This window comes from Vigna radiata, chromosome 7 (genome assembly GCF_000741045.1).
Source record: "Vigna radiata var. radiata cultivar VC1973A chromosome 7, Vradiata_ver6, whole genome shotgun sequence".
Classification (NCBI taxonomy): domain Eukaryota; kingdom Viridiplantae; phylum Streptophyta; class Magnoliopsida; order Fabales; family Fabaceae; genus Vigna; species Vigna radiata.
This window is the reverse complement of record NC_028357.1, coordinates 32,098,581-32,241,546: the sequence shown is the minus strand read 5'-3', so window position 1 is coordinate 32,241,546 and position 142,966 is coordinate 32,098,581. Positions and strand designations below refer to the sequence as shown.

The 142,966-nt window shown below is 31.8% G+C and overlaps 15 protein-coding genes, 1 non-coding gene and 1 pseudogene across 31 annotated transcripts in view; 9 read left to right on the top strand and 8 right to left on the bottom strand.

Annotated features, from left to right (window-relative positions):
- LOC106769313 (conserved oligomeric Golgi complex subunit 2) overlaps nucleotides 1-1,149 on the bottom strand; it is a 6,000-nt gene extending 4,851 nt beyond the window's left edge. Inside the window, exon 1 of the mRNA XM_014654883.2 lies at nucleotides 575-1,149. Coding sequence (XP_014510369.1) covers nucleotides 575-1,030 — 456 coding nt within the window. The 5' untranslated portion in view covers nucleotides 1,031-1,149. The remainder of the gene's footprint in view (nucleotides 1-574) is intronic.
- A 3,941-nt stretch (nucleotides 1,150-5,090) lies between these two features.
- Nucleotides 5,091-16,086, bottom strand: LOC106768376. 4 transcript variants are annotated; one of them, XM_014653504.2, is made up of 29 exons: nucleotides 15,890-16,086; nucleotides 15,522-15,732; nucleotides 15,302-15,393; nucleotides 15,034-15,150; nucleotides 14,611-14,757; nucleotides 14,258-14,456; nucleotides 14,094-14,164; nucleotides 13,840-13,994; nucleotides 13,328-13,449; nucleotides 13,153-13,244; nucleotides 12,819-13,062; nucleotides 12,282-12,339; nucleotides 11,913-12,061; nucleotides 11,736-11,806; nucleotides 11,470-11,640; nucleotides 9,597-9,668; nucleotides 9,328-9,429; nucleotides 9,165-9,254; nucleotides 8,317-8,392; nucleotides 8,149-8,242; nucleotides 7,994-8,063; nucleotides 7,696-7,875; nucleotides 7,091-7,213; nucleotides 6,906-6,989; nucleotides 6,650-6,834; nucleotides 6,414-6,552; nucleotides 6,139-6,198; nucleotides 5,739-5,843; nucleotides 5,091-5,648 (listed from the first exon to the last, which is right to left on the bottom strand). In XM_014653504.2, exons 1-29 carry the CDS (start codon nucleotides 15,983-15,985, stop codon nucleotides 5,535-5,537), a joined length of 3,489 nt encoding a protein of 1,162 aa, XP_014508990.1. In that variant the 5' UTR covers nucleotides 15,986-16,086; the 3' UTR covers nucleotides 5,091-5,534. The 4 variants fall into 4 exon arrangements, with proteins under 4 accessions (XP_014508990.1, XP_014508989.1, XP_014508987.1 ...); XM_014653503.2 differs by having other exon boundaries at nucleotides 14,094-14,456; XM_014653501.2 differs by having other exon boundaries at nucleotides 13,840-14,164.
- A 6,262-nt stretch (nucleotides 16,087-22,348) lies between these two features.
- LOC106765532 lies at nucleotides 22,349-26,462 on the top strand. Of its 2 annotated transcripts, XM_014650196.2 has the most exons (7): nucleotides 22,349-22,588; nucleotides 23,512-23,557; nucleotides 24,121-24,232; nucleotides 24,431-24,498; nucleotides 25,731-25,834; nucleotides 26,039-26,091; nucleotides 26,205-26,462. In XM_014650196.2, the coding sequence occupies exons 1-6, from the start codon at nucleotides 22,484-22,486 to the stop codon at nucleotides 26,075-26,077; spliced, it is 474 nt and encodes a 157-aa protein (XP_014505682.1). In that variant the 5' UTR covers nucleotides 22,349-22,483; the 3' UTR covers nucleotides 26,078-26,091; nucleotides 26,205-26,462. The 2 variants fall into 2 exon arrangements, with proteins under 2 accessions (XP_014505682.1, XP_014505681.1); XM_014650195.2 differs by having other exon boundaries at nucleotides 22,350-22,588; nucleotides 26,039-26,462.
- A 3,255-nt stretch (nucleotides 26,463-29,717) lies between these two features.
- Nucleotides 29,718-33,325, bottom strand: LOC106769397 (SWI/SNF complex component SNF12 homolog). Of its 2 annotated transcripts, XM_022783472.1 has the most exons (3): nucleotides 33,184-33,325; nucleotides 31,609-33,085; nucleotides 29,718-30,465 (listed from the first exon to the last, which is right to left on the bottom strand). In XM_022783472.1, the coding sequence occupies exons 2-3, from the start codon at nucleotides 33,072-33,074 to the stop codon at nucleotides 30,396-30,398; spliced, it is 1,536 nt and encodes a 511-aa protein (XP_022639193.1). In that variant the 5' UTR covers nucleotides 33,075-33,085; nucleotides 33,184-33,325; the 3' UTR covers nucleotides 29,718-30,395. The 2 variants fall into 2 exon arrangements, with proteins under 2 accessions (XP_022639193.1, XP_014510490.1); XM_014655004.2 differs by having other exon boundaries at nucleotides 31,609-33,324.
- Nucleotides 33,326-39,248: 5,923 nt separating this feature from the next.
- On the top strand, nucleotides 39,249-42,816 carry LOC106769371 (SNF1-related protein kinase regulatory subunit gamma-1). Its single transcript, XM_014654971.2, has 6 exons — nucleotides 39,249-39,950; nucleotides 40,207-40,379; nucleotides 41,014-41,193; nucleotides 41,315-41,590; nucleotides 42,015-42,178; nucleotides 42,261-42,816. The coding sequence occupies exons 1-6, from the start codon at nucleotides 39,779-39,781 to the stop codon at nucleotides 42,556-42,558; spliced, it is 1,263 nt and encodes a 420-aa protein (XP_014510457.1). The 5' UTR covers nucleotides 39,249-39,778; the 3' UTR covers nucleotides 42,559-42,816.
- Nucleotides 42,817-44,325: 1,509 nt separating this feature from the next.
- On the bottom strand, nucleotides 44,326-46,821 carry LOC106769235 (exocyst complex component EXO70B1). Its single transcript, XM_014654764.2, has one exon. It carries the CDS (start codon nucleotides 46,629-46,631, stop codon nucleotides 44,643-44,645), a length of 1,989 nt encoding a protein of 662 aa, XP_014510250.1. The 5' UTR covers nucleotides 46,632-46,821; the 3' UTR covers nucleotides 44,326-44,642.
- Nucleotides 46,822-51,828: 5,007 nt separating this feature from the next.
- Nucleotides 51,829-59,497, top strand: LOC106768832 (pentatricopeptide repeat-containing protein At1g26460, mitochondrial). 5 transcript variants are annotated; one of them, XM_022783471.1, is made up of 7 exons: nucleotides 51,829-52,604; nucleotides 54,354-54,576; nucleotides 54,941-55,420; nucleotides 55,748-55,954; nucleotides 56,699-56,836; nucleotides 56,919-57,107; nucleotides 59,375-59,497. In XM_022783471.1, exons 1-6 carry the CDS (start codon nucleotides 52,036-52,038, stop codon nucleotides 57,102-57,104), a joined length of 1,803 nt encoding a protein of 600 aa, XP_022639192.1. In that variant the 5' UTR covers nucleotides 51,829-52,035; the 3' UTR covers nucleotides 57,105-57,107; nucleotides 59,375-59,497. The 5 variants fall into 5 exon arrangements, with proteins under 5 accessions (XP_022639192.1, XP_022639191.1, XP_014509670.1 ...); XM_022783470.1 differs by lacking the exon at nucleotides 59,375-59,497 and adding an exon at nucleotides 57,823-57,961; XM_014654184.2 differs by lacking the exon at nucleotides 59,375-59,497 and adding an exon at nucleotides 57,563-57,961.
- LOC106765430 (probable inactive purple acid phosphatase 27) lies at nucleotides 59,198-64,505 on the bottom strand. The gene is made up of 12 exons (XM_014650052.2): nucleotides 64,022-64,505; nucleotides 63,595-63,686; nucleotides 63,354-63,423; nucleotides 63,139-63,261; nucleotides 62,937-63,029; nucleotides 62,566-62,695; nucleotides 61,722-61,803; nucleotides 61,497-61,629; nucleotides 61,201-61,406; nucleotides 60,982-61,107; nucleotides 59,887-60,196; nucleotides 59,198-59,652 (listed from the first exon to the last, which is right to left on the bottom strand). The coding sequence occupies exons 1-12, from the start codon at nucleotides 64,226-64,228 to the stop codon at nucleotides 59,347-59,349; spliced, it is 1,878 nt and encodes a 625-aa protein (XP_014505538.1). The 5' UTR covers nucleotides 64,229-64,505; the 3' UTR covers nucleotides 59,198-59,346.
- A 6,267-nt stretch (nucleotides 64,506-70,772) lies between these two features.
- Nucleotides 70,773-74,340, top strand: LOC106766315 (subtilisin-like protease SBT5.4). The gene is made up of 11 exons (XM_022782772.1): nucleotides 70,773-70,853; nucleotides 71,011-71,120; nucleotides 71,205-71,302; nucleotides 71,397-71,558; nucleotides 71,956-72,058; nucleotides 72,129-72,657; nucleotides 72,779-72,879; nucleotides 72,966-73,211; nucleotides 73,294-73,408; nucleotides 73,496-73,703; nucleotides 73,784-74,340. The coding sequence occupies exons 1-11, from the start codon at nucleotides 70,773-70,775 to the stop codon at nucleotides 74,338-74,340; spliced, it is 2,310 nt and encodes a 769-aa protein (XP_022638493.1).
- Nucleotides 74,341-77,487: 3,147 nt separating this feature from the next.
- Nucleotides 77,488-78,487, top strand: LOC106766849 (ATP synthase delta chain, chloroplastic). Its single transcript, XM_014651618.2, has one exon. The coding sequence runs from the start codon at nucleotides 77,586-77,588 to the stop codon at nucleotides 78,327-78,329; it is 744 nt and encodes a 247-aa protein (XP_014507104.1). The 5' UTR covers nucleotides 77,488-77,585; the 3' UTR covers nucleotides 78,330-78,487.
- A 43-nt stretch (nucleotides 78,488-78,530) lies between these two features.
- LOC106766314 lies at nucleotides 78,531-80,574 on the bottom strand (annotated as a pseudogene).
- A 5,141-nt stretch (nucleotides 80,575-85,715) lies between these two features.
- On the top strand, nucleotides 85,716-91,638 carry LOC106769347 (ubiquitin-like modifier-activating enzyme 5). The gene is made up of 14 exons (XM_014654940.2): nucleotides 85,716-86,076; nucleotides 86,219-86,287; nucleotides 86,402-86,515; nucleotides 87,321-87,449; nucleotides 87,735-87,803; nucleotides 87,952-88,104; nucleotides 88,204-88,240; nucleotides 88,644-88,726; nucleotides 89,007-89,081; nucleotides 89,298-89,372; nucleotides 89,576-89,662; nucleotides 89,783-89,898; nucleotides 90,095-90,141; nucleotides 91,363-91,638. Exons 1-14 carry the CDS (start codon nucleotides 85,987-85,989, stop codon nucleotides 91,497-91,499), a joined length of 1,281 nt encoding a protein of 426 aa, XP_014510426.1. The 5' UTR covers nucleotides 85,716-85,986; the 3' UTR covers nucleotides 91,500-91,638.
- Nucleotides 91,639-92,256: 618 nt separating this feature from the next.
- On the bottom strand, nucleotides 92,257-95,912 carry LOC106767709 (deoxycytidylate deaminase). Its single transcript, XM_014652651.2, has 9 exons — nucleotides 95,622-95,912; nucleotides 95,462-95,537; nucleotides 95,316-95,355; nucleotides 95,179-95,237; nucleotides 95,060-95,097; nucleotides 94,848-94,911; nucleotides 94,390-94,443; nucleotides 92,847-92,948; nucleotides 92,257-92,648 (listed from the first exon to the last, which is right to left on the bottom strand). Exons 1-9 carry the CDS (start codon nucleotides 95,786-95,788, stop codon nucleotides 92,592-92,594), a joined length of 657 nt encoding a protein of 218 aa, XP_014508137.1. The 5' UTR covers nucleotides 95,789-95,912; the 3' UTR covers nucleotides 92,257-92,591.
- Nucleotides 95,913-100,383: 4,471 nt separating this feature from the next.
- Nucleotides 100,384-100,464, top strand: TRNAL-AAG. The gene has a single exon. It is a non-coding gene; the product is annotated as a tRNA-Leu (tRNA).
- Nucleotides 100,465-116,991: 16,527 nt separating this feature from the next.
- LOC106767762 (protein SHOOT GRAVITROPISM 5) lies at nucleotides 116,992-117,922 on the top strand. Its single transcript, XM_014652713.2, has one exon. It carries the CDS (start codon nucleotides 117,075-117,077, stop codon nucleotides 117,516-117,518), a length of 444 nt encoding a protein of 147 aa, XP_014508199.1. The 5' UTR covers nucleotides 116,992-117,074; the 3' UTR covers nucleotides 117,519-117,922.
- A 6,780-nt stretch (nucleotides 117,923-124,702) lies between these two features.
- LOC106766313 (glucuronoxylan 4-O-methyltransferase 2) lies at nucleotides 124,703-125,665 on the bottom strand. The gene has a single exon (XM_014651049.1). It carries the CDS (start codon nucleotides 125,663-125,665, stop codon nucleotides 124,703-124,705), a length of 963 nt encoding a protein of 320 aa, XP_014506535.1.
- A 3,040-nt stretch (nucleotides 125,666-128,705) lies between these two features.
- LOC106767519 lies at nucleotides 128,706-130,723 on the top strand. Of its 7 annotated transcripts, XM_022783466.1 has the most exons (5): nucleotides 128,706-128,870; nucleotides 129,122-129,148; nucleotides 129,192-129,246; nucleotides 129,314-129,427; nucleotides 129,530-130,723. In XM_022783466.1, exons 3-5 carry the CDS (start codon nucleotides 129,211-129,213, stop codon nucleotides 130,454-130,456), a joined length of 1,077 nt encoding a protein of 358 aa, XP_022639187.1. In that variant the 5' UTR covers nucleotides 128,706-128,870; nucleotides 129,122-129,148; nucleotides 129,192-129,210; the 3' UTR covers nucleotides 130,457-130,723. The 7 variants fall into 7 exon arrangements, with proteins under 7 accessions (XP_022639187.1, XP_014507917.1, XP_022639186.1 ...); XM_014652431.2 differs by lacking the exon at nucleotides 129,122-129,148 and having other exon boundaries at nucleotides 129,184-129,246; XM_022783465.1 differs by lacking the exons at nucleotides 128,706-128,870; nucleotides 129,122-129,148 and adding an exon at nucleotides 128,927-128,963 and having other exon boundaries at nucleotides 129,184-129,246.
- Nucleotides 130,724-142,966: the final 12,243 nt, after the last annotated feature.

Below are 142,966 nucleotides of genomic sequence, written 5' to 3'. Positions count from 1 at the left end.
ACATTCCAAAAACCAGTATAGAACACAATCAAAACAAACACCACGTATCAAATGCAACGAACGTATGATTAGTGTACCCTTCTCTAGAAACCTCCATAGTGGTAATTAGCAACCAATCCAAACCTAACAATGAAATTGATACTAGAGACCCTTGCTCACACTAAAGGGTTAACAAAGAATGGCATAATGATCATCCTACTCAATCAAATATTTACAGTTAGGATTTTTATCTAAAGAAAATCCTACAAAATCAACTTGTAACATGGAATTTGAAGCTCACTCAATATCATATGTTATTGTAGAACCTGCAACACACATCTCTCTCGTCAAACACAAGACATCTCAGTCGTAAACATTTTAGAACTAAACATCTACATATGATTAGATAATACTCAGATAACCAGTGATCCAATATGTCAATCAAACACCACCTCACCGACATACTCCTTTTTATATCCAATAAATACATCGCAAGAAAACTAAGAGTGAGATCACACTAGGTTCATCCTGAAAAACTTCCATGAAGAGCAGAATAAATGCCTTAGGAGATCTTGCACCAAAATTACGATTCTACCTTAGAGACGACGTGAAACGTGTCGAGGAGAAGCTCCAACGTCTCTCTAGCGGAGGCCGTCTCCGATCTTTGGTTCAAGCGGTTCTTAATGGAAAGCAGCGAAACCTCAACGGATCCTCTGAACTGCTCGATCTTCTCCCGGAGCTCGACCAGCGGGGCCCGCATTCGCACCACAACTGCGTCAACATCCACTAACTTGGTGCTGAGATTGACGAAATCAGCGTAGTCACGGTTAATAAGGTCAATTAGTTCGTGGTTGAGGGAAGAGAGGTAGTTGTTGAGCTCGGAGCGGAGCGTGTCGAAGGGGACGAAAGTGCGAAGCTCCGAAATGTACGATTCGGAATCGAAGTCCGGGGAGAGGAATGACGCCGGTTTGAACCACAGCGGATGGGCGTCCAGGGGATCGGAAAAGAGGTCCGTGGCGGATCTTGGTGGTGCCAGGATCGGATCCGCCATTATGATTCCCTTCCGTTTGGTTGTTGTTGTGTGGTTGGCTGAAATTTGGTATCAGCAAACCGCAACTATGCCTGCCAGAGTGTCCCTCTTCTCTCTCTAATCAAAAACTCCTTCGCAATTTTTCCATTTATACATTTTTATATTATTATTACCTTCTATTATCTGATATATTTTCTATTACTAATTTTTATTTATTTTGTAATTATAATTTATTATTTTAGAATAATATACTTTTACTATAAGTTTTTTTAAAAGAATTGTGTATACTTATTTAATTTATAACAAATTATGGTTGATTATTTAATTATAATATATATATATATATATATATATATATATATATATATATATATATATATATATATATATATATATATATATATTGCAATAGAGTGGACACAAAAAGAAAACATAAGACACATGTCATACTTCCAACAACTTAAAAGAAAATCAAAATATATTTTTTTCGTAGCAGTCTGATTTTCTTATAAGCTATCAGAAATCACACCATAACACAATTTTTTTTTTCTTATCAGCTTGATTCCCACATTAAGAAAGAAAAATATCTTGGAAACCTTCACCAACAACTTTGGAGGGATTCCAAACTTCCAAAACAACCTAAAGACGTCCAAAATTGATATATGAAACTTAGGATTTGAGATTTCAAAAACTTGAAAAACACAAAACTGATGCAGTTGCATTCAGGGGGCGCCCAAAGGACACTCAGGAGAGTTCCTCTTGCAAAAAGAGCACACAGAGGGCGCTCAGGGGCGCTTAGGTGTGATCTTCTCAAAAAAAGGCGATCGGGGGGCACCCAGTGGTGTACCAGGTTCTAAAACTCTCCTATTTTGAATTTGGTGACCCTCTATACAAGTTTAAATTATTCCTAAACACTCTTAGGCACTGAGAAATATCTAAAAACAAACCTCTAACTTGAATTGATCACTCCAAACCCAAATTGACCATTTTAAACTACCTAAACTCACTTCTATCACTTCCTACACCAAATTCAGCAAAATAAAGGCTTAGACAAGTCCTAAATGGCTCAAACACAAACTTTAAACTCCTCAATTCAGTTCCAACCCCTTGCATCAAAATTTCATTAACGAAACCTCCAATTTGCACTCAAAACCACTCAAACACTAAACATTGACTACCTTTTTTGGTTCTAGATCAATTTTCACCCAAAACATACTTCTAACAAATTTCAATTAACCCCATAACAATTCTGGTAAAACTGTTTCCTTACACTAGTACATATCTCACAATTTCACCTATTAGAACCCTTCTTTTTAGCCTTAAAACCCAATTCTTTGATCATTCACCACTCTAACAACTTGGCAATCAAATAAAACCATTCAAATAACTTCATAACATGTAATTCATAGCAGCAATGACATAACAAATTTAACCACACTTAGAACAAATCATCAAATTAACTAAACATATTTAATTACTTAAATTAGCATAACAAAATTCTTGAAATTCTAAACTAAATCAATTTAACAAACATACAAGCATGAAACTTATTTACACAACATCCATTAAAAGTAGACATCTAGTTTCCCTTACCTTAGAAAGAACTCCTACGACTCTAAGAACTCCCACCTGTTGCTTCCATGGAAAGTAACTTTAGAAAAGCCTACAACTCACCAATTGGTGATCAGAATCAAACCTTAGAACGTCAAATTGACCAAGAGTCAAGAAAGAAGCACTTTTGATATATGCAAAAACATATTTCTTTGCATGATCATAGACTACAAGGAAAAAGGAGTAGAAACTTATTTGCTCTAAACAAAAAACTGATCGAGTAAAAGTGGAGATTATTCTCCCATGATCTCCTAAGTACCTCCTCGTCGTTAAATAGATGATCCAGGAGTTAGAACTCTTAAAGAGATGGTAGAGAGTTCAAAAGAATATTGTTTAGAAAGAAGATGAGTATTTAAGACAATGAAACGAGTTTAAAAAATTATATTTATTTAATCAACTTATTTTAAAATCCTATTATGTTGAGACATGACATTTTCAAAGTAAGAATGTTTTAAATTTTTACAAATAATACTTGTCATGAAATTAATACTAATTTAATAGAAATGTTAATTGAGTTTTCAAAATAAATAGAAACTCAACAGAAAAAATATATAAAGATTAAAATAAATCAAGGTACTAAATTACTAAGTTCAATAAATATTATGTTTACTTCGAATATATATATATATATATATATATATATATATATATATATATATATATTCATAATTAGTAAATATTTAATTAATCCAACTTTGATTAAATAATTTAAATTCTCCTGCCGGTCTATAAATATTACTTCATATTTGATTAGATTAAGCACAACAGCTTTGTTGAAATGAGGAATGTGTTTTCTTAACCTTCTACACTTTCAAAATCACTTGCAAGGTTTATGTTTTTCACCAGAACATGTTAATAATTATGGTTTTTCTTATCATGTTATCACCACAGTTAAAATTAACTACATTCAATTTTTAAAAGATGCGTGTTTCTTTGAGCATGTTAAAGTGATGTGTTCTAAAATGCAAGTGATATGAAAACTATAAGGAAGGAGTATGCCCAAGGATGGTAACGGATCGGGTAAAGTGCGTATTCGACATTGAACACCGATAGTGGTACAGTATGCGTCATTTGGTTTGTAAATTCAACACTAATGGTGGCACAGAGCTCGTTCTGGTCGTAAATCTAACACAATGTATGTACGATTGTGGGACAAAACTTGTTCTGATAGCACAGGCACGGAGCTGTTGCACAGATGTAAAAAGAGGTAAAACAACAAAACCTAATTTAAAATTAAGAATAAAAATATAATTTTAATTTTTTATGGATAATAAGTATCTATAAATACAGATAATGTAATATTTGAACCCAACCCATTCCATTAATGAAGGAATATTAAATTATTTATTACCTGCTATTCGCAGATATCAAACTATCCACAACAGATTTTATTTGCAGATATGTACCAACACGAGTTTTTTTTAGCATTCTCGTCATTGCATTCTTTTTTATTAATTTGAATATTTTGTTTTATGGTACAAAACATGAAAATGCCTTTCTAAAGAAGTTGTGCATAATTAGTCTCGCAAATACTCAAAATATGAATATAGACATAATGCAATATTTTGAATTGACCATCAAATTACGAGTTTTGGTATAAATGTTTATGATATATATATATATATATATATATATATATATATATATATATATATATATATATATATATATATAAAATTCAACATAAAATTAGAATTCAATATCATATGATACATTTTGACTTTTAAATTTTAAAAATAAATAAATATAATTTATATTATATACTTTTTAAGTGTTAAACAATATTTTAAAATGTTAAAACATGTGTAAACAATTTAAATTATTTAAAACACCACTCAAAAAAAAGTTGTAATATAGTTGAATATTATATCAAATTTTGAAATAAATTACGTCAAATTTTGAAACGAATTTTATTTTCACTTCATTTCGCTTATTAAAATCATACTTAACCCTAAAATAACTTATTTATAAAACATTCAATATAAAGTGGCTTCACAAGTTTAATTGATTTAGTTTGAGATAAAATTATATACAGAACAATTATATTTTAGTGAATTGATTTGATTAAATTTTAACCAAATCTGTTAAATGCGTACTACTAAATAAATAATTTTTACATTCTTATTTCCATTAAATTCTATATTAATGATAAGTAAAATTAGTTTAGTTCTTACTAATTTGTTTATTTAAAATACATTATTTTTCTTGAATTATTACTTTATACATCATTAATGTCTTCATCTGATATAAGAAATGTTACATAACAAAATAAAAGAGAAACAGATTAAACATTTACCAGCATAAAATATAATAAGAAATAAAAAAAATGGACACAATTTAGTTTATAAAGTGGTTTGATCCAAAATATTTGTATTCATTTGATTGTTTCGAATTGGTACTAATAATAACTGGTTTGAGATGAGTGATTTTGGCGAGGATTCTATGAAAAAGTCTTGTGCCGAACACTGTAAACATTTGATGATTGCAGAATCCAAATAAAATTGTTGAATAGCTAGGATCCCGCAGGAATCAATTAAAGAGGGCTCTAACACGTCCGTTATGTACATAAAAGTAATAAAACAGATACTTATTATGCACATGACACCCTGGCTATTTCATCTAGTAGAACTTTTATAACTTGAAAAAATAAAAATAAAAACATGTTCCCTTGGGATGAGGAACAAAACAAAAGTAGCGGAACAGACCAAAATTCTGGAAGGCTTCCCTACTTCCAAAACTCATCATCCCAAATGTACTACAATTACTACTTCAATAAAATTCTATATTTCATTTTACAAACGAAGTGGCTCAACAGCTAACCCCTGGGAAGCCATAAAAATCGGTAAACTATAAAATGTAGGCTTCATGAGATGGAGGAAGCACTGGGGGCAAAATATGCCAGCTAAAGAAAAACTCACATGAAATAGCTGAGTGCTTTCTTTACTCTTGAACCCCCTTCTCCATACAGTTCATTCCATTGTAAAAGCTCAGTCATGTTTACTGATTCAGAAGAAACACTTGCACATACCTGCGTACAAAGTAACGTATTACTAAAAGTGAAAGGTGGGACAACTCAGTTCGGGAGAGGGCCTTGTATAAATGGAATTTCATTTCATACCTGTTGATGAGCATATTTGAAGTCCTCCATGTTTAATGATCTGATGTCCCCACTGCTACATAACGCTGGAGCTGGTTGACCTTCTGCTAGTGCAGCAACGCGGTCCTGCCATTCATCAAACAAAATAAGCACGAGTGCCTTTTAAACATAAACACATTTTCTAAGAATACTATAACTCCCTTACATTGAAAGCACTGACTGAGTAACAACTTAATCAGGAATGTATTCAAAATCCAAGATCATCAAGAAATAAAAAATTATCCTGGTCTACTATTGCATTGTCTCAACTAAGGTCATAATTTTGTATACCATATATAAATAGCGTGCACACTTTACGGAATGATTCGTGCATTCAACCCATAGATACCAAGCATAACACCAGCATATAGAAGAGTCGTACCTTTTTTTCTTTTTCTAATATCTCTTTAATAGGCCGATGTGCCGCCGTAACACATAAATTCTGCAGTAAAAGAGCAAGAATCAAATATCGACAAAAAATTGAAACATTAGTGATAGGAATTTGGGTATAGTTGAGTGTCTATGTCCAACATCAAGTAGGTAGGTATGGGATGATGATCGATGTATATTTAAGTATTGAGTTCTTTTCCCCAAATGTTTAGGTACTATCGATTAATTTCTAAAGAATAAGGTAACAAGAAAAATAAGTCCAGCTACCTTAAGATCACTTCCAGAATATCCATCGGTCATAGTAGCAACTGCATCCAAATCAACATCAGGAGACAGTTCCTCTTTGGCCAGTATGACTTTCAATATTTTTGCTCTATTAGGAGCATCTGGCAAATTTACCATCAATCTGCATTTAAAAGAAAAAACATAATATGCTAGGTCTCGTCTCAAGTTAGCAAAACAATGGAAAGGGGAGTCGAAGCACAACTAAATAAGGTATTCACCTTCTTGGCATTCTCCTTATAACAGCTTCATCTAGGTCAAAAGGCCTGTTAGTGGCTGCCAGCACAAGAACTCTCTCTGTTTCCTTCGTACGTAAGCCATCCCAATTTACCATGAATTCATTTTTCATCTTTCGCATGGCCTCATGCTCCCCTGGGTTTTCCCTCCGACCCAACATGCTGTCAACCTGAAACAAGGCTAGAGAAGTTATACCCGATTAATCAATACAAAGTAAGACACTTTAGTTAAAAGACTAACCTCATCAACAAATATAACACTTGGAGAAATTTTACTCGCCAAAGAGAAAACAGCTTTCACATATTTCTCACCCTCACCAAACCACTAAAACAAAAAGAAAAAAAACAGCAAGAATGTGAGATAATATGCCCAACAAACTGATAAAGGTGAGATCAAAATACACTAAAGGTGGGTACAAATTTAACCTTAGATGTAATACTTGACATAGAAATGTTAATGAAGTTTGCACCAGCTTCAGTAGCAATTGCTTTTGCGAGCATTGTTTTACCCGTCCCAGGAGGACCAAATAATAGGATACCTTTGCATGGCTGCACAAAAGGTAATTCAAAGCTGAGATAGCAGAATGGATAATATTTTGATAGTAAGTTAGATGATCATCAAAATTATATGTTTTATTTAATTGCAGTAATGCCAAAAAGAAATATTTATAGATTATGGAAAAGAAAACTCCAATTTTTCTCAATAAAACCTATCACAGTTGCTTTTAGCTTTTCACAATTCATTGAATTTTTCAATGAAGAAATAAGTTGCATATCCTGCAGAATACAGAGGTCAATATAAGATGTAAAATATGCCAATCAAACATAATTAATACATGGCAACTGATTCCAATTCCCTCGTGTTCCTCACTTTTAGAGTGGGAACAGAGGAAGGACACCAAAAGATTAATGAAAAATAAAACATCACAAAATCAATCAAATAATCAAATCAATTATCAACCAAAGTAAAGAGAAGAAGCATAAAAATCTTTAAACAATAAAATAAATTTCAATCTATAAAGGAAGTGAACCTTGGTTAATTGCCCCTTGCAAAAAAGCTCAGGTCGCTGTAAAGGAAGCATCACCAACTCTTTCAATGTATCCTTGACCTTTTCAAGAGCTCCAATATCATCAAAGGTAACATCAATGTCACTAGGAGGAATAACGTCAGCCAAAAGCCTCTTTTCAAATTCATTTTCTGTTACAACATCCTGTACAATCAACTTGATTTTAGAATACAGTGTTTATGAACCCTACACTTGTAAGTTGTAAACACTAAAAGGCAAAGCTGGAATGACATCTACATCACAAGCAAGCGCAAACAATCACCTTAAGAGATTTCTTCAGGCTCTTGGACTCATTCTGGACGGACTGCAAGATCCCAATTCCATACTGAATGCTGGAGGAATACCATATCAAAATTGTAAAATACAATTAACAAAATATAATATATCAAATCACAATCAGTGTAAACTAGCAATTACCTCTCACATGACAATACAAGCTTCGAATCAGGCTTAGCTTCTGAATTCTGCATGAGGTGATGACTTAAAGCCCAACCAATTATCTTCTCTGCATCTGCAATGTGACAAACAATGATATAGGAGAGACCCTATAGACAAATCGAAAAGCACCGAATGCTTAGAACATACTTTCATTTGTAAGTGTCTGATCCTTAATGCATAAGGTCTCAAGTCCTTCGCATTCCATTCCACATCGTCCCAAAACCTATAATTAAAATGAGTTAGACTATGATTACTGAAAATTTAAAACATCAGAACAGCAACTCTGAATTAACATTGAAAGTATGAATTAATGACACCGTTCAACATCTGTGTCATGTAACCCTATTATGCACCCTTATTCAAACAAAATAATTTAATGAAGGTGCTAGACTTTCAACTGAATTCACAAAAAATTAACCTAAAAATTATAGCAGTTATTGGAAAACTTTCACTAAAACAGACTAAATAAATCAGATGTCTAAATTTTCCTATGTACATATACAAGTAAGAAATTACAGAATGAAATAAAGGCCATAGTAAATTCCAACTAACTTTCTCAGTTTATAAGATTTATACAAAAATTAAAACTCAAAGTGAAATAGCAACCACGAATTAAAACTTTAAATGGCCAAACTAGGCCAAGCTAGAGAGTTGACAGAGACAAGGTAAAACCCATAGAAAAAACAAAATTTCAGACCCACAAAGAATCCTTCCACAACTTATACAAGGACTCGTATTCTAAACCTTAAGAAGTGGCGATTGTCAGACATGCAGGGGAGACAAACTTCCATGGGCAAATTACTCTTATAGGATGTTCAACTGGTATCCCATCCATTCATATATAAATCATACTTTGAATTGTTTATTACCACAATGAAATAATAGGATGAAGAATCATTGCCTCCAACTCTATTTTTTAAACAAAAAATGCAGATGTGATGATATGAAAGACTGCTGAATAAATTAAATTCACAAGCAACACACAAGGCACTCACTGCACGCAAGTGATGTAAATTCCCTTTGATTTTGAGAGTTTCAACATCTCGATCCAGTTGCTGCTTCCAAGATGCTAGAAGTGCCTCGTCCTATATCAGGGAATATATTATGAATATTGTATAAGGAGAACAAAATCCATGACAAACATTCCACTGTACATACCTGAGGCATGTGAATTATAATTTTATTTGGGAAGAGCTTAGTCAAAGTTCTATTTGGTTTTGGAACCTCCTTCCCTCTGTCATGCAATCGTCCAAAACTATCCTAAAAAAATTGAAGAGGCATAACAATTATTTCCTCAGAAAGCTCAAAGATAGTATTATTAGGTCACAGGTACCAAGTAATGCACAAAAGTACAAACATAGGTCAGCAATTCCTGCTCCCCTCTTTCAAACATAAGTAACAGAAGTGAAAAGGATATTAGTCATTACAGGGAAAGCCAGGTCAAGAAGGGCAGTCTGATTGCTACCAAATTTTGTAAAAAGCAAACCACCAGGATGTGACTGCAGGAGAAAAATGTTATACATCAATTAAATAATCACTTACGAAGAAATCTAAACCGGTGAAGTAAGTAAATTCAATAAATCAAATAAATAAACAATCCAGATTGCATCTTATTTCACTTGAGACATTCCCAATTAATACAAAGCAAAGAGAAATAGAAAGCCAACAACTAGTACAAAAATGTTTTTAGAGACTGGTTAATTTATTCTTTCAACAATGCCATAAACCAAATCACATCACAAAAGGATTCCAGGGTACATTGTACTAAACTATTGACATTCAACACTTCTAATGTTTCATGACTGGAGCCAAAAAACACCTCGCTGGGTACCACCCACACCCTTTTTTAGAATTCTTCAAGCTTCTTCAATTATTTTCAAATATGTGACGACAGTTTTCTACCTACTGCTGACTTCTGCAGTCTTGTTCAGTTCCTTAGTTTCAAGTCATCTTTTGTGCCCGTAGCCACTTTCCACTGCGTCAAATACTATTTCAAGCCAACAAGTACAGCCTTGATCTGTTCTGTCCCTATATAGTTATTTCCTTTCATCTCTAGGGCTTGCTCAACAGTCATTTTCCGTCATGCCCATCACCTTTGTTGATATGATTTGCTTATTAAGCTTAAAATTCCAACTTTAGATCACTAATTACCCGTCTCTAATTTTGACCATTTTATTTTATTTTTCAGTAAGCAAGTATAGATTATGAAATGTGCATCTCAAAACTTCATAATAGTGGTCTTCTGGCTCGCCAGCTCTACCATTTTTCAGGTCAGCTGCTCTATACCACTACTTGGAATTGATTACTGTCGACTTTTCATGTTAAAAAGAGGTTACATCATGCAAGTCCCTACATTTTCAAACTTTTAGACAGATACCTAGAGCTTCAATGACTTGCACCTGTTCCTATAGTAGATCGCATGCCTCAACTAAAGTTATGATCAATTTATAGTATATAAATAGGTATAAAGTTGAGTTAGACTTAAAATTCACTTTATAAGATAGTGTCAAAGTCTATCCTAACAATGCTACATTAGGTCTATTATGTCACTCATTATCAAACCATCCACACATATTTAGTCCTATACTTGAGATGTTCAGTCCTCAGCATGAGGAAAGGATTGTTGGGGATCCTACATTATCTAGAAATATGGCTAAATTATATTTTATAAATGGATGCGTACTAGAGATATAAATGTAAAAAATCAGCTATTCAACTGGATGTTAGCTAGTTATCTGTTATCAGTTCTCTTTCTGTTCATCTTTTCTCTATTTTCTCTCATATCAAAATTCTGATATGGTATCGTGAGCTAGAAATTGTTCCGCTGATGACCATGTTCCTGGAATAATAAATCCAGCCTATAAAGAAAGAGAAGTGAACAATCAAATCTAGCGACTTTGCTTCAATTGACGCTTTAAAAGTCAATCTGAATGCTACTTAATGATATTATAAATAAAATCTAACAATATTTTAAACTTTTTGGGTCCCTAATATCCAAAAAAAAAATCGGGATAGGATTCTATTTGGATAAACATCTACAAAGACACTTGTAGTAGAAAATATGAAGGTATAAATTGAACTTCTCACATAAGCTAAAATCAACTTATACACTAATTCACATAAAGCTATTTTCAACTTACGGATAAGGTGAATCATAGACAAGTTTATCCATAAAAAGGCAAGGACCCAATTGAAAAGTTGGTACAGAGATATTTACAAATATTAAAAGAAGAGACCTAAATGAAAATTGCGATATAGGTTCCTATTGTGTACAGATTAGTTTAACCAAAAATTAAATACCTTTTCCTTACGACTGTCATTTTGAGTGTGAGAACCTATTACGACCACATTGTTTGGAAGATTTTCAAGCTTACTTTTAAATGCATATGAATCTCCATTTCCTACAATAGACTTCTCAGCATCTTTCATGAACAATATGAATGGTGCATTTCTACTCTCACTAAAAACAACCTGAAAAGAAAATTGAATATATATCAGTATTTGCAAGATCGAAGCCAAAATTATTAAAGAAAGTTCTTATACTACAAGGCAGGGTAAATGACAACCTCAAACAGTGAATGAATAAGTAATTTGTCCAGTTCTTCTACAGCGCTACTTTCCAAGCGAAGATCAGTGACTGGAAACATAAAGTTAGTAAGATACCACTTTATTTAATATACGGATCAAAATACAATAATATACAATTTCTAAAGATATAAAAGTTGTATCGAGTAGCTCATTACCATTGCAGAAAAAACCTTGACCTCCCTCACAGGCACCACCAAGATCAACTCCATCAGGTATGGGTTTATCAAATCTCACACCAATTTTAGACAAGGGATTATCATCAAATAGTAAGACAACCTTCCCCCGACCTCCATTAGATGGCCCCCTATATATGAAATCACCAATAAAAATTATAATGATAATATATAAAAATTAGCACATCAGTTACACTTTGATTGGACATATAACGGTCTTTTCATTACACTACTTTGGGCAGTATAAGTATTCATGGTAGCTTAAACTCAATAGTTCAACTGACATGCAAAATAAAGTCCTAAACACCAATGAAGGAAACAAGTTCAGTTAAGTTTTCTACAAATCCATACCTTGAAGATGTTTGATACACCCCACAAGAAGATGAACAGCTAAATTTCACCCTATCACCTGTGTTGATAATATATAGAAAATACAAATAGTTTAAGATGACAGTACAAAGCGCATGCACTGATATACGACAGTGCATTTATAATTTAAATTCATACCATCCATCATAAATACATATAAGTTTCAATATTGATAATATCTTGATAAATGTAATTTGTACTAAAATGAAACAAAATGAAAAGGTCAGTGCAAATGGATTAATGTATATGACAAAAGCGCACATCTTATTTCCCTTTTTATTATTAAAATTTGCTTAAGAGTTAAAAAAACTGACTGAACCACTGTGCGGTACTCATTTATTTAATAAATTCTAAAAGGCCACGTCCCAACCATGATGAAGGTGAAAAAAAAAAAAAAAAAAAAACTAACTTTTTGATTGAGTATACATGTTGTGTGTGTGTCCAGCATATGAATGTCACCAAAAGCTATGCTCCATGTAAAACAAAAGCATAGCAGAACAAATGTAGAAGAGTTCATACCTAATTTGAACAAGCAACTTTTGGCTGTCCCAGAGGTGGATGGCATGTTATCAGTTTCCAACTTAGGTTGAGAGTCAAAGGCCAGTGAAGGTGCATTTGAAGAGCTAGGTGTCTCTGTTTCAGTAGCAGGTGGATCCACGCTCCCAGCCATTTTTGTTGCTGTAGGACTTTGCTTAGTGCTGATAAAAGATTTTTCAGCATTTAATCCATCTTTGAGTATCTCAGCTTCCTTGGAAGATAAACCCTATGATAACACAGCCAGTGAAGTTTCTTGTCAGAGTTTTCAGCAAAAAAATATTTAAAAACCCGGCCCAAAAAGGAAGGCTTATCTTACACCCAAAAGCAAATGACTATCAAATATGAGCAGCTTAGCTCCAAAGTATTTTGCAAGTGCCTTTGCCAACATCTCTTGATATATTTCTGACCCTGTAACCAGCAAAATTTGGCTATTAAGGGAAGAAATACTTACAGAAAAAGATGGAGAAAAGTAATATATAATATTCACACACCTGCAGGCCCTGAGAGCAGAATACGAGGGTTTATGGTTGTAAGATCTGTAGTAAACTTTTCATGTTCTTTATGCCTTAGGTGCATAAAGCAAGCAGCCACCAAGACATTTTTTGTGCTCTCACTACAAAAAGGCATGAATGCAAACATAAATACAGTACAAGTTAACAATCCATCAAATAAAAGAGTAACAATTAATTTCAAGCACCAACACTTGAAAGACTCAATCAAGCTATACGAATTAACCAGTCTCAATAACATCTAAAATTCTAAACAAATATCAATCGTAGCTCAGCAAATAAATTTAAATTACATGCCAAAAGTTACGTCCTTGGCATACTAAATATATAGGTATTATAAGAAAACATGAACACGAAAAATGAAAGCAAATAATAAATATGCCTGAACACATGGGATACATTCAAATATTTAGAGAAAAGGTTGGCACAAGATACTTATCTTTAGGAATTCTTATGCAACATAACTATAGATACCAAACAGAAGAAAAGTATACCTTAAATAGTAAGGGAAGTTGTCAAAAGAAACATCTATTTCTTTCCCATCCAATATAGCAGCATGAACATCTTCTTTAAACACAGCAGAGCGTACAGATGTACCCAAAGTTGATGCAGCCTGCATGTCCAGCGTCCCATTTTTTTCTTCCAATACCTGTTTACATATACTTTTGCTCAATTTCAGTTTACAACTAGGTCGAGCTAAGATCCTGAAGAAAGGCCTTAGGAAATCATTAACCCCAGAGAGTTTTACATTGCCTGCCTCTGCACCAGCATCCGGATTGCAATCCATCGTTGAATTCTTCTCATTTGTTGGAGCATCTTCTGCTTTATCAGTATGCACATTTGGATTAGACTCTGAGGCATCAAGCTCAATTTCTGTACTATCATGAATAGGATGACTAGAGACATCAGTACCCAGGTGAGGTTTACTAGAGGTACGAGTTGGAGATTTCCATCTTGTAAGGTCCTGTTTGATGGAAAGAGAAGCCAAAATAGAGGCCCCGGCCACAGCTGAAGGGTCTCCACTTTTCCTTTCAAGCTGCAGATATTTCCCAACACCACTTGGAACTTCCGCACCCCTAATTGCAACCTCAGTATTAAGTTGCTGGAAAATCTATGTTGAAGATTAATTAAGAAAAATCACCCTTATAAATGTAAGTTAAAAAAATAATGCATCTACAGAAAAAAAAAAGAAAAAAAAAAAACAATTAATGATCGATAATTCTATAACTGATACTTCTCATTTACTCAGCAAATGAAGAGGATACATAAGAATGATTTCCAAGAACACCAAAAACCACTTCATCACCCGAGTTAAGCACACAGCTGGTATTCTTCTTGACATGCGTTCCATTTACTAGCACAGATCCTTTGCTACCCGTACTTTCTAGCACAGCTACAACACTTCCATCGCGCTGGTCATATTCAGAAACAACTGCAATCAGTTGCGCTTACATATCCTACCATATTCGCTTCAAATAAATAAAAATAATAAAAGAACAGAAAAAGCAATCAAAGCTCAATAAGTAATTATAGAGATTACTGTATAAGAAAAATTTGCGTAGTAGAAACGGGCATAATGATCCACTAACATGTGCATACTTTTGAGCATAAAAGAGAGCCTAATCATACACACGGTCCAATCAATGATCCAAAGCTTCATGGATTAAATATATAGTCTTCAAACGTACCTGCGTGTACTTGATCTTGCATAAATTTCCACTTATAGTCTGATCCTTCAGTGCAAAGTTGCAACTTCTATTAGAACCAATAGTGAAATTGGGTATGCAAACAGCAACATTAGGATTCTGCAGCAGTAGCACAAATTTCGAGTTAAAAAGTTAAGAACTGAACAAAAACGCCATGTGCTTCACGAGGAGTCAACACCCAAAAGCATGAACAGTGACTACTACATTCGAAACTTTTCTGATTCACTTCACTCGTTTGAACACGAATTACCTGTGCAGACTGAGACAAGAACCTGCACCACGGTCCTCCCTCGATATTCGGAATCTGTTTCGGATACACACTCCACGAAGAGAAGGACGGACCTTAACAGTAAAACGACGGAAAAAATGTAAGAAAATTATTTACTCAATTTACAACACAAGCAGCAATCAAGAAAGTAACAAAAAGTAAAAAAAAAAAAAAGAAAACTAAAACAACTCGGAACACTAACATGCGGCATCAGCAATCGGTGCCGTGACAGGCACAGCCGGCGTAGCGTCGACCTTGCCGGAGCTCACTCCATCGGCGGAACCCGCTCCGGCGATCTGAACTTCGGCAGAGCCACATTCCCCAGGATCAGGCAGGGGCTCCGAAGTACGTAAATCCTTCGAATTCTCCGCCGGTGTCGGCACCGGTTTCTCCGACGAACCACCATTGTCGACCTAAAAAAATTGGAGCAAATCGCAAAGGCTCAATCGCAGATAGCGACGCTAAGTAACGGCTTCGATGCCGGAAATCTCCGAAACCGAAGCGTCCGGAAAAAAGTGAATCGAATACAAGAAGGGAAAGAAAGAAAAGAACAAGAAGAGGAAGAAGAACCTTCTGACGCTTCGGCGAAGGAGGTTTATTTTCCGATGAGGAAGATCGTTTGGAGTTGTTGGCAGAGAGAGATCCACTCCGTCTCGTCGAAACCATCCTTCCTTTCTCCTTCTCTCTTCTGCTCCCTTCTTTCTCCTCTTTTTTCAAGAAGAGGGGATATCGATGATTTTAGTGATTTTACGTTTTCTTCTTTTTCATGGGAGTTAAATCTTTTTCTTTTCTTTTTTTATTATTCGCCTTTTTAAATTGCTCCTACCATGCCATACCATGTGCGTAAGTTAGTATTTCGCCTTTGGTAGTTGCGCAATTTAGCCACGTACGTATAGGTGTCCATCATTATAATACGCCTTTATAAAAATAAAAATACTACAATAATTTGCACATTTACTGGTTGTCGTCTTTTTCATCAAACTAATATTTTTATTTTGTTAGTCTAAATTTCTTAATATTTTGACTTAAATATATATTAAAATACATTGTTTTTGTCCATTTTCTTAATACAATACAATACAATACGTATTGTAACCTCAAATAAGACTTGTTTGGTAACTGAGTTATCTTTTCTGAAGTGTATTTTGAGTCCCTGACTCTGACTCTGATTCTTCTGCCTTGTATTCATTGCGTGGAATTTTGGCACGCGTCCCACAGGTCAAGTAAATCAATGCTCAGTTGTATACAGATACACTGTTTACTTGTTCTCCCTTTGTTTGAGAAAGTGCCTAATCATTTTTATTAACAAATAATTAATTATCTCATTTTCTGACACAAAACAATTCACACCAACCAAAATTTTGTGGTGCTACATTTTCCAACCATTTCTTGTAATTATCAAATAATAATATGATAAAGAGATATTTCATGCGTTTTGAATTAATATTATAAAATAAGTTTTTAATAATAATTAATCCAAAAATGTAATTAAAAATAGTTTGTAGGAAAAACATTTTTATATTAAGTAAAACATAGGTTGTTCTTTTTAATTTAGTAATCATAAAATTAAACTATAGCATTCATATTTATAATTTGGTATCCGAAAATCAAAACTAAATACAATTTTAATTCTACATGTTAATCTAATATTTTAAGGATGAAAATAACAAATTAACTCTTTGCATAGTTTTCTGTAGTCTAATATTGACAATGAATAACAAAGTGTTGTTAGTAGTTACTCCTTCTTCCAATGAATACTAATTACTCTGTAGTCAAACTTGTTAATATATGTATAAATAAATACATTAAATACTACAATTCTATTTACGGGTACAATAAATGATTAAAGTATTTAACAATTATCATATACTCTATGATGATTGTGGAGAAAATATTTTATATATAAAAATGGTTGAAAAGTTGACTGCATCTGTTGACTTTTAAAAATAATTAATAAAATGAAAACACTTTAATCTCGATCCCTTATTATAGTATATGGAATCCATTTGATGATTGTAAAAGTGTATTGATAGCGTGGATACAGAATCATGTTTAGTTGACAATTTTGGTGGTCTTTGAAAACTATCTGTGTCATTTATCCAGCACTGGAAAAGATACAGTAACATTGAAATGGTTACTATATCATTATCCCAAATGGTGGCTAAAGTTTGTGATACTTTAGGCAGACATTGCATGTTTTCTGGTTTCACAATGCATGATACTTTAGGCTAAAGTTTGTTATAGTCAATGGATTTTAAAAGCTGTGTAATTTTATCTAATTCTTGTTTGTATATATTTTTGAATTATCAAATATGTTTTTATTTTTGATAGAAAATAAAATTTGTTTTTTCTCCAAATTATAATATATTTTAATGTTTAAACTTTAAAAATAAATTAATATAGCTTTTTGATTTAATTATGTTAAATTTTTCTAAAATATTAAACGCGTTAACATTTGAATTAGTTAGATTTAATATGTTTCCATTTTTAGATGAAAAATATATTTGATACGTTATAAAAATTAATATAATTAAAATAAAATAATTATATTCATTTATTTTAAAAATTGAAAAAAATGTATTAAAATTTTTAAAATAAATAAATTTTATTTTTATTTTTATTATTTAAACACATATTTAATCTTTTTATATTATAGTATGGTTAAATCTCAATTTAATAAATTCCATAAAACACTCCCATATCTTGTTTTCACAAAGACTTATCATATATCTTCTATTTTCTCTTTATCGTCTTATAAAATCATATATTTATAAATATATCACTTTTTTGTTTTATTTCTCTCTTATAACTGTATATAAAACATTTTTCTTAAATATAAATGTATGTTCAAGAACAATACTATAAGAAATATAATTATAAATTTAAATTATGACAAATAAAATTAAAAGGTATTTGTGACTTTCTTCTTTTTTTTTATTTCTCTCTTCTTTTTTCATCTCTCTTTCTAAAAAAAGTTGTTTTTTCTCTTATTTCTTTCCATTTTATGATCATACCTAAGAGTAGATGACGATTTGGGAATTATTACTAACCCATTAATTTTTTAAAATGAAATATGTTTTTATTTATTCTAATTTTTTTTTTTTATGAATTTATATCATCAATTTTGGTGGAATTTTTTAGAAAAAATAAAGTTTTTTTAATCAAATATTTTGTTTTGGATCTATGATATTTGGAAGTTTTATGATGTGAATGTGGATACATATCTTAAAATTTATGGATCAGTGATATTTTATTTGAAAACAGTTTAATATTTTATATGGAATAATTGAGTTTGGAACTTATAAATAAGCATGTGCATCTCAACTGAGTTATCACATCGAATTATGTCATTCACACACACGCACGTATAGATAGAGATATAATCCATTAAATAAGTTATTTTACTATAATTTTTTAAAAATTTAATTTAATTAAAGTAGTCTAATCTCTTGTTATTAAAAACTTTGTAAGCCTAATATCTTGTTTCTATACTTTTATTTAAATTATTTTGTTATTAATTCAAAATGTTAACTAGATTAATTGCTAACATTTACTAAGAAATCTAATTAGCTAATTTCCTCACTATATATTAATAATAACTTATTTATTTGAGCAAATAATAGCAATATTAAAGTGTAAGTGCACTAAATAATGATTCCATTAAATCTAATTATTAATGCTTTTGTTATCTATATACATATGAATATTTAAGAGAATAATCTCCAATTATCAATCAAAACCAATTTGTAATTTTATAAGTTGTTTTTCCATAGTTTAAGTTGATAATCTCGATTTTGCTCACAGGGAAAAAGAGAAGGAATTATACTAAAGATATAAATAAATAAATAAATAAATAAATATATATATATATATATATATATATATATATATATATATATATATATATAATATGAAACGGAATGAGACTGTTAAATATAGTGAAAATTAAATATTGGAATTAATCTCTTATGTTAAATACAAGGTTCTCTATTTATAATAGAAGAAATATGAGCTAAGCCCAAATACAAATGAATATGTAAGAATAAAATAAAATAAAATAAGAACAATATTTCCCTAATAAACATATAGGGACTATATTTCCCTAATTAACCTAAACACAATATAAACTAAATATAATATCTCTAACACTCCCCCTCAAGCTGAAACATACAGATTGTATGGATCAAGTTTGGAATAAATAAACTCAATTTGAAATATATGACCTGTCTTCAAGAGTGTGCGGCAAACAAATGCACAATCACATGTCGACAAACAACTAACAACAATTTATGGACAGTGGTAGACAACTGCGAAACTTCAAATAGCTCCATGAAACTTCAAGTGGGATGACTTTGACAAAGGAGAACAACAACAAACTCCAGGGACTGGATTGCCATCAAGTAAGGATGGGGCTTGCATCAAAACTACAGGGATTGTCGTCAAATACATGTTTCATTATCTAAAACACGTATTATCTCTCTATAACTTGTTCTCCAGACTTCCTGTACCTTATCTTTAAGACTTATAATCATTAGGTCATCTATTTGACAACGAAGAAGTAACTAGGTGACCACAACAGTTGTATCTTTAACTTCATCTAACAAATCTTTTAGAAAGAGTGAATTAGTTTATACTCTTTGTTGCATGCATATTCCTAGAATTTTTGTGTGTTCCTCTTTGATCATTGATCCTAATGGTCTACTTAATAATAAACAAGTGTAGTTTATTTTCTAGAGTTGTTTGAGCTCTCAAACCAAGTAAGGAAAGCTAATAATTTATTTAATTTCATGTTAAGAAGTATGTAATTATATTTGATAGAGTGTGAGATGTATATTTGTTGAATATGTTACAATTTGAGTGAAGTGTGTATCTTAACGAGTGAATAATTGTTTATTGATGATATTTGTAGTGTATATTGTGAAATTGAAGTTTGGTGTGATGAATTATTAATTGTCTGCATTGGGTTGTTGTTGAATAATCTGTGAATTTGAAAATGGAGTTGAATGCTTGTCTTTTTTTGGAAATGTCATGTATATTGCGTTTTATGCTTGTGAAATGGTATTGGTCGGAGTATTGGATGTGGTTGTTTTTTAGTATGATTAAGCAGAAAATTGGCGTGGTATCATGAAGTATAAAATAGGCTTATTTATAGGTAGGCTTTAATCTAAAAAGGGATATTGATAAGTGAAATTTTGAGTTATTGGGTTTCTTTTAGGATCATTTAAAACTTGTTTAGACCTTAAATTAATAAAAAAATCTTATATTGAATTGGTAAGTAGTTAATATATTGAGTTTTAGGCTATTTTTAGGTTCATTCTGGGGGTTTTAACAAGTAAAACTCTAAAGGAAAAGGCATGTGATAAAAATAAAGGTTTGAAGTCCGTTTATGAGTAAATTGTGACTTTTTTAAACCCATAGTTTGTAATTTTTTGGTTTATAATGTGTAGAATTGATTATAAGTGCTTTTGAGTTTTTGAGCTTGTCTGATGTATTTAGTTTCTGACCAAATGGGTAAAGTGGTACTCAATTTAACCATAAACATGTTTTTGTGTCGATCATAGTGTTTAAGAAACCAATTTGGTCATTTAGACAAGTCATAGGTGCACCTAACCTAGAAAAACAAGTTGTTGTCATCTATAATGGCGCTGAGTAGTCCTGTGTGACGCTTAATGCTGCGAAGTCGAAAGCCCTTAGGCTCCAGGACGATGAGCGTCATTCTAGACACTCAGCGCCACAGAGTCAATAAACTCTTTGACTTATAGACGTTGAGCGATATATTTCGACTCTGAGTGTCACTTGCTTACTACAAGTCTGACATTGAGGGTCAGGGTTCTAGCACTGGGTGCCTGGTTAGCCGTTTGAGTTTTCACTTTATTTTATTTTATTTATTATGAATGAGAGAGATATTAATACTATAAATTTTGATATAATTTTAAAGATAAGTGTAAAATTTTTTAACTAGAGATGTTTCACTTCAATTAAAAAAGTTTATTTAAACTAGTAAGTAAACAAAAGAAGTTTTTTTTTTTTTACTTTATATAAAATGGTTAAATATGTTTTTTTCTTTAACTCTAAGTAAAAATTACAATTAGTTTTCCTTTAAAACTTTAATCCAATTTAATTATTTATTAACCAAATTTTATTAAGTTTATTTAAAGTTTTATATTGATTTGAATACAAAATTAAGTAATTATTAGTTATTTGATATAAGTTTAATTTTTTAAAACTAAACTTTTAAATAATATATGTAGTTAATCATAATTTAGTTAATTATGTCCAATCCCATAACAGAGTAGAGAATATAGTATAAAATTTTAAAATTAGTAAAAGTAACTAAAATATAAAGGTATAAAAAAATATAAGTTACAGGTACTATCAAATAAAATATAAACAAAATTTTAATCCAAATTTAAAAGTTTTTATTTTGTTTTTTATTTTTTTAACCTTCTGGATCTTATAATAGTTTTATAATGAATTTTTAATTTCTGATTCATATTCTTGTGTTTGTAATTCTTTTTAACATGCATTTTACTATTATTTAATTTGTCAATGTATGATTTTAAAATTCTTTCTAAGTTTTTTGATTGAAGTTCAATTTTATTTTTAATTTCAGTTTTAGTTTGGGCTTTTTTATTGTGGTTATTTATGAATATTTTCTTCCTATATTTCCTACTAACATAAATAATAACAAAAAATGAAATTTAAAATAACTAAAAAAGTAAAAGATAACTTTAGAAAAAACAAATAGAATGAAAATAATAACTACCTCTAAGTGAGAATAGAAACTAAAAAAAGAATGAAAAAATACAAATCAATTAAATGAATAAAAAGATATTAAAATTAAAACGAATAACAGTTTTATATAATTTAACAAATTACGAATTATATTATTAAAAATAAAATATGAAAAAGTAAAAATATACAATGAGGAGATGTGTCCAGTATAAGAATAAATTGTAGCATATTATAGCTAAGAAATAAGATTATAAGGCTTCGCCTTTGTTAGTCCACATGTATATAAAGCGCATAGGGAGAGAAAGTTACGGTATGTTTGGTGTCGTGGCTTCAGTTTTGTAGTGTGTAAAGTGTGACACTGCGAAGAGCACACACGAGAGGCCAAGTCCTCTCCTTTTCACTGCGGTTGCGAAACCTCACTTCCATTCCATGGTAATGGATGCACCCAATCCTTCTTCCTCCGCCGCCTCCTCCTTCCTCGCCAATCTCCCCTCTCGAGGCCACTTCTCTTCCACCATCGTTTCCTCCAATCCGGTACTTCAATTCCCCTTTTTCTCTTCTCATTCTTTATTTTTTTCGATTTCGGATTTCGGACCTACCTACATTCACTGCGATGATTTCGATCCGTGTGCTTTCAGAACGTTCTCTCTGCTTTTCGTAGAAGCGATGGTGAAACTAAGCGATTTGTTATTTAGGTTTTTGTGTGAATCATGTTTATTGTATTGTGTTAACTTTTTTTCCTTGTCTCTAGTTTATGGAATTTCAAGGTGTTTAGCGGGGAAAAAGTTCTAGGAGATATTTATTGGACTTAGGTTTGTTTTAAGGGGTTGTTATGGAGTTTTAATCCAAGCTTGCTGATGTTAAAATTTGTCGTGTGTTTTATAATCCGCCTATCAACTGTCATGTTTACTAGTTTACCGCTAATAGAATAGAAGTTTCATATTGTATGGTTTAAGGGTTTTGTTTTCGTGGATGATTATGCTTTTGTACTATGCTGGCTTCTTTGTTGTGTAATTAGGCAATGTATTAAATGAACTTCTTCATAGATGCTTAGAGGAGAAGACAATGAGAAGGAGAAAATGAATACAGTTTCTTGCATAGAGCAACTTATGCACATTAGTTTTTTGAGAAGTTAGAGAAGAGAGTTCATAAGTTGATGTTGGCCCGTTGGAGAAACTCAATTCACTTTCTCTTCACCCATGGGTGCTTTTAGAGAAATTTATCTAAACAGGGTCATATGACATTATTGTTATTAGCTAGTGATTCTGTAACCCTACCTTCGTTGATGCACTTGTTTCTTTATGTTGAGTTGTGAATGTCACGGTGAATTTTTTTGTTCATTTTCTCGTGGAAAATTACATCCCTCCAATTGGTGGAACTTAGGAGACCTCCTGCTTTTAACTGTTATTTGTTATATGAGAAACATTATGTTTTAATTTGATATTCTGATCGTGCAGGGGGGAATGCGGGCCTACATATGCGATCATGATACGTCGCCACCAGGTCTCATTCTTTACCTTGTTTCAACTTGTAACACATACTGTTACGGCTTAAATTTTTTGTATGTTGGCCTGCTGCCAAGCAGTAACCTCAGAGAAGAAACAAACAGAAATGTTTCACCGGTGTATAAACTTTGTCTTCCTTATAAACACCTCTAGGCCACAAGTTTCCTTGTCATTACCAGTTGTAAGATCAGTTATTTTTTATCCGCATGGGACATTTTACTCTGCCAGATTCAAATACTGTTTGTTTACACATAATTTAATATTAGAGGCATGTGCATTGGTCGAAACTTTATCATGAAATAGTATATATGTGAACATGTGAGTTCATTATGTAATTTGGCTTCTTCGCTTTAGTGTTTTTGTTGCCACTTATCTTTGTTTTGGTAGTCTTAATTTAGAGAATTCTTACTCGTAAAATTTATGTCTAAAAAATTTCTGACCATCCTGTTGGTCATAATGCTATGATATATATTCTTCCTATCGATATTAGCTATGTCCTTTTAGCTTTTTAAATAGATAATAATTGTAAAATAGACATTTTTTATTCCCTTGGTTATGCAGAAGGTCAACATATTAAGACAAACCAACAAAACATACTGATTAGATCACTCACCCTCAAGAAACAAAGGGGCGATTCCAGTTCAAAGGATGGATCTGATGGTTCCAGAAAGAGGTATTATTCCCACCTTTTGTGGAAGAGTGATATTTCAATTACATTATGGTCAATGTACAAATTCCCAATCAATTTTCTTTCTCTTACAGCTTGGTACCTTGTTAAAAAGTCATGGCATCTATCCCTCATTCTCTGGTGCCTATATTTTTATCTTGGTCTTTATTTATTGAATACTATCTAATCAAACCTTTTTGTCAGGAATGCTGATAAGCTTTTGGAAAGATCTTCAGCCAAGAAAACAAATAATCAAATAAATTCCCGACAAGGTGGGTTCATGTGGTAGTTATCATAAGTTAGCATTGGGTGAAATCTGAAATATATTTGAAGATTTTTGTCATAAATTCATATAATGAGTTTGATCAGGACAAAAATGTTATCTTTTTCTTGATATTACTAGTTCAAAATCAAAATTCTCATTTAGGTCCAACATTACTCATGTCTTAATTATACTTTTTGAAGATATGTCTCTCTGATACATGTTCAGACGTGCATGTCAACCTCTTTTTAAATACATCGATAAACATTTTTCTCTAATTTTTTAGTAAATATGGACTGGATAGACATCTCCTTCATCTTTGGTAATTTGTCCTGAGTTTTATAAGGTAGGTGTTTCTTAGTGTTATTTAAAAAAGTGCTAAAGAACACAGGAAGGTGAGTGTGTTTCGAAATGAATATCATATGAGAACTTTTAAGTTCCATGTCCTCAAAGTGCACATTTCTTCCCTAAGTCTAGGAGTATTTTGACTGATACGAACCAAATTAAGCTGGGTTCCTAATAGGAAGTTTAATTGGTAGTAGTTTAGGACAAACCTAAAACAGAACCATGGTTGGTCGTTGGTGCTGTATATGTCCTTGTAAATTCAAATTCAATTTTTTTTTTTTGGGAAAGACGACAGTTCCTTAACCTTGTTTTTGAAGAGTATAGAAGTCAGATATCTGCTTGCTGATTTATGCTTTGATCTTACCTTTCAGATATACATATATGTTAGTTTTTCTATGTAGTGATTTCCTTTAATACATGTTTTGCATTAATACATGTTGTAATGTTTAATTAATTCGTGTATAATCGAAAGTCACTAGTGTGGTTTCCTGAGAGGCAAGAGAATTTGCTTTGCATACTAAACCTTTAAGAGGTCGATGGAACTTATAGCTTGCTTTTGAATGACATGATTTCTCACGACTTTGATTTGGTGAGTGTGTTGGAGGTTCAATGCTCCAGCAGGACTACCTATCCACTTCTCTATGCATGCTTTCACCATGAATATATCCTCCGGTGACAGAGGGACTAATAAAGAATAATGGTAAACAAGATAAGTTGAGTTGCTTCCTGAGCTGTTCTCTGATGATTTTGAACTTATGAGGAAAGGATTTCAGCTGAGGTCATATGTTCAATCCATAGCAACGGTTCCTAATTTTGAAAGAGACTTACTTAGCAGGCTGGATCTTTTGTCCTCTATATTTCAATTTTTGTCTTATTATGGGCGTTTTAATCATACAGAGGGATCAAACAGTCAAACAGCCACTAGGGACTTGCACAACCTGACGGTAGAGAGACTTCGTGCTCTTTTGAAAGCTAAAGGTCTTTCAACCAAGGGAAAAAAGGCAAGTTTCCAGTCTTCCTACAGTTTCAACATACATGCATTTGGAAGATATCGGTCACTAATTTGCTTGATAGTATTTTGTTTACTGCATATGTCACAGTGTAGTGGTTGTCAACCGGTAGTATATTATTGTCCATGATTGATTGTTGTCAAGGTGCTCGCTTACCTTCTCTCCTTACCCTAATACACGAAATAAAATCTGCAGGAGGAGCTTGTTACTCGTCTAAAAGACGCAACTGGTTAAAGCATAGCGTGGTGGTAGGAATACCCTGTTCATTAAGCATCCAATGTAATAGTAGTTAGCGTTTAATGTAACTTAGGATCTGGAACTAATATATATATTATACATACATACCCATTGCAAATTACAGTTACAGATGAATATTATCGTTTTGGAGCTATTACCGTTTCGCGACTATCAAGTATGTTTTCTGGGGCATGATTTGTAGAGGTCAACTATACAATTGGACAGTCAGTGGAATTACAATCTGCGGTTGCATCCTTTTCTTTTGCATATCAACTCTTGTTAAGTTAGACATGTAACGGTGACCAATAACATGTGGAATGTCTTGTATTGTTAACCATTGCATCGAGATTTTTTAAATAACCAAGTAGTCAATTCCAACATCTATTCGGCTTTTACATTTCCAACGGTTGAGCTGCGGCCGACAGTGTTGGAAATAGACTCATACAGGGCTTTCACGGTTACGTTCGATGGACACGAGCATATTATCACCACCATATGAGGTGACCACTATCCTTTTCATTTTATACTCTTACGTTCAGATAATATTATTATCACCTTTATCTTATCGTGAATTTTGTCTATTTCTTATCTCTTCTTTCAATGGAGAATTAGATTATATTTAACCAGTTAAAATAAACATTTTCTCTTGTTTCTGTATAAATATTCAAACAAAAATTTAATTATAATGGTAATTAAAATATAAAAAATTTTAATATGACAAGTGTCTTTCTAAATATAAGACGATAAATAAAGTTTTTCATTATTAGTTTTAATATACTTTATTCTTTAAATCATTTTAAGTATCAAAATTATTTCTCTTATCATTTTAGTCCAAACTCTTTATCTGTGTATAATTCATTGTTAAGGGGTGTTAAATTAATAAAAATAAAACATATGTTGTAAATTTGTCTTATATCATCTCGAAATTTCATGGGTTAATCAAATCTCGCAATCAAAATCTGTATCGTCATTTGATTTAGGACGATTTGTCTCGATCTTCAATCTAAGTTTATCTATATTGATCTTCTATAAGGAAATATATTCTCATCAATATGTTCGGGTCAACCCCTCACAATTTTTAGTCCAAGCATGCCTACCTTGAGTTTCAACCTGATACAATGAGTTCTGACCTTCGACCTAGTACGATTAGTTTCGATCTTTGGTCAGGTCATATGGTATCTATCTTCTGTTCAGGTCGATCCGTCACAATTTTTAGTCTAGGTTGATCCATCTTGACCTTGGGTTAGGAGCAAACATGTCTACACCATAAGCCTTGATTGATCCTTCATGATCTTTAGTCTGAGGATGACCACATTGTCCTTCGGCTTGGAAGGACCAATTTTGACCTTCGATCCAAAACATCTTGTCTCAACCTTTGATTACGAATGAAACATCTCAATTTTTGGCCCAAGTTGGCCCGCTTGACTTTCGGCCCATGCCCTTCCACCTCCAATTTCAACCCAAACCAACCTATCTTGACTTTCGGTTTGGGTCAACTGATCTCAACTTATGGCCCGAGCCAACAAGTTTTGATGTATGACCCGATCGACTTGTCTCGACCTTTGTCCCAAGTCATCTCGTCACAACTTTTGGCATGGGTCAACCCGTTTCGACCTTCGATCCGACTTGGCTCAACCTTTGGCTCGGGATGACCTATCACAATCTTCAACTTGAGACAACACATTTCGACTTTCAAACTAGGTTGACCCATCACGACCTTTAACCTAGACTGACTCATCTCGACTTTTAGCCTAACTTGGCCAGTCTTGACCTTGGGCCCAGGTCGGTCCGTCTCATCCTCCAGTCCAACCTGACCCGACTAGTATATTAATTTGCCTCGGGCTAATTCGTATCGACCTTTGGTCAGGAACGACCTGTGTCAACAATATGCCTAGGCTGACCCCTCACGATCTTCAGCCAAACAAGCCCACCTCGAGCTATACCTAATAAAACCAATTTAGACCTTCGACCAACTCATTCGATCTGAACCTTCTGCTTAGGCCAACCCGTCTCGTTCTTCGGACTGAGACGACTAGTTTCAACCTTCAGTCAAGAACAACTCGTCTCAACCTTTGTCCAAAAATGACTTGTTTCGACCTTTGGTTCGAGTTGACATGCTCGACCTTGACATAAATTCTCTTCTCAACCTTTGGACTATATCTGTCTCATCTCGATCATTGGACAAAGTCCACCAATTTTCACCTCCAATCCAAGACGGGCCATCTCGACCTTTAACTCGACCGACTTGTCTTGGGCTTTGACCTGGATCAGCTTATCTCAATTTGAACCCTACTATTACATCACCGCAATTTCTTATTTTATTTTGAACACCACTATTACATTATCGCAAAATTCTCTAGCTCATTTACCATAACATCTATCATTCCTGAGTTTCTTATTACACCATCTATCATTTTTTTATCTATCATCTTCTAAGTTTGTTTCTGTTCCTATGAAAACTATACTAGTTAACACTCATCCTATGCAAACTAGGTCTAGATATTCTTGAGTCCAAAATTCTTCCTTTATTGTTTCTCACTTGTTTGGAACATACAAATGTGAAGCAAGTAGTTGAGGGTGCTAATACAATAGTTTATCAAAAGAGAGAAGTGGTACATATCAAAATTAAAGAGACTACATGCATGAGAAACTGGATTAAGCATATCAGATTTCATTATGAAGCAACATCCCAATATTTTGGATGGATTTATTGCATATCCAAGTGATAGAAAGGGGTAGTAGTATTTGTTACCGCTGTTGAAATCTCAACATAGTAATTATTGTTTTCACGTGTTGTTCTCTTTTTCAACGTAAAGACATGTTTATTGTTGTTTTGACTCAGCCCAACATTTTAAGATAACCAAAATTCCACTCAAATGTGTTTGGATCTCCAAGAAACTAATTACACTTTTAATTGTGGAAGTGTTGAGAATTAAACATGGACTAGGACTTTGTCCAATTTTAGATATGTTATAGGACAAAAAAATATATTTATAATAACAACTATTTAAAGATGTCTCTATTATATTGGTCATATTCAAAATTATAAATTTAAGACTTGAATCTTATAAAACTCTCCTATTAGTACTAACATGATATAAAATTTAAGATTAGAGTTTTATCTTAAACACACGGTACATAAACATAAAAACTAGTTTTTATCTTAAAAATATTTTTTTTTTTAAATAGCCATCAAGTTGAAAACCTCACTATAACAAATTTTAGGAGAAAAGTCCCACTTCCGATTCTCCCGCTTATCCAGTTCTCGTCACACCCACGTAAACAAGGATGTATTCACACAAATTTAGGAAGAAAATTCATAAATTATGGACCAAAATATAAACAACTGTTAACAACTACTTTCACCTTATTCAATGACATCATCTTCAAAAGAGATTCTACATTTCAAGATCCTTTTTATTCCTGATATCAATTTTAATAAAGGGCACTCTATGAACATTTTGTATTAATTTAACTACTATTAAAATAACACATTATATAAACTATTATTTTTGTCCTATATATGTTGGGTTAAATAATATCCAAATACAAAGATAGTCTCCTCTCTTAGAACAATTCCTTTAATCATACATACACAACATTACAGCAGACAAAATAGTTGCCCCGCACTGCATAGTAGCACAAAAAATGACTAAACCAATTCTCAACTCCTCGATACAGGCAAAAAGAGCATTCAGATTTTACACTTCAAACTGTTATTGGGAATGCACTGAGAGAACAAAATTGATAATTCTACAGAAGAATTTTTCCCAGCAGACATCTCAACAATCATGGCAATATGAAATATTCAAATAATTGTTAACTCGTCCATCTCCAAGCCATGAGTTACTTCAAACTATCAGATAGAGCCATGAACTTAGGTCTTCAAACAACAAATTGATAAATCTATACTTAGGTAAATACAGTAAAATGTAGCCTTGCATTCCGAACTGCATGCCTGGAAAAAAAGGTACAAGGTAGATATCTAGTACATAACACTTAAATATATATACCATTGTGAAGATATTAGAGCTACATACATTAGTTGTTAGCTCATTGATCTTGGCTCAATTTACCAAACTAGAATGGGCGAGAGGTGCATATGAGAACCAATAGATACAGAAACTGCTCTGGGACTCCCAAAATGAGCTAGGGATCACAATTCTTGAGTCAATATACTCTGCTAGTACTCTACTCCAAAACATAAATGAAGCATGGAATAGAAAGTTTAGCAGTGTTGGGTCAAGACCTCGAGGTGGTGTCAGAAAACTAAACACCTCCACCCCCCCAAAAAAATAAGCTATTTCACAATTTCTCAGATGTTTCCAGGAGCATCACTTCGAGCATTTTTCCTGGTCAGGTAGCGAATGACAGCATCCTCAACCCTGGAAATTTAAAAATAAAAGAATCCAAACCAATTAGAAACATTCCACAAATTCTTGTAATATATTTGAAGGCCGACATGACTTAAAAAATGAAAAAAGATACAATCGTCATATCTTCCAATTTTACTCTTTATGTTACTTGGTCATTATCAACAATCGAAGGAGCAGCAGGGTTCCTCACTTGTGCAGTTAGATAAACTTCGAAAAAATATGACTGTATAATTTTTTTCCTGGAGGTTCCTTTTTCCAACTTTTGAGAATAAACAGAGTTAACATTTTTTTTTTCAGTTTTTTATCAAAAAACTTGTCTAATTATCATTAAAAAATTTAGGATTCTTATAATTGAATGAAGATCCTTGAAAAATACAAACAAATGAATCCTATGTCATAATTGGATTGAAGGTAGATGATGAAGTGGATGAGAAAGTTGTTTTATTGTTTGTTTTGAAAAAATAAAAATAGATCAGTATAGAAAGGGATGGGACCTCATCTATCCCATTCTATTATCCAGTCTAGCTTTTATTCCCTCTCAATTTGGCGTGCAGTGGATGGAGCTAAGATTAAGAAAATAAAATCCCTATTTTGGCCAGCTAAGAAGTTGATTTTATAGCGGGGTTAATATATAAACTACAAGGTTATAGCTTATTTCATTGCTTCCTTTTTGTAAACAATAAAAGGTAATCTCTATCCCACTATAAAATCTCCAAACAATAAAGTGACATATTTAAACCATTTTCATTACAAGCTCCAGTCATATACCATTACATCAAGATTAAATCCCTTACTGGTTCTGCCTTTATTCTACCAAATCAGACATAAAATATTTAGTATCTTTGCAGCGCATAATGTATGCCTCATTTGATAGCACAAACAAAACTCTGTAGAACAAATAAAATGGAAATTGGACCTCTGAAATAAGTTTGTACTTAAAACAGTATCTACTTTTGAAAGTACTTCAAATCAAATCAAGGTCCTATATATACACCCTTATTAGCTCATTTAGAGGAGCCTTGCATTAGTAATGGTTACTGTCTAAAATTAGGGTCAGCTAGACACTTTCTTTCTTAACCTGCCAGTTTTAAAAGGTTGTTTCACCATCTTCAACTCTTAACAAATGAAATAGGAGAATAGAATAATGCTTACCATGGTTGATTGTAGAATTCAGAACGTCGTTCATTCTCGACACTATGGCTCACATCTCCAGCAATAAGCTTCAGATCCTTGCTTTGAGAAGCTATCAAAGCATTAATAAACTCCGCTGGGGACTGACTAAAGCCGAGAAAGAATGCCCGTCTCCTGTGATGTTCATGGATCTTCTTTATGGAATCAGAGATCAGTTTATCAAAAGCATCGATCTCTTTGTGCTTCTCAGTGCTTTCCAAGAATGAAGACATGTCCTTCTCTAGTGGAAGAGGCACATCAACCTGCACATCGTAACACGTAGCTCCGGCTGGACAATTTCCCGAAAGCTTGATTTTATGCTCCAGGTGTATAGGCTGCGGAGGTGACAAATGCTGTGATATCTTCTGCGAAGCCACCGAAAATTTCATCTTCTCCTCCCCAAACACCCTTTGGAGAGAAGCATCACACATGAAGAACGAAGGGTCATTCGGACTCTGCAACTTCTTAGCCTTCACATAGTGCCAAAGAGCAGCAATGATCCTAGAGCGGGAGTCAAACTCAACCCCTAAAACTCTAGCCAGCTGAGCCGATACCATAAATTTGTCAGGCGAATAATTCATTGACATTCTAACAACCGCCGTGAATTCCTTATCTCCTTTCCTCTTCACCTCAAAACCATCACGCTGCGCAGTCGAACGGGCACTATCCCACACAACAACATGGTTATCCGGATAGAAACCCTGATCCAAGTAAATGGTAATCTTCTTGAAGAAAGCCGAGAATCTTTGATTTTCTTTAGGCAAAACTCCATCTGCCACAGGATCCTTACCATCTTCCAACACCCTTCCGGTTATCCTGAGAACCCAAGAAAGCTCCTCCACATCAATCTTCCCAGGTTCCACTTTCACCTGTTTCGAAAATGTATTATACACATAAATCCTAAGCGTTCTCCTAACACAGCGAGGGTTTCTCAAATTCTCCTGCACATCAATTTTCTTCCTAACCAAAACAGAATCTATGTGGCTCTCAAGTTCAAGCAACTTGGCATAAATAGCAGACTCGGGCACAAGCTTGGCGACCTTGTCGGGAATGAGCTTATCGGGAAAGGTTCTCTTTTTCCGAGGAGGCGCCACGGTAAGTTCCATGGTCTTGAAGGCAGAGGATTGGGTGTTGTTGGAGGAACCTGGAGGGCGTGAAGGGGGTTTGTGATTTGCACGCTTGGGAGGCGCAGGTGTTGTAACGCTGGCATTGGTATTGGAATTGTTATGCACTTGTGGGGGAGGAATAGGGTGTGGCTGTGCGAGGACGTGGATTTGCGGTTGCGAGAGCTGAAAATGGCCATGGAAGTGAGAGGCACCAGCTTGCGGTTGAGGCTGCGTCTGTGAGAGAAGGTGAGGTGATGGGTGGTTCATGGGGATTGAGGGTGCAGCCGGGTTGGTGAAAAACGACGGCGTTGCAGCATTTTTTGGTGGATTATTGTTGTTCATTGTTCTAAATTCTAAATAGGTTGTAAGAAGTATTAGATCTAGAAGAAGGAAGAAGGAAGAGCGTGAAAACCCTAATTGGATGGAAAATAGGACAGAAAAATGTTCTTACTGTTTATCCTTAGAGATAGGAGATTCAGTATTTGCTGGCGATTGCTTCTTTCTCCATTACTGTGTCATAACGTAAGCACTGGTCATTCCGCCATTCCATTTCTCAAATTTGTTTCCTGTACTCTTCTCTAAACGCATAACGTTCAGTTCCTCTCACTTTTCCAACTTCTTACCAACTGGGCCTTCCTCATCCCGACACTCCATTCCGGTGGGTTGGGCTGGGTCCATTACAAAGCCCACATTTTCTTCTACTCCAGTGCTATAATGCATATAATAAAATATCGGTTTAAACCCTTTTTTGTCCCTAAGTTAAGTCTTAATGTTAAGTGTAGTTTCCACTTTTAAAAATGTCAACCTTTAGTTCTTATGATATGAAAAATGTATCAAATCAGTCCTCATGACAACACTTAATAAACAATAAATCACAAGTTTTATCCAATATTTTGTGATTTGTGAATGGAAAGTGTTATGAACAACAAATCATTTAACGAAAAACTTAGTTTGTTAACAAATAAGACTAATTTGATACATTTTTCATATCATAGAAACTAAAGATTAACATTTTTAAAAAATGGATACTAAACTCAACATCAAAACTTAAAAAAAAAAAAAAGTTAAAACCTAAAATATCTCTACCAATCTATCATTTAAATAAAAAGTCTCTCTCTTCACACAATATATCCAACACCTTTCGGGGTTATTTGTTTTACATATGTTTTCAGATAAGCCATTTCTTTCCACTACCTCCTTTTTTTTTTCTTCCACCTCGAAAAATTTACTTCATGTTTCATTCTGTTTTTTCAATGTCATCTTAGTTTTTTTACTTTTCATTTTTAGTTAAGTTATAATTTTTATCAATTTTATTCAATTAAATCATTTTAGATAATGTGGTCTAAATAGTGAACAGTATGTCATATGATTTTTTTGATTATTTTAATATTTTAACTTTTTTATTAAAAAAATTACTTACTTGTTCAGTCATGTCATGCAACATGTGTGATGTTTTATATTCGATTTAATTTTCTTATCTATTAACTTTTTTAATTTAGTTTCAATATTTTTAAAATTAAATAATTTTATTCGCTATAAAATTAAAGTCAGACTTAACTTTTATATAAATTAAAATTCATATTCTTATTAGTTAGTATTTTTATAATTACTTTTAAATCAATATAATAATTATATTTTTATACTATAGTTAGAATTAATATAAAAATAATTTCTAAAATATTGAAAACTCCATGACAATATTAAATTTATTTTTTACTTTTAAATAGCGAACATGAAGTTTTGAAAAAAAAAAAAGAGTCTCGTTATAGTGAATTGTTTTATTTCCTCAAATTTGAATATGTGAATTAATATAAAAATTTAATTGTAATTTATTATTTTAAATTTAGTTATATTATCACTTCATTGTTTATGTCATTTTAAATTTTTATTATTTTAGTTTATTTTTAACATTAATTTTTTTACTATATTATTATAATATAATGATTAAAATTAGTTTAAAATAATTTTAAAAATACTAACTAAAATGAAAAAAATTAAAAACTTAAAGAATATAATAAAAAAAATCACAAACTAGGACATAACCCATACTATTAATATACCGGTAACTGTATAAATAATGTTAAAAAAAAACTTAATTAAACAAAAATGACAAAATTTAGAACTTGACTAAACAAAAATAACTAAAATTACGTTGAAAAAAAAAGTATATATTTAATTAGGTCTAGAATTTAATAATCGAATTTTAACCCTGATTAAAATTATGTACCTAAACCTAATTATTTTTCTTCCTTCCCTTTCCTCCTACGCGCAGCAGTTCCTCTCTCCCTCCCAAAAAGCAGTTCCTCCCTTCATTTTTATTTTCATTTCATTTTTCAACAAACAAAATTCAATTTAGTGTAAACTAATTTGTTTAAAATTTTCTCATCTAAAAAAAAATCTAACCGTTAATTTAAAAATATAAAAAACACAACTTATCATTATAAAAATTAAGTCTTCAAATTAAATTAAAAATATAAATTGATAAATATATTCAAAATTTATTTAATGTAAAACTTCACTTAAAAGAATTGAAGTCATACAAATCTCGTTTAAGAATAAAAAGTTAAAGACTCTTAATAAAATATGAAAATAATGGCTCACTTGTTCCCTTAATTTTGTTTCTTAAATGTCCTAATCAGTAATTTTTTTATAAAAATAAAATAAAATCGATGGTAAAAACCGTCACTCAGACATACCTATCCTAACTACCAATAAAATCTAAAGAGATCATCTCAAGGAATTAAAAATAAGATGGGTAAGGAAAAAGCAGTCAAAGGAAAGGAATGAGGTGGTCTTTTTCATTATAAAAATTTAAAACTATGATGTCGTGATGTCAGTGTCGCATTCATTCAATTCAAATAAGAGATATCTTTTCCTACTGACACATCATATCTACTGCGCTTCTTTCATCACTAATCTATTGGATATCATAGGTCTAGGTCAACTCATTCTTTCACAAAAATATCCTATTAATTTAAACCTTCTAAATGTAAAACCTACTTTTACTCATTATAATATGTGGCCACTCTCCATTTTTTTTTTCTCTTTTCAATCTGAAATAGTATTTCAATATTTCTTTCGATTAAAGTATTTAAACTTTTGTATTTAATGGACAAATTTCTTTAAATTTAACTAAATTCAATTTATTTGACCTTTGTTTGCTCCCTGACATCGCAAAAGGGAAAAGATATAAGAGGGGTTTTCTAGATTATTTATTTAAATTAAAAGTAATGAATGAAAATGTTTATGTAGATATTTTACCTTTTATCAAAGCCTTTCTAACGTGTTTTGTCTTCACTCATATATTTTTTTGGGAAATTTTCTAAAAGGTTACTCATCTCTAAATTACTTTAAATTATTCTAGGTTAAGCACGCTTAATCATTGAGTTTTTTTAGGACAGGCTATCGAAAAACAAATGCATTTTATTTATATGAGTAACCAAATTAATTTCTTTAATCTATACTTCAACCTTATAGTCTCATACCTATACAGTCTCTCTGAATCCCTCTCATTTCGATATATGTTCGATTCGTCCATGTGCCCCTTCCACTGAAAGCCTGTCAGAAACCGCTCCTTGTCTGTGTCTCTTGCACCGACGATCACTCCTCATCCTCATCAGTGTCCAAGTGTCTCACGTTTCTCTTTTTAATTATTTCCTAACAATATCATTAGGATTTCTATAGGTTGCTATCATAAAAAAACAAGTATTTAATTAATTTTTTATATTAGAATTGCCAATGAAGAAACCATGAATATCATTTACTTTATTTGTATTTAATCGATGTTTGTTTTCCCTTTATCAAATTAATCATTTTATTATTATTTTTTTATAGAGTCACAACGAAGAAAGAGTAAAAAGAAACACAACACTGATATCATTTTTAGAATCAATAAAACATTAGTGGAATTATCTTCTCTTAGATGTGAGGTAAGCCAATGATACTTGTATTTGGGTTTTCTTATGATGTTGTTAATGATTGTATACTTAATTCCTGGTTCTTTAGTTAGATAAGACATTATTTTTAACCTATGATAATAAATTACGTGGTTGTTTAATCATAATGGACTATGTGACATAATCGATCAAATGCTCCATGTTCACCAATGCTCACTAATCATGGTTAATTTATTTTTTATGACATATTTAGGTAATAATACCACGTGTGTGAAAGTAGGCGTAGTGTTTATTGATTAATAATATTACATAAACGTTAATTATATGTCCATGCATGTTTACAAAATAGAATTATAAAAATATTCCATATATTGTTTAGAGAGAATACTTGATAATAAATGTGATTATAGGTATTAGTAAAAAATAAATTTAAAGATGTTTTATTCATATTTGTGGAATATATTATTTAATTTCTAAAAATTACTTAATCATTATTCATGAAATTATGCTTAAAAATATTTATTTAATATTATGTATTTATATTGAGACAACTAATGTGTTTATTACAAAATTTTTTGAAATTATTTACAAAATTTTATCGATGGATTTATTTTCGTCTATAAGTTTGATATTGATGAATTTTATTGATAGATTTTAAAATTTTAATTATTAATGGTTTTTACTAACAGATTTATGATCTTTAATTTTTTTTTGGTTGATAAATTTATTGATAATATATATTTTATTCATCGGTGAATTTTTTTGTTAATAATTACAAATCTTAAAATTTATTGTTGAAATCCATTAATAATTTAAAATGTTTATTATTGATGGATAAATTCTTCGGTGAAAAAAATGACAATTTTCTTGCCTAAATAACCTAGGAGGTGTATGTCACTCCAATCATGACTCATTGTGTATTTTTGTAATAGTAATTATTTTATGAATACTGAGTATGTTATAACTAGAAATAATGAATTAATTTTTCAATTTTTTATAAATCAATCAATAAAAAAAGGTTAAAAGCTCTTTTTGGTCCCAATTTTAGTTGGGAAAATTCGTTTTGGTCCCTGTGATGATTTTGTGTTCAATTTGGTCCCAAAGAACGAATTTAATGTTCAATTTGGTTCTTTTCAGTAACTCCGTTAAAATTCTTAACGGCAACGTGTCCAGATGTGCAACTGCTGAGTGATGTGTCATTTCTTTGCTGACTGGGAGTCCTTTTTAGTTGTTGGAATTTTTTAAATTGAATTTCTTAATCAGGGTTTTTATTTTGGGAATAAATTGAAGAGGGTGGATTCTAAATTAGGGTTTTTATTTCCCAATCTTCTTCCTACAATTTTGAAGGATGACAACCTGAGACAGAAGCATCTATCTCAAGCTTTCAACAATCCCACCTTCCCAAGAAAATGATAAACCCACAAAAGTGTAAAGAGTAAGAGAGATGAAGAAACGGGAAACCCTAAAAAAAAGCATCTTTATCAATGGGCTAAGCCGAAAGTCCAGCCTCACATCTTCATGATTTCTAGGTTTTGTTGCAGGTACCATTGCGAGGAGACAAACTCGCAAGGTTAAACAGCGGCTCAATTTAGGGTTCCATGGAAATTGGGTTTTTCTGATTTATGGGTTTGCAGGTGATGAAGATGAATGTGCGAGATGATGGAGGTTCTGCTTGTGCCGCTATGCAGATTTCTCTGATCAAGATGCGATGTAGATGGAGGTTGCAAGGCTAATGGCGGAGCTTCTTGAAAATGGCCATGGAAGATTCTCTATCGCGATGAAGATGGTGAGGGCACAATTTTGGTGGCGCTTTATGAAGGACAACGACGATGCTAGGTGGCTGATGGCAAGGTGGGTAAGGTTTTGCCCAGTGGTGGTGGAGGTTGTAGGGGAAGAAGAAGAAGAACGAGGAGGCTGTTAAGATCCAATGAAGAAGAAAACTATGAACCAGTGAAAAAAATATAAAAAAAAATCAAAATAACTTTAAATGCCACTGACCACTCCATGTCACCCAATAAATGACACCTCACTCAGCAGTTGCACATCTAGACACGTTGCCGTTAAGAATTTTAACGGAGTTACTGAAAAGGACCAAATTGAACATTAAATTCGTTCTTTGGGACCAAATTGAACACAAAATCAACACAGGGACCAAAACGAATTTTCCCAACCAAAATTGGGACCAAAAAGATCTTTTAACCATAAAAAAAACAATACACCAATTCAACATTTAATTCACAATCCACATGTAAACAAACAATTAATTTATATCATAAAATAACATACTTCAATTTTGGAACGAATGAATTATAGAATAAATCACATAAAAAAATTTAGAAAAAGTTTTAAAAAGACATTAATTCTTATAAAATAAAAGTCAACTAAATAAATAAATTTTTTATAAACTGACTTTTAACAATAAAATATTTGTATCATAATGTAAAAACATTGCCACTCTTAACTATTTTCTAAGTCATTAAATAAAATAAGTATAAATAATTTTTTAATAAAATTATATTTTAACAATAATAATAACAACAATATTTTAATAAAATTAATAAATATTTTAAGATAAGAATTAATTTTAAATTAACTGCAACTTCTGACTGACACATTAAGGTTTATCCGTTAATGCAGAGGAGGCAAAAGAAGTAAAACACAAAAAGCAATCAATCATTAATGTTATCGTGGTTGGTTCTGATCACAAATTATTAATCAGCAGTACGCATTTTCAACAACACTCAATTCTGTGGGCGCGCAAAACCCTCCCAGCGCACATTAGCGCGGCAAACTCTTTCGTGGCCCACAGTAAAAACCGGACAAGGAAGTGTTTCAATAAATAATGCAAATTTGGATAAGCATAGCGAACAGTGAGGGCAAGATAACCATCACGTTGACCACTACAATGCATCGCGCACAATGTGTATCACAATCGTGTCCGTACGATCTTGCCAGAGTGCACGTTCAACGTTAAGTAGTAGAATCAAACGGTGAAGATATTAGGTGTAGGGAAGTACTCTGTGACTCCGTGGTAGATTTTATGATCCTATTTTTCAGTTAATTATTATGGGAATGTGTTGAAAATAATAGAGATGTTATAAGCTTGTCAGTGCAGTTACAGAGAAAAAAGAGAGAGAAAGAAAAAGAGCAATGGCAATGGCAACAATGGGAGAGAGTCCTCGGAGCCCAGAAGCGAAATTGGGTATGCGAGTTGAGGATCTTTGGGACGTTCAAGAGGCACAGCTAAGTCCTACCGAGAAACTCAACGCTTGTTTTGAAAGCATCCCTGTCTCTGCGTTTCCTTTGGCTCCTTCAAACCAAGGTACCTATCTATTTATCACTTTTATGAACATATTCGTCTTTGATCATCAAAAGAACCTGAAGGGTGATCGAAAAACGAGGAAAGAAGTGATTTTTATTCAACCCAGATGAAAATTGACTTGACACCCAAGATAAATATCTGATCATTTGAGTGAGGCTTATTTTTTCATCTTGTTCATGTTATGATATATGCTCTTTTTTGTTTTTTGTGTCATTTGGTTTAGTTCTCAACGTGTAAACTTTTATTCTGTGTTCAGAAATTGAGATCAAATCAGACGCCACCTTGGCCGAGGCTGTTATGAAACTCGCACGACACAATGTTTTCAGTGCACCTGTGGTGGATGTTGATGCTCCTGAAGATGCTAGTTGGATTGATAGATACATCGGAATTGTTGAGTTTGCTGGAATTGTTGTATGGATCTTGCATCAGGTTTGTTGGACATATTACATACCAATTCAATTAATTGTTGCACACATATGAATCTGGAAGTTACTGTCATTTTTCTATTTTATGCTTTATTCGATTCAAAGTATGTCAAATTGAGTCTAGTATGACTATTGGGTCTGGTACAAATGGACAGTTCAGTGTATCAATGATGTTTTTCTCTTTTTGTTGAATGATGATTTGATTGTTACTATGCCTAATAGTGTTTTAAAAAAAAATAATGGAACAATTGAAAGGTGAAATAAATAAAAAGGGTTAATTAGACTGACCTCCTTTGAGGTTATGGATGATCACATTTATGCTTTTCTTCTATTGAAAAACCACCTTCCTTATACCTCTATATATTGTATTTTCAAGGTTACCATGTGTATGGTTTGTGCATAAAAATAGGGAAGATATATGTAAATTTTTAAATATCACGGTGTCAAAAAATAATACACAAACTAAGAAAAGTAGACATAATTTTTGCAATCAAGGAGAATATAACTGTAGTAATGCCAAACTTAAATTAGTGCAATTTTCACAAAACAGAGTAATTACCCGGTGCTGTTGGTTGAAGTCATTATTTTCTTTGATGTCTCATTTTAACACTAAGCCAATGTCACAATACTGTTGACAGTCTGAACCTGCATCACCTAGGAGTCCATCTACTCCAACCAGTGCAAAGGCTATTGCAGCTGCAGCTAATGGACTGAGTTTTGCTCTGGAACTTGAAGCCTTAGGCCTTGGATCTGCTGCAACAACTGCAGGAAACTTTTTTGTAGATCTTACTTCATCTGAACTTTATAAGAATACCACGGTAATATATCTGCCTCTACAATTTCAAACAAAAATCATTTCTTTTAAGTGCTTCTTATTCTAGCTACTTACTCAGTTTGATTAATCTTGTTTATTTCACTAGCTAACATTTTAGCAAACAGGTTCGTGACATTGCAGGGACATTCCGCTGGGCCCCATTTCTTGCTCTAGAGAGATCAAACTCATTTCTAACCATGCTCTTGTTGCTTTCGAAGTACAAGATGAAGAGTGTCCCTGTGTTGGATTTAGGCTCTGGTACAATAGATAAGATTATTACACAATCTGCCGTGATTCATATGCTGGCAGAATGCGCTGGACTTCAGTGGTTTGAAAGTTGGGGAACCAAGAAAATATCTGAAGTTGGTCTTCCCCTGGTTACACCGGATCAGATCATAAAGGTGTGGTCCTATCTTAAGTTGAAGGTCATCATCAATTGATTGAACTGGATTACGTTAGCACATCAAACCTTAAGTAACAATTTCAGCCCCACCATAACGCAATAACACTGCCACTATAAAATAAGATTAGTATAATGCTATTCTAAACTCTAAAAATTTGATACCAACATAAACATTCTCACAATCCCTTTCATGAACTACAGTTAGAATGGATCAATTAAAGCTCACTGAATTTAACCGAGCAATGTATCAATTGACCATAATTTTAGTGCATATGGAGGAGTAAAATCTATCCTACAAATCTTAAATTTGTAGACATATATGTAAATGCTCTCATCTTGGATAAGTAATTTATTTATTTCCTCCTTACGCAGCAAACGTGTTGATTTTGATGAACTTCATAATGGGCTATTTCTTTTTTCAGGTTTATGAGGATGAACCAGTCCTTCAAGCATTTAAAGTAATGAGAAAAAAGAGGGTTGGAGCAGTGCCTGTAATTGAGAGAGATAGTGGAAAGGCAGTTGGTAATATAAGCTTGCGAGATGTTCAATTCTTGTTAAATGCTCCGGAAATATACCATGATTATAGGTATGTGTGTTATGAATTGAATCTATCTTGTAAGTTTTTGTACCATTACTTACACACTCATTGGATATTCACACTGTAACAGAGCGATTACTGTAAAGGACTTCCTGACAGCGGTTAGAAGTTACTTGGAGAAGAACAAAAACGCATTCCCAATGGTAAGTGAATATGTTACATGCAGAGAGGACTGTACAGTGAAAGAGTTGATTCAACTGCTGGATCAAGAGAAGATTCATAGGGTGTATGTGGTGGACAATGATGGGAATCTGCAAGGACTAATCACACTAAGAGATATAATATCAAGACTAGTACATGAACCCCGTGGCTATTTTGGTGATTTCTTTGATGGTGTTCTTCCTCTGCCTGCAAATACCAGAGTTTAATAGCCAAGAATAACCTGGTGCACCAAGGTTTTTCTTTTATTTTTTTGGAATAAATTATTTTAGTACAAATGAAAAAGACCTATGTGGTTGTCTTAAGGGTCTTTGTATAAGGTGTAGGCAGTTTTTGCAAGTTACTTGTATCCGTTTTATTAAGTGGGTATTAGAGTGAGATTGTGTGTATTGTAAATTCTGGCGTGAGTGTAAGTAACCATAATTTTTTTTTTTTTAACTTTAAAGTTGTATTTTCTTTTCTCTTCACCTCTGGGCTTAAAAAGGTGGCATCGTGCTTATACAGATAACCAAAACGAGGTCATTGCGTTGGAGCATACAGAACCGTAATAACTGGTGACTAAGTAAACGGATAGTTTGTAACCAATCTCAGTGAAACAAACTCATTCGTCTTGAGGTTGATTTGAAGCTTCTGTGGTTTGTGATTCTCTTACCCAACAAATTCAATAGTTGGGACTTCTTGTTTTGCACCGTCGTGTTTGACGTAATAAGTTGACAAAAACAGAGAAAAGTTTGACGCACGAGAAGATAACTAACTATATTGTGGAAAAGTTGCATTGAAACTATCCCTCCCCTTCCAATCCTTTTCAAGCCAGACTCTTGAGTGAATGGTACCACAACAAAAAGGAAAATAAAATTATAAACTGTTAATTAAAAAAAAAGGATACACGAATACTGTTAGAATCATACGCGTTTAGTTGTTTATTTTTTAAACGCACCTTATAATCTAAAGAAAAAAGCTACATACTAAATAAGAACAAATAAAAAAGTATGATACTTCATGTTGTTAATATATTTTACAGAAGTTTATATGTATAGATTTAATGATTCTTTATCCATAAATAAATGATGAGAAAATCGTATATGAAATTAGTCAAATCCTACTCCTTTCATCACTTACCAATATAGACTTGGTCCGAATGATACCGCATCAATGACGCGCGGAAAATGATGAAAAAACTAAATAACGTAGCGTTAACGTTTCCCCGTGATACGTTGAACAAATTAAGACACAACTCTGTTGCTGCTAAAGGTGACTAGTGGCTTGGCTAAGATGTGGACAGGTAGATACGCCATCACCATATCATGCCTCCTCAGTTCTCATAGTGTAGAGTTTCTTACCCAGATCATGAGTCCAACAAAACAGAAACAGAACCATTTCTTTCATCACAGAAAACATGTTACATCAATTTAATGCATAATTCATACATCAAAGAATATGGTAGGCACCGAAGCCTTTCCTTTTTATTTTCCTAAATGAAAATGCAGATGCAATGAGCGTACAATAATCTCTAGCTGGAAAAACCGCAGGCAAACATGGCAAGACTTCCTAGTCAATATGATATACCTTTCTACACAAGGTAAAAGCAAAGTAGCATATCGGCATGACCGGAGCTACGAATTATGATTTGAATGAAGCCCGTCCCAAGTATTGCTTCAAAAGGGGTAAAATCGCAGCATCTTAAAGTGCTTTCAGGTGTTGGAAGATAGTGACATAAAAATGAACAGATCATCCAGGTATTAAATAATTGCTAATGCATAAATTCCAACTATCAATCTTCTTGGATCATTGACAACATTATGCAAGCTTCCCATGAGCCACTTTATATTTCCTGAGTAGATCCAGTTACTACAACTACCTTATTATATTTCCTCAAATCGATTACCATCAGCTAAACATCATATAAAACTACCTGGTAAAAAAAAAATCAATGTCCTTTGATTATAAAAACAGCCGATAATCATGCAAACTGCAGATACGTAAACACACATGGTCTGAATTTATGATAGCTAATGAATGTACTGTTTGAACAAGTATAAACAACATAGATAACCTGTATGAGACACTATGTACAAAAGATATTACAGAATTCGCATGAAAAAAAAAAAAAAAAATCTTTTTTGGTTGTTGAGGGAGGGGCCCAGGAGAAGACTTGAATTTCACAAAAATCCCATTCTAACATTAAGACCTGTAAAATAAAGACCTATCCAAGTAGAAATACACATGACACAGGAAACCATTTTCAAGTAATCCTCATAAAATGAGTTCATCTGCTAAAAGATCTTATAATGTACTATGTACTTTTCCTTCTTATGTGATGCAATACAGCAGGGGATCCTTCAAATAAATCTAATAGATAGGTCTCTAGATCCTCTGGTGTATACTTGATGTATTTCCCCGCATGCCTTCCCTCTAACTGACTCCTAAACCTACCCACAAAAGAGCGATATGCAGGAATCACCTTCTCCGATATAGATATCCTCAGCTCCTCCCGAAGCTGATCGTCCGGGACCTTCCAAGCAGTCTGGACCCTATAAATTTCTTCAAAGCAGGCATTGAAGCTTTTGAACCTCTCCTTCAAAGCCATCTTCGACGCATTATTAGAGCTCCCTCCAATCCCTTCATCCTTCAAACAAGACAAGGCCCTGCTCCAAGAGGCTCTGAGATACCCTGTAGCATACTGCCGTATCTGACCACGTCGTTTCCGAATCCAATTATCCCCCAAGACCTTCCCAAGATCCGAGTCCTTCACTTTCCGCACTAGGTAATACAGGTTGTTCATCAAAAACACCTGCTGCATAGCACTATCTTCATAAAGCCTGGACTTCTCCTCAAGATTATACTCAAGCTCAGACATGAGCAACAGAATCCGCTGCCCCAAGGGCGACATGGCCTCCAACTGCGAACCATCACCACCAAGATCATTTTTAAACCGATGGAGATCCTCCTCGCTAATCTCCAGAAGCGAATCCATAGGGTCACCATAATCCACAAGCAACTTGAGGTAATTCATGACATAACGAGGCAAAGGGTGAACATCCCCAGTTATGACTGGTTTTTTGGAAGTTTCATTCCTAATACAATTCTCAAACTCAGCAAAAGTCCCTTTGGCAGCCTCACCAAGTCCACTCAGCACTCCATTGGCCTCACCAATCACAAACTCGTCCGAAACCATAGCCTGCAAATCAGGCATGGCATCCCTCAGAGCCTCATACATGTCCAAAATCCGAAACAGCTTCTCCGGCGAGCGCTTACAAATCGAAATAGCCTCGCCGAAATTCAGTAACTGCATAATACACCCCTTAGCAGTCTCATTGAAACAAATCTCCTTCAAGTCATCCAAATCCCCAAACAAACCATCACACAGCCTCTTCTCACCACTCAACAAAACCCCAACGACAACCTTCACAGCCTGAACCCAATTCTTCATCTTCTCATCCAAACTTCTCCACTCAACCCTCTGAACCTCTTCAATACTCAACCGCTCAACACCCAGAATGACTAAACATTCATCCAGAGCGTCGCGACGGACACTGCTATAAACCTGAAGACACTCTCTCTCATAACCAGACCTAACCATGCGATCGATAATTTGCCTGAGATCCTGAACCGCTTCGGGACGCACCAAATCGACGAACAAATCGTCGCCGAGACTCGCGCCTCTCTCATGGAAGCGACTCGAGCCGACCTCACCGAAGCTCTCTAGGGTATCGTCGATGGCGCCGTCGTGCGAGCCGAACGAGAGCGAAACCCTCCTGATCGAACCGTAGCGGCTCACGGCGTCGAGCGGGATCGTGTTGCAAATCAGCACGTGCCGCATCTCGTCCTCCAGTCGAGACATCGCGAGCTGAATCGCGTTCTCCGCCCGGTCCACGATGGCGGGCCCTGTGCGCCCCACGGCGGAGGACGGTGGCGCGATCGAAAACTGCTCCATCCAGTGGATGATCTCATCAACCGCGGAAAAGTACTCCGCGGGATTGTTAGGAGGGTTGAAGAGAGAAGTGGATTGGCGCGAAGGCTCGTCGGAGAGGGATGCGTCGGCGAGAATCACTTTCTCCGCGGCTTCGAAGCGGTCGAGTTCTTCCTCTTCAGAGGATTTAGAATCGTCACCGTTTATTAGGTCGGAGATGCCGGATAGTCGGTTATCGAAGGTGGAGAAGATCAGAAGCATGTCTTCGCGATCCTCTTTGGCGGCTCTGAGGCTCTTCACGATCTGCTGAGCCGTGGCTAGGACGCGGTCATCTCCGCCAGCGCCGCCGCCAAGACTGGTGGTGGTGGCCATGTTTTCCTCCACCGAAACGGTTTTAGGGTTTTTCTATATTTATTTGTTCTGAGTTTTTTTTTTTTTTTTCGTGTGTGTGAGCGGAGAAGGGTTGGAGTGAAGAGTTTGGAGTCAGATAATTGTTGGAGTGAGAAGGGAAAGGGAAAAGGAAAAGGGAAAGGAAGATATGCTGGTGAGCATTATTCTCGGATATGTCAGAATTTTATTTATTTATATTTTTCATTTTTTCATTTTTCATTTTTCATTTTTTATTTTTTATTTTTGGTGTTGTTGCGGAGTGTTTGGGGAGACAGAAAATAAGGAAAGAAAAAACCAGTTTTAGCCGGCTTAGTTGGAGTTAGATGGTGAAGACCTTGCTAATCCCGCTGTGGACTTTTTGGGGTTTTTACAAAACAAACTACCCTTTTCAACCCTTCTCTAAATGGCTGCATAATTTCAATAATTAATTATAATTACATTTCTAAAAACTTATTTTAACAATACAGTGTGAAAACACATGTTTGAATCTAAAACAACTATATTGAAAGGTTTAACACTAATCTAATAAGGATGACTGTTAGAGAGGAAAATTTTGTTCAAAAATATAACCAGGAAAATAATATATTAATTTAGTTAAAAACAACTCAAATATAAACTTTCAACACTAATTTTTTTTCCTTTTTTTAATTTAGATATTTTTTATCTTATTTTCTGTCCTTTAAATAAATAGGAGTATAAAAATATTTTGTCTGAACCAGGATATCTCTCCTAATATGATTGATTGATTTGATGCAGATAATTTTTCTTCAAAGTTCCAATAACTTGTCATTAACTTAAATCGTTTTCATTCAAATGGCATTTTTTGCGACCTCAACAAAACAGATTTGGAAAATCATCCGGCATAAGTGGTATTAATGGGTTTAATTCGTTCCAGCTTAAATCAAGACTAAAAGTTATTATTAAAACCCGTTCATTCCTATTAATTTGATTTAAATTTTAAATTATTATTGGTCTACCCAAACTAAATTAATATTAATAAAACCTGCCTTTTTTTTCAGTTAACGAAAAATATTAAATTATATATATATATATATATATATATATATATATATATATATATATATATATATATATATATATATATATATATATATATATATNATATATATATATATATATATATATATATATATATAAATAGGTTTGTTAACGTGTGTATGCCTGTTTTTCAGTTAATACATTTTAACACTGTGTATGTGTATCGGATTATAGTAGACAAAAATGTCCTCATATATTATAGATTCTAAGTTTTAAAATCAACTATACTTAAATAATTTTCATTCTCAAAACTAAAAAAATATCTAAACCCTTACTCATCTCTCTGGTTCCTCACAATGCTTTCTCTTTCATCTCTTTCACTCAAACTTTTTCTCTATTATCCTATGGTAGATTTAACTGAAACAAAAATTAGAAATACTCAAGAGTTGAGTAATTGACATATTCACCTTCAGGCAAAGATTTATTCAAGATCTCTTCAATTTCATCATCTTCACTAACCTCTATAATTTCATCATATGTTGAATCGTCATCACCTTCAGGCCAATTATCAATTCCTTCTTATGTCATTATGCTTGTAAAAATTAGATAAAATTAGATAAGACAAAAGTTATAAAATGAAAATTCATTATAAAATCATTTTTGTAAGAAATTGTTTAATAGCGAGTGTTTATGATTTTTTCCAAGCGAATTACCAATTCCTTCATATGTCATTATCCTTGTGAAAATTATATAAGACAAAAATTATAAAATGAAAACTCATTATAAAATCATTTTTTTTGTAAGATATTGCTTAATAGTGTTTCTCGTTTTTTTTAATTAGGGCTAAATGACAGAAAAAAATGTTGAAGTGAGAGATTAAAGAGAAAGAATTGAGAGAGGAATGAGAAAGGTGAGTAAGGATTTAGGGTTTTTTTAGTTTTGAGAATGAAAATAATTGGCTTAATAGCACTAATGGTCCCTATTTTGGTTGGCAAAATTCCTTTTGGTCCCTATTTTTTTTTTCTGTTCAATGTAGTCCTAAAGATTGTAAATTTCGTTCAATCTAGTCCTTTTTGGAGACGCCGTTTAAATAGTTAACGGCAAAAACTCCAGCTGTGCAGAAAAGTGTTGATGTGGCATTTAACTGCCCACGTGGAGTCCGTACAGCCATAGTGAGGTAAAATCTGAAATAAAGCTAGGACCATTTCGAACACACTTAACGAAAATAGGGACTATCAAGGATATTAAGCCTTTCTTAAATGAAACCCAATTTTTAATGAGGGTGGATAGCCAAATTAGGGTTTGAGGTTTCTTTTTTTTTAGTTTTGAGAATGAAAATTATCGAAATATCCTTGACTTTAAAACTTAAAATCCATAATATACGAGAGTATTTTGGTCTACTAAACCCTCCCCCCCCCCCCACACATATATATACATATATGGGGTTTGCTAATTTACAATGATACATTTTTAGTAGAGTGTACAAAGTTTTAGGTTAGAAAAAAATTTCTATTAAAAAAAATTAACTTTAAATCCAAGAATATTTTAATAATTTTAAAATTTAATTTAAAATAAACAAATAAAAGGTAATTATTTATCATCGTAATTACTATCACGTGTATTAGTAGTTATTACCTTTTATTTTATTTTCTTAAATTAAACTTTAAAATATCTTTAAATTTAAAGTTAATTTCTTTTAACTTAAATGTATCAACTTAAAAAAATAACAAACCTCTATGACTAATTTGTTAACCATTATCTATGAAAACGTACTAGTCAAATTAAAAAGTAGTTGAAAATATTCTCAAAATAGATTAACCACAATTTTTAATTCTTTCTACTACAATTTTTATAAAGATTTATTATCATTTCCTTAATCAGTAGTTTTTGCCATAGGTTAAAATAAAAATTGAGTACTTAAAACAGAAGTAAACAGAATAATTGGTTTTGGAACAAATTCAAATTTAGAAACATTGAAATCCTGAAAATTGTGAAAGCAGAATTGAGAAAGTGCGTGATTTTTTGAAGACCGAGTTGATCGAGTCAAACAGATTAATTACTGAATTCATTAAAATATGCAAAGCAAAATGGATCTTGAGTTTTTAATTTAAGTATATTATAATTATTATTTTAACAATGAGTTGACCTTTGATTGATTGATTGAATGTTATTTCATCTCATTTTATTAATCAACCAACTTGCTGGTCAAGGGTCTATTTCAATCTCACCTTCACATTTTATTTTATTTTTCAATTTCTGGTACTATAATTTTGTTGATTTTTTAATATTATTTTTTCTAATCAGTTTATATCTATAATTTTTCTTTCATTTTATAAATTATATCTCATTTATTTATTTTTATTTAATATGCTAACTTTTTTCATTATTAATAGTAAAATTTTGCTTTTCTGTTCATTTCATTCTTATTTAAAATGAAAAAAATTCCTTAAGTGGAGGCCTTTTTAATTAATATATAATGTTAAATAATTCTTTCATGTTGATTATAACATATTTATTATGCTTTTAAAAATAATAAAAAACAAAGCAACCATTTGAAATCTTATCCGCTAACACATACATTTCCGGGCTTTGATTAATTTATTATTTTGAATTTTAATTCTTATTATATTTCATTCACTTCTTACTTCGATGAATATTGTTTGTTGTGATATTTTTCAATGAAAAATATACCTATTTAAAAGGATAGAAATATTAGTATGAGAATAAAAAAATAAGAGAAAAAGAGAAATTAATGGAAATAAATTTCACTTAGTTAATGAGAAACAGAAAAGAATAAGAAAGAAAAAAGAGTATAAATGTATAATATTAATATCAATTTATTGTACATTTATGATTAGTAATATGTTTCCGACAAAGTTATTGATTACAGTAAAAAAGTGTTACTGAATTTATTATGGATTTGAAAGTTTTATAATGTTCTAAGTATTTTCTTCTTCTTGGAAATGATGAGATTGACTTGAAAAATTTGAGAGAAAAAATAAAAAAAAGGTTTTGGGTTTAATTTTTCATTAATGAAATATTAAATTAACTTTTATCGACAAAAGAATATATAATTTCACTAACTATCATCATAATATTTTTATTTTTATATATGAATCATAAAAATTAATGTTTGAAAAAAAGTTTTTATTAATGTGAATTATTTATAAATACTATAAAATATAGATTACTGTGAAAATAATTTGACCAAGAATAAAATTTTCGTCGAGATCAAATTATTTTTTAGAACGATTTATCTACTTTTATATAAATAGAAAGTGATCAAATGTAAATAATACAGTAAAATCAACAAAATTTAGTAGAATAAATGCATATGACAATGTCAAAATTTAACACACTCCCACAAAAGTAATTCAATATATATCTCACTTAATTTAGGTTGATGTGTAATTTCTAACATATAAAATAAAAATGTAATTATTTAACCTTTTTTTTTTTTAATTTTCTTATTTATTATCTTAAATAATACATTAAAATGAGATATTATATATCCTTTTAATTTTTAAATATATATATATTTTTCTTTTTAATACCTTTACTTGTACTTGATAAAGTTATAACTGATATTATTGGTTTAATAAAATAAAAGTATTTGGTAAATATTTTTTCTAATTTAAAATGTTGACTTTAGCAGTGTCAAATGAGATAACGAAGTGATGATATAAGTAGCCAACTCCGACTCAATTTATTGCGATAAAATTTTGTTGTTATGGATAACATTATCACGACCTTAAATATTACCAAATATTATTTTTCTATTTACTTTGAGTGTTTAGTAGGAGTTCTAATCCACCATCGTTATTTATTACATTTTTTTTTTTAAATTCTTCCTTTAATATTACTTTATTTGTTATCTTATAAATACATCTTCAGACTAAAGTGATAAAAGTTTAACTAAGTGAACCTAAAAATTATAATTGCATAAACTATATTCTTTTCCATATAACTGAATTATATTTTATATAGAAATCATATAAATATGCATAGAATGTACTTAATCGGTGATTTTAATCGTCTATAATTAACTTTAACTAGTTTATAGCTTAGCTTATAAAAATAAACTTGCTTAATAAACAAGATCATTTTATATTTCTGCCCGAGTTTCTGCATTCTGCAGACTTTCCCTTCCCATGGGGCCTTAAAATGGGTGGGAGATAAAGAAGGAGGTGGAGGAAGAAACTATCCAAGAAGAGGTTGATTCTGCCCACCCAGCCCAACATACAAGCCGTATTTCCTCAAAAAAAAAAAAAAAGTACAGCAGTTTACCAATTTTACCCTCACCCCTTCCAGCCCACCAAATCTAAAACCCTGAAAGAAAACCCTAAATCGGAAAAACAGTCATTCTCTCTCACAGTCCACTCCAGTGATGGCGTCGCAAATGATCCTCTTCCGCACGCGTTCCCTTCTCTTCTCCAAGCCCTCTTCCCTCGTCAAAACCATATCCACATTCCCCTTCCTCTCGCAGGAGCCTCAGCTGACAGATCCCGCTCCTCTCCCTCCCAACCCCGCCTCCGGCAGCCCTCTCTACCACCAAAACTGGCGCACTCCTGTCCCCTACTCCCATTCCTCCGACCACGAGATCGCTCCCATCGGATTCTACAACCGCTCATCCTTCGATTCCTACGACCCTAAGGCACTACTCGACTTCTTCGGCGATTGCATGGCCTCCAACGAGTGGAACGAAGTCAAGAAAACCTTCGAGACCTGGGTCGGCGCCCTCGACAAGACCGGCAAGCCCAACCGTCCCGACGTCAACCTCTTCAACCACTACCTCCGCGCCAACCTCATGCTCGGCTCCTCACCCTCCGAACTTCTCGACCTCGTCGCTCAGATGGACGATTTCAATGTGAAGCCCAATACGGCGTCGTTTAACCTCGTCCTCAAAGCCATGTGCCAGGCCAACGAAACCGCCGCCGCGGAAAAATTGCTCCAACGGTTATTCTTCTAATCGCACTCGTTTCGTTGAATTGAAACCAATGAAGTTTTTGGACTACTACTAACTTTTCTTGTAAACACTTGTAGGATTAGAACAATTAAGAAACAAAAGTAAATTAAGTTTCTTTCTTACACGAGTGGAGCTTTTCTAAAGTACTGAAATTAACATGTGGATATTGGAGAGGTTTTGGGTTTGGTTATGGGAAAATTACTGTTTTGCAATGGCGTGTAATACTGCTTACCAGGCAAGAGCTAACAGTGCTAGAAGAGCTGCCAATGGTTTAACCATATATTACCTTAACTAATATTTACATGTTTAGTTAATTGTAATTGGATTGAAAAGAATTTGGTTAGGCGTTTTGAATTTTTTATTGTTAATCTTGGTGTAGCGGAGATCTCACACTTCTTAAAAGCCAAACTGTTACATGACAAAACTTTAGAAGTTGGAGTTGTGTTTAATTTCCATCTGATGTGAAATTCTAGCTTCATTGTCAACTCATAAAGAAAGATCAATCCATACACAGACAGAGTGGGTTCTATGTCATTTGATTTGATTTAATTTGAGGTGAGCCCACTCTTATCTAAATTTTACGAAGTTAGGCTCTGATGTAAGTTCATCTTATATTTTGAAGGAGTGTAAAGTTTGTGTTAATGTTGCTTAGGAAATCTCCAAGAAGATTCCTGTTGAACATTAAGATAACTGGGCATTAAGATGTGAATGCACACTTCAAGGGAGCTCAGAGAGAGGAGTAGACGATTCAATTGAAACAAGAAATTAAGAACTTGAATTAAATAAGCAAAAGATGAAGAGAAAAGATGGGTATAATAGGGAGTGGGAATGAGGCACGCCACTTGGGGTTGGACCAACCCAAGATTAAGTGGTGGTTGCTGCTCTTGAGCCAAGATTCAAGACGTAAGACTAAAAGCTAGAGCACTTTCAAAAGAGCAAGCTCACAATGGCTGAAATGTTAGTGTATATACTCAAAATTCCAACCCTTTACAAGTGGTGGAGGGGCTACCTTATGTAGGCATGAGTAGGGACCTCTTAGCAAAAATACAAAGTGTCTTTTTAGAAGGTATGGCAACCTAAAAACTAGGGCAACCTAGCATGACCTAGGTACCTCCTTGCTCTCCAAAGGATGAGACATACGACCTTGGCCATCTAGAAGGTCTATTGAGTCTCCTCTCCACTCCATGTGCCGCCTTAAGTGTTGGGCCAAGCTCCAATGCCCTTCATCCATCAAGGTGTCCTTAGCAAGCTTGGGGTGTCCAGGAGCAATCCTCATGTTGGGCTAGATTTTTCACCATCCAAAACTTCCAAAGGGAAACTCAACATTAAAAGAAGAGGTTCCAAAAGCAAACCTACAAAAACACAAGAGAAAATATAAGTCTAGAATTTATTCTAAGACAAAAACTAAATCAAATAAACAAAGAAGGCGAAGAAACTTCCCTCCAAAACTAGTTCATTTTCTCTAAGCACTTTCCGTTATCTTTGGTGGGGGTTAGGGGCTCATTAGGCTCTGTACTTCAAATGAAGTTTCCCACTCTCATCTGAATGGACCTCCCTTTTATTATTGAACAAAAACCACAGTTGAAATGCCAATAAGCAGACCAATGAGACTAACCACTTCAAAATAACTTTCATAGTGTGTAAGCTAAATTTGTCTGTGGTATTTGTACAAGTAATCGAGCACAATTACATTTTTTCTTTATATATAAAGTTTTTCTTTGTTATTATGATATTATTAGGATGCTGCAGACAGGAAATGATACTCTCCCTGATGACCAATCATACGACTTGCTCATTGGAATGCTCTTTTCCACAGACCAGATTGATTCTGCGTTCAAATATATAGATCAAATTTTGAAATCTGGTAACGTCTTGTCAATGAAGGTATTTATGAACTGTGTACGGAGATGTCTCAGTAAGGGAAGGCTTGATACATTGGTGACAATAATTGAAAGGTGCAGGGTGAGTGATTAGCCTTGTTGATGCTTAATAAACTGTCTAAATTGTTATTTTGTCCCTATATTTCAGAAAACCTGTAATTTTGGTTCAATCCTTAAATTTCTATACATTTATTTCATTTTTAATTTTAATTAATTAATTTATATGATACCTGAAATGATTATGACAAGTTTAGGGTTCAATTAAATTGAAATGAAACGTATCTGAAATTGAAATGAAACGTGTCTAAAATTGGGGACTTAAATTTTAGAGGAAATATTAAAGGGAGACCAAAATTGCAGTTTAGCCATAAATTTGTCTTTAACAGGTTGACTACTAACTTGATGTTTCTTCTGTTAATGTTCTCAAATCTCTTTGTTATTTCCAGGCATCAGATGTAAACAAAGCTCTCTGCCCCAACTGGGACTTGTGCAATTTTATTATTGAAACTGCAACTCGGGAGGATAATAGCAAACTAGCTTTTTATGGCCTGGAGTATATGGCTAGATGGATTGTAAAGGCTGAACGTCAAAGAGCCCCTATATTTTTGTCTGTAGATGAAGGTTTAGTTCTGTCAGCAATTTTGACTGCTGGTAGAACCTATGATTCTGAGTTGCTAGGGGCATCATGGGCTGTGTTGGACCGCTCACTGCGTAAAAAGAAAGCCCCTAATCCTGAGTCATACCTAGGGAAGATATATGCCCTTGCATCAATGGGAAATCTGCAAAAGGCTTTTAGTACTCTGAATGAGTATGAATTGGCTTATGGAGACGCGGGTGAAGAAGCTGAAGAACTTTTCTGCCCCTTTACCTCGTTACATCCATTGGTTTTGGCATGCTCTAAGAAGGGTTTTGAGACTCTAGATAATGTATATCTTTCTCTGTTGAACAAAATATTTAATAGTACCAAAACTTTCACATTTGTTACCAATCCAATCCTTTGTGATGCATGGCATTTTTATTGAATTCACTAATTTTAATATTTACAAGTTTTCATGTGGAAATGGATGATACAATTTCTATTTTTGACAATATATTTGAAAAAGCTTCTATGTCGCCGTGACATATGTTACATTTATAAAATGTCATTTCTACTGTTGACATATTTGCAGCATAGATTGAATTTTTGCCATGATCTATGCAGTTTTTACTAATGTTGCATTCAGCTTCATCTAATCATGCTCTGTTCTATTTAGGTTTATTTTCAACTGGAGAATTTAAATCATGCCGAGCGTCCTTATAAATCTGTTGCTGCACTAAACTGCGTCATTTTAGGATGTGCAAACATATGGGACCTTGATCGAGCTTATCAAACTTTTGAGTCAATTGGATCTACTTTTGGGTTGAGCCCTGATATTCATTCATACAATGGGCTGATATGTGCCTTTGGGAAGCTCAAGAAGGTGATGATTCCTTCTCCCAACCCACTATATATGTATCTTTTTGCTCATCCTCTTCACTGCTTTCATAGATCCCACCTTGAGAAAGCATGCGTTAGACATTAAATCTGTTTTCCAAGCTTTGATGCATGATATTTGACATTTATTACCTCTATCTCTTTTTATAGACGTCTTTTTGAGAAATTTGTTCGTCCCTTTCTATAGAACCCCTTTCACATTGTCTTTTTGAATGATCTTTTCTTATAAAAAATACCCTTGATTACTTTCAACTTTTATTCAATAAACAAAACCTTTTTTCTCTCTGGTATGAGGATTGAGAAAGATGACTAGCCACAAGAATGTCTAGTTTAGCTGTTAGGAAATGAGTAGAAAGATTGAGATGAGGTGTCACAATATTTGCAAGGGAAAACCTTTTTTCAAATTTAATGCCATTGTCTTTATGAACCAACTTTTTGAAGTCCGATGTTTCAGTTAAAATGCTCGTGTGTGTGTGTATATATATATAGGTACTATATCGGTGGCACTCAATTTGGCTTTTCTTTGTTTCAATTGTTTTGGGATAGCATAGGATAACAGGAATGGATGCAAATGTTAGGTTGGAAGCCGATGTAGGATTGGACACATTTTTTTTTCTTTTTTTTTGCTTAGTTACTATGTCTACAGGCTTTCAAAAAATTGTGCACTACAGCAAGATATGGTATGTCAAACAAAGAACACTCTCTTATCTCTTTAATTATCTTGTGGCAGACACAGGAAGCTTCAAAAGTGTTTGAGCACCTTGTGAGTCTGGGTCTCAAGCCTAATGCAAAATCATATTCCCTGCTAATTGAGGCCCACCTGATTAACCGGGATGTCAAATCTGCTCTTGCAGTGATTGATGATATGGTATCTACACTGTTCTTTTTTCTTTAAAAAATGTATATATTTGCCAGCAAAGGTCATTGATGCATATCAAATTCCTTGGCAGATGTCTGCTGGATTTGAACCGTCAAAATCGATTCTGAAAAAGGTCAGACGGCGATGCATGAGAGAAATGGACTACGAAAGTGATGACCGAGTACAATCACTGGCAAATTCCTTGAATTATAGATTGGGTTCAGAAAGCCGAGGGGACATTCTCTTTAATCTTGACTACAGTGGGGGTTATGCTTGAATGGTAAGTTTTGGCAATTTATGATAAATTGACACTTACAAGATTATTTGATTTTGGAATTTCTTTGTTTTCAATTCACATTTTCACTGTTTCCTGTATAAAATGTATTTTTTTTTAATCATTTTCACTATCACGCAAACTTTTGAAATTAGGAAACCAAGTGGAAATAAAAACAAAAATGAAAAACTCAATTCAAATGGACCCATATTTTACTTAGAGTGAAAATATTTACTTTCAGAATGCAGTATTCACACTAATGCACTTCAGTTTACTAATAAAGGAGTGTCTAAAACTATTGTTTGTTTTTCTCCTTGGATAACCTAACAGTAGAATGTTGTTTAGCACTGAACCCACTCTTCATATTTGATATTATATAGATGTTTTTGGGCAGGTGCATTGTATTTGATGTCCCAATGAATTATTGGAATTATTTGACATACCTTTTATTGCATCCATAGCCAAGGGAATCACTGTACATAAGTGGATGCTGTTCTGGTTGCCGGGCCAGGATAACACATAACTCGGCACACCCTCTATTTTTTTATCTGTGTTTGTGAAGTGGAGGGAGATTATTGATGATGGCATTAGGTTTCCTAGTGAAAACCCGAAGCAGTGACTAATCCAATTTTAGTAGAGAGGATATAATCAAGGTGGACCCTTCTCTTTGGTTTTCTTTATTTCTGGTTTTTTGACACTACCTATATTTTTGACGACCTAGTGTGGCATTCACTAAAAGCTGCAAGGATTTGGAGACTCTATTTATGGTGCAATGGCTGTACTAAATTCTACTGCAAATAATGGGAACATTTTCAATACAAACTCTCCATTTGATGATGTCTAAATTAACTTGAGATAAATGCCTTTGTATAGAGAATGCTTTGCTTGGATGTTATGTTTAATTGAACAAAGATAAAAGAGAAGTGGATAAGTGTAGTGCGTTGTGAACCGAATTTTTAAGCACCCACTTCTAAAGTATTATTTAAGATTAGATACAAACATATTAGACTCAAGAAAAATAACTACTTATGACTAAATGCTGTCTTCGATTATAATTATATATTTTTAAGCAATGAAACTAAATATTCTGAAGAATTTTAAAATAAATCGTTATTTTAGTATTTGTTGTTACTGTACCATGATTACATTTGTTTGACGTTTTTGTTTTTATAAGTAATATCTTAATGTTTTTTATCGTAATATTTAAATTCTATTTTTGAATGAAGATACTTTACATTCTATCTTAATATTAGTTTTACATTCTATCTTAAAACTAAAGTATTTGGTTAATATTTTATCTAATTTAAAATGTTGACTGGAACCGTTTTAAATGAGATGATGAAGTGATGATACAAGTAGCCGACTTCAACTCAATTTATTGCGATAAAGTTTTGTTATGGATAACATTATCATGACTTGAAATAATACCAAATCTTGTAACTAATTATTATTTTTCTATTTACTTTGAGTGTTTTAGTAGGAGTTCTCGTCCACCATCGTTTATTGATTATATTTTTTTTATGAAATTCTTCCTTTAATATTACTTTATTTGTTATCTTATAAATACATCTTCAGACTAAAATGATAAAATTTTAACTAATCGAACCTAAAAATTATAATTGCTAAACTATATTCTTTTCCATATAATTAAATTGTATTTTATGTAGAAATCATATAATATTCATAGAATGTAAATCGGTGAATTTAATCGTTTATAATCCAGTTTAACTAGTTTATAGCTTAGCTTGTAAAAATAAACTTGCTTAATAAACAATATCATTTTATATTACCAGTTTCTTTATAGGAATTTTATGTTTACCAGTTATTTGAATAATTAATCATATCTAATATTTCTAATTAAATAAGTTAATTTAGCTTTCAATAAAAAAAATTAATTTCGAGGTTTCAACTGTTTTACTTAACATTTTTAATGTAGATAAAAACAAAGATCTATAGACCTCTTAAAACTTCTAACAATAATAAAAATATAAATACAAAAACACTATTCTTTTTTACTTTTTAGAAACTTTCTTCAACACTATTTTTCACTCAGAATTTCTCTATGACTATGAAGATGTTCTTCTCACCAAGATTGCTTGTGGTTCCATTGTACTTCACTTAGTATATTTATAGAGGAGTTTCCCCTTGACAGTTCATAAAGTTGAAAGAAAAAACATTAGAAAATGTTATGACTTAATTTTTGAAGAAAGAAAAGACATTAGAACTTGCATGTGTGTAAAGCAGTTCAAGTTGCTGAAGTGGTTGCTTCGCAGGCATCATGCACACAGGCTAAGACATCTTTATAATCCCTTGAAACGGTGAAAGAATCGTAGACCTTTCCATCACTGCTTTTCTTGTATTCAAAGAGGAGAGATGAATGATTGAATGCTGTCAACTTTACAAACCCAAAGTCATAGTCTCTGTAAAGACTCCACTTTGGGATTACTTTACTGAAATCTGACAAGTGGCTTCCTGCACCTCCAGCAACAACATGAATTGTTCCATTTACAACTCCAGAATACTGAGACCTTTCATCATTCACACATTGATTCTGCATATGGGTTTTGTTCATGAAAACATTGGCATTATTATTGTAACATAGTAACAGCAGTTAAATTTTACAAAATCAATGAATCAACCATCCATTACCATTTCAATAATTTGATGAGGCTATAAAAGCAAACCATGAAAGCATACAATGAAAGTAACAAATCATTAACTTTTCAACTGTGCAAGTTAGTTTGGATTTAAATAAAGTCATGACATATTAGGCTATTATATTTACCTGATATATGGGGCATGTCCTTTCGTAGTTATGGACATGACCATAAAATGCAATATCTACTTTATATTTCTGCCAGAGTTTCTGCAGACTTTCCCTTCCCATGGGCTCTTCAAATGAACCCTCCATGGCATACCAAGAATCAGAAGAATATCCAAGCACACGATGGGCCACAAAAATCAACCAGGGTTGTTTCTGTCTGTCTACTGTTGCAAGGCAATGCTCAATGAATTTGTATTGTTCTGTTCCTTCTCTCCAATCATGTTCACTGTCAGCTATGCAGAAGTGGAACATGCCATAATCCGTCGCGTACCTAAATATTCAGAATCTCATTTTTTATATATATCAAACACGAAAAATAATTACAATTCATCCTTAGAATCACAGACTACACTCTTTTGTATATAACTCAGTTGTTCACTTTAGAATATCAGAAGTAAAACATTCCTATGTCATGAGTCATTTTATGAAAACCTCTCTCACCGACTTTAAATTAAGGTTTAAACCTTTTTTGGTCCTTAAGTTATGAGCGGATGTTCAGTTTAGTCTCCACTTTTAAAAATATAAACCTTTGATTCCTAAGTTATAAAAAATGTATCAAATGAGTCATTTTTTGATGTTCATGGTCAAAGTACAAAGAGCAATCTAAAGTGCTCTTATTATTAAGAAACAAATCAGAGCAATCTAAAGATGTAGCAGTTGTTAAGAAACAATCAAAAACAGTATTTCAAGTTAAAAAAGGACTCATTTGATACATTTTTTTATAACTTAGGGACCAAATATTTACATTTTTAAAAACGGGAACTAAACTGAACATCTGCTTATAACTTAGGATAAAAAGAAGTTTAAACCTTAAATTAATTCAATTCGACCAGCTTGGTAACATAAAACACATTCATCTAAAACATAATTAAATTTAGTAGTGATATGTGCAACATCATTCTTATAATTATCCATAAAAGTTCACACTGGTGCGTTTCAATTAGCTTATAATGCAATCAAAATAGTTTTGCAATCAGTATAGTACTAACAGAGCTTTTGATAAAAGAAGAAGATTTTCCTTAAAATTTGATTTGTTTTTCATGGAACTGAGTGTACCAAAAGTTTGCTCTGTTGTCTGCTGGAACAAAAAACATGTTCTGGGCCAAAACTCCACATTCGCCACCTGAATCTGTAGTGTCATAAAAGGATCCTGTGTTGGGCCAATCACGTTCGTGATTACCACTGCAGGATTATCAGACAATTCTAGTTCAATATATGAGTAACACTTGAATCTAATTTACTTGCAAATACAAGTTGTGGACAATAAGACAAAACCTGGCAATCATGTAAGGTACTGTTGATGCAATTGGTTCCACTTGAGCAGTGAATTGGTCCCACTGCGAGATGTATCCGTTTGCATAAGTTATATCTCCTATGTGGAAAACAATGTCAATATTTTCTAAATCCTTGATGAGCTGGTCAGTGGTGTTAAGCGAACCAGGTTGATAGGCATTATACTCATTTGAACCATCACGCTCGGCCTGAAACAAAATGAAAGGAAAACCAATGTTTTTATCGGTAACCAATACTACACTTCTTTATATACATTTTATTTTGAAAATTAACACTACCTTTCCCATGTCACCAAATATGATAACACGTTGCAGTGAGTCCTGTCCAGGATAAGGTGATGACTTAAATGAATATTTCTTGCTCCAAATATAAGAACCGTTAGACAGTAGATGCCCTAATCGATAGGTATACCTGAAGCGATATATAAATTTTTAAGAATTTCAGAACAAATCTTTCTAGTTCCTTATTGTGTTATAAAAAGAAATGGATATCTGAATGCATACACTAAGTTTGGCCAAAGATTTTTTAGAAAACTTGTATGTATGAAACCAGGGTCACGCCAGCCAACAGTTCGTGCAGGTGAACCTGCAAGTGAGAATAACCAAAGAACCACATTATGAAGCTATACGAAAAGCCAAAGAAGATCCATTTTCAAAAGAATAAGATGCAGCAATCTGGATATGAGTTTCCAACATATAACTAAGACAAAATTAACATTTAATTGCTTCCACTTGCAGAAGAATTACAACTCTTTTGGTAGTAAGCTTTTGGTGACGTGATGAAATGTAGCAAATTGTTCAGAAATAATGAAAAGTGAGATTTGATGGCTATTGAAACAGGAAAATCATTACTGGTTACGGACTTAAGCTTGCAGAAAAATACATGATGCTACTCTAGTATAATTTTCAGAAATAGAAGCTTGTTCTCATTAGTGTGTTTTCAAGATCCCTTATGAGGAGAATTATAGAAGGGGCAGCAGAGAATAAACCATCAGATTTCAGTTTATTCAGTTTCAAAACCCATGCTTTGCACGGTCAAGGTTCAAGGTGAAAAAACAAGCTAATTTTAATAAAAATGCAGATCAAAAGAGAGAAAGAAAGAATGACAAAACAGGGCGTAAAAAAGTTTGACACGATGCTGCATAAGTCCAACTCTGGACAGTTTTTATATAACTAGATTATAGATTAATGCTCATGATGGTTCCTAGTAAGGGTTTAGACAATATACATTATGCTAAGCAAAAAATCATTTTGCAGCTAGGTTTCTGGAAAATATTAACTGGATCAGACCAGCACGCAGTAGTACAAAAAGGGTTGTGCGATGGCATTACTACCAAATAAACCATACCACACATGCTGTTACGACCAAATGTCAATGTTCCGGCAGGAGATTGCACTGGTGTTTTACCCTCAGAACCCCACTCAACAAACGGTATAGCTTCATTTATGTGATATCCACTAGTCCAGGTAACTGTCATCTGCATAAGACAGGCCGAATAATTCTGAAATCACTTCGTAGTGGTAATAGTGTTTCCAGAGTGCGAAAGAAAAGAAAATAGCATCAATTCCTATTTCCATAATATCATGTTAAATTATCAATTTTAATGAGATCATTCATCATTGGAGGGTTAAGCTCAAAATCTATTAAATCTATACATGTTGCGTTAGGATACTGAAGCAAAGCCATAATAGGAGAAATCATATGAAGGATAAACTTACTTCATCCCAAGACTTCCCCTGAGCAAGTCGTGGATATAGAGGCACCTTAGGATTGACAAATGATATGAAATTGGAAACTGCCACAAGCTTAGGCTGCATTGTTCAATCAGATGACTCCAAGTCAGCCAAAAAATCATATACATTTAGTAAGAATGGGAGGGAGATAACAGATATAAGAACAGCTGAAAGGGTCTGTAAGTACATTTAATAGTCCTCCTGAAAATAGAGCAAACGAGAAATCTGCACGTTGATTGATCAACTGGAACTTCAAAGAACCTTTTCCTGTCTTTGTATAGTGTGAGTTGGAGTAATTCAAAAACTGGAACTGGTACAAAGTTTGAAACAAACAACATGAGAAATGCATCACTTAGAAAATAAATCCAAACTTTAATTCAATCAGAGATCTATGACACATACCTTAACCGGGGCTGAGCATATGTACGGAATCTCTTCTCTTGGATCACTCACAGGTGGACATGTTGATGAACTGTCATAAGAAAATAAGACTCTCTTTGAGTTCTTCTAAAAACAATTATAAGCACAGGCTTTTGACATAACTAGATTTGAAAAATTTCAGTTATTGAGGAGCAGTGCTTGGTAAAGTTCAGAGTTGAGTTCCAACTTCTATGCAATATTCAATATAAAGTGTAATTATTACTTGAGCTTTGCAGGAGAGAAAACTCCAACCCAATCATCTGCAGATGGTTCAGGGTAATCAATATCTACTGTCACCCATTGGGTATCCTCACCCTGAAATCATACACATCAAAGTCCAATGAGTAAACTTAAAGACAGCAGAAATTAAATGGTTGGAAATTTCACATTCAACCAATCTAAATGGCTTATAATTTTCTTCATAAATTGAACTTAATAGACTTTAATTACCCCACCTTTTTATCTATCATATTATGATAAAAACAAAAATGTATTCACAACCTATACTACACTTGTTGACCTTCCTCTTTCTTGCATTAACTTTCAAATGTTCAGTGAAATTTAATACAAATTGTATTTATCGTGAAAAAAAGTTGTATTCTTGACAGTCCTCTTGCTAAATTAGCGAAGTTTAAGGAAAATGTCGGTACCTTCGTACCAAGAAGCGACGGTGTGGCAGTGATGGAAGCGGCAGAATGGAGAGACACAACAGCTTTATCAATGGCAATCTTGGAGAGTGGTTGGTCCCCAAAACCATGAATATGAGCAAAACAAAAAACGATGTTGAAGCTCACCAACCACGCCACCACCGCTACCATATTCATCATGTTAAGGAACCCTTCTGCCCTCATCTTCATGTGCTATTATCTGTTATGACAAATTCAAGAAGAGATCGAATAAATAAGTTATATTCTGTTTGGATAACAGAATCTTCCACTTTGACTTTCTTCTATTTTGTGTTTGGTTTACTCAACTCTCTCTAACATGCTTTTGGCAGTAGAAAGAGTAAGTAAGAACTTGATGGTGTCATTATTGCAGCATACAGTCTACGAGGAGGGAAGACCTGAAGAGATGATGTGAATGAACATTAATTTCTTCCGACACCCTTTTAAGTCAACAATTTATCACCACTGACATGTTTGTTTTTTTTCTTAATCCAATTATTCTGCCGAATCTCCGTCACGGACATTGGTATGTTCAAAATATTCAATGAATTGTAAATATTTTATGGATATTTTTATGAAACATCACCTCAATCTAAATAAAAATTTTAACATTTTACAATAAATTTATGAGTTTTTATTTTCTTATTTTTATTTAACGTACAATTTAAACATATTCTTAAATTTCTCGACCATAGTTTTTTCTATTTAGCTTCGCTATTTTTTTTTTGTTAAAACTATTGTTTGTAACATCATGTAATGGAGATTCCTAAGTTCACGTAAGAAAATGAAATTAAACTTATATATATATATATATATATATATATATATATATATATATATATATTAAAAGTATATTTATAAATGATAGAGTCTGCAATTAAACATTTAAAAGTCTACTGTTTATTTTAGAATTATTAAAAGTTAATATATATTTTCAGAGATAAAATTTCAAAATTCTATTAGTAATGCTTGAAAAGCTTATTCTGATTGATTAATATACATAATCAAAACGAGTATTTGAGATTTTGAATCAGAATTTGAGTTACACATGAAATATGAATGGAATAAATATTATTAATAACAAGAAAAAAATAGTGGCATTTTCTTAATGAATTTGGAAATTTTAATCATATGACATTAATTAGGTTTCTCAAATAAATTAGGTGAATGAACTACAGCTTTGACTATTAGTATAATGTGTGCCTATACTTGGACTAGCAACACTACAGACATTTACACTTTAGTTTGATGTGTTGGATTCATGCATAGAAAAACTTGATTTATTAGGAAAAAATAACAATGTTTTTGTGACATTTGAGGAAGATGTGGGCACAGAAGAAGAAATTTGGAAATCTTACAAGGTAGCCTTTATTTTTTCCACGATACTTAGCCTGAAAGAGAACGAATAATTGTACTATGTTTCAATCGAGCATTAGTAAGTGAGGTGAATAATAATATAAATTGTTGTTACCTAGAGAGTGAAATTGTGGATAGGTTGTTATTTGGATCTTGAGTGTGAAATTGTATAAGTCTGACAAGATTGTAACACTTGAGAGAAAATAAGATCCACCTATGACAAGTTAAGATCTTAAAATAAGTATGAAATGAGTAATTCTTGGAGACGGTTCGTAATTATAGGATCAATATGGATTGTGTGTCTTGGAGAGTACTAATATTTATAGGATTAATATGGATTGTGTGTTTATACTTTTATTAAAATAATACTTATCTAAAAAATATAATAAATAATAATATAATGATAAATAATACCTAACACAACAAACTCAAAATTTAATCATAATATATAAATATGATCTAAATAGACATAGATTTAGAATGCTTCTAGTACAAAAATCACGTACAACGTCGAATACTTTGGACTTTTAATGGTGAATTAGCGAACAACTTCATATAAGGAGACTATGACTTTAACCTTGAATTTTGTCAATATACGATGTTAATAATTTTTTTTATTTTTTTAATTAATTGTGATCCCTTTTTACAACTCTACTATACTTAAAAAACAATCCTTTTTGATATTTATAAAGCATGTAATATAGTATCAACAACAAACAACAATAACGAACAATAAACAAGTTCAATCAAACAACACCAAACAAGTTCAACAAAACAACAACAATAAACAAGTTCAACAAAAAAACAACAAAAAAGTCCAACAAATAAATTATTCAAAACTAACCTTCAAAAGATAGGTTTATCGGAATAAAGTGTTGTAACCTGTGAGAGAGAAAACAGAATGCGCCTATGAAGCAAAAGAGCACGAAAAGAAAATAATACATAAAGTAGTTAATTAACATGCATTTGTATCAAATGAAAGGAAAATTACATGTGATGGTTGTCAAACTTCGTTCGAGAAAAGTTTGAAAAGAGAAGACACGCAAATTTTCAATCTTCCGTTCAAAATTTCTATTGAATTTAGTAACCTTTTAAGGTCTAAAGCTGGGACATTTGATGTTTTATATACTGCCTAATTATAATTATAAACAACGTTTAATAATTACATTAATTTTATTTACAAAAATTCCACCAATCATTTTTAAAGTTGATTGGACAAACGCGTAAGGGCTAATCAGTGGTTGGTGGTTGGACGTTTAATGCGTGTATTTTTACTAGTAATAGAAAATTTAAAAAATCTTATTAAACCATGAATAAAAGAAATCTTATAAACATCTACCAAAAGATAGCTCATAAAAAACATCTTTTTAAAAATAACTTTTTTTTTAAATTTCAACCATATCAATTGAAAAAATAATTTATTAAAATTGAACGTAAAAGAATGACTTATATACATTGGTCCATAAATAGGCTCCATGTCATCAATAAAAAATATTGACTAATTGAAACATAGTTTAGCCAATGTTAATGGAGAAAATATTAACAAATGGTATTAATAATGTTTGAAAAAAATAACCATGGTTGATTGACCTAAAACCAACCTATATATTGACATCAACATTAACCGAAAAATACCAATAAGATATTTACAAAAATTTATTAATAATATTAATTGAAAAATAACATTAGCCTATTCCAATATTGGAATGTTTTGAAATTATTATCCCTATTTTTTATCAAACACATTTGGATGATTACCACGAGTGATATATAGAAAAATCACGAAGTCTCAAATTGACATCTATGCACATAAAGTTTTATTGGTTCAAAGTCATCTATACAACTTCATCCTTCCCATTCCATTCTTTGGAACTATTTAATATTTTATTTTTACACTTTTATTGTAATGATAATTTCTCTTCATAAAATTCGTAATAGCTTGACTTTTTATTCTCAAAGTAATCCACCAAGACAGGAAATACCATAATTTTATTAAACTAATTTATTTTATTTGAATTTTCATATTAATTCAAAATCAATAAAAATGAAGATATAACATTTTCTTTAAGAGACCAAGTATACAAAATAAATTAAATTATAACATACATTTATATTTTAAAATATATAATTTAATTAAAATTATGAAAAAACCAAATTCTACTGAACCAGATCCCAAATAAAATAAGATTTGAAATTTAAGCATATAACAAAAATATAAAAAAAATTGAATTCCTAGTGCATATCAAGAACAATAAATTCTTTAATTACTAAACAATTTACAAAACACATTGATCTAACATATAAATATCTCAACCAAAATTTCACACAATCATAAAGATTTTCCAAAATAACAAAACTTTCTCAATTCATACATTTTTTTTGTCACATACAAAACCATTCCTCAAATAAAAATCACTTTGCAATCCCAAGATAGGAATACAAAATTAGAAGGGTGTTACTCCCTCCACCTCCCCCAAGTGATCTTGCACTTCTCCACTATTTTAATTTATTTCAAAAATATTTTACACCTCTCCATTATTTTCTTTTATTCCAAAAATACCCTACACTTCCGCATTATCTTTAACAATCTTTCTCTTTCTCTCTCTACATTAATGAAGCATTTACATGGCTCATGGAGCATTTACATGACTCAAATTTGAACTTGAGATATATTTTCTTAAATAAGTTTGATTCAATCTTATTTTCAGTATTGAATATATTTTTTTCTTTTCAAATTACTTAATAAATGGTAAAATTTTGTTCTAAATTTCTAGAAAAATGTTTATATATGTGTGTTTTTTTTTACATATAATATCTATAATTTTTAACATTATATTATATTTTAACTCACCAACATGTTTGACTCAAATAATTTGAATATAATATTTAATTTATTAGATAAATAATATAAAAATATTATTAAATACTTAAAATATAAAAAAAAAGGTTATTTGTTAAAGGTTCAGAATTTATTTAGTTCTTTCGTCATTATAAAGTTAGTATATAATAATAATATATCATTATTTACTATTAATATTATTATGTTTATTATTTTGTAGTTGCATCTAACTTTTAATTTTATAAAATGGAAATGGTGGAAGTACTACTATTGAAGTTTCCTCTGAATTTTATATTTTGTAATATATATCACAAATTCAAATCTGAACCATGTAAATGCAGAGAGAGAAAAAGAAAGATTGTTAAGGATAGTGGGGAAATGTAGGGTATTTTTGGAATAAAAGAAAATAATGGGGAGGTATAAAATATTTTTGAAATAAATTAAAATAATGAGGAGGTGCAGGACCGACTTGGGGAGGTGAAGGGAACAACACCAAATTAGAACAAGCTTTTATGCATCATTGAAAAACAACTTCCCAATTTATAAGTGACACATCAATTTTCGCTAAGCTCACACCTTAGAGTTCTATTTATGTTCAACTCACATGAAAGTCCTAGCACAAAAAAACATTCTAATAAAATTCAATAACTCAAAACTTAATTATTCACACTTGTCACGAGGTACTGCAGAAGAAAAAATCACAAAATCCGATCCAATTTATTGTAATCGATTAGTTAACATGTTGNTTAACCGTATTCTGAAACACAAAAAAAAATCATTAGCTTATCAAATTCTCTATCGAAATATGAAAAAGATTCAATAAAAGACAAAAACAAATCAACTATCTGTTTTATGTCAAACAATACGTGGAGTAAGACAGACAGATCAACTCATTAAACTTTTTTTTTTTTAAAATAGGATATGTTACAAAAGTTATACCAGTCGTTAATTTATAGAAGGAATCCAAACTTTAAAATTTTCTTATATTTATTAAAACGATATCATTCGTTTAATATAATAAAATATATCATTTTTAATGTAATATATATATATCTGTTCATCCGAGTTCATAAAATCTAATAAATGATCTTAATATGATAGTATTTTCTTTTATTATAATGCATGTATATGATTATTGAATTTATAATTATTTGTAAAATTATATTTTAATTTTTAAGTATTTTATATTATACACTAATTAATTATTATTAATATTGGGTTCTCATTTTATATATTTTACATCCTATTCTCATTTTATATATTTACTGACAAAGTATTTTGTGTATTGAATGTATATTATTTATAAATACATGAAAAATATAAGGCGTAAATAAAAATAAAAATATTTGGAATGATAAGTTTTGTAATTCCTAAAAGTTAAAATAGTTTATATGATAAACCGTTTTTTTGTAACAGTAATATATTAATATCCCATTACATCCAGTTTGACTATTTAAGAAACTAAACAAAATAAATATTTCATTTCATTTAATGACTCATTTAATGACTTGTTAACGTAAAATAATATTAATTTATTTTAATCAGTGTATAATAAAGTCAATTTATTGCAACATAAAACGTAGCAAACATATCTCACAAAACACACTCTCTCTCTGTATATATATTATAAATAGGTTAAATATCTTTTTTTGTCCCAGTTTTGGTTACGAATATTCAAATTGGTCCCCATTTTATTTTTCTGTTCAATATAGTGCTAAAAAATGTAATTATGTTCAATTTAATCCTTTTTATGTTCAATGTAGTCCTAAAGAACGTAATTTGTGTTCAATTTAGTCCTTGTTTGTGGTTCACGAAGTTTGTAAAAAGGACTAAATTGAACATAAATTACGTTCTTTAGGACTACATTGAACAGAAAAATGACTAAATTGAACATAATTACGTTTTTTAGGACTATATTGAATAGAAAAATAAAATAGAGACCATTTCAAATATTCGTAACCAAAACTGGGACAAAAAAGATATTTTACCTTATAAATAAGGTAAAGAAAATAAACACCTCTCTGGATTAAAGCTGCTTATCATAATCATGGTCTCATATATACAAATAGGTATTATTTTATCTACAAAAGTCAAATATATAAATATAATGATTAAAAAGGGATATGAAACATAAGGAAATGATAATTACTTATTTAAAACATTCCATGAAATAAAAAGTAATGTCAACTCTAGATGCATTCTGGGGTAATTACCTATATCATTGTATTTTACTACTACTATTATTAACTAGATATAGAATAATGAAGTTAAATATTTTACTGATGCATTTTATTGTTTGTATTATTATCAGATATGCCATATTGATAGAATTTCATACCAAAAGCAGAATTTATTATATTAATTTTATTTTAAAGAATTTGATTATTCATTAAGTTTATTATTAAACACAATCCTTGCATTAATAAGAAACATTAAATGATATATGGACATAGTTTGGCAATACTCAATAAGGGGAGTAGGTTGACTTGATTTGATAAGTATAAAAACCTTGCATATTGTGCAAAACAAAACAACTCACCAATGGCACGACCCATTTCTCATGTCTTATTTTCACTTGTTCTTTGCATTCTGCTGCAAGATCATATCCAAGCACTCAGACAGGCAAGCTCTATTGTTCAACAATTTCTACTTTTTAGCCTTGAAAATTATTTTAAGCTTCTTGTGATGGCAAAACAAAGTGTTACCTAATTAACACTGTTTTTATTTTACAATAACATTCTTAATTTTATGTTATTCATGTTTTTGTTTTTTTTTTCAGTCGTATATTGTATACTTAGGATCACATTCTTTTGGTCCAAATCCTTCTTTGGTTGATCTTGAATCTGTCACAGACTCTCACCATGATTTTCTTGGATCTTACGTGGGAAGGTATAGATTTTAACCCAACTTTCTGAAATACTTTGTCTACAAAACCAACATAGATTGATTACATGTTTTTTTTCTTTTTGACAGCATAGAAAAGGCCAAGGAAGCAATCTTTTATTCTTATAATAGATATATCAATGGGTTTGCTGCAGTACTTGAGGAAGATGAAGCAGCAAATATTGCAAGTATATGCATTTATTCTGCAAAATGTGTACCTTGTATTATTTGAGAAACTGTTATTTTGATGTTGTAACTGTTGTTTGTGATTGATGCATGTAGAGCATCCCAGTGTCATATCAGTTTTCTTAAACAAAAGGCATAAATTGCACACAACACACTCCTGGAACTTCCTTGGATTAGAAAGAAATGGTGCTTTTCCACCTCAGTCATTATGGGGGAAGACTAAGGGTGAAGATGTCATTATTGGAAATATCGATACAGGTAAATCACAATTAATCAAACACTTTATTTTTATCATTACATTTATAAATTATTAAAATTAAAGAAAACATATTACATTGCGTAAAAAAAGATTATATGTATAATATATAATCTGTACTGATTTTAATATAAATTTAACTGTCATGATGATAAATACAATATTACAACAAATATGCCTACACTACAGTTTCAGGAGTTTTTGTAAAACTTTACTCTATTAGGTAATTATCAGTCAGAGCAATTATGAATTTCATGTTAGTTACTTTTTATTTTAATTATTTTAAATAGTAACTCTTTAACAGTTAAATTAAGGAAAAACAAAGTTACTAAATGCTTTGACATTTTTAATGAATAGTAATAAATCTTAATTTTTCTGTTGCTGTGTGACGTGTGTTAGGTGTTTGGCCTGAATCCAAGAGTTTTAGTGATGAAGGGTTTGGACCCATCCCAAAAAGATGGCGTGGAATCTGTCAAACGGAAGATAATCTTAAATGCAACAGGTTCATTCATTTTGTAGCCTAAGATCTTTAGTTTTAATCTTGTTTAATATTTGAACTGATTTGCATGTAGGAAGCTTATTGGAGCAAGATACTTCTACAAAGGCTATGAGTCAAGTATTGGTAAAAAACTGAATATGTCGATGGTTAGTGCACGCGACTACGGAGGTCATGGTTCACATACTTTATCAACAGCTGGTGGTAACGCTGTTCCTGGAGCTAATGTTTTTGGGTTTGGCAATGGAACTGCAAGTGGTGGATCACCAAAAGCTCGAGTTGCAGCCTACAAGGCGTGCTGGCCTCCGGGATGTACTGATGCAGATATTGTTGCTGCTTTTGAGGCTGCCATAAGTGATGGTGTGGATGTGATTACCATGTCTGTGGGTTCAGAAAATCCACCTGAGTTTTTTGAAAGTGGTATATCTATAGGGTCCTTCCATGCAGTTTCCCACGGCATAACATTCGTGGCTTCTGGAGGAAATGCAGGACCTATTCAAGGATCTGTGTCCAACAATGAACCGTGGACTCTCACAGTTGGAGCAAGCACAATCGACAGGGACTTCATTAGTAATGTTATACTTGGTAACCGGAAAATCTTCGAGGTATGTTGTTTACACATACAACCTTGTTTTTGTCTTGTTCTTTTTCGTTTTCAAGGCAGCATTGAAAACCCAAATCATGAGGCACTGACCTACCCTCCTTTTTCTTTTGTTATTGCTATAGGGAGCTAGCCTTTCAAGATCTGGCTTACCATCTAACAAGAAGTACCCATTGATCACCTCTGAACAAGCACTAACTACATCGGAATCATCTTCTGTTAACGCGTAAAAACACTCATGATGTCAACTACATCTTGTATAAATATTCATGTTTGTGTTGTTCTCTCTTGTAACATAGTCCATTCTTGCAGCTTTTTTTGCACGAATGGCACTCTTGATGCTAGGAAGGTGAAGGGTAAGATATTGGTGTGTCTTCGCGGCGTAAATGGTAGAGTAGAGAAGGGTGCTGTAGCTGCTAGTTTAGGAGCTGTTGGAATGATTCTGGCTAATCGTGGGGCCTTAGATGATGAAATTATATCCGATCCCCATGTGCTTCCTGCTACACATGTAAACTTTGAGACTGGCAAATACATTTTTAGTTACATCAACCGTACCAAGTAATTCTCTTTCTCGTACTTCAACTTGTTTTGCTACTTTTGGTTTGGTTTCATGGTTAGGACCATTTTATGTCATCATCAGGTCTCCCGTGGCTTATATTTCTAGAGTGAGAACAAAACTGGGTACGAAGCCAGCTCCAGTTATGGCTGCATTTTCATCAAGGGGTCCCAATCTCCTCGACCCAGCAATCCTCAAGGTTCAATTTTTCCTTGATGATCAATTCGACCTTTAGGATTTAAATATGAAATAATTGTATGACTGCAATTTTTTCTGTGTGTTTCAGCCTGATATCACTGCACCAGGAGTCAATATCATTGCTGCTTATACTGAAGCCTTAGATCCCACAAAACCTGACCAAACAATAACTCCTTACACTGCATTGTCTGGCACCTCAATGTCGTGTCCTCATGTTGCTGGTGTTGTTGGGTTGCTCAAAGCCCTCCATCCTAATTGGAGCCCAGCTGCTATTAAGTCAGCAATCATTACCTCAGGTAAATTATATATGCATGCATTACATTTTTCCACTTAATTTTTCACACACGCTAATTATAAAATTTCATGCATTTTGCAGCAACTACAAAAGATAACTCTGGAAGGCGTATCCGAGCTTCACCATTGAAGGAGTCAACACCATATGACTTAGGTGCAGGCCACATTCGACCTAATCGTGCTGCATACCCTGGACTTATATATGACCTAAATACTACTGATTATTTAAACTATTTGTGTGGTCGTGGCTACGACAGTTCTCGGCTTATGTTGTTCTACGGCAAGCCTTTCACTTGTCCGAAGTCCTTCAGTTTAGCAGATTTCAATTACCCAACAATCACGATTCCTCGGATTGAGTATGGACAATCTGTGACTGTTTCTCGAACAGTTACAAATGTTGGGTCCCCAAGCGTGTATAGAGTTCGCATTGAGGCGCCACCAAATGTTACAGTTTCTGTTGATCCAGCGAAACTGAAATTCAAGGAAAAGGGTGAGAAAAAAGAGTTTCGAGTTTCATTGACCTTGAAGTCCAAAACTGAGAACACCACTGATTTCGTATATGAGTATGGGTCGTTGACATGGACTAATCACAAGAACCGCGTTAGGAGTCCAATTGTAGTTAACTTGAATAGTTTCTGAGTTTGTGTCTGTATTTTATCTTTGCAATAATGGTTCTGTTGAACAATCGAAGCTCTCCAGAATCTCAGAAGAGAGTGTATCGACCATTGCTAATGTTCGTCAGTCCTTCCTGTGAATTTTGTTTGACGTTTTAATGCCATTTATTTCATTGGAATAAATCAAGCTTAATAGTTATTCTTCACGCATACATATGAGAACTAAACACTGGTACCACAGCCCATACACGGGCCCGATATTCAGAAAACAAAACATCATGCTTGACAACAACTTTCTTAGCATTCCTAGATTTGATGTTGATTATCATTACTGGTCCATGCTAATGGAAAACTTGCTAAGATCAAAGGAATATTGGAGTGTGGTGGAGGAAGGCTATAAGAACCTAAACTATTGGAGGCACTCACTGGAACATATCGCACACTGGAGGAGCAAAAGCTAAAGGATCTGAAAGCAAAGAATTCCTTTTTCCAGTTCACTGACAAAAATATTCTAAAGACAATCACCGACAAAGCAACATCCAAAGTACTTTGGGATTCAATGAAACAGAAATATCAGGGAAATGTATGAGTTCAACGAGTTCAACTTCAAAGGCTTAGGAGGGAGTTTGAACTTCTTGAAATGTAAAAAGTGGTGAATGCGTGAATGATTATATTTCTAGGGTGATGATAATTGCCAATGATAAGAGTAGGCGAGGTCATGGAAGATGGACATATCGTTGAAAAAATTCTACGCACATTCAACTATATTAATTGTGTGCTCAATTGAGGAATCTAAAGATATCAATGAGATGACAATAGACGAGTTACAAAATTCGTTGCTTATTCATGAATAAAAGATAAAACGACACGACGTAACTAAACAAACATTAAAGGTTACATAGGATTTTCTTCTTTACGTACCGAGGAACAATTCAACACCAGAGGTAGAGGACGTGATAAAGGCAGTGGCAGAGGAAGAGCGTTTAATAATTCCATTGTTGAATGCTAAGATCTCATAAACAGAGACATTTCAAGTATGAACGTCTCCCCTACGCAAACTATACAGAACACACCAACCTTGATCAGGGAGAAGAAATGTGCATAGGAAGATCTACAAAGGAAATGAATGCAATGATATTTGGTTGTTAGACTCAGGATGTAAAAATGATATTTTGTGATTTTCTTTCTTTTTAGAAGTGTAATGTTGTCAATTTAGCCTAGTTTACAAGGTTTGAACTTGACCTGCACGAGAGCAAAAGGTCCACATAAAAAAGGTTATGGCATATTTGCAACTAAAGCCTTATGGACCAAAACCAATCCATGGGTCAGCGAGTGCCAGTCGTTGGTCTTCTATGTCAAGATTGAACGTATTGGGTTGAGACCAAGTCAATAGGTCACTCAAGTTAGGTCAAAGTCAGGTTGCATCTAGGTCAAATCAAGGTTGATAGAGTTGAGTCTTCCAAGATCGTAATGTCGAGATAAGTCAGTTTAGAATTTTAAGATTGACACGAGTCAACACAGGATGAAAGATTGAGTCAAGTCAGCTAGTCTTGAAAGCTGGCTTGGGCTGAAAGATTAAGCTAAGCCGACCCGAGTCGAAGAATTGGGCACAATAAGGCTAAGTCGAAAGTTGAACGAAGTCGATTAGGTCGAAAGTGGAATCGAGTTGACCCAGGCCAAATATCAAGTCTAGCAAGCCAGTCTAAAGGAACAAAAGGTCTAGAGGATGATCATAAAGCACATTACGTGTTCAAAGCACATTGACACATGTCAACATCGTTTAATAAATCCTTTGAAGCAAAACATTTGATGTATTAGATTTAGATGATATAATCTTTAAACACTTCTTTCATACAGTTGTCTAAGCTGCTTTACATTGTTTAGTAGAGCTAATGTTCAAAGGCTCTATCATTTGTTCAAACATTGTATCTTTCGTTCAAACGCTATAATGTTTAGACACTCTATTAGAAGTTCTATAACATTTAGCGTTTTTTGTGTCAATCATTAGACACGTTTGAGATATAAGATAATCATATATCATTTGATAGCATTTAGCGTTTTACAAATGATTAGTTCTATCATACGCTTAGTGGCTTAACACATTTGGATATTAAATCTTAAGCATCGACTTTTAACTCCTTGGATGTTTCCATTATGTTAGACGTTGGTTCTTGTTTGGACAAAATTTACTTAAAACACTACATTCATTTTAAATGTTTATCTCGTTCAATACTTTGGATAGATAATATTTGATAAACACTTATTTCATAAAGTATTATTCTTTAGTACATACAATCGTTAGACACTACATTTTATAAAAATTACTTGGTTAAGTATTGTTTGTTAAACTTCAAAAACATGAGTTGTTATATCTTAACATTTAGCATTTAAATTTAATTAAATAATACCATGATTGTAACGCCCCGACAACTTCCAATGTGTTTTGTCAGCACACTTTTCGAAAAAACTTCCCAAAAGGTCACTCATCCCTAAATTACTAGGCTACCGAAAAACAAATACGATATGAGTAGCCAAATTAATTCCTTTAAGTAATCCTTCAACCATATAGTCTCATACTTATACAGTCTCTAGATCCCTCTCATTCCGGTGAATGTTAGATTCTTCTATGTACCTCTTTCACTGGAAGCCTGACAAGAGCCGCTCCTTGTCTGTAGACAATCACTCTCCGTCCTCGCCCGGATATAATGTGAGACAACTTTTTATATAAATATCCAACAATCAATGAAGCGATTAATAAGTATGATTTTTTTATACATACCGAGTTAGGAGTAAGCATTATCTATCATAAGGTGTGTTCTAGTACTATTATCAATAACTTGAAGGATCATATGTTGTTGCAATTTGTTAAATATTGAAATTTATTTATTTTTTTTCTGTGAATAAATGATGTTAGTAATCCTTATGGAAATCTGAAATGGAGATTAGCTAAAATGATACTTAATCAAAACAAGATACGGTGATAAACTTCATCCAGCCGTGGCCTTTGTATTTATTTTTCTGGTTCGAATATTATTTTGTCAAAAAAATTAAAAATTAAAAAAATCCAAATAAGAGACCAAAAAGGGTCCTTCTTCCACACAGAGGCGTCCACGTGTCAAAAGTTGATTATCTTATCCCCGAGATAAGAGGCCACAGTGATCCTCTCAATCCTCCAAGAGGCCCTCCTCTTGCTCCACACCATCACAAAAACAAAAAACAAAAAAGAAAGAAAAAGAGAGATATCACAACACAATCACACTCACCGCAAAAATGGCGTCCTTGCAGCATCCCACCGCTTCCCTCCAATCCAAACACGTCCTAATCCCGGGAAAGTCCCTTGCCCAGAAACCCACGCTCACCGTTTCCTTCTCCCGTTCCACCTTCTCCGCTCTCAAGCTCAAGCTCGCCGCCGCCACCCGCCGCTCCAACGGCGCCGCAGGCGCCAGAATGTCGGCCACGGCGTCCTCCAGCTACGCCTCGGCCCTGGCTGACGTGGCGAGCGCCAATAGCACGCTGGACGTCACCGCCGCCGATATCGAGAAAATCAGCGAGCTGTTCTCGGACCCGAAGGTGTCGGACTTCTTCTCGGACCCCACGCTGGCCGTGGAGAAGAAGCGGCAGCTGGTGGACGAAATCGCCGAATCCTCGGGGTTCCAACCGCACACCAGAAACTTCCTCTACATCCTGGTGGACGCGCAGAGGATCGATCTAATTAACGAGATAGCGAAGGAGTTCGAATTGGTGTATAACAAGTTGACCGACACGGAGCTGGCGGTGGTGACTTCGGTGGTGAAGTTGGAGTCCCAGCACCTGGCGCAAATCGCGAAGCAGGTTCAGAAGCTGACTGGGGCCAAAAACGTCAGGATCAAGACCCTCCTTGACGCTAGTTTGGTGGCCGGTTTCACTGTGAGGTACGGCAATTCTGGCTCCAAGTTGATTGACATGAGCGTCAGGAAGCAGCTTGAGGACATTGCTGCCCAGCTTGAGTTGAGTGATATCACACTCGCCGTATAACCTTCTCTTCCTTCTCTGTCGTCATATCTTTTTCCATTCCATTTCGTTTCCTATTATTTTTGGGCTAAGTATAATGTGTATGTATCTACGAGATATGATGAACGATTTCTCACACTCTCTGCAATCTTATAATACTTTCCTCGCCTTTTTTTTCTTAAGTTATTTTCACCTTCATTTATCTGGGAACTGGCAATCCAATCACATCGTTAGACCTTATCCAACAAACCCCGTGAATAGACTGTTTCAACGGAAGAACCATAACTCAGAAGCTACTACTCATTTACTTCCTTTGATCGGTGGCTTGAAATTAAAAAATACATTCTTAATGTATTTGAGGATTTGTTTCATCACAAATATGTACAACAATTATTTTTAGTAATACTGGGATTAGTTTATTTTATGAAAATGGTTTTTATAACCTTTAAGGGTTTATTAAAAATATTTTTTTTTTATGTATGCCCATAATAAAAATGGCTTTAAAATTAAAGGGGAAAAACACAAAACAACCACTTTTCTGCTTGAATAAGTTTTACAATTGAACAGAACCTTTATTTCAGAGATAAGAAAACAATGGATGAAAAGATCCCTCCAAAGGGAGGGTAAAGGCAGCAGCAACATAAATCTCATCTCACCTGTGTCATGTTAACTGCAATGGAACTCCTAACATGGTGCTTCTTATCAGTCCACGTCAACCATCCGAATACGAAATCAGTGGTGCTTTCAGTTTTCTTCTTCAAGGTCAATGCCACTCTGAACTCCTTCTTTTCACCCTTTTTCTTGAACCTCAGTTTCCTAGGCTCCACCGAAACTTCAACATGTGGTGGCGCTTTTATGCGCACTATATAAGTGCTTCCGGACCCAACATTAGGGACAGTTCGAGAGACATTCACAGAATTTCCAGGGCCAAACTCAGAAATTGTGATTGTTGGATAATTGAAATCTGCTAAAGTGAACGACTCTGGACAAGTGTAAGGCTTGTGGTTGAAATCTTAAGCTGGGAACTGTTGTAGCCACGACCACACAAATAGTTCAAAAAATCAGTAATATTCAGGTCATACACAAGTCCAGGGTCCGCAGTACTGTTAGGTTTAATATGCCCTGCACCATACTCAAATGGAGTTGCCTCGTTCAACGACGAGTCATGGACATGACATTGAAGTGCCAGTCATGGAAAAGAAAGGAGTTATGCGTGTGTCAGATTCTAGACCTGTAGCAGATACGGCTTCAGTATAAGCAGCTATGATGTGAATGCTGGTGCAGTGATATCTGGCTGAAACAGAAAGCAAAAATTGCAGTTATACGATCACTTTATATTTAAGTCCTAAAGAGTGAGTGTGTGTAAGCTTCCCCACTACTCTCTGATCTATCACCAAAACAGACCAATATTTTCCCGTTCACCTTCTCAGGATCAAGACTTCCATCCTGGCAATTGAGTCTGCCACAATGGACTGAATTAAAAGAGAACATCCCCAATGATAAGGTAATTTAGAAGGTCAAGTTGGTACGAGGATTCTTACGCTTCCGAAATAGATCCATTGAAATATTTGGCATAAACAGAACTAATCAATGGGTACGCCTTTTATCAGATGATAATCCATACTCTGAAAGGCTACCTCCCTAACAACAAGAGAAAGACAAGAGGGTAAGTTAGATGCCTCATGCCACATGACCCTCTTCAGGGTTGTAGCATAGATTTCTGATTCTACTTGATATCGAAAATGTTGGCTTGAAAATGAAAAAAAGGAAAAAACTAAAGTGGCATGTTTTACTATAAGAAGAAAGTCAAGGTTCTAGAAAAAATATACCTTGATGATTTTCTTGTCACCAAGGGTAACATACCTGAATTTCCTGCAGAAGCCACTGCTACAATGCCATTTGCAACTGCATTGAAGGATCCTATGGCAATAACGTCTTCGAAATCATCTCGGGCCTCCGATCCCAAAGACACTGAAAGCACATCAACCCCGTCACTTATGGCTGCCTCAAAAGCAGCCATAACGTCTGCATCAAAACATCCACCACCGAACGGGATAAGATTTGGCCAACACACCTTATATGCTGCAACTCGAGCTTTTGGTGATCCACCACTTGCTGTTCCATTTCCAAAGCCAAAAACACTAGCTCCAGGAACAAAGCTACCACCAGCTGTTGACAGAGTATGTGAACCATGGCCTTCATTGTCACGTGCACTAAGCAATGACTCATTCAGTTTTATATGAAGATTTGCCTCATAGCCTTTGTAAAATTACCTTGCTCCAATAAGCTTCCTATAGTAAAAAAAGTGACATTGATGAAAATACCAAACATAGTTAAACAAATGAATCTCCTCATCACCCCAAGGGATGTTGATGTATTATTTGTTTGGAGAAATTAGGTAGAGTAAAAAGAATGAACCTGTTGCATTGAAATTTATCTTTAGCCTTTTTATGTGTTTGACATATTCCACGCCACCGTTTTGAGATGGGTCCTAACCCTTCGTCACTAAAGCTGTTGGATTCGGGCCTAACAAAAGTTTTGACATTGGTACGAAAATTGATTAAAATAAGCTAGTAATAGAAAGGTTTAAACTCTTTTTTGTCCCGTTGTGATGTTCAGTTTAGTCCCCGCTTCTAAAAATGTCAACTTTAAGTCCCTATGATATGAAGAATGTATCAAATGAGTTCTCATGACAGCACTTAATGAACAATAAATCACAAGTTTTCATACCTAAGTATCTAATATTTTGTGATTTGTTAACAGAAGGTGTTATGAACAACAAATCACTTAATGAAAAACTTGTGATTTGTTAAGGAATATGACTGATTTGATACATTTTTCATATCATAGGAACTAAAGGTTGACATTTTTAAAAGCGAGGACTAAACTGAACATCAGAACTTAACTTAGGGACCAAAAAAGGGTTTAAACCTAATAGAAACAAGAACTTTAAGAGCTTATCATATTGGATGAGTACCAAGAACAAAACAAATTATTGTAGTTTTAATAGTTACCTTGTCATAAAAAAGGTATAACGTATCAGAATAAATGCAACGAACAGAGGGAAAATAAACACCGCTCAAACAAAATTTTAATAAATAAATATTAGGATATGTGTGTGAATAACATCAAAATTTTTAAATTCAATACGTAATTATCTAAATTCATATTATTTTAAGTTATATTGGATTGAATAATTTTTTTATTTTGAATATTAAGGAAAATATAATTAAGTTGAATTCAAATCTTATAAAGTGGGATTGAATTGGAACCAAAACAAGTTGCACCAATTGCATCAAATACAAGCTAAGCTATATTAAACTCACATTAAATTAGGTTTAGCTAGATCAAAGATAAGCTAGGTTGAATTGGATCCAATCTCAAGTTAGGTAAAGTCAAATTCAAGTTAGACTATGTTACACTTAATTTAGTCTCAACTTAATCAAGCATAAGTTAAGATAATTTGGAATAAAAACCACATCAAATTGGCTAGGATGGATCTATATTAGGTAGGGTCGAGCTTGGGTCATGTAAAATAGTTTAGGGTTTAGGTCAATTTAAGTTGGATTGGGACCACGTTAGGATGAATTATGGTTGACCCATGTTAGATCATCTTGAGGCTACTCTACATCAGATTAAGTTGAGTCAAACTTAAGTTGAGTCAAGTCAATATAGAACAAGAGAAGTTAAAGTACGTTGGATTGAGTTGAGTTAGGTCAGTAGAGGCAAGCTGACCTATGTCCATGTTAGGCCACATAAGCTTTTGGGCCTAAGTCAAGCTGAGTAATCTCAAGTCTAATCAAAATCAAATTGGCATAGGCTTACTTTAGGCCAAATCAACACAGGCTTAATTTCAGCTAACTCAAATCGGGTTCATGTAAAGCCGAGACATATCTATATCAAGTTTAATTAAGGTGAGACTAAGTTGGGTCAAGTTGGTAAGGCCTATGTTGAGTTGAAATAGGTTGAGATTGAGTTAGCCCAAATTCATATAGGTTCAAGTGAATCCCAGTCCACCCGATCCACATCAATCTGATTTAGCCTGAGTCCATGTTGAGTTGGTTCAACCCGAGCTATGGTAATGCGTGGAATTTACTCTGTCCATATTAAGTTGAGTTAGAGTAAATCCATGTCATGTTGAAGCAAACTAAGACTAAGTTAGTAAGGCCTAGGTCGAGCTAGAATAGATAAAGCACAAGTTGGGCTTAGGCTAAAGTCAAGTTGAGTGAGCTTGAATCCATGTTAAGTTGAGTTGGTAAGGCTAAAGTTAGGCTGAGTTAACTTGAGTTCTTGATTGAGTTAGTCCAGACTCAGTTTGAGTTGACTAAGCTATAAGGGGTTTAAGTTCAACCATATTGACCTGAGTTTGAGTCAAGTCGAGTTGACTTAGTACACATTAAATTAAGGTAGGATGAGTTCACACAAGACTGAATCAGGCTATAACCAAGATAAGCTTATTTCGATGTAGTCTAATTCAAGTCAAGTTAACCCATATGCAAATTATGTCAAGTAAGCTCGAGTCCGAATTAAGTCTGATTAAACCCAATTCAAAATTGAATTCACCTAAATCCACGTTAAATATAATTGACCCAAACAGTTAAATTCACTTATGTATATATTTGATTTAATTAAAAAAAATTTACTCCAATTAGAATAAAGATAAATTGAGTTAGATAGAAGTAGTTAAATATTTATTTTAATATTTTAAATATTAGTTTTCTTAGGTCAAAATAAAATATTTTTCTAGTAACAAACGTCTCTTTTCACTTATGTTTAAACTTTACAAAATTCTTATGATATAAATTTAAATAAATTTAAAATATTTTAAACTATAATATTAAAAATTTTAAAACGATTAAAAAATAATAGATTTTTTTTTTCAAATTTAAACTATAATATTTGAATTTAACTCGAATCCAGCTCTATTAAGTAACTTTTCTATTAAAGATGTTTTTTCTTCAAATTTATTTAAAATGCTTAAATTATATCTAAAAAATTAAAAATAAAATATCTAAAAAATAAGTAGCACATGAAAAATTAATTTAAAAATAGAGATACGATATTTTTTTCAATTAAAATTTGCTTTTGAAATTAAAGTAATTTTTAAAATCTGTATTTTAATAAAATATAATATATTAAATCTGTTTTAGGAGTTTCACTTAAAATTTAATTATAGTCAAAGTGAAACTATTTATAAGTCTTATTTAAACAATATAATTATGTTTCTAAATAAGAATAATCAATTAAAGTAATTTGACCCATAAAATAGTTTTGCAATTATCTTAATTATCCCAAGTGAATGGATACTATACGTTAAAAGAATGTCTTAAAAAAATAAAAATGAATTTGGATATTTTTTATTGTGTCTCTATTAAATATTTTATATTTATTAAGTATTAAAAATATTTATAATTTTTAATTGAGTCAATATTATTTAATTTTTTTAATTGATTGATTGGAATGTTATCTCGCCTTGTTAGTAATATTAAACGGCTTAGTTTTATGGTTAATAACAATATTTTATTATGGATGAAGGCAACATTATCATCACAAGAGCTTCTTTTCAACTGATATTTATTCAAAGTGAACATATGATAATTTTAGATTATTATAATAATTATTATTTATATAAATAAAAATGATAATTTAAAGAGAGAGATGTCATAATTAAAAAAATTATAGTACTACAACGTATGTTCCTTAATTGATACAAAACTTCCTTTTAATTTAAATTTTAAGTATAAATTCATCATTTAGGTATTGAAGTACCAATGAAAAATTCATACTCCGATATAGCATGTTTATTATTTTTTTCTATTTTAAAATGATAGCTTTTATGATTTTTTTTAAAAAAATCTTACAATATTAATGCAGATAATTAAGAGCAATTAATATGAACATTCATATTAAATTATATATAAAAAACACTCTACTTTTTTTCAAATATTTTTATCCTTTATAAAATATATGAAAAATTAAGAATAATATTATTTAAATTTGCATTAATTCTTTTAGAGAATTTACATCAGCCTTAAATCCATTTTTAGTCCATATTAAATTTTAATCACAAATTTGGTTCTCTAATATTTCATCTTATTACTTAAAAGAGTGTTACATAATTAATAATAATAATGATGATGATGATGATGATGTTAATTACTTATTTATATAAAATAGGGGTTTGTTAACATGGTACGCCTGTTTTTCAGTTGATACGTTTTAACAATATGTACCGTATTATAGTAGACAAAAATACCCTCATTTATCATGGATTCTAAGTTTTAATGTTAAGGATATTTAAATAATTTTCATTCTCAAAACTAAAAAAAAGAAACCCCAAACCCTTACTCACCTTCNTCATTCNTCTCAACCCTTTCTCTTTCATCTCTCTCTCATCTCAACATTTTCTCTGTCATCTTTCCAAAATTTTTTTTCTCATCTCAACCCAATTGAAGATGGTGGTAGCAATTTGAATCAGAGATATTTTTTAAAAATTGAAAAAATTTACTCTTTTATAATCATTTTATATTTATTAATGTGTGTAAAATGAATGTAAACTTTGTTATTTTATGTCACTCTTTCCAAATCTCAAAGGTAAAAAATGATTTTACTGTTTTTTATCTTGCACAGTGGTTAAAGTTTATTCTAAACGCCTGTAGAAGTTGATTCAGTGATAAAAAAGAGACATAAAGAAATTAAAGAAATAGGTATAGAAGAATTCCCTAGGAGTACAATTATTTCAATTCTAGGTTGTAGTCTTACATCATGTATCCCATACCAATAGAGAAAGGAAAAAGAAACACTTTGTTTAAAGGGAAAAGGACAAGGGTTAGGCAAGGGTTTCTGATTTTTTTTTTTCAATTGGGGCAATAGGAATGACAGAAAATATGTTGGAGTGAGAGGAGATGAAAGAGAAAGGGTTGAGAGGAACGATGGAGGTGAGTAAGGGTTTGGGGTTTCTTTTTTTAGTTTTGAGAATGAAAATTATTTAAATATCCTTGACCTTAAAACTTAGAATCCATGATAAATGAGGGTATTTTTGTCTACTATAATNCGGTNCACATNGTTAANACGTACCAACTGAAAAACAGGCGTACGCGTGTTAACAAACCCCTATAAAATATTAATAAAAAAATTGACAATTAACTTTAATAAAAATTAATAGTGAATTAAAATTGTTTAATTGCATCAATTAAAAACCTACATATGTGGCTAAAATTTTAAACTATAAAATTGGCATATTTGCAAACACCGAAAATTGCATTTAAATATTAAGGAGTGAGTCATAAAATAAATAAATAAACTATTATTTTTTAGATAATCGTTTTAACACTGTTTGATTTGGATTCGGTCTGAAAAAAAAAAATTATTTGATTTAATTAATATTCTTAACCAGGAGAAAAAAATTGTTAATACACTAACCAAAGCAAGTAAGGGCAGCAGCAGGGAGAGTTGAAGTTAGAACCTATGGTGGTGACCCTAGTGGAGTGATAGGCTTACATACAATAACAGGGAGCCAAGCCAACTCTCTCTGACTACAGCGCCAACAATCAATACATTGCTCTAAAACTTCAAATTCAGAGTTTCTTCATATTCCAAATTTCCAACTATCCACAGAAACGCGCGATCCGCACAAAACAGAATACAGGCGTTTGAAAAACGCTATTGATTCGGGAGTGAGATGGAGGTCGAACTCAAACAGTTGAACGCCGATCTTCAATTTCTGAGCCAATCGCTTCCCGATCCATCTCACAATGCTTTGCTCCGCAAGGTTTTTCTTCTTTTAAATTCCGAATTTATATCCCGATTCCATCAATTAAGCCGAAGACTCCTCACGAGTGTTAATGTACGTTATTAGATCCGATTATAAAATAACGAAAATGTGTGCTATTTTTGCTTTTATTTTTTTGAAGATTCAATTGCGTGTTGAGGAACTTGGCAAGCTTGCAGCGGCTGCACCTGTTCGACGCTCCAAAGTTGAGGTAATTGAATTGCCTATTGGTCTGGTACATCACTGTATTTTTTTTTTTTTATTTGATGAATTTACAGTGTTAAGTTTAATTGAATGGTTTTTCTTTTCATTACATTGTTGCCAGGATATGAGTGCTGAGGTTGTAGATAGCAATCCTTATAGTCGGCTTATGGCACTTCAGAGAATGGGTATTGTGGAGAACTATGAAAGAATACGCGATTTCTCCGTTGCCATAGTTGTCTGTATTAATCTCCTTTATCACTCTTAGTTGCTGTAGCATAAAATTTGTGACTAGCGTGTTTTTTTATTTTTTTAGTTTTTTTTTAATATTTAATGGCATAAATTATTAAATTTCAAAGGCCGAAGTGCGTTGAATTACAAGAGCATGAAACATTACTCTTTCCCCTGGACTTGGGATTTAATTAAGGAGTTTTTGTCGTTAATTCCTCTTAGAATCACCTTTATTTTGGGAAAACTACTTAGAATGACATTCTTATTGTTTATTTGTGGTCATTTGTTTTGATAAGAAATTAGGAATATATACCGTCTAAGTTCTGAGCATAGATAATAAGCTTGTTGGAGTATTTTTTTATCCATTGCTAAAATATTTTCCAATATGACATAATTTATGGTGGATAACTTAATCTGAATTTTTTTATTGAAATATGTAATTAGAGTTCAATCTTGTTTTAGTATGTTTGGAAGCTATTCCATGTTCTATTTGTACATAAAGGATTGCTATGCGTGACATTTAATTAGACAAACTATCTAGCTATAATTGGACATAAACTCCTTTAATTCAGATCATACTCACTTAGAAAATACTTGATTTATACCAAGTGTTTCTGCGGCCTTGCTGAATTTTTATATTAGAGGATAAGACTTTTGGTCATGAACATAAACAAAGGATGAATAATTTTTTGTAGAGGATAAACCAATAGGTGATCCTGACTATTTTTATCTCTATCGAAAAGATCCTCTCAATTGCTTTCTTCTGTTTTCATTGAAAAGGTTAATATTGGGTTATTCTTGCACAAACACAGGGGATAGGTGGTGTAGGAAGTGTTGCAGCTGAGATGCTGACTAGATGCGGCATAGGTCGACTTTTGTTGTATGATTATGATAAAGTGGAGCTTGCAAACATGAATAGGTTGTTCTTTCGTCCAGATCAGGTGAATATCCAATTCTTCATTTTCTTGTTTTATATTTCTTTATTTTTGTATGTTTATTATTTCTACACATGATGTCGTGAAATTGAAAGGGCTAATAACATGAATGATTTTTAACATGAATTCTCTCGGCTGACAAAGTGCAAATGTGAAGTTTGATGCTACTAGCTAACTGTAGAATTTTGTACAGACAAAGCTATATATTAAATTATATTTGCCATCATGAAGTTTCTAGAAGTTCCCTGTGTCCTTGCCATAAATTGTGATATAATATTTTTAGCTTTCCAGGTTGGTTTGACTAAGACTGATGCAGCTGTACAGACTCTTTCAGACATAAACCCTGATGTTGTACTAGAGGTAAAAATATTATGCAGTGTTTATAGGCATGGGATCTTTTCACGTATCTATGTAACTGTTAAAATGAATCTTTATAAACATTTTAATGATTGGTAATATGTTAATACTCTTTCTCTGCTGACATATTTCCCTTTTCCTTTTGGTTTAGAGCTATACCCTGAATATCACAACCGTCACAGGTTTTGAAACCTTCATGTCAAGTTTGAAAAAAAAATCGTTTTGCCCAAATAAAGAAGGGAGTGGCGTGGATCTGGTTTTAAGTTGTGTGGATAATTACGAAGCAAGAATGGCTGTTAACCAGGTATATAAGAAACAATTCCAATTATAACCAAATACTTTTTCTTCTGTTTGGATTTCCCTAGGGATTCTCATGTCTGACTGGTTTCTGGAAGCACTGCAGGCCTGTAATGAATTGAGTCAAACATGGATGGAGTCAGGTATGAATACAGATCTGCAGATCTCTTCTCTTGTTAGGGATAAAATTGTTGGACTTGTTTATGGAAGGAAATTAAAATTGCTCTGGATTGACTCCACCTTTGTCGATATTTTGGAGTAGTAATGTGAAAAGAATCGTTGATACTCAAAGATAGAAATAAACATGGTTTTGATAAATATTGCAAAACATAATTTTCCTTTGCCAACATTTTATGGTGCTAAAAAAGTATACATACCTTCGTTTGTGTATGTGGCTACTGACTATTTACTGGCATATGTTATACAGGCCAGCATCTAATGCGTTCTATATGCAATATTTTTATTTTGATTTTTGCAGTCTGTATGTATGAAGTATGGATCTTTTTTTGGTGTGTGGAAACTCATGAAATATACAAATTTGAACAGGTGTTTCTGAGGATGCTGTTTCTGGCCATATTCAGTTACTTATACCTGGTGAAACTGCCTGTTTTGCTTGTGCACCTCCTCTGGTATGGCTCATTCTTATATGAGTTTGTTTACGAATCATAATTGGTGATGAGTGCCTTAAGGGATTAAACTTAATTATATCTGGTGCTATACATGATTTCTGAAGCTCATCCATAGGACATAGATGCTTGAGCTATTTAATCACTAGATATAAAAAACTTTGGATGAATGACTTTATAGCTAGTCCATTGATGTGTGTAATTTCATCCATCTTACAGTAAATGTGAGTTTTTTATGCAGTATGTACAACATGTGAAGCATACATTTACCTTTTCCTTTTAGGTTGTTGCATCTGGGGTAGATGAACGCACACTCAAGCGTGAAGGGGTTTGTGCTGCCTCTTTACCCACCACTATGGTAAACTATGATTCTCTCTATATCTTACATTGGCTGCTTCTGTTCATAGTTTTAAATTCAAATCTTTTGTGATGTTATGTCTTTTTAAATTTTCGATAGATATGACATTTTCAACTAATTTTAGGGGCTTATTTATTTATGTTAGTTGTTTAGAGTGTGCAGCACACTTTTAGTTTATTGTTATCTAACATTACAAAATCTTATTTGATTTCCTAGGGGGTTGTTGCTGGCCTTCTAGTCCAAAACACACTAAAATTATTGTTAGGCTTTGGACAAGTCTCTCCATATTTGGTAAGGGATGGATTGGTGTTTTCTTTATTCTTCTTCCTGAGTTGTTACAAATGGTTCCTTTATTCTAAAAAACAAATTAACAAAGTAACAAACTGAGTTCATTCTTCAGAGGAATCTGGTGAGGCTACTTCAATGAAAGAAAGTCTCTGTTTTTGTTAAATACATTAACGCTGATATGCTCACACTGGTTTGTTTATCTTTAGGGATATAATTCTCTAAAGGATTTTTTTCCAACTATGCAAATGAAGCCAAACCCTCAATGTTCAAATGTTGCTTGCTTGAAAAGACAGGTCAGTTGTTTATGTTTTGAAATTTTTAAAATAATGAAAGTGTTTAGAATCATGTCCTATCGATTCGTCAATAAATTCATCGCTCCTTCCAAATACGAAACTGCTATACATATCATGCAGGAAGAATACATGCTTGCAAAACCAGCAAGAGATGCTGCAGCCAAAGCAAAAATGGAAGCTGAAGTACTATCAACTGAGGAAGTGCCACTTCACGACGATAATGAATGGAATATAAGGTGTTTAATGACTCTGTTCTTGTTCATTTGTATGTAAGAGAAGATACGAAACACACTTATCAGTTAGCATAGATTTATCCCTGATTTACTAATCGCTATCATTTATGCAAAGTACCCAATAGTATTAAACGTTATTCCCTCTGTTGAAATTTTATAGCCTTTACATTTAATGGTTTTCTTTTGCAATAATTTCCAGTGTTGTTGATGATGTTGAGCTGGATGGTCCGGATACCAGAAGTTCAGGTATTATATTAATTTACATTTTTTGAAAGTGTAAATTCATAATCATAAGCTCAGAATTTATCCATCCTTACAAGTGAATTAAAGTGCTGCATGCTTTGCAATGTGGTTGTTATCACTGCTAGATAATCCAGGAAGTAAAAAATGTTGGTACTAAAATTTGCATGGCCCGACTTCTTGTGGATGTGGTCAGCTTATATAATTTTGTAAGTGCTTTTATAGTAACAATGAAATAAAATAAAAAGTTAGAATGAATAAAAATTCTCTAAATTTTATATTTTGCATCTTAACCTATGAAGGTTGGACGTGCCTCACAAATGGCATGTCCCCGAGTTTGACATGTATCAGACCCCGCATATGACACTCGTACGACACGTATCAGATAAATGTCCAATTGAAAAGACATTTTTTTGTCTTTGACATAACCTTGACATGGTTCCAACACCATGTTAATAAGGAAAAATGCTATTATTTTCTAAAAACTCAAACTTGTAAACTTATTGTTTAAGTTTCTATTATCATTATAGAAATAAATAACAAATATTGTATGATTACTACTTTTAACTTTTTGGATACTAGATAGAAGGATTAGATTCAGTTTTATATTAAATGACAATATTTATATTATTATATTTGACTATTGTTGTTTATAAAGGATTTTGAATATATAAATATTGATTGTTAAATGAAATAATTCATAATGATCTAATATTAGATGTGTCCTCGTGTCCCACGTTTTGGAGACTACAAGTATTGAAGTGTTCGTGTCCCCTGTCCATGTCAGTATCCATGCTATATAGATCTTAACTTTTTCAGAAGTTAAATGAAGAAACTTTTAAAACAATGTTGAAGTACATAGATTGATTTTATCTTGTGAAAGGATAATTCACTTAACTTGTGCAACTCATTTTTATTTTTAAGAGCTCACTGAAACTGGCCCAAAGATGCATCGATTGGTTCCTTAGTTTGTCGGAACACGGGTGAAATTCAGCTCCTTCCTGTAAATGTTTTCACATGAAATGTTGCTTTCTCTTGTGCACCATTACTGCAAAAGCACGAATTTTTATCCTTATGACATTTTGGTTCGCCGAAAGGTTAAATTGCTATTGAAAATATTAGGGAATGCGTTTACATTTCGATCTGAAGGGTCCAAGATCTATTTTTGTTTTCGGTGTTCATTTTCAATTAATATTTATATTAACCTCTTCTCAATATGTATTTCAGATGTTCTGCCGGAAGGTCTCACACATGAACTTCCTAGTGCAGACGAGTTTCATGAGGCAACTCCTGACGCTCCAGTAGCTGACAATGACGACCTTGAAGATCTTCGTAGGCAACTTGAAGCCATTAATTCTGCATAGTATAGTGTCAAAATACTTTTGCCTTTTTTAAAGGAAAAGTTTTCTGAATTTAGTTTTTCAATTGAGCCAGTTTAACTTAGCACCAGTGTGTTTGAAAATTGAGAAAAAACTAATGTTAAATTATTGACTATTTTGACAATTCATCCTGCACTTTTAATTAAACATATATTGTTTATTAAAAATATAAAAATGTTTTTTAATAAAAACTAACGGCATAAAAAATTGTTTTTGTTTCAGAAAGTGGTTCTTAAACATATCGAAGTGTATGAGTTGCTTAGTTCATTACACTTTCCATACCTAGTCAGCTTATTGAGTGAAAAATCTTGAATAAAAATAAGGACTTGCTGAAGCTTTGTTAACATTCAAAGATATTATTCTTTATAGATACGAAGATTTGACTTCCTTACGAACTTCACCGGTATAGCACTATGGCGAATGTGCTATTCGGAATTCAATTTTGTCCCAAGCGTGAATAGCTCTTTGCACCTTTCATCTTGTATTGTCCTGAATTGCCGCAATAACTGCATTGGAATGATATTTAGCAGAGCCAAATTTGAATATCATTATGGGGAAAATATGAATATTGGGTGGGTCCTCGATGGCCTTATTCCCTGTTATGGCAAGACCCTTGGGCATATAGGTTGGTTAATTTGTACTTTACTTGCATATGGCTTAATTAATTCTACTAGGTTTTCTAATTGTCCTCGTTGCATGTTTTGGATGATACGACTGATAAGCACCTTTATCAGGAATAGAATTTCAAAGGCACTAATATCAACGATTATTATTTCCAACGAGATAGTACGTATCGGGTGGACTTCCCCGCACAACATAAACATACTAAAAAGCAACCTTAACATCCTTCGAGTATATTTTACACATAAATAACAACTGTTTCTACAACTAAGAAACTGACTTTTATGGATGTTAAACATGCTCACGTTCCAGTTCTACAGTCTACAGTCTACAGTAAATTAGAGGATTTGGTCAGAACCTTCCAACTATGTCTTCTTTCCGTTCCTTTCTCTTGAAATGTGTAAGAGAGGTGTTGTATCATATTACAAAGTAAAAATTTAAGTCAAACTTCAAAATCTAGTTCTCCTCAAACTTCAGATGAATTCCATTCATCAGTGGTTGATGTTTCCTGACCTGCATGATAAGGAAATTCTTCACACCAATATTATATAATCCATATCTTGTTCAGAATAGCTAGAGATATTAAAAACAAATATATGGAACTAACAGCTACAGAAGCTAATTATATTGAATAAGTATCAGTGGGTACCCTCAAGCCTATTGAACTGCAAGGATAATTTATTTACAAACAAAAGTTTAAGAAAATGTTACCTTTACACCAGCTAATGAAAGTAGTTTGTGAGAGGCTATATATGCCATAGCTGAATTTTCTAATCTCTTCTCCACAAAATAAATTACTTCGGAAACTCCTGACTGCAAGAAAGAATTTAATCGATAATACAGACGGGCATTGAATATGATTATCAGCTAATACAGAGATCATAAATTATTGTAATTTTCGTCAACTTAACGCCAAAAAGCAGTTGTTATTCACATTATACAAACTAAGTTTAACCCCTCAGGGAAGCCTACTGTAACATAATGACAGAATGTAGCAGTTGTAAATGACACCTATAAAGGACCTCTCAGCCAAAAGAACATAAATGAGGCGATTTATTTTAGAATTTTGACTTCTCATTAACTTATTTCACAAACTGACTTTTAACATCAGAGTTATCTCTCACTTATTGATCATCTTTAATACACATTTTCACACCAAGGCTAATAATGAAATGATAGTAAGTGATCTAACCAGCTTTATAATCATTAGGATAAACTTTAATATTATAATTATTTTTGGCAAAACTAATATAAAGCTTTGAAGGTAAAAGAAAAACTGACTAGTTGTTGATAGTTGGTAATGTTTTAAAACGTAAGTGTTTGATATAATGATACATTGAAGCGATTGATAAATATAAAATGACAAAAATAAGCATCCCAGTACAATGTTGCATATAACTTTTAATTTCATTGATAAAAATATATTTCGGAGTTTTTATAATTTGTCTTTAATTAGTTTTAAAATTTTAATTTTATTTATAATCAAATTCAAAATAAAAAAATATCATACCTTTTAGTATATCATATTTTCATTATTTCAATTAATGTAATAGTTAAAAGTAGAGGAATATAAAAGAATCATCATTTATCAATAATATTAATATTTTGAAGTCTAGTATCAATATAATAAAATAATAGTGTAAATAGTATAATAGTCAAAATAAATAGTATAAAATAAAAATATTACAAAATTAATTATTATCAATATCTTATGTAATAAACAGGAAAAGAAATCTTAAGTAAAAAATAATAAATAAACCCTGCTTTATGAGTGGAAGAGAAAAAGTTAAATGTAAAAATCTTACCTCATGAAAAAAAGATAAAAGGAAGATTGAATGATAATTTTAGAAAAAATAATAATTATAAAAAGCTAGAAGCTAGTGTTTTAAAATAACACTAAACACTAGTAAAAATATTGTGTTTACCCAACACTGTTAATAAAGTTTAAAAAAAAAAATCAGCTGGCAAGTAAATTTAGAAGTTAGCTCAAACATGTTACATATATACTATCCTAGAATTTTAGTTTGCATTGAAGTCAACTCCGCAAAACCATGAAAATGTCTCTGACTTCTATATTTTAGTTTAATTATATTTTTAATCAATATAACATAAGATTTCCAACTTATTTTCTTATCAGAGCAAGAAAGGTAAGGAAGGTAGTGCACTAATCTCGTAAATACTTAATGCTTTGACAACAAAAATGTAGACAGTTCATCAAAACATATTATACGTCAAGCAGGACAAGATTACCAACCTGGATTATGATCTTAGCACATTCATTGCAGGGAAACATGGTCACATATAGCCGCTGCAACGATTAGACAAGAGAAAAAGAGATAATTGGAACCTCTTTGTATCAGGTGATTAAATAAACAGTTTGTTTACAACGCATGTGTTCTGTAAGCAATCCTGAGTATATATTAGTTAAGAAATTTAACATAGAAAGTTTTCACTCAAAGTTTACATTCTGAATGAATTGGAAACCACAATAAAAATACACTAATGAAAACATTCTGTTTTGTTAGCATTTGTCATAACAAGGAATCTTTAAGAAATTTCTTTTCTGTGATAACTGGTAAGGGTAGTGCATACTCAGTGACCGAGCCAAATACATAGTCAAGTTTCCAAAAAAAATTATAAATAAAGCATAACTCAATATTCCGATTACGACATTTAAATGATATGTTAACCAGAGAGTGTAGCGAAACTCACTTGTCCAGCAGCAGAGGCATGATTTGTGTTAAGAATAGCATTTACTTCTGCATGACAAACATAACTAAAGTAGACAGAAAAAGCATAATTAACACCATCACGTTTAATAATAATAATAAAAAAAAAACAATGACTTGAGCAAGAACATTATCAAGAAACACACACAGAAGATTCGGTGCATAACAGAATCCATCTCATAAAAACACACTTACGGGTACTTTGTCTCCAAAGGATTCCCAGTCCTGGATTTCTGAAACACGGAGATTTCTGAATGAGAATGATTAAACAGTACTAAAATAAAAACAGAAAATAGTTCTCTTAAAATACCAACCTTTGCCCAGGGTAGCTTGTCATCAGAACAACCCCTTGGAAACCCATTATAACCAATTCCTGACAGAAGAACAATCAAAGTAAAGATCCATGTTTCACATAAGAAAGCGAATGGATATAAGAACCTAATGAACTTACCAAGAATTATACCATCTTGACTCACCAAACAAGCGCCAACCTGCAACATCAACAACCCCAAATGCACAAATTTATAATTTAATCCAACACAAACTAACCCAAAATCCAAACTTAATTGTAATCACAAAAATTGAAATAAACATGACCTGCCTGTTAGGGTCTTTGGACCTCTCAGCTGACAAAAATGCAATTGCCATAAAATAGTCATCCCACGATAAATATCTGTAGAATTATAAAAATTAAGTAAAAAAAAAAAAAAAAAAGTTCAATCCATCTATTTTTCGCCACAGGATTACTCAAACTTACCCTTTTCTCTTGGAAGGGTCGAAAGGGTCCTGGGGAAAGGAAACGGTGCCGTTTTGGGACGATTTGACGCGCGCTTGAGAGCGGCAGAAGAAGCGGAGAGCAACTGCAGAGGCCATGGCGCCAATCACAGTTGCCGTGGCAACCAAAGTAGCCTCGCGATAGTTCATAGATTCGGAAATATGAAAATGAAAGCAAATTGGCGATCCAAAAATAAATAAATAAATCAACACAAGACTTGGAACTTGGGAGCGGGAAAGAGAGCGGGAAACTTTCCAAGGAATACTGTTTTAGTTGGTTTATGTAATAATTTCCCATAGATTATCTTGCTATGATTTATCAAGAGAACTAACTTATAAATAATTAATTATTTTTAAGTTATGATACATTGCTACACGTACATAACCAATTAAATAAAATATAATTAATTATTATTTAAAATAATTGATTAATTTGCTTACTATATATATTCTCGTATTCACGTAAACAACTAAATAATTAATTATTATTTATAATACTTTATTAACTTCATTTTTTTTTAAACTAAGTTGTGTTCTTTTAGTTTGGATTATATACAAAATTAATTGAATATTTTTCTTTGTGTGTTTAGAAAACATGTAGATTGAGTTCTTTTATAAATGCTTCTGTAAAGTTTTCGATATGATTCATAGGTTATGATGAGTTTTAACCCAATTTTAAACAGGATAATAATACTTAGACATCATATAATTTTGTAATTGGTCCAAAATTATTTTATAATCAATAATAATAATCATAAATACTATCATAGATCAATCACAGAATGACACATAAATAGTGTTTAAATGTTGTCAAAAAAATGTTATCTAAATATCATTATCCTTTTAAACAAGCTTCTTGTTAAATAAGACAGAAAAAAAAATATACCTTAATCTTTAAAATTCTCTTTTAAATGAGTTAATGGTAGAACTAAAATAAAATTGACTCTCATTACAAAGACTTTTAATAAACTCTTAAACATAATATCGTCGTCTTGGATTAAAGTTTCAGACAGTCTCAAATCGGAAACCAAAACTAGTTAATATGATAATCTCAACATAAAAGTTTAAAGTTAAAATAAATTTTGGAAAATATATTAATTAACTTTCCTTTTGAAGTATTCAACTTCTTTACTTTTACAACTTTGATTTGTAATTTAAAAATGGCTTTTTATATTGTAAATATATATTTTAGTTTTATGGTTAACTTGCCATTAATTTGTAATAATTTTAATCATAAGAAACATATCATTAGTTATTTATTTTTTTGGTTGGACGGTGACTTTTTATAATTTTGTTTTACTTTTAATTTTTTAATATTTTATATTAAAATACTTAACTTGTGAAATTTAAATGATTAATATCACTAATGTGTTTCTTTGGACTTATCAGACATGCTATAGGTTAAAAATTGGATAGTTAATAATAAGACTAAAATTATCAATTTCTGAACATCTGAGCCAAAATCAAATTGTTTAAAAATTATATTTTTAAACGTCATTCAGCTGGACCATTCTTCTTCTTTTGTTTGCTTGTTCAGTGGAGCTAATTATTTTTTTTTAACATCTTTTATTAATATCTTTAAAAAAAAAGCCTACTTTTTAAATATATTTAGTAAAAAATAAATCATCCTTTTTAGAATTATGACTTGTTGCACCAAAATTGGTGATTCTTTTATTATTGCACTTCTTTTGACCACACTTTTGAAATGGCCTTCCATTTTTCATGAACTTTCCTTGTCAGGGTAGATATAATTAGGAATAAGTTTTTCCAATAAAAATTGGATTTTTTTATAATCGGTATTATAACTTTTTCTTATCAATTATCATCATGCATCGTCAATCAATAAAACTACATAGAGATTTTCTGCATGATTAATCGTTCATTCTTGTTATTTAGGATTTTATTTTTACGAATAATTCAATAACTCCTACTACTAGAGCATTTCCAACATATCAATTTTACGAAGTTTTTTAAATTTAATCACAATATCTCATAAGACATTTTTCATTCAAGTAAATTAATATATGAAGTTATTCTTAAAAATTTATTTACGACCTTAAATATTAAAAGTAAAACTTAATCATTTCTCGATGATCATCCAATAGATGTGAGCAAAAGACATTGTTGAAGAATCATTGGAGGAAGACTTGCAGTTGGAGCAACCTGAGGATAATGTAGGGTCGTTCGGTCCTTAGATTAGGTTTTTATATTATGTAGATAACTGTTCGGTACAAATCTTATTTTTGTATGTCCGTTTGGTATAGCCTCTTTTGTATCACCGTTCGATCTTAGTGAACTCTTAACCGTTCGGTCTACGTTTGTATATTTTGTTCTTTGTAATTATCTCAAATTCTATATGATATTTCATATTCTGTTTTCTTAAATTGATTACTCTCCACTATTCTTTATTATTGTTTTTGTTAACTTCTCAAAATAATTATAGTCTTCAATCTATATTTATTGGAATGTTACAATTTCAATCATATTTGAATTGTTTATATTGATATATTTTTTATATTAACTCAAAAAATTGTTTAACCTTAATATTTAAAATGATTAAATTAGTTTAAATTTTACATAGTAACGATTAAATTAGTTTAAAATTAAAAGAAAACAATTTTAATGTTCACTGAAATTAAAAAATAAAAATATATTTAACCTTAATATTTAAAATGTAAATTTTAAATTTATTTAAGGTGTGAAAAATTTAAAAATATAAATAAAAAATGATGATCGAATTTAATTTCACCGACCAAGACGCTGGAATAGAAACATGCCCACTTATTTTATTGCGTCTCACTCTACTCCATCCTTCTCAAAGATTCATGTATAGTTACAATGAATAGAATTCATTCACCTATCAACAAAAACAATGATGAGAGGTATCCCACAACGTGTGCCAATGTCCTTTTATAAATCTATAAAAATAAAATCATAAATTTGAAAAAGAAAACACATAACATCACACTAATATTTTAAAACTATAACCACATAAATGGATGATTTATTCTACCTACTACTAATGTACTTTTAAATATTTACAACCTTTACTAGTTCTGTTTTAACATAACACAGTCAGATCTATGATTTATAATACCATTTTTATCAAAAAATGGACTAGTCTCAATCTTCTAATATTATCATCAAATTCACTATTTGTTAAGATTTTTTTTTTTAATCTAAACGTAAAATTAAAGATTGATGTGTTTGATGCCTAAGGAGAATTCAATTATTTCATACCATTTTTTTAATGTATGGTATAAAAAAGTCCTTTGCGACGGAAAGATGATAACTTTAATTTAAGAATATTATTTTGATACCCTAAAATTGTCGATGAATCTATTAAAGAAGAGTGAAAAGTTAAATAGAAAAAAGGGGAAACTTTCTCTAATTTATAAAGTTTTAAAAAGGAAGCATGTAGTGAAAATGCATCAAAGAGATGGAAAAACTGTTGTATATAAAAAAAGTCTCACATCGCATAAAATAATAGATGAAAATGAATTTATATACACATAAGATATATTTACTCTACAAGGTACTATCGATGTAGAGATCTTTGTATACATGTGTGTTGAATCTCTCTAAAAGCAAAGAGATGGAAAAACTGTTAAGATATAAAAAAAGTCTCACATCGAATAAAATTGATGAAAATAAATTTATATATACATAAAATATTTTTATTAGTAAAAAGTATTATCAATGTGGTGATCTTTGTATACGTGTGTGTTGAATTATTGATATGGTGATTTTTGTATACGTGTGTGTTGAATTATCGATGTAATGATCTTTGTATACGTGTGTGTTGAATTGGTAATCTTTGTATATGTGTGTGTTGAATCTCCGTATAGTAGAGTATGGAGAATGACGAGAAAATATAATTGAATGAAATGAAAAAAGTAATACAGAAGAATGATGAAGCATGTGAAAGTTAAGAGGGATTGTTATAAGTCCATTATAAGCAGCATTTGAGGGAGTGATGGAGGTCACTTTAGCACAATCATTCATTTATTATGGCCTCCAACTAAGCCTTCTCTAACATATTCTTCTTTGGGACCCTTTTGCCAGTTGTAGCATTACTCTTATTTATGCTTTCAACTTTTCACAACATCCCATTATCATCATCATTCTTCTTTTTGTTTCTTTCTATCAATCTTTCCCATTCCTTTCTCTGCTTCCTAACTAATAACACTTCTTCATCATTTACTGTCTATGTAAAAATATTACTCTTTATTATCAATTTTTCACATTCTTTTGTTCTTCAAAAAACTTAAGTAAATTTTTCATCTTAAAATTATTTTACATCAAATGGGTTTTTTTTTTCTCTCTCATATAGATCATGTCAGATTTAAGATTGAAATAAGGATGCATATATAAATTATTATTATTGTTATTTAATTATCTTTTTTACTTTTTATGTGTAATATAGTTATACAAGTATATAACAACACTTTTATCGTATATGCATAGATTAATTTGGCAAAAATTCTACACAAAAAGTAAGGTTGTATATAATCCAAAGTTTATGACTTAATCTATAAAAATCAAGTTCTGTGGAACATTAACGATGTGATTTAAGTTTTTATATGTAGAATATGAATTGTTACTATAGTATCTCTTAACTTTACTATCTTATAAAATTTAATTTTTTAGACACGGCAAATAAATCATTAAGCCATGTTTTAAGTTATTCTCAGGATGACTAGTTTTAATATATTTAGTATTTATTCAAATAGTGTAAGCAACAAGTTGAGATGGCCGAGTTGGTCTAAGGCGCCAGATTAAGGTTCTGGTCCGAAAGGGCGTGGGTTCAAATCCCACTCTCAACAGTTTAATGTTTTTTTATTTTTTTTGGTTCTAGTCATATAGAGAAGACATTTTTTTTTCATTCCTAAAAAAATTGATATTGTTATTTCTTTTATGTTGATTTTAACAAAAATCAATAGTATTCTAAGGATTTAAATAATTATTGAAAGTGTCTAATACCAAAATTATTTGCTCATGTTATTTGAGATATTTCATTGACCTTTTATTAACCACATTCGTATAACAATTGTCATGTAATAAAAGAGAGAAAACAATTTTCTATTTTTGAAAAATAAAATATTTTATATTTAAAAAAAACAGTATTTATTTTTTAGAGATAGAAATACCTTTTTCCCTTTGTAAAAAAAATAAATTATTACACTGAACATATATTTATCTTTAAAAGTTTAAAATTATTATAGTTTTTAACAGAATGTAAAAACATTGCAACCCTCCCCCTTTTCTTTTTTTTGTTAAAGTTTGAAAAATTATGATTAAGGGAGTAAAAGAGTTTTTTCTTGTCATTTTAATGTATTATATTTAAATGTTTATTATAGATATAAAATGAATGTTATTTTGTATATTAAATTGATTTGTAATTTAGTTTAAATAAATTATGTTGTATAAGAGTAAGCATAAAGAATAATAAGATTTATATGAATATGAAATTATAAATTTGGAATGAAATGTAAATTATTGTTTATTTTTGTGTATTAAGTATTGGCATTTAAATTGTAATATAGATCTTTCTATTTCACTAATTATTTAAGTCATCTTATCAAAGAGAAAGAAATGTATTGAAGGTAAGCAAATGATGTATTGATTTGATTGTAATGATATTGGATACATATGTATGCACATATCAAGGGATATTGTTTCTAATTTTCTCTTCAGATTTAGTGAGAGAGTCACTCAAAATTTATTTTTTAGTTGGTTGAATCGTACGTGAATTAATGTTTTTGTGAGATAATAAGCAACTTGATCAAATGATAGAACATAGGCTTCAACAATTTTGTTTTACAATACTTTATCTTTGATATAATGCACATCAATCTCAACGTATTTTGATTGAGCATGCATAATTAGATTTGAAGTTAGAGCTTTGTCACTCAAGTTATCACAACATAATGTTGGTTTTGTTAATAAAGGGAATTTCAACTCGTTAAGGAGCAACTAAATCCATGATATTTCAGTAGTTAAGTCAATTGGGGATGTATATTCTGACTTTGTACTAGATTTTGAAATTATCTTTTTCTTCTGAGGACCAAGAGAGACAAGTGTTTCACCAAGAAAGACACATTGACCAATCATGAAATTTCTATATTCATACTGGCTCAATCTATATTTGTCCAAGTCAATGAATGGTTTAATGTGTAAACAATGGTGAATGGTACCTCGAAGATATCTAAATATTGTTTTGATACCTTGATAGTGATATATAGTGGGAGATCTTGTGAATTGGCTACACTTACTTACTTAGAATCCTATATCAAGTCTTATTTAGAATCCTATATCAAGTCTTGTGTTTGTTAAGTACTACTATGATAGCTTGCTTGAAGATGGTCGAGTCTTGTAATTTCTTCCTTTCAAATCTAAATTATTTTTTAGTCACCATAGGTGTTGGGCATGATGAAGCATTTCCTATGTTGAATTTTCCCATAGTGTTTTTTATGTACTTTAATTGTTTCAAATGCATATTAATCGTGTCCATAAGATGATATTATCACTAAAACATATAATATATTTCATGTTTAATCTTACGATATTTTAGACTAGATATCATTTACCCCCACACTAATAAAAAGCTAATGACACACTTATAAAGACTTATATACCCATAAAAGAACAACGTGCAATATATAATACAACCATTAATATTTCTTGAGTATAAAATATATCTTTTATCACATTACTTTACTTGAACAAATTCTTTGAACAACCTCACTACCTTACATAAAGGAAAACATTATTGTTTGAGCAATCTTATATTACTCAAGTAACAATAACTTCAGTACAAAAATGATTACGTCTCTTTTTAACCTAACTTAAGTATTATTTGTTTTAGAATAAAAGATTTTCTCAATTTCTATTTGTTGAAGCTTTTAGTTATAACTTAAATGACATGCTTTTGTCACTTAATCTTAGTCTAAAATCTTCTTAACTATCTTGATCTACCATCTATTATATCAGCAAGGCTATAATCTATTTACAAAAACAAATCACTTCATGATTCAAAATTCATAAAGTTTACATCTATTCATAACCCTTTTTCTTTTATGCATTTTAAATTCTATAAAAACTCACATCTTACAATGATAAAATTTACCCCATTTGTTCTTAAGATAATCCAATTCGATTAGATTATAAATAATAATTGGCTAGACTTTGTTTCTTCAAATGAACATGAAAAAAAGAGAAATTATAAGCAACATAAAGCAGTACATATAGTGTTCCGGGGCTGTACACATAATTGTTCTACCTCACACTTTTGTTGAACATTAAATTGTTGAAGATGTTTGATGGGCTAGTTTTGTGAATTAAGTTATGACTTTTTTCTCTCCCTCATCATCCCATACACAGATTTGACCACTCTTCATGCACCTTGCTTACATGTTGGCATTAGAAGAAAATAAAAAAAAAAAAAAAAAAAGATCTGGTAGATTTGGCAGCCACATGATGAAAAATTAATAAACAAAATAGAAGGGCCCCTACCTCTAAGATGAAGGGTAGTATGTGAGGATGAGAAAGCATAATGATGAATGATGTGTTAGCCCCTCCCTACAATACCTCATCTCCCACTCTCCCACGTGCCAATCTGCCCAAAGCGTGGGCGTGGCTTGCTCAATGCTTATATACATTTCCCTTTTTGCTCCCCTTCCCAGACACCCCAACCCTACCATAAAGCTACACTTTTACATCATCCCAATACAACAAAACCCCAACCCCAAAATATATATTAATTTAACCATCACATAACTATACTATCAATATATGGTATCAGAATTTACAGTTCACTTTACTCAATTATTAATTAAGATTTTAAATCACAGATACGAAACTCATAACTTTATTATTTTAAAGTTTTTGATTCAAAATGATATCAATATCTCAGTTCATATTTTATCAATGTTGTAACATCTTAATACATCCTCATTCAAAAAGATATATTATTGATTTTATAACTGATTATTCGTTTTAATGATGTACTCAAACTAGTAAAATATAGGTGAAAAAATCTATAATTTTATGGTAAAAAAAATCATAAATCAAAATGTGTTTTTTCTTTTTTTAATTAAAGAGTTGGGATAATTTTGAGATACATAATCAACTCAATCAAAATTTTCTTTTATGACAAATTATTTTATCTCAAAAATATGTTATTAATATGAATTTTATCTCCAATGTTACAAATAAAATTTTGGAGTCATCACTTCAGAAAGAACTTTCCTAATCAAATTTGTGATAAAAACATAATGAATATACAAGTTTTGCTTATCAATATTAAATATCTCATAAAAATAGTTATTAGACCCAAAACTTGACCAAGGAAGGTCTGATAGAAGGTGAAAAGATAAACCAAAATTTTGACTAAGATAAACTCTTAACGACTGTAAGGCCATATTAAGAGTAGAACTTAAACCTGAATTTTAATAAACCGGCTCAATAAGGAGAAATTTGTCTCCAGTTATATATTAGAATTTGATATTATTTCTAGTTGATATGGAATCTCCCATACAATAATAGTCAAAATTAATAAAATATCATAAATTAATCATAAGATTACATTATTACATCGAATAATTGAACTAAAAAAATATGGCTTAGGCTATAAAAGTATCATAGATAGGTTGCTCGACCGACTTATAGTTGAACAAGTTAATAAATGTTGTATGAGACTCCTCACTCAAGTTGTATGGTGTCTTTTAAGCATAAACTTATATTGATTTAGTGTCTTTCCAACTGTTGATAAATAATATAAATTAAAACAAAACTCGTTATGTTTCTCCTTGTTCAAACTATGATATATCGCGTGAGTGATAAGTCTTATCACTTGAGTGTCAATACATACTTGACCGATATACAATTGTATAAATTAAGAAAATAAACTATAGGCTTACCTAAATTGATAAAACTCCATTGCTTATGTAATGATATTCCATAGAAGAAAGGATTTTTGCTACCTTTCTTACTCTCATTTATGTCCCTTAGCTTGAATGAAGTGACTTCTCGCTCACGCCTTTTATTGGTTGCTCAAGCAACAATCATATTTACTCATGATTGAAGTCTTTACTTAAGTGTGCTTAAGTGGTACATATTTGCTCAAGCATGATATTAGAAAATAACATTTTCTTACTGAGGACCAGAGTGTTCAGGGAAATATTGTTGAAAGTTTGCTCAGTAGACTTTCAGGAAAGAAATGAAAGTGGACAAAGTTAAAAACCTTGTCTTTCCTAGTCAAAGTTTTTCCTAAACCCTTTCATACAATTTTCCTCGTAGAAATGTATGTTTTTTATTTGATGAAACATCCTTAACCATATCACTTGTACTTCATCCTATTTCATTCAACTTTCTTCTCATATCTTGCGTATAGGGGCGATCTATCAGCATTTTCATGCATTGAAGATTTTATGGTCGTCAATTTGTAAGTTATAATTATTGTGAGCTTTATCAAATCTTAATCTCCAAGTTGAAGTATCATGCTTTCAAGAGCCGAACTATTGCATCTTTGTTAGAAAATTCAAAGTTCTGATAAGAGAGAGATTCTCAAAAAAGAGAGAGGTGATCCAGCCTAGTGGAGTTGTGTGGGTGTGGCTCCAATCATCGCTATGGAAGGTATTCTTTCTACTTTAACTTGGTGGGCATCGTTAGACCTTTTCTGTAAAGTTGTTTGAATGGTAGCTTTCCATATATTGTTTTTTGTGTGTCTTATCTTTTAACTACTTTGTGTGGTTATAGATATTTCAGCACTACATTCTTGTGTAATACCAACACTACAACATTTCACAACATGGACAAATTTCTTACATTTTTTACTTTTTAAAGTAGGAACCATTAGCCTTACATAATCACTATAATAATATTTATTTTTCTCAATTTAATTAGTTGTTTCTCATGCTTAGGGGAACACGTTCGATTGAGTTTCATCAACATTGATTGATGTTCTTTCCTAAATAACTTGATTTCTAAATTGTTCCAGTTTATATTGCTCACTGACCTTAATAACGCACTTGTTTTTCCATCTTGATTAACCTTTAACTTTTGATTGTTGTTATTTGATCAAGGTTTACTGAATTTAGCATGAGGAATGAACCCTTGATCACCCTTAGGAGTGGAAACAACAAAATCAATCACAGGCCAATCAATCCTAGATAGAAATTTCCTGTCAATTGCACTTGATTCTCTTAAATTACTAGATCCTTTCAAATCTTGCACAATGTCGACTTAGGTGAAAGCCTTTTAACTTTTGATTTGGTTGCATTTGTTCTCCCTAAACTTGGATATTTGAATAATGTTGATTTTCCATCATTGGAGTAGACATTTCCATGTTCTTGCATCATATTTTGCTTGTTGTATGAACTTCATAACATCATCACCTTAGTCTTCGTCCATTTTTTTCACTACACACTTCCATATCTTCTTTGACCAAAGTTTCCTTTCACTTACATGACCTTCATCTCCACATAGGCACCATCACAACTCCATCAAACATTCACTTCTAGTTTCGTAAAAGTTATGGCAGTGCCAACGTAGGCTCATCGGGGAGGAAACATGATGACAACACCCTCCATGTAGTGGCAAGCCAATGAATCCGCACCTAAATGGGGAAATAGAGCAGAATGATTTTGGAAATGTTTGTCAAACTCGTTGGCGTGGTCTGGATTTGGATTCTTGACATTGATCGCTAATAGTGGTGGTAGTCGATGGCAATGCATGAACGTCCTTGTCTGGAGGGAAGATGCTACACGTCAGGACCTTGGGGGAGAGATGTGTGGTGTCATGATTCAAGAGATGAAGGAGAAACCCACATTGATGGAAACTTCACCTCCGATTTGCATTGTCGCTAGTAACCTTGGCGGTGAAAGAAGTGTGGCTGGTGAGAGGGGAGAATATGGAGATGATATGTCATGCTTTGATGGTCAGTCTTTTGAGTTAAGGATATAAGACATGACATTTTTGTTGCTATAAAGATTAAGAGAGATATGATGATGTCATGTAGCAACTTCTCATTGGGGTTGTGTTAGATGATCGGTAACTTATCTAGACTAAAGAATAGGAGATTACGTGCAAATAAATAAATTGATAAAGAATTAAAGTATGAAACTTGATAGCTAGAGGCACTTAGAAGAGGGGAAAGGTAAAAAATGGTATGGAATGAATTTGCAGGGGTAGATTTCACTGGCTTTACTCTTGTCTAAACACAAAATCAGTTCCTCTCCATCAAACACTAATGTCAACCCATTAAAAAACTCAAACCCTAACCCCTTAGGTGAAAGAGCATCGATTTTCTTAGTAAGAGTCAATTCCTTGGACACTTCACAAGCAAACCCACTTTAAGATCTAGCATTTTAAGACAACTAATGCGTAAGATTCCATCCCTAGATACCAACCCTACTAGGCACCTTGTTCAAAGTCTAGGTTTCATAAGATTCTTCCCAAAACCTAATGAAGATTCAAGCTATCCATGTCCTTATTTCAAGCAAGCATTGAGAGTAGAAACAAGAAACTAGCATTTAAAGAAAAAGGCATATATATATATATATATATATATATATATATATATATATATATATATATATATATATATAATCAAATCATTTACAAGGTACATGAAAGTTCAATGGCTAAGAATTTCCTTAACAAGATTGGTTTGACTCTCTAATTCCATGAAGAACCTCAAGCTTACAAAATGGAAGATGAAAGAAGAAGAAAACACAAAAAGGAAGAAGAGGATGTTCCTACAAGACCTAAGCAACTTCCATGAGCTCCAAATAGTGAAGTCGTGCCTTAAAACCACCAAAGACCCAACTTCCTTTGAGAAAACAGAAGATATGGGGTCTTACTTGCCAGTGTCAGGGATCCACCACTTAGTGATGGCCTTCAGGATAGCTTAGGTTGCTCTTTGTAATACTAACGCTTAGTAGTGGACAGGTGGCGCTCAACGTTGAGGCCTTTGTTTTCTCTCTGTAAAGGCACCGCTCAACGTGAAAGGGTGGCGCTTAGTGCCACTTGAGCTTCTAAGACTCCCCATTTAATGTTCTTTTTGCTTCTTTGGGTTGCCAAGCTCTCTGATTTTATAGAAAGTTTCTTGTCACCAAAATGGAATAAAAAAGTAAGGATTCGAGATATAAACTAGTGTAGCCCAAAATGTAGATGTTTACAAAAGCAAGATAAAATTGAGAATTTAAGCAAGTTATAAGATATCGAAAAGTTGATTTTAACAATAAAATAAGGATCAGATAATGGTAAGAATTAACATTGTTAGGTTGATTTTGCGAATGACTTATCACTAAAAAGGGAGTGTATAAGTAGTTGAGAAGGTGTAGGATAGATTTTTCCAAAATTAGTTGATTTTGGCTTTATTTTGGAGATGTTTTATAACTTTTATCTTCACACCTCAAATGAACTTAACTTTGACTTGAATTGTATCATTCAAAAATTATTTTGTGTCTAACAAGCTATTTTTGAAACATTTTTGTTTTGCAAACTCAATAAACCTTCAAACACTCATCACTAATGGCGATGGAGGTGGAAACAACGTTCAATGAGGTTGACATGTTGCTATCTTCTTATGACTCTCCAACCGATTGACCACAGTGCTATTGGACTCGTATCTTCTTAATGTGACCATCATTGAAACTTGTAGCACTTATTAAGGCAGACATTATGAAAAGCAAAGGGAAGGAGTTGTTTTAACACTATCATCCACATACTTTAAATAAAATGTACCATGATAGTACTCCTCGAAGACATTGCCAAATTTTAACAAATGTTCATGATAGCACGAATAAGATGACTATTAATAGTAATGAATGATCTTTATAAAAAGTGATGATGGTATCAAATGTGGATACAAGATAAGTTTATGCTTAACAAAAAGCATAATTAATTCAACATAACCAATAATTTCAAATAGTTATGTAATTCAAATTCAATATAGTTTTTCAAACACATCTAACTTTAACTTTTTACACTTAAATCATTAATTCAACCAACAAACACATTTATACTCAAATCAATAAATCAATTACAACTTAAAATAATTTACCTTACTCAACAAGTTACTTACATTTCATGTAATATCTAGAGAAATTCTAAAAAAAAAATAAAAACATTGTGAAACCAATCAAGAGATACCAAACTTTAGTCATAAGTTAAATAAAATAAATTTGTTGAGATAATAATTTTTCTCAACTGACCAACTCAATAACGAGCAAAAACAGTATCGAAACAAGAAATTAAAAGATTTTAAAATAAAAAGTGTATATAATTTAAAATAAATGTAATCAAACTTACCTTAGTAAGGATAGACCAACAATTATAAGATTTGAAATTGAAAGAAAAAAAAATGTAGTTGTAACATTTTTTAGAAAAAGAAACAGTAAAACTAAGAAAGAAAAGAAATGAAGAAATTACTTTTATATAGTTATTTATATATTTTTTTATAAAGTATACATTTTTATTATGAATTTAGTATTATCTCTCCGTATTTTACATTATTTTATTTTAATAAATTTTTATGTGATAACAAATTATTAATAAACTTTGATATATAAATATAGTTAAGATGTTAAAATTCTTAATAATACCTATTATTAACTTATTTAGTAAAAAAGGGAAAAAAAAGAAAAAAAAAAGTCTTAAGACAGGTTTAACCATAATAGTGGTTTTATTATATACTTTTATTTTAGTAATTTAAAATTGTTACTCATTATCAATTATTTAAGTTCTTACATATTTATTAATTTTATTCTATTTCATTTTTACAATTTATTATATAATTTATTTATACACAATACTTTCATCATTTAGAAAGAGATATATATGTTTCAGTACATAAACATTTCCCAAGTTTTTTTTTTAATGTTTTATATTTTATCTTTTATAATTATAGTTTAATAATAAATTAGGATTAAATTTAAAGTTCATATCACACTTCTCCTATTACAAAAAAATAAAATTCAGTTAAGACTTGAAATCAAATTATTTTACAGTTAAAATAAAGTTGAAAGTATAAATTTATACAAATAAAGTAATAAATGTATTTGAAATAATAAATAATAAATAAATTATATAATTTAAAAATAATTATTTATCACTTTTTGATCAATCATTTATCACGTTGATAAAACATATATCACTTTTGTTTAATATAAAACTGCAATATCAATCATATCTCATTTGAATATCAAGATCTCCAATTTATATGTAAAAAAATTATCTTACTTTATTAATTTTGTCATTAATTTAAATATAATTTCTATAATCATCACATCAAGTTTTTCTAATTATCAAGTTGTGTTGTTATTACCAGTATTACTAGACATGTGATTCATAACATTTTGACATAATTAATTTGAGTTTTAGTTAAATTAGAAATCAATAAAAAAACATTATTTATATACAAAATGAATATTGCCCAATCTATTTTATTCATAAGAAAGATATCTTTTTAAAAATTTAGGAAAATGTATAAAATTGTTGTAATAGACATTATATTAGTGCATAATTTTTTTTACGTCGGTTATAAAAAATTTGTCATTTTTGAATTGACATAAAAACTTTACATTTTATATTGGTTATCCTTTCAACAAGTATTATCGATATAAGGAATTTTTTATTTTATTACAAAAATATTACTACCAATATCAATTTCAATAATTATTAATATAAATTTTTTTACCATAATTATAATTATTTGATGAAATTACTTATATAAATTATAATCGATATAAAAAATGTCAAAAAATTTACTAATGTAAACTTGAAGACTAAAATGTTTATGACAAAAAAAAAAGAAGTTAAAGCATATTTAAAGTTAAATTTGAACATTATTTATTTTTTACTGAAGGGCATATCACTACGCACTCCATATAATTTTTTCTAATGATGATCTTCCAGGATTTATAGTAATTTTTTTTTTCTTTTAATTTCTTACAACTAAGTACATTTAAGACGTTAGTTTGTAATACTCATTTAAAATATATTTATAGGTGCAATTATTAATTAGGAATACAAATGAATTTATTCGTGTGGTATTGTTCTATCTGTGTTTTATGAAAATTCTTACATTGACTACGTTTGACTAATATTTTATTTTTTCAATTAAATTAGGAATGGAGATGGTATATTCATATCCACTTAATTCCCAATTTTATTCTCGTTTTAATGTCTTTATTTCATTTTCGTTTAAATTACTAATATATATATATATATATATATATATATATATATATATATATATATATATATATATTTGTTATCACTTGATTAAATTTTTTTGTAATTATATTTAAAAGATGTATTATCTTTTTCAGTTAATAAAATAAATTTTATATCTCACACATAAAGAATATGCTTTTAGTCCCTATATTTTGGGGCGATTTTGGTTTTAGTATCTCTTTCAAACTAAGGTACAATTTAGTCTTTCAACTTTAGAAAACTCTGGTTTTAGTTATTTTTACCAAAAAATTTTAACTTTATTTGCGGTTTCAAGCACGTGAAAAAATTTTGGTAAAAAAGACTAAAACCAGAGTTTTCTAAAGTTGAAGGACTAAATTGTACCTTAATTTGAAAGAGAGACTAAAACCAAAATCGCCCCAAAATATAAGGACTAAAAACATATTTAACCCCATATATAATTTCAAGAGTATTCAGTGTAAACTTTTTTTGACTAGATACTATTCAAATTTATCTTTTCTATTATCTTTCGTGCTTAATTTTTCTTTGATTTGAAAAATATTTGTTAAGCTAAAACAATTTTAATTTTATCAGTTTAATTACTTTTGATACTTAAAAAACTTTCTCACTTTTCAATATACTTTTCACATCATCATATTCTTAATTATATATATAAGGGGTTTTTCAGTTGGTACATTTTAACAAAGTGTACAAGTTTTAGGTTACAAAAATGTTCCTATTAAAAAAAAACAACTTTAAATCTAAGGATATTTTAATAATTTTAAAATTTAATTTAAAATAAAAAAAGGTAATTATTAAAAATCTTGATTAGTCCACGTGTACAAGAGAAATTATGAGCTTTTATTATATATTTTTTTAAAAGGTAGTTGTTATTTAAAATAAAAAATAAAATAAAAGGTAGTTATTTTTTTAACCTAGACGGGTTCTATAAACCCAGACGAGTTCTATAAACCCAGACAGGTTCTACAAATCCTAAACTCTAAATCATTATATTTTTTAAAAGATAGTTGTTTTTTAAAATAAAAAATAAAATAAAAGGTAGTTGTTTTTTAAAATTAAAAATAAAATAAAAGCTAACAATTTTTCTCTTACACGTAGACCAATCAAGATTTTTAATAATTACCTTTTTTTTTAAATTAAATTTTAAAATTATTAAAATACCATTAGATTTAAAGTTGGTTTTCTTTTTTAAGAGAGACACTTTTGTAACCTAAAATTTGGTACTTAAAATGTACCAACTGAAAAACCCCTTTACGTAAATTAGCAGACCCATATATATATATATATATATATATATATATATATATATATATATATATATATATATATATATATATATATATATATATATATATATATTGCAATTTTATTACAAGTTGTGTCAAATTAATATTTTTATTTATTGTTCATTTTTATCACATATAATATTATTTTAATGATTTTTTATATATTTATTTTTATTTTCATAAATACAATTTTATCATTATCGTATAAAGATATTTTATTTATTATAATATGATTATTTAATTTTATTATTATAAATCTTGCTTAATATATATTTAAATTTAAAAAATTTAAAATTTATGTCTAAATTTAAATTATTATTAGTAATATTTTTTCTTGATTTTAATAAGTGAAATTTCATTATAATTTAAAAGAAAATGAATAAGTGAACGATTCTTAAACTTGAATATTTATTTTCTTTTTATATTTGTTTAAAAATAGTTTTCAACTTTATTGACTTTGTTTTATTAATTTACAAAATTAATTGATTCTTTTGGTTGTTACAAATTTTTATATATGTATAATTATGAAATATTTTATATAACTATTTTACTTTTATCTAATTGATGTTTGGTATTTTTAGTTAAAATTTATATGATTATAATTTATTTCTAAATATGGGAATATGTTATGTTGATATTAAAATTTGATAGTATTATGTTTTAATTACAATGATTTATAGTTTTTTATATATAAAAACCAATTGATCTTGAAACTGTATGAAAGCGGATATGGATAATGAGCGAATGAGGATAAAACAAGAATTTTATATTTGTTAAATTTTGAGATGAATTTTTATTTTATAAATGGGTCTTGAAAATTGAAACTCTTCCTGCCTCATCTCGTTGCTGCCAACATAATTTAACATGTATTTGAAATTTTATCTTTATATTTTTTTGGGTTTATTAAATAATGCTCTAGACAATTCAAACACTGTTCTAATTCTAAAATGTATTTCACACCTAAGAAAATATATTAATGAGATTGGGTTAAGAGAATTGTTTCCATTATTTTTAAAGTTTGGGATTTAAATATTTCAAAATTTAGGACATGATTGAATTTTAATTTCGTCTTCAGATTTAGGAATTAAAAATATATTTATTCGTAAATAATATTATATGAAATTAGAGATGAAAAATACACTCATCCTAATGGGTATTCTTTGAACATGTTTCATTTTTATAGATAATCTTCACATTGTTACTCATTGGAAACACTACTCCAAGACACCCACTACATTGTTGCTCACCAAAACGAAGAGTTGCATTTAAGCATCGCAAAGAGAATGACAAAGATGCAGTTTGTGGCTCCACCAGGCCCGGTCATCATCATCATGACACTATCTCAACCCACCATAGGTCCTCCACGTTGTTGTAAGCAAATGAGAACCCACCACAGTAGTCATAAAGAAAGAAAAAGAAGAAGAAGACACACTAGATCACATAATTTACAGATGAATTTTTTCTTCGATAGCTACTGACAAATTTTTCTTTCGATAATTACTGAGATATATAAGTTTTCATCAATAAATATTATTAACTACATTTTTATTGATGGAACTCGATCTGTTAGAAAAAAATCGTTATCAAAAGATTTTTTGCCAGGTTGACCCGTGCGTTAGACCCATGTTGACAACTCTATGATTAAGATATGACTAAAGAAATGGATTAACCAAATATCAATTAAAGGAATTAGCTACATTGGCCAAGTCCATTAGGGTAAAAAGCTCATAAATATAGTATAAATAACATAATACACAAAGTACATTACATTCATTAATTACCACATTGATGATTTTCTAATGCATTTGATTGATTTGAGTGTTAGAGTTTCCTATGTAGATACACTCCTGTTTGACTCATGTTTGGCTTAGAAAGAACAAATACTTTTAGATATTCTAGTGTTTAAAATGTAAGAATATATTTAGTTATGTAAAAATAATCTCATTCTCTCAATTTGTGTAAATCCTTTATTTACTATGTAATTTTAAAAACAATCGTCTATATTATCTTTGATCCTTAATCTTTGTTTTATTTAGAATATTTTTTGTTTTGCTCGAATAGTAAGTTCAATTAGTTTTATATTTGATTTTTTTTTCAAATGTTCAAAATACTTTTTTATTAATTATAATTTTTTTTACAATTTCATTCGGTGTTGTGTGAAATCTTTTATATAATTTTTTATTCTTTTTAATATTTTTATTTTGTTTATCATGTAGCATATTACTTGTATATATTTTCTTTAATTTTTTAACTTATTTTACCACTGCAATTGTATCAAGCTTTTTATTTATTATAATATAATAATTTAATATTATGTCATGAAATTTAAAATATAAAATATTTTTCTCTAAATTCAAATTATTATATTTTATTGTGTGATTTTATTGAATTAGTAATATATAAATTTTTTTATTATAATTTAGAAAAGATAAGCAAATAAACATTGAAAATATTTTAAACTTGAATACTTATTTTATTTTGATAATCTTTAACTTTATTTACTTTATTTTATTAACATTATTTATCTTTAATTACTTAATATTTTATATGCTTTTTTATTTTATTTTATTGTTTGACATTATGATTTAAAATTTATGTAATTATTTATTACATATAAATATTTGACATTAAATATGTTATTTTGATATTAAATATTTAATAATGTCATATTTATGTTTTTGTGAATTTTTTATAAATAATAATTAATTAATATTAAAATAGGGATATAGCATATGAATATATTCGTTACGCCACGTGTGACACCCGGACACTAACGAAGGCGGCGCTGGTGCAAAAGACATGGAGTGCAAGAGGTACAGACAAGGAGCGACTCCTGGTAGGTTTCAAGTGGAAGGGACACATAGACGAATCGAATATACACCGGAATGAGAGGAATCTAGAGACTGTATATGTATGAGACTATACAGTTGAATGATAGCTTAAAGGAATTGATTTGGCTACTTATATCAACAAATGCATTTGTTTTCGGTAGCCTAACCCATAAGAACTCCATGGTTAAGCGTGCTCAGCCTGAAATAATTTGGGATGAGTGACATTTTGTAAAGTTTTATTGGAAAGTGTGTGAGTGAGGAGGACAAAGCATACTAGAAAGCATCGAACATACACCGGAATGAGAGAAATCTAGAAGAACTCCATGGTTAAGCGTGAGTGACCTTCTGGAAAGGTTTTTTTTGGAAAGTCTCGTGTTGATATGTGAGAGCAGTCAACAATCCCTATAAGTTATTGTCGGAACTTTACACCACGAAAATCAGAATATATAAAAATATAAATGAATATGAATTTTTACTTTACTTTGAATGTTTAACAATGTTTTATTTTTATTTACTATGAAATTAAAATTGTTATAATATTATTTATATATAAATGACTGATTTATAATAACTCACTTTCATTCCATACTTCTTGACACTTGTTGTTGCAGAAAAAAAAAATCAAATTGAATTATTTAATGGAAATGTGTGCGAATTTTTCATGGATTAATTCTTAAATTACATTTAATATATATATATATATATATATATATATGCTTGGAAGCAAAATGTTTAAATTAACGCCTTTTTTAAGTATAGAAGGATTAAAACTAGATTTAAACAAAATTAACAAATTAAAAGATATTTAATCCTGTAATTTAAACAATGAGAGGATATCCCATGCACTACCCTGCTTATTTTATTATCCTTAATAACAAGTATGAAATAGTAAAATATAATATTATCTCCTAAATTTATTTTTCATATATGTTTAAAATAATATAATAAATGCTTTATAAAAAGCTTATACTCATGAAATGTTAACCAAGATAGAATATGTACCAGAAGAAAAAAGAAAGAAAAATATCATAAATTTTTCTTCAATTCAAATTTTATTTATTTACTATATTTTCGTATTTATCTCTCCACCTTTAAAATGCAACATTAAATCGATAATATTATATTAGGGCATGAATTTTCTCTATTTTGTCCACGGGATCGCACGTGCGACTGTAATTATTACACACCCACATTCGTATACGCCATGCTCATCTCCTCTCCTGTAAAAGAAAAAAGTCAATATTAATAAAAATTAGAATATTAATAAAATAAAATAAAATAAAAAAGATACCAAACAAACTTTTCACCATCTGAATTCTCAAACCCAGGGGTCCCTCTCATCCCAATAACGTCATCCGTTATTTTCCCTCCCTTTCCTCAGTCTCATAACGGATTTTCCCACCCTTCAAAACCCCCGTCCCCACCCTCTTCCTCAATTACTCTTTTCTCCTCCTCATTTCTTATTCTTACCATCACCTTAATTACTCACTCATTTTCTTCTCTTCTCCTTTTTTTATAAAATCAATTATTTATTCTTTTTAAATTACCTCAATCAGATGCCTTTCTCCCTTGAAATATCTTTTAAACTTAATTATTAACTTATTTAGATTATTTAGTCAATTAATTGACTTTGACAGTGATAGATCGATCCATCATGTTAATTTGATCAGTATATACCGAATGGTTAATATAATACATGATATTTTTTTACTGTTATAATTAATTAATTAATGTGAAACAGTTTTAATTTAATTAATATATTAAATTTTAATGTTAAATATATAGATAGATTTATGATTGAAATAGTCTTAACATGTTCAATGATAATTATATCCATCCTATAAAAAAAAAAGTTACGAAGTATTCTTCTAAAATGAATATGTAATTATTGTATGATAACCGTTTTGGTTATACTAAAATAGAAATAGAAAGATTTAGAATTTTGAGTATTGGGAAGGGTGAAGTGGTAATTTAAAGTGATGAAGTTGTTTATATATAGCTCCCGCTACGGGAATTCAGTCTTAACTCGTTCTTTCATCACTACACGATCAAAAACAGTTTCCTTCTTCCTTGTAACCGTAACTCGTTCCATCTCCAATGGAAGACGAAGTTAACAGAGAACTCGACCTTCTCCCACCGTCGCGCTCCGATTCCTCTCTCCTCCGACTGCGCTCGGCGGTGTCCTCCTCCACCACAGACTGCGGCGGCGCCCCGTCGCTGGACCTGCAGCTGTCGATCAGCGTGCGTCCGCCGGCGGCGATGCTGATGTGCGACGGCGTGGAGGCGCTGAAGTGGCAGGCCGCGGAGCAAATCCGGCTGGCGGCGTTGGAGAAAGCTTACGCGGAGCGTATGCGGGAACTGACGCGGCGCGAGATGGAGATGGCGCAGTCGGAGTTCGCACGTGCGCGGCAAATGTGGGAGCGTGCGAGGGAGGAGGTAGAGCGAGCTGAGAGGATCAAGGAACGCGCGACCAGACAGGTGGATTCGACGTGCATGGAGATCACTTGCCATTCCTGTAGGCAAAGGTTCAGGCCCGCTTGATCCCAGAAATACCACTCCCTTCCATGATCGCTTTCTTTTGGCTCTGTTTCCATTTTCTGTTTCTCTAACAAACCAACCACAATAACACTTCCCTTAATGAATTAACCGTTTTTCCCTTGCTCACAATAACACTTAACTACATGCGTGTGTTTCCTCTGTAAATCGTTAATTTGATTCCATGTTTTTATTTCCAAGATACATATACATGTGTTTGGCGGTGAGCAGACAGCACAATTAATACTTACGTACGCGAGTGAGGTCCCGTGAGAGGACGGAGATTGAAGACTGAGCACCCAATCCTGTTTCCTTAAATTATTTTCTGCAAATCTGTTTCTTTTACCCTTTTCAGTTAAAAGGAAATGAACCAGCGTGGTGGTAACCAGTGCCGAACCTTTAGTTTTCAACTTTTCATAAACGTCTGTTATATAATTATTGCTCTTATTACACATTTCGAGGATTGCAAGCAACCCAGATATATTACCGCAACTTGTGTGTTTCTGCTCCTAATTGAATGCACAAAAAGTAATATTAATGTCTAAGAAGGGCGATCTTCCCTCTAAATCATTACATTGCTGTCCATTCTCACCAGTGCGTTACTATTGTATTGCTATTGCCCTTTCAAGCAAAATTAACTACATTCTATATATGTTAATATCTGTGTTTCGATATGCTTAATTATTAATTATTATATAAAAACATACAGTACTGAAACTGATCGCGAATAACGGAGTGGTGATAAACTTGGTGAGACAAGACCCAAGTTGGGAACTTGGATGACGATAGAACAAATGAATCGGAACAAAAAGCATAGTATACCACCAATCACAAAGACTAGATAGCTGTATCCACTTGTATTCAACTTCTTAACTTTTGCATATCACCCACTATCCCTGTCTATTTTGGATCGGATTACTGACTAAAAGCATCAATCAGAACAGTGAACAGTAGTCCTCCTTTTCGAAGATGTTGCAAGACTGGAATTAGCTTGATATGTCGGCAACCCCCTTTTTTTTCTGTACCAAAAAAAAGGGTCTTAGATTAGGGAAAGTAAGTAAGGAAAGAATTTATGAAATTTTTTGTATAATCCTGAAATCCAATTCTCGAGTGCAAGTAATAAAGCAAGAGAGTCAATTATCGTAGTCTGCGATTCTCAAGCAACCTCTGATCTAAATAATATAACACTCAGATACGTACAGTGAAAAGGGTCAAGGGTGTGACACAATAATACAGTAGCCACTTTGATTCTATTATGAACTGAAAAAGTATCCAGTGGGCGCAAATCATAGACTTTGCGAAAAGTACGTTTGAGAAACGTTAGGGAAGGCATGAAGTCGCAATCCTCATAAGTCAAATTTGTATCTAGTCTTCCATTTATTCCCAATATCATTTTATTTTATTCAGTAATAATCTACATATTATGGGTTCATGAATTGCCTTACTAACTACTACGGGTCTTTGTTACCCACTATTGCACGACAAGCTTCAAAAGTAAGTTACTGCCTCCGTGTCCCTTTTATATTCTATTTTCATGTCCTATTATTTTATGTCATTTTTTCCTTCAAAATAATAAAAAGATTAAACATACATCCTAATTTTTCTATTACTTATTTTTCAAACAAGAGAGTGCAAAAAATTATGCAATATGTACAAAACGTGATTATGTCACGACCTTAATTGTTCAGCTTCTTTTCTGGATGTGTTTAATTCCATATTTTAGGATGAGTATCACCCGTAGGTTATTATCATCAAAATCAGAAGTTTGTTTGCAGCAAGTTTTTAGGATGAGTATATATATATATATATATATATATATATATATATATATATATATATATATATATATATATATATATATATATATATATATATATTTCCTTTGAAAATTGAAAATCATCGGAAAATGATGGGATATATAATCAAAACGGTATTTCTGAAACAAAATAATCATATATAGTCTCGTTGTCGAGGAGGAAAAGTTGGGTGATTCTAGGTTGTTTTTGAACTTTGGAACGGGGCAAAAACTACAATATGAACCACAGAAAAACAATAATGCATAATTTTTGAATCCAAACTTAGATAAAACATTGATGAGGTCGGTCATGAATGAAGATCAAACCGTACTCCGACATATGTCCAGCTGAATCACAGTTGCATTGTCTTATATATTTTATTTGGTTACAATCATAGAAATGCTAGAACAATCAATCAATTTCGTTCAGAAAGTCGATAGCACGGTAAAGATGTAGGACATGTTTTCCGATCCATCAAACTAGTCATCATGACAAAACCTTAACATTTGTCTTTTCAGGTTGTCCGCATATAATTGTCAAGCGATACTGTTTTGCTTGGATTGGGGAAAATTATGTGTGCATATAGACGATGGTTACACATGCATGAACCATCATACACAGAAGATATCTCCTTTTATTATTTCATTGTTAATATCTGGGACAACCAAATCTACATCGGCATTGCAGGGATATGCAGTGCACAGTACACAACACCCGTACTTATTATTAGTGAATTTCCATACACTACTCAGATTCATCCACCTCCAAATATATAGTAAAGGGAGATAAAGGAAACCCGTAATTAATCATTATAACTATGCATTTCTATGGCAATATGACATTTTAGTTCAAGCAACTATTAATTTTTGCTTTAATTATTGAGAACTACTTTAACTATACTAGCTAGGAAGTTCAAAAAATCTAGCTACCTAGGTACTTGTTAGGTTATATAGCAATTAAATCTGCTACAATCCAAGCTTGTCAATTACTTTCAAGAGGAGAGGAAGCCATAATAATTATAATAAAAAAAATATATAGTGAAATGTTGATGTTGTCATGTGAAGATTGAGGTTGAGCAAAGTTGATATAAAGTTGTTCCTGACATAAAGGAGAAATATTTCCAAAAATGAGGGAACCGTTTTCCATGTCTATCTAGGCAGGAAGAAGAAAAGGAAAATATGGAATGGAATGAGCAAGATTGTTGAATCAATCATTTAACCAATCAGGTAAAAAAGGAAGCTAGTTTTGGAAAGTATAGGAAAGTTCTGATCCTGCTAAACTAAAACTCTTGTAGAGTCACACCATGTGAGGTTATTGTGGAGCACCCTTTAATTCCATTATTGGACTTTCCCAGTTTCTGCTCTTTAGATGCTTAATTACCAAATTCATCAGGAAAGAGATCAACTCAACTTCTTCTTACGGCCACGTACAAATCTATTCTTTCTTCATTTTCTTATATTATTATTCATCATACACAATAAGAGCATGAGGCAGAAGAACATGAGAAACAACTTAAAGCATCACCTTCACTTTGCCCTATAAATCTTACCTCTAATTATATACTATACTTTTCCCCCATTCATTATCTGATATCACCTACATACTATCTATATCATCTCAATTTCATAATTCCTTCATCAGTCCAATCTTTAATTCGGTGGCTCACATTTTAAGTTCAGCCGCCATAATTCCATTGTATTCATTTCATGAATGAAAAAGTTAATACTAGTTATTGTTAATCAACTTTCTTACAAACATTACTCATTCATAAATATACAGTCACCTATGTACCGTACGATATCCTGAACACCAGTCAGACCGACCATCCATCAAGTCAACCCGACTATCCTGATCGACCAGTCAGACCGACCATCCATCAAGTCAACCCGACTATCCTGATCGACCAGTCAGACCGACCATNCATCAAGTCAACCCGACTATCCTGATCGACCAGCCAGGCCGACTATCTGTCAGACCGTGTAGTTAGATTATAAATAATAATAGCTCATTAAAATCCTTAATAAAGATTAAGGTGTGATTGGATCGTCATTACCGACGAAAAGTAAAAATCCATTACAACTATTATAAATAAAGGTCTTAAGTATGATTTCCGGATCATGCTACACATTATGCACACCACATGCATCACTCTTGTTGTCATGATAACAGTATCATGTCTACAATTTTTAATGTCATCATGTTTTCTTAAAACCTTTCTGTATACCCAATACAATAATTCACCTCAAATCACATAATGTAATAACATATAAAAGTTTTCAAGCCAAATTCTTTGAATATTTTGAAGCAAATTTTTCTAATTACACCGTATAAATTGTGTACATTGAGAAATAATTTTTTACATCTATTTTATTTAATTCAATATCGAAATGCACTATCAATAAATAATAATGTAACTATAAGGAGAAACAATAATATTCCCTTTTGGAAAAAAGAAATCAACTACTGAAACAATCTTGAAGGAAAAATCATTTTCCATCTTAAGTTTTCTTCATACACTAAAGTGGTAAAAAAAGAAGTTATTTTGGTATCTTTTACAAAGAAAGCATTATGATCCTTTTATAATAAGAAAAGCAAGCATTAAAGTAATATTTGTTTGATTTGAGATTTATCTTCTCATATTACATGAAGATTTTGAATAAATTAATTAAATCTTCATGGTATATTTTTTTTTGTCACCATGTTACTTATTTTTTTCAATGGGACATAGTAGACTGGTCTCATATAAACTTATTAGTTTTGACTAAATTTGAGATAAAGACAAATTGTGATTTTTATATCAAAGTTTATAAATTAAAAATATATATAATCCTAATTTTAGTAATTCATTTTCTTGCCTTGTATGATCATGTTTAAAATTTTAATAATTTAAAAAGGAGGCTTTAGTGATTTTAGTTGACTAAAAACTATTTGAATTAGCTAACATGAACTCGGAAGCCAACTAAAATATTTTCGCATTGTTTTAATTAACTTCCTAGATTTTAATTAACTAAAAATGACATATTAACTTCTCTTTTAATTTTTCTAATGCATTTAGTTGACTAAACATATTTTTAATTAACAAAAATCTAAATAGTAGAAAATAACTTGGAAAATGGTTATTTTTTATTTATGTTTTTTTCTTTATTAAAAACATTTAATACCGTTCCTTAATTTACTTTGCATCCTCGTGTTAATTTTTATTGGTTTTGTATTTCCACCTTGACTTCTTCCTTCATTCACTTAGAAAGAGAATGAAGAATTTCGGTCTAGACTTCTTCATACAAATTTCTAATTTGAAGGTATTTGAAATAAGGTTTACTTTTTTAGGAGGAAATGGTTAAGTTAATTTTAGCTGATTAAAGATTTTAATCAACTAAAATGTTTTTTATTATGCTGATTTTAAGGGCTAAAACATTTAATCGTTTAAATCTTTACTGTAGTTTATTAAAATCACTTGAATTTTAAAGAATGAAATTCTGCTATTTTAACAGGTTAAAATGTAATCTTAATAGGTTTCATATTCTTGTAAATATAAATTAACTAAAAGTTTAACATATATGAAATCTTTCAAAATATTTTGAGTTTTGCATTCTAAGAAACATTTTATTGGAGTTTTTCTATAATAGACATGGAATCAAGATCATAGATTAATCAACTTACATTGAAGACTATCAATAATTCCTTTCTTAATGGTTTCAGCTGAAATTTATCCAGGTAATCTTGTTTCATATATATTTTTTTCTATTTTTCTTGCATAGGGTTGTTAAGAGTTCCATAAGAGATCTTGTAAGGTTAAATTTTGTATGAATATAGATATCCGGTAACAATGGAAGATTCTTGAACTGGCAGTTATGTTCAGTGTGTTTTCAATTGACAATGGAAGTCATTCTCTCGATGGTGGCAAAGGCGATAAAGGAGGTTTACCACTTACTCCCACTAATAAAGCCGTGAGTTCCTTTGTCTTTTTTTGTTTGTGTTTGTGATAGTGGGAAGGTATATATCTGTTAATCATCAAAATATGAATACACGAGTTTCTGCACTCCTTGGTGGGTTACTTCATACGGTCCTTTTCCTCTGTCTTTTTGTTAATTTTTTATGTTATGTCACCTGTATGATTGGTCTGGCTGCAAGATCAATGGATTTTAAGTTTTGCCTAAATTTTAGGTATCTAATTGCACGTCTTTCATGATCAAGGATTGTAGTTTTCTTCTTGAAATGTATGTTTGTACTTTTCTATCTGTTTTTACTTCCTTTGATGTTTTCTGTTTTCTTCTATTATGTCTATCAAATCTGAGATGGTAGAATGCTAACACAGTTACGGTTATTCAGCTTTATCTTTAATTGTGAATATATTGCATAGCAAGTGATTAATGATATTTAGATTTAATTATAAACGGGCAGAATAGGATTAGGGTGATTCAATTTGCCTACTCCATTATTATTTGGTTAAAGTATCTGTGACTATTAGTGTAGATTAGCTTGTGATTAGAGGAGTAATTAGAGTTGGAGGTATATGTTATTATGTCTCCTTCGTTGCTAAACGCATGAGTTTTAGTTGCTGGGAATCACACGACTACTTTGAGAGTAGAAGTGAAAACCTAATTCTTCAAGAAAATCAAGATCAGCAAGGTCTAGGAAATCCCTATCAACGAGTTCAAACGACAGATCCAGTTGTGGGTTTGATTTTGACTGTAAGGTTTTTAAAACTAATTCTGTGAAATTACTCTCACAGTTTTTCGTCATCAATTATCCCTCTTCCCTTATCTCTTTTTTTTTTTTTGTTTTTGCTTCCATTCCTGTAGCAATATAAAGCTTTCAGAAAGGTACTAACGGTTCAAAATTATGCATTCAGCGGCAACATGGCATTTATGCTTAGAAAAGGTTGAGTGTGATGGTGACGACTCTGTATGCATCATGGATTTTCTATCTTATGATCCTTGTGTTGCCCGTTAGTTGCAGAATCCTTCCAATTTTTTTGGCTGTTAGAAACTTTCATATGGTTGATCAGCACAATTTATTTTTTCAGTGACTCATCGTTTCGAGTTTATGTCAACCAGCATGATTTTCAACGTGGGATTCTGTTGAGAATCTTAGATGGGATTGATTTGCAACATGTTTCTGCTTTCCCCAGGGCAACATGGTCCATCGTGGTATGCAAAATACTGAAAATTACCTTCAGTTACTTGAAAGTTTATTAAGATAACCTGTATCTGCCTCACATTTATTATCATTTGAGCCACTAATTGTATATGTTTATGATAGATAGTCAGGGAGTTGAAATTGAAACATAGTTTATCCAGTGGTACTTTTAGGGTGAAAAATGTTAATAGATTAGTGAGTTTTGTATATCATATATGTAACAGAAAACAAAAAATAAAAAATAAAAATTGAGTACTATATCCCTGCCTCAACAGGGCAGAATCTTGTGGAATTTGAGAGACCTCTGATTCTGAAATGCCATAACTTCCCTTTAGAATACAACAAATTCTCATCACACAAGAACTCCCATGAAAACCATTTCTCTATGATACGATCTACATCATGTACTATTACATCTGAAGTATTCCCTGCTCTTGCGAGTACACTAGTAGTGTAAATGGACCCCATTCTGCCTGGTGATTCTGGTGAATCCCCATTGGGTCCATCTACCACTATGACATCCCAGTTCTTTTCATACACCTCTAATGGTAAGTTTTTCAATGCAAGCTTGCATTTTGATTTTTGAAGGAGTCTAGGATTTGGTACACATGCAGCCGGGTTCTGCCTTGCGTGCTTGAGCAGTTTGTAACCTGCTTTTGTTGGCATGTTATACTCAAATCTGTATATTTGAGTGTTGTTGGAGTTTAATCTTACCTTGCTTATTTTATCAGGGTCATCATCAAGAAAGATGGTGCTACCAGCAGCATTCATGTTTGAGAGGGTGAGGTACTGGGGTTGAAATCCAAATATAAGAAGGTTGCATGGGGATTTAAGAGCAACGAGATCTGAAAGAACTCTGAATTCTTTCTCAGTCAGGGTGGTCGTGGGGTTGGGAGTATGTGATGCAATTTTGTTACAGGTGGTGGACAAAGGTGAAGAAGAACAATTGTGTTGAGGAGCTGGAAACAAAGCAGATATCCCAGTTGAAAAGGGTGAAGTCTTGACATTGAGGCTCAGAAGTCTGAGGATTGATATGATTGAAAGGATCAAAACAAGGATGGGGATGAGTTTCTTTTTGGTGAGAGTCATCCCTTTCCTTCCTTGCCAGTATTTGTGAACACAGAAAATATGATTTTCTTGTGCTCGAGATGTGAGTGAAGGAGAAAATTGAACTAGAGGTGATAGGAGAGGACGAAAATGAAGTACATCAGGGGGCATCTTAATTTTTCTGGATGCTCCTTTACTCTCTCTCCTATGAAAAAACTGCTGTTACATTACATCCTTCTCATAGTGTTATGAGATTTTGGTGATAATAACTGTTCATGGTGGTCCTTTTCATCTTGTTGAGTAGGGAGGAAGGGATGGCTTTGCTTCTGTTATAAGTGTCCTCTTTCTTTTCATCCAGCTGCTGTTAGCTACCTAATTGTTGTGGTTGCAGGTTAAGCATTAAGCTCTAGAAATTTAGCTACATGTCTCATTTAGAAAGAAAGTTCATTTCAATCATTTGTTAGGGTGCTGACATGCGTCCTTTAAGTTTGGTTTGTGGTAATGTTTTCTTTTTGGATGCTTGTTTGGTGATCTTGAGTAAGCTTTAAGATGGCTAGCGGGTTGGTGAGGGGTCTCTGTCGAAATTTCAGAACTTATGACTAACAAGTTTTTCTCATTTCATATGAAATGATTTGAGGTTTGTGATGGGAAGCAATGATTCATTCCTATTTACACTTCTCTTTCTGATTTTAGATTTTTCACTTACAAACTTAATGCTCAACTTGTGCAGTTTCTTATTAAGATTTTCGATACAATGAACTTTATATTCAAGATTCTTCCTATTATTAGATTTTTCAAAAAAAGAAAAGTAAAAAGTTGATTCATTGAATTATGCACTTACACACAATAATTCACTCACTTGTTTTTTGTTTATGTCTTATATTAAACATAGGAGTTGGCATCTATAAACGGCCAAATCACCTCTGTCTGACTTAATAAAGATCATAAATATTTATATATTGGGGTTGAAATTTTTATGTTTTCTTAATAATTTAGAAAGATTATCGTTGGTATATTCTGAAGTGAGTGAATTGACAATAACATATTACTTTGCCGGAAAAGAAAAATAGCGTTCTTTGTGGATTGTGCGTGCAACATTTAGCGCGAGACCAGGAATACTTTAATAATTTTCCCTTTCAATTTTCAAATTGAATATTATACAAGTGTTTTTTTTTTTCATATCACAAAATCATAACCCTAAACCCTACTAACTTATTTTTTTATAAAAGGGTATTTAATAATTTTACTTGTCTTGACGTTTTTCTAAATTATAATAAGATGTAAGAAAATAGAAAAAATTATAAAACTAGTAAATGTTTAAGAGAAATCATGAATGACATAAATATTAAATGTAGTATAAGAAAACAAAATTAAAAAAAAAATAATTGATAGATTAAAGAGTTTAGAAACAATACTAATTCAATCCAACCCACATTTAGTTAATAGGTCAAATTATATAAGTTGGTTGAAATGTAAGACTCAACCAACTCTGTTCAACAAAATTATTTGAATCTACATATTAAATAATAGCATGTTTGAAGATGAAAAATGATATTTTTGACACTCTTTATTTTTTGATATAATTTGGTAACCTTATTATAATAGTATAATAATATAGTATTTAAAATTACCTTGTTAATTTAAACATTTATATTGTCATATTATTATAATTTTCTATAAAGTAAATTATATACAAAATAAAGGTGTCAAAATCTCTTTATTTTTTGAAGATATATGACTTTAATATTAAAACATTGTTTCGTGAGAAGCAACAAATGCTTGCTTTTACTTAAGTATCTGTTTGGTAGGTTGAGAACAAAATTTATAATCATTAACAAAATGATATTTTTATTTGGAGGAGGAAAAATGAAATGATTTAGTCAAACTCATCAAATGAAATAATGGTAGTCTTAATGAAATTAAAAAAAAAAAAAGTGTAAAAAAAAAAATCAAAACTACATTGTTATAGCCCTCTTTTTTTATTGAATTCGACTATGTTAATGATTAAAGTTTATTGAAGGCATGTTCACAAAAACATATATTAGTTAAATACCGTTGAGTAGTTTCTTACATGTTTCCAAATACATTATAATATACTCACATAAAAAAATCTTCAATTTAATGTGAAAGCAATATTATAAGGTTTAGATGGACACAGGAGAGGTATTATTAAATGCAAATAGAAATTTGAGATTTCTCTTTCAAAAATTGTCTTATTGGCCAACAACACATTTTCATATGATTTTCTTTCGTTTTTTTCTTGCAACTCGTCAAATGGCTCTTTCATTCCTAGAAAAGCATGAAGACAGAGTAGCACAATTTTCAAAGGTGTTAGTTTCATCTCAAGAATCAACCGTTGAAAAAGCGATAATGGTTTTACTGTTAACCATAATCTCTAGAATCTTACTTTTATGTTGAATTTGATCTCGTTGTGCTTGTAGTTGCAGACCAAATTTCTTTCCCACTCAATTTCGTTCAGGTTTTTTGCCGGGATTTCATCTTAATGTCTACCAGAAAGTCACTAAAGAGTCTCTTTCAAGTATTTAACAGTTAACCAATTTTGGCAGTAATTAAGGAAAATTATAAGAGTAACTCTGATATAATGCTTAGCAAAAAGATTCGTTGACACAGTTTCCTTGGAATCACACATAACAATAATATTTTTGACAACATTTTTTTTATTTTCATGTGACATTTTTTATTTTCATGTGACATCCGGATATTGAAAAGGATGGGGAGTCATCATCAGTGCAAGAGACACGGATAAGGAGCTGTTCTTGACAAGCTTCTAGTGGAAAGGGCCCATAAAAGAATCGAAGATACACTTGAATGAGAGGGATGTAGAGACTCTATAAGTATGAGACTATACGGTTGAAGAATAACTTAAGGAAATTAATTTCGCTATTCATATCAACAAATGCATTTGTTTTTCGGTAACCTAATTCATAAAAACTTTAAACGTGTTTAGTCTAAAGTAATTTAGGAATAGATGATCTTCTGGAAAATTTTCCCCAAAAATGATTCTCTGAACCTTACAAGCTTTGATATCATTTACGTGTCATTACTGTTCAAAATTACTTACAATTATCCGTCTATGAAATGGTCATTTTCCACCCAAAATATAAAATTCCCATTGTGACGCTGCTCTACCAATAAACACCGATGGTGATGCTGTTGCCATTGGAAAGCCTCACCTAAAAACTCTCACTCATAACGTGTTCTTTACCTCAATTGATGGAGCTAAGAATCAAAGCGAGGTTGAAATTTTAATGAAAGCCATAATAAAAAAGTATTATAACGGAGAATCCTTTGCAATCCATGCTTACAGCAATAGGAGATGCCACCACCACTTCATCATCACCTACTATCCTAGAGGGTTGCTATTGTCCTTGTCGGCTTAATCATTTTCTTTTACTTTCTTTAATATTTTATCATTAGATTCACATCTTCAACAAGAAATCTCATATTAGTGAGTTTCGCTGGACCAGGTCCTCCTTTCAAATACGCTTTTTTCTTCATATTTTTTTCCCTTATTCTTCATTTTGAAGGTGCCTTCTTTTTTGTCCATGGTATCTCAATTCTAATTAGGACTCGCTACTCACTACCCTTAAACATGTTTTCAATTAGGGGAAGAAACTAAAGTGGTATTTGCATACTGAAAAATAACTACTACCTTTTGCTTCTTTAAGGAGTGAAGACTGGAGTAAAATATTGCCATGGGAACAAACAGGGAGGATCATGGAGGATCTGGGGTAAAGATGTTTGTTGTTGATTTTATTTCAATTGCAAAAGCTTGAATAATCATATACCTTATGTCAGGTAACTTATAAGGAAATGGCAGAAGATGAAGCCAAGGACATTCAGAATGTTTTTGTAGGACCTATACACAAATTAATAGCAGAGAATCCCAAGTCAAACAGTTTGGTTATAAAGGTAAGTAGCAAACTCTCACTTTAGTTGTTTCTGGTACAGACATATATGATGCTATATATTCCATGGAAAATTAACCAGTGAGCATAATTTGTACCAAAACAGAAACCACATGTGGTGATTCCTCCTCATATCATAGCAGAAGCCATATCAACGATCCGTGATATTGACATTAGATGGTCAGGTCCAATAACACAGAAAGAAATGGAATATGTTGAGCAGTATGTGTTGGCAAAGTACCCTGAATATGCTGGCCTAATTGAAGGGGATGGGAATGGCATAGACTTGTCTAGCTTTATTATCAATGAGGAGCCTTCAGAATCCATGTCAGATGACAGGAAAAAGTCACCAAGAGGGACCTTTAGAGAACCTTTGTTTGGTAGTAATCTCCCTGAAATGGATAGGACCCAGTTGGAGCCATCAAGATTACTTGATATTCTCACCAAAAAATCCTCCTTTCCAGGAAGTTTCATCTCAATCCCAGAAATCCAAGCCCAAAACAAGGTTTTGAAGCATTGTGGGTTGCCTGATGAAGAGTACCTGGTTCTCTTTACTCCAAGTTACAAGGATGCAATGATGTTGGTAGGGGAGAGCTACCCTTTTGTGAGAGGAAACTACTACATGACAATTCTTAGGGAAGAGGAAGACTATATCAGGGAATTTGCTTCTTTTAAGGAATCCAAGGTGATTCTGGCACCCAAAACTTGGCTGGACTTGAGGATAAGAGGGTCACAGCTTAGCCAAAATTTTAGAAGGAAGTGTAAGGTTAGCCTGAAAGGCTTATTTGCATATGAAGCAGATGTGAATGGGACTAATCACTGGGTTTCAGAGGCTCATAGGAACTACTGGCATGTTCTGCTTGATGCCTCTGCATTGGTGCTGGGAAAGGACAGGTTTTGCCTTGGCCTTCACAGGCCTGATTTCTTAGTCTGTTGTCTTGATAACACTCATTCCAATCCTTCAAGAATCACTTGCCTCTTAGTCAGAAAGAAATCTTTTGACACCTCCACTGCTTCTTCTCAGGCCAATTGATGAGTGAGAATGAATACTCCTTTGATATTTTCAACCAAAACTTGAACTCCATTGTCTTAACTTGTATCAAGAACTCGGTTTAACAGTAAATTTTCCTTGAGTATTATTCTGTAGATTGAATAAAACTTTTGACACATACAGAGAAAACCCCTTATGACTGGTTCAGATGTAATTCGGTATTTGTATTCGTGATTGATTACTGATCATTTGGGCGGTTTGTATTTTACTACAAGGAGAAATTCTTATCCATGCTTGGTTTTTGTGGCCGAACCATTTTTCTATAATAGTTCATCTCTTTTAAAGAATTAAAGAATTTTAGTCGCTACTATTTTAGCTTCTGGGAAAGTATTCAGGTGCTCAAATATCAAATCTTATGAAACTGAGAAAATGGAGATGCAATGACATTACATCCAAGTTCTTTTATGGAAAATGTAGGAATGTGTCATCGTGCAATCTCAAACAATAAAACATGAGAACAGAGAAACTTGATATATTTCAAATATTTGACTTTTTATTACATTTTGCTATCTATATATAAAATACATTAATAAAATAAAATAATAAGACTTTTATATAATGTATCTCTTATATATTTCATATATTTAAACAAATTTTTAGGTATTGTTATCAAGATAAAATTGTTGAAAAAAAAGTTTTTAAATTCAAAACTCATTGAGAAAATTCTAGTGACAGCATGAGAGAAATATAAATCATTAACTGTTTTGTTGGAAAAAAATATGCAAACTCAAAATCCTAAAAAATATTAAGATTGTAAAGGATGAATGATGAAGTACTTCTCACAATACGTTACAATCAACAAATCTACAAAAGGTTTGATTAAAGACAGTGACTGTACAAATCATATAACTCACAATGAAGCACTTTTCAAATAACTCAACACATAAATATTTCCAAAGTAAAAATTGAAAATAAAGAATAATTTGTTGTAAAAGGTACAAGAAGAATTGTTGTTAAAACTTATTTAGGCATCAAATTAATTTTTTATGTCTTATATGTTCCTAATATTACTTAAAATTTGTTAAATATTGTTCAAATATTAAAAGAAGGTTATGAGGTTTCTTTTGAAAACATTGTGTGATCAAATATACTAATAATAACTTAGAAGTATTCAAAGTTCACATTAAAGACAAATGCTTTACTTTGGATTTGATGAGAGAGGGATTGACTTTAAATAAAATGGATGTAAAAAAAATGATCAAAATGAAAAGATAAATATCTTTTAACGAAGTTTGATGCCCAAGTCGAAAAAGTATGTGAAGATCCACATTCTAACTTTCATCAAAGATATAATGTCATTATCATGAAATCCACAATAGGCAAAGAAGATAACAAGATGGTAAAAGAAGAAATATAATGAAGAATGTCAAATTTATTGATTCACCAAAGTCCCACAAGGAGTGATATGAAGAAGAAAACAACAACAAAAAGTACTATAAAAATAAATAGATGTTTTTTGAGTTGTAACCATAACCCAATAAATCTCTTGAGTGCACGAGGTATTTGGATAATTGTGTGTCATTGCAAGGTTTGTAATTTTTGTTAAAAAAATTGTGCAAAAAGGATTTGTAGTTTTGTCCATAAAAAATTGCATGAGAAGAGTATGCGTGCTTTTAAATTTTTGCTCTTATTTGTGTGTGCTTCCACTTGAATAGATTATTTTACTATTTTGTGATTCCCAATAGTGGTATGGAAGAGGAGCAGTTAGGCATGTTGACCATAACCAACTTTACGTGTTGCATCTTTGGAGAGAGAGATTAGCCTTTATCATTATTTTTGTGCAATAACTTCATTAGTGTATGTGTGATTGAGTTTGGCTTATCTAAGGTGGTGTTGGTGATGAATTCTCCTTGAGTATCAATGAGTTATCAACAACAATGATGTGGAAGTTGTCGATAATTAATATACAAGGCAATAAGGGTTGATGACGAGAAAATATTGTTGTCGCCAATGACTCCTTGCAAATCACTAGTGCCAAAAGAAATTCAAGCAAATATGTTAGTAACATGTTAGATGTTTGTTGTAGAGCATGTAATACTTTTAATGAAGATAAATTGGTTCTTTGTTGTGTTCACCAAAGCCCCACGTCGAGTAATATGAAGAAGATAGTAGCAAAAAAAGTATTAAAGTACTAGAAAAATAAAGAGTTTATTTAAAGTTATCACCACAACCCAATAGGGGTCTCTTGGATGTACGAGAGACTTGGTAGTTATGTGTCATTGGAAAATTTTCAATTTTTGCTAGAAAAACTTTATGATAATGATTTGTAGTTTTGCCTAAAAATTTTCAACTTAATACTACCGTAACACCAACATTAACATACATAGTAAGGATTCATAGAATGACAACTCTTTCTTCATTCTATAGGTGATGGTGCATACAAATATGATGGTTTTTCAGGTTTTTACTTGTGATAACTTTAGTTTATAGTTTTGATTAGTTCATACAAATTTGAAAATGAGTTTTGGATATATGAAATGTCAAAACTGGGCTACATTTGTTGGTTTTATGCTTTTCAGATTTGGTAAAATAGTAAATAGTAAAAACAAAAACTTATTAAAAAAATAAAGGAGGGACGTGTGCACTTTGAGACGTCATTTGACTCATTTGACTTTGGAATTGACCAATTTCTCACATTAATTAATATCTGAATATTTCAATTTATGATGTTAATTAATGTTTGAAAATGTCTATTTTGACATCAATTAACGTATGAAAATGCCAATTACATATGTCAATTACGTCATTTTTGTGTTTCGATGTCAATTAACGTCTCCCGATGTAATGTCTGTATTTTTTTTGAAAGTTAAAGATAAAAAGTCAAAGTTTCTTTTGGTACTGGTGAAGTCAAGGACATATATGTCACTTTTGTAGTATGAGTCTACATAAGCAAAATGACATATATCACAAAAGAATTAAAGATAACCCAACACATTAGAAAATCCTAAAATAAGGTAATCCTAAGAATCATATGCCCAATAAACAGGATCAGTCCAAGTACTATATAATCATTATTCACGAGGTAAGTAACTAGAATCATTTTATTGTTATATTTCCATTTTTGTAACAAGTTTCTAATTTAAGCATCAGAGTATTTTTGCATAGACTCCTCCACTTAATATACCTCAATCATGTTGAAAAAAGATATAACGGTACATTAAAGAAAAGGCTTAAATGTTTATTTGGTCCCTATGTTAAGATGTTATTTTCACTTCAGTACTCGGTTTTAAAAGTGTAGACATTGAGTCCCTCCTATGTTATTAAAATTATTTTAATGGAGTCATGTCCGTTAAATTGATATGAACAACGTTAAATGTTATCAAACGTGGCAAAAACATTTTTTTTAGAAAATATTAGGGCACCCCACCTCAGCTACTTCGAGATGAATGTGTCAGGGCCTAACTTTCTCTCCCTCTCTTCTATATTAATAATTTCATAATTGTAGGATTTTTATTCCTCTTTTGCATTATTATGGCATTTAAATCACATTTAATAAATTAAAATAAAAACTAAAATCACATAACCTTCCTTTTGCCATCAAAATAAAAAATATAATATTTATTAACACTAATATATAAAATTTTAATTCTACATAATTTCATGCTAATCTTTTCTAAATCTTGATGAATATCCCCAATAAAAAGAAAATTAGACAAAATAGAGGATCAGATTCTGATGGCGCTACCGGTCACGGACTTCGACATCATCATCGACGAACTGCCAGTGGAGACGATCAGCGACCTCCACGAGATCCCAAACGCGAAGTTAAGACCACCTCGAATTCGCAAACCCATAGAGAAGAACAAAAGCCAAAACACTCAACCTCTGCGAACCACCAAAACGTTGCCATCCACTTGCAAAGCAGAAGCATAAATCATTACCTAGTGCGATGCACCACCCTAGTGGCCACGGGGACGCTGATGAATGAAGATCACCAGATCACGAAACCTTGGGTCCGCTATTTCTCTCCACGATGATGCCATTAACTGTGTTTCTTGGACAGGGTAGATTTATGAGGTCAAAACCTCGCGAAGGCACCGCTGCTACAACAATCACCGCAATGTGAGAAAGGTGTTGGCTCCTTACCTGCAAAACCCCCAACCAGAACTACGAAGAAGAGGAAAGAAGTCCTTGCCAGACCGTGAAACCCTAGGTCCGCTATTTTCCTTCACGATGATGCATCAATAGGGTTTCTCACACCACAGAGATTTTTGAGGTCGAAACCTTGCAGAGGCACCGCTGCTACAACAATCATCGCACCGCGAGAAAGGTGTTGGCTCCTTACTTGCAAAACCCCCAACCAGAACCACGAAGGAGAAAAGGAAAGAAGTCCTTGCCACACGATAAAACAAAAGGGAAGAAAGCTTCCCTATTGCACAAGCTCCACAAAGGCAACCCAAAGCTGGTATGCCAAAAGAGAAAGACCAAAAATTGGGAAAGAGGAGTGGACTTTGAGAGAGAATTTCCATATATGAATTTAATTAGGGTTCTTTAATCTGAATTTGAATTTGGGGAAATTAATTAAGGAGAAAATAATTAAGATTTAATAATTAGAGTGTGACAAGGACGTATATTCTATTGGTCTATTAAATGCCACGTCTTCACTTTTTGCACACCTCACACTTACAGTCAGTTTAACGTTATCTATTTTAACATCGTTAAACGAATAGGATGGAATTGATACAAATTGCAAAACATAGGGACTCAATGTATACATTTTTAAAATCGGGTACTCAACTGAAAATTCTCTCGTAACATGGAGACTAAGTAAGCATTTAAACCTAAAGAAAAATGATTCTTTAACACATCTAACTTTTTTACATTTATTTGACACTACCCTTTCTTACTTTTTACTCTCTTTTTCATTGAAAAGTATAAAAGCTTACAATTTTATAACATTTTTATCTTTATACTTTGTGTCAAATGAATGTAAAAATGTGTTATGATATCATTGTTTTACATTAAAATAGAAGATATATCAACTCGATGAGCATCCATACGAGACTTTCTGTTAAGGTCACATTTTTTACTCAACTATTAGAATATTACCCTTTTTAACAAAATTTTAAAAAAATAAACCATACCTAATCTAATTATGAATTGCTTTCAAAACCTAATTCTAATTTCAAACAACCAAACCAATTTAACACTATAACTTACGAATCCGCGGTAAATCTATCAAATCTCAAATTTAGGTAAATATACATTCATATTAATTATAAAACTAAACTGAAACAAGTTTAAGTTATCCATTTTTCTTATTTGGTAATCACTTGTTTTTCAAGTTACAAAGATGGAAAAGATTTAGGTTAAATATATGTTTTAGTCCTCATATTTGTGCCCAATTCTCAATTGGGTCTTCATGTTTTTTTTTGTCCCAATTGCATCTTAATATTTGTTAATTTGAGGCAATAAAGCCCTTTCCGTTAACTTGTCACTGACGCCGTTGGCACTGTGTTGATCTGTAACGGACATTTATTGTTTAATTTAAGTGATTCCATTACGTGGAATTTTTATTTTAAAAAAAGATCATTTAAGTGACACGTATATTTGTATTATATTTGTATAAAGTGTTTTTAGTTAAGTTGGGATTTGGGATTTGAGTCTGAGCTAGGGATTGATTTGCTATTCGAAAGAGTGAAAATTAAGGATTGCTATTCGAAAGAAGAAGAAGTAGACGAAGACTATCATCACGTGGAGGGCTTTGCAAGAGGTTGAAAATTTACGTCAGTTAAGGTTAGTTCCATTTGTTCTGAGTTAGGGATTTGGACAGGATTTTGATTTTGTTAGTGTATGTTTATAACATGTATGACCTATGTTCTTACTCTGTTGTTCTGTCAATGGGACCTTAGTTTGGTATGTTATTATATGATGGTGCCAGATTTTGCATGTTGAAATGTGTACTATACTATGGACATTATGGTCCAAGAATTTCATTTATCAAATAGTATAGAAAAGTAGTGGTCCCCTTGTCTGTCTCACTGTTTCCCACTCTGTCTCACTGTTTTCCTAGTGGGGATCTTAGTTTGTTCCACTGTCCCCTTTATGTGTGACTGTTTACTAATTAGGGATTATGATAATAAATTATTTCCCCCATTACGTACAGGTGTTTAAATCTTGTTCTTCATAGGTAAAATACCATGGTTGATGACCGTAATAAGGTTTTGGTCCACCATATTGGCCATTTTGTTACACTAGATAATGGAAATTTATTATGTGATGGAGAGATAACAGAGTGGTCAGTCGATCGAGACCTTTGGAGCTATTTTGGAATATTAGCTTCAATTAAAGTCTTAGGTCACGTGGACATAAAAGAACTTTGGTACAATTTAGGAGGTGCTTCAGTAGTGCCAGATAGGTTAGAATTATTGACTGATGATAGGGGTGCCATGCATATGCTGAATATTGCAAGGTTAAATGAAGTAGTTCATTTGTACGTGGTTCATAATACCATGGAACCAGACATAATAGAAATGATTGATTGGGTTGATGGTGAGGTTGAGGCTGAAGTTGGAACTCAAATGAAAGAGGTTGAGGCTGATTGTGATGCTGATGAAGTTGGTAAGGCTGATTGTAATGGTGATCAAGTTAGTAAGGTTGATGTTGATGTTAATGAAGTTGGTAAAGGGTTGGATGAGGGTGATGTTGAGGCTGAACTTGGAACCCAATTGGAGGAGGTTCGGGGTGATGGTGATGGTGATGTTGTAGAAAATGGTAGAGAAATGGAGGAGGCTGAGGAGGAGGTTCAGGGTGATGGTGAGAAAAATTATGGGAGTCTGAAATGAGAAAAATTAAGGAGATCAATTTAGATGCATTTAAATATTTGATTGCAATTCCTCCTAGGTATGTAACCACTATTCCTTCATACAATTTAATTTGCTGTTATATTTAATTTGAATTCATATATTTACTGATTTATTAATGTCAAAGGTATTAGTCAAGATCTAGATTCACCCATACATCACATTGTGACACTCTAGTCAACAACATGTGTGAGGGCTTCAACAGTGTGCTACTTCATACTAGGTGTAAGCCAATTATATCCATGTTAGAAGACATTAGGGTTTATATTATGAAGAGATGGGCTAGCAACAGGAGTAAAATGGCCTTATATCAAGAATCTGTTTGCCCTAAGGTACTCAACAGATTTCAAAAGCAGTCATGGCTAACAAGATATTGGTTACCAAGGTAACTATATTCATACAATTAAATTTGTATTCACTTTATGCCTATTTTGTTCATAACTGTTTTGTCATTTTGTACTGATTACAGGTGGTCATCAGACCAATTATTTGAAGTGATTCACATTTCACAATTTGGGGAGCAATTTGTTGTCAACCTTGACAACAAAGACTGCAGTTGTAGAGGATGGTTAATCAGTGGCATTCCTTGCACTCATGCCATCACTGCAATGAAGTTCTTGAACTTAAATGCAGAAGAATATATTGCCCATTGGTTTACCAAGTCTGCTTATGAAGAGACTTATAACAGCATCATATATCCTATCAACGGGCAACATGTGTGGGAGATTACACCTTATCCTGATATATTACCTCCAAAGAAAAGGGCAATGCCAGGACGTCCCAAGAAAAAAAGAAGACTACAACCTTGGGAGTTGAAGAAGAATGACTCCGAATTAAGAAAGGGTGGGAGAAAAAAGACTTGTGTTGTCTGCAAACAATTGGGACACAACAAAAAGACTTGTCCACAACGACCTGTGCCTTCATCACATGTCCCTGCTAACCAACCAACTCAGGAATCTACTTTTACACATGTCCCTGCTGACCAACAAACAAAAGTCACAACAACTTCAACACATGTCCCTACTGACCAACCAACTCAGGAGTCTACTGTCTTACCTTCTCATAAATGAAGTCTTATTTCCTTACATTTTGAAGACAATGTGTTAATTATCATGTGATATGTAATGATGAAATTTGCATTTTGAAGGAACAATGTCTTAAATCTTTTGGTGTAATTTGATTAGTTTGTTATCTAGTTTGTTAGGTCGATGGTGATGTCTAAGTTATCAGGTTTTGTAATCTGAATTGGTATTATAAGACAATGTTTGTTATCAGGTTTATTATAAGACTAAGTTGTCTGGTTTGATCATTCTTGTATTATGGTTATTGACCATTAAGTTTAAGTATGTTGTTATCAGGTTTAACTTATTTTTTCTTAGCAAAGGAAATATGACAACAGTATTAAACAGAAACAAGTCAACTTTATAAATAAAAGAGACAATAATAAACCTTCCATTAACAATATTAAACCTTACATTAACCTTCCATTAACAATAATCAACCTTCCACTAACACATCAACCTATTTTCAACAACATTGAAATCACAATTACATTACACAGACATATAATAACCATCATCCCCGTTAACAACTTCAACCAATTTTCCAGTCTAACTACACTTTTCTGTAAAATTGCTATTTTCAGTTTTTCCCATCTCTCTCTTCCATCTTCATCATCATTTGTTCCATCATCATAAAATTTCCACCCACTTCGTTCTTTCTTCCACTTCCTTGTACACTGACCATATTTCCTTCATTTCCTTCATGAATTACATCCCCATTGCACCACTTAAAGAAGTTGCATCCAAAAGCACAATCCTGTCCAAGAACAAAACACATTTGGTGAACGCAAATGTTGAACTTGGGTCATCCCCAAAATTACGCAAATGTTAATAAAACTTCTGGAACGAGAAAAAATTGAGAATAAAACTTACCTTGAACTTGGGGCATCCCCAAAATCTTCTGCCCTTGTTCTTAGGGGTTCTTGCAGTGCGGAAGACTACATCCTCACCACAAAAGCAAGTGGGTTTTAGACCCAGCCTGCTCACACTACCACAACTCTGTTCAAACCCCGAACCCAACCATTTGCAAGAAGAAGATGAAGCAGACATTTGATCTGATCAAGCACAAACACTGCTTCCACAACTCTGGTTCCCACCACTCTTCCTCCCGAGCACGAACAAGTACAAACTATGGAGGGATTGGTTAGGGTCATTTAAATAAGGGCTTAGGGCAAACAACTTTGGAGGATTTTAGTTTTCCACGTGGAATTTTTATTACACAAAAAAGAAACCATTAAACTTAATGCATAATGCCACAAATATAAAATTATTTACAGATCAGCACAGTACCAACGGCGTCAGAGGCAAGTTAACGGAGAGGACTTTATTGCCTCAAATTAACAAATATTAGGATGCAATTGGAAGAAAAAAAACATAAGGACCTAATTGAAAATTGAACACAAATATGAGGACTAAAACATATATTTAATCAAAGATTTATAACTACTCCCAATAACTCTTATCACTGAAAAATATTTAAAAAAAAATATCAAAAGTAAAAGGTTGATATTAATAAAATATTCTTTTCTTATCTTATTAAAACTCTGAGATCTATGACCATTCATAGGACAATCTAGAAAAAAAAAATATTTATAAAGCAGAAATAACTCTACAAAAAATTCTTATAAGTTAAAATTAATTTTTAGTATGCAATAATCTCATCTGTGTTATATGATTGTGGAAAAGATGACAAATGGTTAAAAAAAAGTATAAAGAATATATATATAGAGAGAGATTAATTAATGTATGAGTTTTATAAATTAATAAAAAAATAATTAATTAAACTATAATATATTTATGTACTCTATATATTATAATTAATTTTGAACACTATAGTTTTAAAATAGTTGCTGCTCAATCTCACAAATTTGTTTTTTATTTTAAAACTATTTTAATATTAAAAATATTAATAATTAAAATAAAGTTGCATTACGATATAAATATCGATCATATATCTAATTTATAATTTTTAAAAAATATTTATTTTTGTAAATTAATGATAATTTGTTTTAACTTTTTTACCAATATAAAGAAGCATCCATCTTATGTGTTGCACAAAATAACATACAAGATATTGCAAAAACATATATGTGGGTTTTTATTTTAAAATGTATTTTACAAATTGAGTTTTAAGAAGTAACAATACAATAAATTTTTAATATATATTAAAATTTAACAGTATAATATGAAAACGTAAGTGTTTTCTGAATTAATTGATAAGTACTTTCTATTAAAAAAATTTAATGTCTCTTTAAATTTTTATTTTTATCCATAATTTTAAATAAGTTTCTTTTTTTTTGCGTTTCAATTAAATTTTTATTTTTATAAAATTAGATTAAATTAAGGTTTTTCTCTAAATTAATATACTAACAGTGTAATTTTTTTATTGTGGTATTAAAAAAACATAATTGTATTTTTTAATTTTTAAATTAAAAAATAAAGTATAGAGAATGGAAAGACCTTTTTAAGTAAGAATAAAGTTGAAAAATAAAATAAAATTAAATATTGAACTCCTCTGCAATTGCGAAATCTAAATCCAAATGAAATCGGGGAAAGTTGAAGTTTAGGGTTATTTGGGAGAAAACAAATTTCATCCAGTAGCTCTTTCCCGTGGTGGCTGGTTGATGAAACATGATTGAGCAGGGGATTTTAAATAAATCTGCAGAAAGATTTCTCTCATTTCCATGGCAAACGAAGTTAAGCTTACAATTCCTGTTCGTGGTGTGGGCTGCAAGGATGGCAGGTCCCAAAGCTGCTATTGGGGAGGGGGGTTGAGAATAATTCTCCATTTGCCCTTGTTCATGTTAGAGGACTGAGGTTTGGAAGAGGGAATAGAATAATAGGAAGGGGTAGGGGAAGGATGATTCAGAAAGAAGACCTGCAAAATTCAATGTTGTCGTATCGTCACAGTTTAAGTTTATGTAATTTTTTTTTCCTTTATATTCATTTATCAATGTTCTCTCCTTCACTCCCTTTTACGGCAACTCCTGCCTCCACCGAACCAGTCCTGCCGTGGCTCTCTCCGGCCGGCCAGAATCATCACCAATGACGCCCTCCGCGGTGGAAGTGCCACCACCACCGTCGTTCCAGCTTCTGTCTTTCCCTACGCGAGCCACCATCAGAGCAAGAACGTGCCACTGCTGCCACTTCTTCAAACTTCCAGATCAGAGTTCAACAGAGGAACGTTGCTTCGCCTTTCCAAGTTTTGCCGGAACTCTTTCTTTAATTTGCTGTAAATCCGAGAGAAGAACCACCTTTCATTTTTTCTGAGGATTTTGGGTATGGTGGTGTATACTGGACCTTGAAGGAGAAGAGATTCACTGAGAATAGCTAACATAGGGGAAAAGAGAACGACACTTAATTTTATTTCATTTCCAACTTTGCCCAAATTTTCAATCTTTTAACTTAATTCTTTAATTCAAATATTAAAATAATAAGATTCATTCACTTCTTTAATGACGTGTGTTAAAAAAACACTATATAACGTACCAAATGTCACAATACTTAACGTTATTTGATCTATTTGACCGAAAGACCTATTTAATAATTTTATAAAAATAAAACCTCAATTAAAACTAAAGAAGAATTCTATTTACGATTCATGGAGACATTAAACCTAAAAAATGCGTTGCAACCACCCGCACCTTATCACTAATTTTCAACTACTTCCCACCATATATCCACACACACTTTTCATTTAATAAGTTCAATAAATATACCACCAGCACAGTACACATAATTTAATATAGATTCATAGACAAGAAAATCCTTTCAATTAAAATTGAGCTATGAAGGGATGAAATAAATCATAATAAAAATATATTTATTTAAATATCTATACAATACTAAATTCATACTTGAATGTAGTATACTTTTAGATTTTGTTATTTTAAACATTTTACAAGCAATAATAATTAAAAATATTAATTTATATATATATATATATATATATATATATATATATATGAGTTTGTTAATTTACTTAATTTTTCAGTTAATACATTTTAGCAAAATGTACCAAATCTTAGGTTACAAAAATATTCCTATTTAAAAAAATTCATACTTTAAATATAAGAATACTTTAGTAATTTTAAAATTTAATTTAAATAAAAAATAAAAAAAGATAGTTATCCATTAATTGTTTTTTAAAATAAAAAATAAAAAGAAAGGTAGTTATTTTCCACTACTTAAGGAATATTTTTAATTATAATATTTTTAAATAAATATAATTTTTATAGTTACGTTGTTTTTTAAAAATGGGTGGATCAAACATATTTTCCATGACTTAAAGGTATGTTTTGCAATTTTTATTTCTATGACTTTATAGAACCCGTCTGGGTTTATAGAACCCGTCTGGGTTTATAGAACCCGTATGGGTTTATAGAAATCGTCTGGGTTAAAAAAACAATTGCCTTTTATTTTATTTTTTATTTTAAAAAACAACTACCTTTTAAAAAATATATAATAAAAGCTAATAACTTCTAATAACTATCTTTTATTTTTTTATTTTAAATTAAATTTTAAAATTATTAAATTACCTTTAGATTTAAAGTTGGTTTTTTTTTTTAACAGAAACATTTTTGTAACCTAAAACTTGGTACACTTTGCTAAAATGTACTAACTGAAAA

Excerpts from the sequence above, each read along its gene's own strand:
- LOC106768376 (XM_014653500.2), bottom strand. The coding sequence starts at position 15,985 with ATGGTTTCGACGAGACGGAGTGGATCTCTCTCTGCCAACAACTCCAAA. Across the intron at positions 13,245-13,327 it reads TCTGCTCTCAGGGCCTGCAG|GGTCAGAAATATATCAAGAG; the intron begins GTGTGTGAATAT and ends TGCTGGTTACAG. Across the intron at positions 7,214-7,695 it reads GCAAGGGGCAATTAACCAAG|CCATGCAAAGGTATCCTATT; the intron begins GTTCACTTCCTT and ends CCTTTTGTGCAG.
- LOC106765532 (XM_014650196.2), top strand. The coding sequence starts at position 22,484 with ATGGTAATGGATGCACCCAATCCTTCTTCCTCCGCCGCCTCCTCCTTC. Across the intron at positions 24,233-24,430 it reads TCTGATGGTTCCAGAAAGAG|GAATGCTGATAAGCTTTTGG; the intron begins GTATTATTCCCA and ends CCTTTTTGTCAG. Across the intron at positions 25,835-26,038 it reads TTTCAACCAAGGGAAAAAAG|GAGGAGCTTGTTACTCGTCT; the intron begins GCAAGTTTCCAG and ends TAAAATCTGCAG.
- LOC106769397 (XM_022783472.1), bottom strand. The coding sequence starts at position 33,074 with ATGAACAACAATAATCCACCAAAAAATGCTGCAACGCCGTCGTTTTTC. Across the intron at positions 30,466-31,608 it reads GAATTCTACAATCAACCATG|GGTTGAGGATGCTGTCATTC; the intron begins GTAAGCATTATT and ends TTAAATTTCCAG.
- LOC106769371 (XM_014654971.2), top strand. The coding sequence starts at position 39,779 with ATGGCAATGGCAACAATGGGAGAGAGTCCTCGGAGCCCAGAAGCGAAA. Across the intron at positions 41,194-41,314 it reads AACTTTATAAGAATACCACG|GTTCGTGACATTGCAGGGAC; the intron begins GTAATATATCTG and ends TTTAGCAAACAG. Across the intron at positions 41,591-42,014 it reads CACCGGATCAGATCATAAAG|GTTTATGAGGATGAACCAGT; the intron begins GTGTGGTCCTAT and ends TTCTTTTTTCAG.
- LOC106769235 (XM_014654764.2), bottom strand. The coding sequence starts at position 46,631 with ATGGCCACCACCACCAGTCTTGGCGGCGGCGCTGGCGGAGATGACCGC.
- LOC106768832 (XM_022783471.1), top strand. The coding sequence starts at position 52,036 with ATGGCGTCGCAAATGATCCTCTTCCGCACGCGTTCCCTTCTCTTCTCC. Across the intron at positions 52,605-54,353 it reads GCGGAAAAATTGCTCCAACG|GATGCTGCAGACAGGAAATG; the intron begins GTTATTCTTCTA and ends TGATATTATTAG. Across the intron at positions 55,955-56,698 it reads CCTTTGGGAAGCTCAAGAAG|ACACAGGAAGCTTCAAAAGT; the intron begins GTGATGATTCCT and ends ATCTTGTGGCAG.
- LOC106765430 (XM_014650052.2), bottom strand. The coding sequence starts at position 64,228 with ATGAAGATGAGGGCAGAAGGGTTCCTTAACATGATGAATATGGTAGCG. Across the intron at positions 61,630-61,721 it reads AATCTTTGGCCAAACTTAGT|GTATACCTATCGATTAGGGC; the intron begins GTATGCATTCAG and ends ATATCGCTTCAG. Across the intron at positions 61,108-61,200 it reads GTACCTTACATGATTGCCAG|TGGTAATCACGAACGTGATT; the intron begins GTTTTGTCTTAT and ends ATAATCCTGCAG.
- LOC106766315 (XM_022782772.1), top strand. The coding sequence starts at position 70,773 with ATGGCACGACCCATTTCTCATGTCTTATTTTCACTTGTTCTTTGCATT. Across the intron at positions 70,854-71,010 it reads ATATCCAAGCACTCAGACAG|TCGTATATTGTATACTTAGG; the intron begins GCAAGCTCTATT and ends TTTTTTTTTCAG. Across the intron at positions 72,658-72,778 it reads GTAACCGGAAAATCTTCGAG|GGAGCTAGCCTTTCAAGATC; the intron begins GTATGTTGTTTA and ends TTATTGCTATAG.
- LOC106766849 (XM_014651618.2), top strand. The coding sequence starts at position 77,586 with ATGGCGTCCTTGCAGCATCCCACCGCTTCCCTCCAATCCAAACACGTC.
- LOC106769347 (XM_014654940.2), top strand. The coding sequence starts at position 85,987 with ATGGAGGTCGAACTCAAACAGTTGAACGCCGATCTTCAATTTCTGAGC. Across the intron at positions 86,077-86,218 it reads ACAATGCTTTGCTCCGCAAG|ATTCAATTGCGTGTTGAGGA; the intron begins GTTTTTCTTCTT and ends ATTTTTTTGAAG. Across the intron at positions 90,142-91,362 it reads TCCGGATACCAGAAGTTCAG|ATGTTCTGCCGGAAGGTCTC; the intron begins GTATTATATTAA and ends TATGTATTTCAG.
- LOC106767709 (XM_014652651.2), bottom strand. The coding sequence starts at position 95,788 with ATGAACTATCGCGAGGCTACTTTGGTTGCCACGGCAACTGTGATTGGC. Across the intron at positions 95,356-95,461 it reads CCAAAGACCCTAACAGGCAG|GTTGGCGCTTGTTTGGTGAG; the intron begins GTCATGTTTATT and ends TTGATGTTGCAG. Across the intron at positions 95,098-95,178 it reads ACAAGCTACCCTGGGCAAAG|AAATCCAGGACTGGGAATCC; the intron begins GTTGGTATTTTA and ends TCCGTGTTTCAG.
- LOC106767762 (XM_014652713.2), top strand. The coding sequence starts at position 117,075 with ATGGAAGACGAAGTTAACAGAGAACTCGACCTTCTCCCACCGTCGCGC.
- LOC106766313 (XM_014651049.1), bottom strand. The coding sequence starts at position 125,665 with ATGCCCCCTGATGTACTTCATTTTCGTCCTCTCCTATCACCTCTAGTT.
- LOC106767519 (XM_014652431.2), top strand. The coding sequence starts at position 129,211 with ATGGGAACAAACAGGGAGGATCATGGAGGATCTGGG. Across the intron at positions 129,247-129,313 it reads AGGATCATGGAGGATCTGGG|GTAACTTATAAGGAAATGGC; the intron begins GTAAAGATGTTT and ends ACCTTATGTCAG. Across the intron at positions 129,428-129,529 it reads CAAACAGTTTGGTTATAAAG|AAACCACATGTGGTGATTCC; the intron begins GTAAGTAGCAAA and ends GTACCAAAACAG.